Source organism: Archocentrus centrarchus, chromosome 14, assembly GCF_007364275.1.
Source record: "Archocentrus centrarchus isolate MPI-CPG fArcCen1 chromosome 14, fArcCen1, whole genome shotgun sequence".
In the NCBI taxonomy this organism is placed as follows: domain Eukaryota; kingdom Metazoa; phylum Chordata; class Actinopteri; order Cichliformes; family Cichlidae; genus Archocentrus; species Archocentrus centrarchus.
Window position 1 is genome coordinate 24,540,749 of NC_044359.1, and position 144,179 is coordinate 24,684,927.

General features: G+C 40.1%; 3 protein-coding genes across 3 annotated transcripts; all 3 read right to left on the minus strand.

Annotated features, from left to right (window-relative positions):
- Positions 1-3,150: 3,150 nt before the first annotated feature.
- On the minus strand, positions 3,151-10,752 carry trim47 (tripartite motif containing 47). Its single transcript, XM_030746371.1, has 8 exons — positions 10,486-10,752; positions 9,911-10,122; positions 8,088-8,133; positions 7,852-7,947; positions 7,087-7,311; positions 5,714-5,736; positions 5,483-5,604; positions 3,151-5,055 (listed from the first exon to the last, which is right to left on the minus strand). Exons 1-8 carry the CDS (start codon positions 10,666-10,668, stop codon positions 4,526-4,528), a joined length of 1,437 nt encoding a protein of 478 aa, XP_030602231.1. The 5' UTR covers positions 10,669-10,752; the 3' UTR covers positions 3,151-4,525.
- A 617-nt stretch (positions 10,753-11,369) lies between these two features.
- On the minus strand, positions 11,370-85,304 carry frem2a (FRAS1 related extracellular matrix 2a). Its single transcript, XM_030746369.1, has 24 exons — positions 80,330-85,304; positions 77,597-77,686; positions 59,185-59,331; positions 41,010-41,240; positions 35,856-35,981; positions 34,517-34,768; positions 29,505-29,654; positions 29,143-29,352; positions 26,849-27,046; positions 26,355-26,519; positions 24,832-25,014; positions 23,663-23,793; positions 23,047-23,205; positions 21,955-22,258; positions 20,492-20,623; positions 19,791-20,122; positions 17,191-17,383; positions 16,951-17,076; positions 16,713-16,837; positions 16,446-16,580; positions 16,148-16,274; positions 15,623-15,810; positions 15,354-15,500; positions 11,370-14,173 (listed from the first exon to the last, which is right to left on the minus strand). Exons 1-24 carry the CDS (start codon positions 85,302-85,304, stop codon positions 13,625-13,627), a joined length of 9,375 nt encoding a protein of 3,124 aa, XP_030602229.1. The 3' UTR covers positions 11,370-13,624.
- Positions 85,305-97,887: 12,583 nt separating this feature from the next.
- On the minus strand, positions 97,888-111,564 carry ufm1 (ubiquitin-fold modifier 1). The gene is made up of 6 exons (XM_030746338.1): positions 111,464-111,564; positions 111,307-111,363; positions 107,737-107,794; positions 105,585-105,624; positions 101,855-101,887; positions 97,888-98,282 (listed from the first exon to the last, which is right to left on the minus strand). Coding segments are annotated over exons 1-6 (264 nt in total). The 5' UTR covers positions 111,466-111,564; the 3' UTR covers positions 97,888-98,208.
- Positions 111,565-144,179: the final 32,615 nt, after the last annotated feature.

Genomic DNA, 144,179 nt, shown 5'->3' on the forward strand with positions numbered 1-144,179 from the left:
CGTATATTCATACCTACAATCCAATGTAGTTGTGCATATGCATATTTACATGTATGTATATATTTATATATAAGGATTTGGTGTCTATATAGCCTATTCCAGCACTTAAAGAGAAATAAGGTCATGCCAAGTAACATCAGCGGAGCAAACTTGTATATACATATTTGCTGTTACCCCCCCAAAGGAACTTATTTATTTATAATTTGCTTTTCTACATAATTTTGTTTGACAAATTATTTTTGTAGTTGGTAGTCGTTGCCAAACATAGTTATAACATTGTAACTTGTAGCACTGAAAGCTGTTTTCTGTTCCGACTCTCCCCGGCGAGCTCACGTTCGGTTAAACAGTGACGTTTCCTTCTGCCAAAACGTATCCTTATAAGTTGCTGTTTAACGTTGCACAAAATACAAATATTATGAGAGTTATATAGTTTGCGAGAGTAATATATGCCTCTATGTATAGTTCATTTTAACATAATCAAATAGTGTACTGTATATTACAATCATATTCTTGTAGCTGACCAGCACCTTTATCGTGGGTTTTTGCAGGATTTGTATTCATTTGCTCTGCAGCTTAAATGTTTAGAGGTTTTAACTTTGTGTGGCTCCTGCAGGAACACAACACCAGCTAATATGCAGAGACACAAAATCACGTCTCGCCTGTGTTTTTGTATTTATTTACTGGAAAACTGACAGATTAAGCTGACCTTTGCCTCATCAATTAGACGACTGTATTTATTATTTTGTTACTGCTTTCAGCCGTCACTGATGTGTGGGGAAAAAAAAAACTGAAGCACATACTGTATTAATACAACTACATCAAATTTTGTGTGTACAACTGTATACTACAAGAGGCCACACAAGTAATCAGTACATTTATGTATCACAGAAAGGGTATGATTGTAAATTAAAGAATGATGATAAACTGTTGTGCAAATTGCCTGCTTTGTATACCTAAACTTATATAACAAAATTCTCAGTCATTACTAATTTTTACAGTGAATATTTGATTGTATTTTGCTTTGTTCTTGGCAGATTAGAAATCAGTGTCCAGTTCTCTTGCCAAGTTAGGATTGTGCCTACTTTGCTGCCTTCTTTAACAAAGGAAAAAAAAATAACTCCCTACTCAGTCATGCCATGATTTTTTTTCTTCAGTACCCTCTTTTTCCTTTATTTGGTTGTCAAATAAGCTAAAAACACATCATTTGCATTCTTTATAACTTCAAAGTAACACAAGCTTTACTGAATTATCTTGCGGCTTGGCATTTGCATTCATTAATGTTAAAAGAACTCATGGTTGGGACTTACTCCTTACGAATATGATTTTTAGGTCTTAAGGCTTTTTTTGCGTCACTTTTTGGCAGTTGCTTTATAGAAAAAAATGTTCCATAAACCTTTTAAAAACACAGTTGCGACTACACTGATATTTAAAAAAATAAATATTTCTAGAAACCCCTTTCTGTAAATCAAACGAGTCATAATAGCCCAACAAGACAATAAATCTTATCCTGTAACTATTTTAGTTTAGAAACCCTGTTAGAATTTAATCAGCAATGGTTCTCTGTGCAGTAATATTGTAAATATGAATGAATGCAACTGTAACTCATTACGTGGTCATTTATCTGGCCCATCATTAAGCCCACATGTCTTTAATGAGACAGGAACAAGTCACTGAGTCATTACCAAAGAAAGAGGAGGACACGATAAGAACAGTCTTCTCACCTCCTCCAATGTTCTTGCTGCATGCAAACCAAATGAGCAACACCACAGCGATGTTAAAGATTTGGGAACAGCGAGGATGAGAAGCTTGGGAAAACAGGAAGCAACAAACTAAATAAACCTTATAGTAAGAATCTTTGAACTGGAGATCTTTCAGTTTTTCTGACAGCTAAACAGAATAGTTCTCTAAAAGTGGCTCTAAAATATATGCAGGCATGGTAAAAAAAAAAAAAAAAGTACACCCTCTTTAAATTCTATTTACATATCAGGAAATGACAAAACCTTAGGGCTTAGAAATAGGCAAGTACAACCTCAGATGAACTACAATATATGACCTTACACAGTCTCATTTAACAAAAATGAAGCCAAAATGCAAAAGCAGCCTGTGAAAATATAGGTTCACCCTTACTGCTTCAATAGGAATTTAGAGGGTAAGTAGCAGCCAGGTGCTGCTAATCATATGCACTTTAATTGATCAGCATTCAGGTGTGTGTTAACACAGTGCCGAGGAGGAAAGTAATCACAGCAGTGATCTTAGAAGCAGTTGTTGCCTTCCATCAGTCTGGGAAGGACTTTAAGACCATATCCAAACAATTGTCTATAGTGAGAAAGATTCACAAGTGGAAAATATTCTAGACAAATTTAAGCTTTCAAAAAAATTCACCCCAGCTCAGAAACTGCAAAACAAACCAACGAAGAGCTACATCTCAGATTCTACTTTAGCTGGCATATTAAATGTTAAAGGTCATGACAGTACAATTACAAAACAGACTGAATAAATATGGCTTGTCTGGAAGCGTTGCCGGGAGAAAGCCTCTTCTTCTTAAAGAGAACACGGCAGCACAGCTTATGATTGCAAATTTGGATCTGAACAAACCTGAAGACTTCTGGAACAGTGTCCTTTGCACAGATGAGACTGAGATGGTTGGCCATAATGCACAGTACCACATTTGGAGAAAACTAAACCACATATGAACACAACCACTTCATACTAACTCAAGCACGGTGGTGGAAGGGCAGGGTTTGGGGTCGTTTTGTTGTCACAGGACCTGGGCACCTTGCAGTCATTAAATTGATCATGAACTCCTCTGTGTACCAAAGTATTCTGGACTCAAATGTGAGGCCATCTTTTTGACAGCTAAAGCTTGGCCCGAACTGGGTCATGCAAAAGGCCAATCTTCAAATTGAAGTAGAGTGTACTTTTACTATGACTTCATGCTATATCAAAATTAAAGGATTTTATCTTTTTGTACCTTAGTAACCTTACAGCTAAAGTATATACCAAGCTGAAAGAAGTGGTGGGAGAAGGTGCAATACTTGCCAAGTGTCTGCCAAAGGAAAAGGTTCTAAAAAGGCAATACTGAAATTACTTAAACCACAGTTTAAAATAATACTGGCAAATGCCCCTGTAACCAACGAGTAAATGACAAACTTACAAGTCACAAATGTTACCTCTTTTAATCCTATTGTAAGAGAAACACCAAGCACATTAATAGGAAGTGAAATGATCAGAAACCCCCTCAAATAAAATTCAATACATTTAAGCAATAAAATGTATTAAATGAGATACACCATCTGAGACAACATTTACCAGCAAAATACTCAAAGTTAAAGAGAAGAGTTTTAGTCCAACATGTGAGCACAGATCTGTCAGTGATCACACTGTCAGTGATCACACTGTCAGTATGCTCCTCAATGAGACAAGGAGAAGAAAAAAAAAAAAAAAAAAAATACAGGACAGATTTACATTTAAAAAATTAGATGGGACATGACCCCCCCACCAAACAAAAGAAGAAGAAAAAGTCAGGACCAACTAATAACCTAAAGTTAGTTACAAATACACTTGAGGTTATAATTTTGAAAAGAAAAAAACAAAACAAAAAAAAGCTGTTAAAAGCTTAATTTAGCTTTCTTTAAGTAATTTTAGGCCAGTCTTATCCAGTCCAACAGCTTCTCACTTAACACTGAAATCATGGATGGAATGTCTTAAAAATATTTAAGTGTACATAGCAGCTCTAATACCTTGAATATTTGAAAAGCATTTTTGTCTTATAGCCAATTATTTCCTCAAACAGATTGTGATTAGCCTTTTTACAAATAGCAAAATGGTAAAACATCAAAAATAAGCTGCAAAAAGATGCAACTCAGCAATATACACAGGAAAAGTCCAAAAATGTCAAGTATTGAGATAAAACAGGTGTTTAAAAGATTTGTGATAAAAATTTGTACTCATGTTAAATGCCACCTCCAGTCATTCCTAGAAGTCTAATTGAGAGCTGAGATCAGTACAGCCTGACCAAACTGACTGAAGTCTCAAATTGAGGGAATGTTAAATTAACCACCATCACTTTGATAACCGCAAACATTCAGAATATAACCGACAAAGCTTCAGCAGTGACCCTTCTTACAGTGAGCTTTTTGTACAGTAGTATGGCATAGTTGTTGCTAATGGGATAACAGCTGTATATGCTCTGAACAACAAGAGCATCTGAGGCATCTGCAATCCAGCAGACACAGTGATAAACAGCAAAGCACCTCACCAAACCCCCAGCACAGCAGTCAGAGGTATGAGCCTACAGTGTGTGTCTAAGTTGAAAATTACCAAATTTGAGTGTACACCCCAGTACTTTATTCAATGTAAAATATACCTTCTAAAAACCAGTAAGACCAACAAGTAACAACTCAAAAGCATACAGTATATGATTCCAAGGGTCGAGCTAATACTCCAGCCTGGTTGAGAGAGAAAGCCTTGCCAACAGGCAAAAATTAAAACACTCAGAATTTAAATTTAAACCATTCATTTTAACTCAGTAATAGTGGCATATTTGCAGTCTGCTGCCTGGGTCGTTTTTCCCTGGGCTGAAGAATGGGTAGACGGGCTCCTCAAAGCAGGTGTCAAACATGTACAGCCTCTTCATTGTTACAGCATCATAGAAGCTAAGACGGCCGTTGTCATAGTCCAGGTACACACCCACGCGAGGAGAATTCCAGTAGTCAGCAACTGGAATGCGTCCGTCCTCCCCGCTGGCGTACAGCCGGTCCTGCAGACACAGGCTCCAGTATCCTGCGGAGGGAGTGAGGCTGACGAAGCCCTTCCTGTTGCTGCACTCTGTGGTCACCCCCAGGTACCACACACCTTTGTCCCTCACATCCACCTCCCAGTAGTGCTGGCCACTGGCATACTGGGCTGTGGCAAGGACGCCGCAGAACCGATTGAAGCGGGCAGGTAGGTCTGGTTCCTGATTGCGGACGCGGCCCTCCTCCACTTTGGTGTCAAAGTCTGAGATGAGCAAGTTTGGGTGAGCAGTGTCTGGGTCCAAGGTGAGGTTCTGAGGCACTACAGAGACCGTGACAGATTAGTTCACATTAGTCTCAAGTTGAGTTGGTAGAACACTGATAATTTTAAAAACAGATTAACTGCACTTGGCATTCCTTGCAACTGATTAAATTGGCTTTACAGCCTGTTAATCAGTTTGCATTCTTTTGAAAGAAAGATGGCAAGCTGAGTTGAACCATCCAGACTGCTAAGCTCCTACTGATACACAGCAAGCCAAATTCTGTACTATTTTAAAATGATAAAGCATGCAGAAAAGTTAACCTCACATTATTCAGTTTTCTCTTTAGTGACTTGACCTCAGAATATACTGGCCATCCAGCAAGGTTTAAATGCAATTAAAATAATTTAAACAACCTTTATGCTTGGCATCAGTCTTGCAATTCAAACAGCCTGTCAAGCACTTTCAGTGCATACTTCTTAAACTTACTGGTGTGCAGCACATGCATCATCTTTTTCCACATGATGAGCTGAAATGGCCCTGAGAAGTCTGTAAATTCAGTTGGACAATTAACTGGCTCCAAAGAGGTGAAAGGCTTGCAATGTACAACTCTGTAGAAGAAACATTGAATTTTATAAAAAGAAATGTACAGGGATTGTTGTATTAAGTATTTTTTATAATTAAAAAAAAAAGAAAAAAAAAAAAAAAAAAGCTACTTACTCATTAAATGTCTCTGCAAGGCTCTGCAGAATAAAAAAAAAACAAAGACAAAAAAAGACAGATTTTTAAAAGTTGGTGGTTTAACATCTAATAAATCAAACAATTTTCATAACATTTCTGAAGCCCCACCACCACCAAGGCTGCACCTCCCACCCTGTCCCCATATGCCATTTCAGACATGCTTTGATCCTTAATCCTTATTGGACAGTCTGCCATTTACCATCCATTTATATTTTATAAGTAGTGAGACCAGAATGCAGTGTGTACTTTCAACATTTCAACACTTTGGGGGGGGGGAAAGAAAAAAAAAAAAAAAACCCACACACACACAAAAAGATCCAGTAAATATTTTAAACCCCTAAATCACCTCAAAAACTCTGGCCACCCTTCATCTGTTATGAGTACACCCAGATAGGATTGTAACCCTGGACCAGATCCACCCTGGAGTTTCTCCCTGCTGTGTAGGCTGTCGGTCCTCTGATTTACCTCACCTGTAAATGCTGAGTGAGAAGCGTCCACCTTTTTTACAGCTTCTTCCAGACTAAATACTTTGGGAAAGGAGTCAAATATAGGTCGAGGCGTCAGTGAAGCTCACGTCTAACCAACGACAACAATGCTGAGTTGTTGAGGATATCCTGAACTTTTGTTAGCAAGTGCTGCTGTTTGCCAGCCTTAGCAAATAAACTCATGACGTGAGAATGTAATCAAACTGTTCAGAGGGAAAGGGATTTGTTTTTGGACACTCAAGCCTAACATTACCTGACATAATATTCGTTCATAACCAGCTGTTTAGCTGGCTCTCGTCTGGAGACGGGAGAGTTGCACGTGTGATCTTGCTGACTATAAGGGTGACAATATTGGGAATAAATAAGCATGTTTATGGATGTTTGTGTTTTAAATACAGTGTGTGTGTGTGTGTGTGTGCGTGTGTGTGTGTGTGTGTGTGGGGGGGGGGGGGGGGGGGGGGGGGGGGTGCTGGCTTGCAAAACTGGTGTCTGTTCTTATGCATTTTTAGTGAGAATGCATCAATTTGCTGGAAGATGTAATTACACAATAATGCATGCATATGAGTACAATTAGTTTTTCATATTAAATAACCAAATAAATTTTTTACTGACTGTACATCACTGAGGGAGAAAGTTATAAATGCTTTCACCATTGGTACAGTTTAAAGGGCATGTGTTGGTTTTAACAGAAGCCTTAAACTGATAAAACATTAAAGGGCTACCAAAGCTGTATTTAAGACACTCTCAAGTTGAGACTGATTTGACCCTTTTTGAAGCCTGGGGTGGAGGGGTGGACACATGTTAAGCAACTCAAACGGTCATATCATGGCTAGGACTTAAGAGGTAACCACACTAAAGACAACTGACCTCAAAGCTAGTTTTCCCATTGATCTGGCTGTGGATAGCTGCTATAGCTTTGTCAACAGCTGCCGCTTCCGTCTCCACAGTCTTCAAGTTGTCATCTATAACAGCCATGGTGGCCACTTCCTCGGCATCCAGGCTCTCAAGCAGGGAGTCCCTCTCATCCAGCAAGAACTGGACCAAAGCACCAACATCTGCTTCAATCTTTTCCTTGAGTCTCTGCTTTTTCATCTAGAGCAAAGAAAGCGTCGGAGGATTAACGCGTCACCACATTTCTATCAGAGTTCACCACAAACAATGCCACAGTCGTCAGTTCAAACTATAAAATAATCTGTGGTTCGAGTTTGTTGTCTTACATGTGATAATGTAACAAATTATGCAACTTCTGCATTTCAAAATATTGTGGAAAGGATCTCAGTTGTGCAAACAAGCACATCTGCCTGACAAAAGCTGAACTCTGCCCTGAGAGTCTGCTGGAGTCACCATGACAATGCTCTTAAACAGGAAAATGCGCATTTGAAATGTGGCTGTTTTCACACCTTAACAGAAGTCAATGAGAAGCAGACTGAATATTTACTGACCAGAATTATGTGACCACAGCTTTAGGATGAAAGTTCACAACTGTGTCTGAGAAGTGCCTGTTCAGTGTTTCACTGGTCTGTGTAACTGAATGTTTGCATGCAATGTGCCATGTTGACCCCTTGAAGCAAATATGCATAAAGTTGAGGAAAAAAAATAAAAAACAAAAACCCAAGAATGTTCATTCCATACCCTCAATTCACTTTTAGTGAGCTCATCAGCTGTAATGACTTTTACACATTGAGACTTCTGCCAGTTGAGCTCCATTAGCCTCAGTTTCAGCTCCATCTGTAACAAATGTACATCAAGACATTTATCAACTCAGGAAAGCACACTAACAGTGTAAATATTAGAGATGCCAATTATGGCAAGTGTCCAATATGTGCTAGGTAACTAGTTAAAGAAAAAAAGCTAACATTTAACCCTACCTTCATGTCATTTACAACTTCTGGCACTGGTGCCACATCATGGTGTCTGAAACACAATGATCATTTTGTTACACACCAATTACTCAGTTTTTAGATTCACCATTTCTTACCAAACCACAAATTTTCCCAGAACACATTTTGTTAAATTGTGTGCATGTTGCTTTACATAATGCCTGATGATAAAGGTACAAGTAAACACTATTCATGGGACCTGTTCCCAAATATAAATCTTATAAAAATTTCTGTATCGTTTACAACAGGAACTTCTCATGTATTTGATTAAAAACACCCCAGCGGCTGGTTGCAAATTTGAACGTTTTTCTTTGTTATGAGAATGATGTTTAAAAAGGTCACCTGTGAATAATCTTAAGACCGTAAATAACCACAATCCTCAGTTTTAGGTTTCAGCCATCTTTCACTTTAACTATACATCTATATCCACTTCACATCAGGTCATTAACTGATAAAGAGTTGGTACACTACAATAGCTACATCTGTAGCAAGACTTCAGGGTCCCTTATCCATTTTAGCATGACAGATGGATCTGTTCCTTTTAGACTCAGACTTGGCTCCATCTTATCTGGTATGAAAGTAGACTTCACAAGAGTATGTGTGGTAGAATGAGTGCAGAAAGTTGTTGCTGGGGTTTTCCCTTTAAAGTTATGACTACTAAAGTCTGGTAATAAGTGCTCCACAGTGCATTTTAGCTAAAAATAAAAGTTTTGTCAGGGTTATTAAGGAGACACACTAAATGTAGAGCTAAAGGTGTGTCCACATAGGAAGCAATTCACTCATCCTGAGTTGCTTGGTTGCTGACAGTTGGCAGCTAGTAGGCATTCCAGGCTCCAGTTGCATAGGTAATATTCACCGTGCAATTAAGACTTTAGTCCCCTAAAGCCTAAGTGGACATCATTTGTGTGTTCTGAAACCAGATAGGACCACAAAGTGTGGATTTGACTGAAACCACATGCTCATTGACTGAGAACTTGTGTTTGGCAAGTTGTTAGCAAATTAGCTTATTCTGGATAATCAGACTTTGACACTTAGATTGGCCAAAATGTACTATATGAACTTGACGTCTTTTAGAGTAGGACCTGAAATGAGCAACCAAAACCATGAACTGAGCAGAAAAGGATTTAAAGAGGTCGTGCCAGAATTTTCCCTATAGATCTCTAAAAGATGGCAAGGCTTTCGCAACCATAGCCATCAGCCCCCTGGTGGCCTTTAAAAAGAATTTATGCATAACACTTCTGCATTGGGTGACTCTCCAAACCCAGAAGGTACATCCTCTTTTTGCCATCTATGCTTGGGACCCCACCCACTTTATATTGTTAGCAATTACTTCGCCTGTCCTTACTTTAAGTTGCTGAATGTCAGTCGCTTTCTGTGACCTGTGAGCGCCATGCCGCTGTGAATTACTTCCTGCATGCGTCTCACAAACTGACATTAATTCACCAACAGTACAGCACTACACTTTAGGCATACTATTGTGATGTGGTTCCTAATTTCCAATGAGAATGGGTGCATTGAGCTTGTTTTACAGCAGCCTTTCCCATAGTCAAAAGTGCTGCGCCCCACTTAAACAGAAAATCTCATGGGGTCCACTCAATCTTAAATCTCAACTCTAATCAAAATAGAAAAATAATGCCTTGAATTTCACATTTAAAAAAAAAAAAAAAAAAAAAAAAAAAAAAAAGAACACAAGTTGTGGTCTTTAAATTGCTAATTCTACCCAGTCATATGCAAATTGTTAAGACCAGTGTGTGACCTTTTCATGCCCCCCCCCCCAGGCGACATTTCTAAAGCCAATCAACAAAACCAACCTGTGTGATCTAGACTCCCTGCAGACAACACAGATAGGCCTTTTATCAGTCTGGCAGTACAGTTTCATCTCTTCACCATGATGTTCACACTTTTCATCAAATTTCACGGGCTTGGAGGGGGGAGGACAGGCACCCAGGCACTCCAGATCATCCAGCTTGGCCACCAAGTTCTGCACCAGATAGTTTTTAGTGAAGGTCCTCTTGTTGAACACCTGGAGGAAATAAAGAAAGAAACTGAAGAGGACTAATCAAGCGCAGGGTTGCGTGCATTATAGTGTTTCCACGGGAGCTAAAAGGGTTCGCTATTGAACCGGCCAACTCATGTGTTGATAGTTTAAGGTTAGCTACCGTTAGCTAAAAACAGCCAGCTATCATAGCAACCAAAGCCGCAAAAATGCACTGCGTAGGTAAGTGTTATTTATAAAAAAATAGTCGCAAACCACGCTGTGTTATCACCCATAAATAATATTTATAAAAAGACACCTTTAAAGAAATACTATCACAGCTGTGTTGCTGCATTTATTGTGAGAAGAAATACAAAAACAAAAGAACGCGTATATAACGTATTAACTTACCGTTCGGCATTGAGGACACTGATACCCGTAGTCTCCGCCATTTTCATCCCAGTGCATACAGATGCAAAAGCGACAGAAATTATGGCCGCATTTCAGAATGACCGGGTCTTTGAAGAAGTCCAGACAAATTGCACATGTCAGCTCTTTCCTCAGGTCATCTCCAGATGTACCAGCAGTCGCCATGTTTACAATCCAACCAGCAGCGGAGAACTGCCACTGCAGGAAGTGAAGGAAGAGGATGGAGGGGGGAATGGGCACATTTGTGGAGTGTCGCTTTCGCGCTTAACCAATCAGATTTCACTCTCTCTCAGTTCAGTTGCAATTCAATTATATACGCTTTATTGGCACGGCGTTATGAACCATAGTCCTCAATCTAAGAAATCACACATTACACTGATATTCTGCTGCTGCCTAGGGGGGCATTTAAAAGCCCGCCCGGAGACATCATGTAGCCTAACTCATTTAACTGACACGCTTAATTGGTGTCATTCACTTTTCTTTCCTAATCTTTCCTACTTTGCCTCGGAATGTAAATGAACAATGTGTGTGCTTACAGGGGAAACTGAGCTGCTCTAATTTATTACTGAGCCGTCCATATTTACTGAAAATTACTAGTATGTTTTTGTTTCTATGAATGCAAACAGCGACAAAGTCGAGTAAAACATTTAAATATTCGAGGAGCTTTCTTACTGTGATTTATTTTTTTTATTGATCTAAGAACTTATGGAAGTCAAAACGACGTGAAGTTTTGTTTTCTCAGTCTCAAAGCAGTAAAGTCAAACAAAGCATAAAGGCTTCATTTCAGCCCATATCATGCACCCTAAATGTGTAGATTAAAGCAACAAAATAACAAAAGTCACCGGTAAACAGCGTTTATTCTTAAATACATATACATAAAAACCCATTAATAAAAAGACAAAGAAAATATCAAGTTTGATTGTGCTAAATTTGTCATATTATGGGAATAACTGGGTGTGGGATATACATTACATTGCATAGCTTGTAGTGGCATGTGAGGGATGTGATGCAAAAAGTGCATTTAATGCCAGATTTTGGTGTTATTTCCAAATTCATCAGGGTCAAAAAAAAAAAAAGACGAGAAGAGAAAAGAAAAGAAAAAAAAAGAAACACACAGACACACACACACACACACACACACACACACACACACACACACACACACACACACACACAGAGCTGGCTATCAGATGTATGAATCCTGACATTCCTCAAAGACTCACACCTCAGCTGTTTTCCGGCTCATGTCCATCATCTAACCCTGATGAATATCAGAAATAAGCATGATGACTAACAACACCATAATAAGACAACTATTCAGGAACACCTACATCAGCATGTTGTATATTAGCAGAGTAAGACATAGTTTTAACAATACATATAAACAAGAAATTTCACCAGTGACATCGACAGAATTAGGAGATTATCTCAAAAGTCTCAAATGTGATATTTTTTCATAGTGACATACTGATCTGTGAGCAGCTATTTTCTTTGCATCATTTGTCTGGAAAAAAAAAATGAGTCAGAACACTGAAATCCCACACAACACTAGTGACAAATAAAGCTCAGATGAACATAACGTGGGAAGAACAGGGGTCAATTCATTGGATATGAATACAGTATTTGAATTTTCACAGCACCACACTTAGCAGTGTAACACAGAAAGTGGCTCTGGAGAGATTCTCTTCAGTCAGCAGTAGTAAATTGTGTTATAACACACAGTCCATTCTTTGTAAAAGAAATAACTCCTGAGATGAGTGTCTTATTACATACGTACCTTAACCAGTGTCATTAAAAAACAAACGAACAAACAAACAAAAAACTCCAGTATGTCCTTTTTTTGTTTCAAATATGACAATAAGACAGAAAAACATGGAGCAACAACACTGCGAGGATGGACACTGTGCTATGAGAAGCAGCGATGAGCTGTAAACATAAGTATTAAAACTGTCCTGATAATATTAAAAAAATACAAATTAAAAAGCGGCAACAGAGATATCAAATACATGCAACACTCCTCATTGTATGGTAAACATAATAAAGAACAGTAGATAGAATAAAAAAAAATGATTAGCTGGTGATTAAACATAAAAATTAATCAGCAGTGGTTTTCACCTCCTGGAGATTGATAACAGAGTTCTGCAGGTTTATTTCACAGATAAAACACAAGTGCTGCCATCTTGTCTTTATGTCTTGTCTTTATGACTGTCCCAACAAATATTTCACGACTAAACTGTAGGCTTAAAGGCACAGTTCACCCAAGATTTAATATGAATGCACTCACACAGCATGGTTGGAAATATTATGAAGCCAAACACTTGGCTTACGGGTACAATCAATATCAGAAGTCCAGTATTCACCTTTTATTGTCTATTATCTCCTGCCAGTGGATAGAGTTTATAACAACCTAGTGGGCAATAAGTGAGATGACAGAGTGGATGCTGCATTTTAGCATCTATAATTGTTACATTTTTGCTATTTAGAATATACTGCACAGTATGTGTACAGTAACCTGTTTTATCCTCAGCAAGCTGCAGAAATGACGGGCTCGTCATCATTCATACTTTTTGAGAAAAACATATGCAAAGTTCAGCGACAAAGGGGCAGGTCGTTAACATCTGTGTGTTCTCTGTGAGATGAAATATTCTTTCCATTGATGCACATATCGTTAGCTTCTAGTCTCTTTTCCTGGAGGTACGCCTGCAGCACTAAATCTCTTGACTTGTCCTGTGTGATGTTTGCTTTATTATAAATGCTCACTGGGTGACTGGAACTGTCCTGAAGGGATGTAATTGCTTCAGGCACTTTAACACCACAAAGCCAGTAAGAGAGTACAGAAGTATCATGCTACTTGCAGGACAAGTTTGAGTGTTAAATTTGAAAAAAAAGAAGCAAATAGCGATGCCATGTTGCTTTGCTGTTGCAGTGATAAGTATAGATTCGGTATTGTAGAACTCTCCCTCATTTACAGGCACACTTAATAACATATGCTGAATCTTGAGTTTTGGTGTTACGAAAGTAATTCAGTAACATTTTTATTTTAAAAAGAAAATCCCAAAAAACTTATAAAAGCTCCCATATTCTTCCTACATGTCCAATCGTCTGTCCGTGCATTCATTGCTCAGACCTCTGAGCTGTTGTGGCAGTCTTGCATCCTCACCACCAACATGGGCTCTGTACTGACAGACCCTTTCACCACCTCTTGCATGCCCTCCCTCCAACCCTCCATCCCATCCTTCTGTCTGGATCTCAGCACCAGTACGATGGTGATAATAATGAGGACAATCAGCAGGAGGCCGACCAGTGCCCCCACCACAGTTACCAGACCCTCCTTTTGGTCATTTGCATGCAGCTCACTGGGTTCCAGACCATCAGCAAACAGCTCATTTGACCCCACTGACCTACGCTTGGTCCGGTCCAGGGCTATGTGCATAATATTGGTACCACGGTTGTTGTCAGCTCCAATATCTTCAGCAATTTCTTGAACTTTATTGGCAACTGACCTCCTCCGGCGATGTCCTTTTGAAATGGATGGCGTCGAGGCTGGCCCATTGCTTGCGGAAGCCACCAAGTGGTACTCTAGGCTACGTTTTCCAATGCCTCTATTAGCATTCTCCTTGGAGCGAACTGTGTAAATGGTGTGAATGTACCATTCCCGACCTGCAGCAACCTAAGAAGTAGAAAAAAATTCTGCATATTTAGGAATTATATTCAACCAACACAAAAGACACAAAGACTGAAATGTGGTGCATAACAGAAGGGAAACTGTAATACTTAAGTATCCAAAATTAACTGGTGCAATGAAAATTCTAGTATCTATAATCAATTTATAGTTGTTTTTAAAAATAAAATAGGCTCAACTGGGCCCTAATTTAAGCAATTTTCAAGATTAAGCTTTTTTACATCACTCCAAGTCACAACAGCACATGCACATATACAAGGATGTGACTAAGCCTACCCTAATCCTGCAAAGGCCTCACCACTGTTGGGTTTTATTTTTGCTTTATGAACAAAATGATAACGCTTAAGGGTAAACTGCAGGAAATAAGGGAATTAAATAATAAGTAGTAGCTGGAGAAATAATTAAATATTTAAATAAATAGTGAAATTAAATAGAGAAGTAGAGAGCAGACAGACAAAGAGGCCAGTAGTTGTGAGGCTGACCTTCACGGCCTCTGAGAGATATGTTTATCTTATGACCTTCCCGGTCCCGGGAAAATATGTTTATCTTATCCTTGACAGTTTTGACAAAACACATATGTCTATGTCTAAGGAGGGGATGGGTGGATGTCACTGCGCCCTGTTACTAAGTAGAATAAAACTGCCATGTCGTGATTAGGGAAACGTCAGGCTGAGTAGGCAGGTGCTTCCTTTGTCAGGGTGCTCTCATTGCTGACTGGAAGAAGCTGGTGCCATAAGGCTGGGACCGGTCACTGGACCAATAAGGGAAGGCCAGGGCTAAACCACAACTTTTCCCATCTGTTTGAACCGATAGGGCTTGTAGATACAGGTAGGATAAAAGTGTTAAGTTTGGCCTAGAAAATTCGCTCTTCTCGGGGAGGGGTCACAGCTGACTGCTTTTGTGGGCTGTGATTTTCTGAACCGAGGGAGCCCATGCGCATGTAAAAATCTTCTGATTCTTCAATATATTAAATGTTTTAACTGAGAACTAAAGTGATTTAAATCTCCTCCTTCACAAAAAAAGAACACCCTAACACTACCGTGTCCTACAGTCACACATGCAGAGTAAACTATTAAACGTGTAAGGACAAAGGAGCTTATCATTGTAGCTTTTGATTCACAATTAAAAATGAGTCATTGGCTACAGGAAACGTTAGCATATAGGATACCTGGAACATGGCTGCGGAGTGTAGTCTAAAGCCATCAGATCCTGGTTGCCTGATGAGTGACATAGCTGATGGATCATCTGCTGCCAATACAGCATTAAAACTGACATCGCCAAATGCACGTGCCTGAGTCTCTGGCTGAGCCTTGTCCTGGTGGAGTATTTTAGATTGAAAAAAAAAAGGGCAAGGAAAAAAAAAAAGATTGTTAAATGATATCTTGCATCTCTCTGCATACTGAAATCACATCATTAAAAAACACTAAATATACTCACAAGAATCTTGAACCTATACAGCAATGAAGGGGAGTCCGCAAGGCATCCAAATTCAGACTTGGCTGGGTTGTATTTGGGTACGTATCCATCAGCGCCTGTGCAGAGGAACACCTTCTCGATGCTACAGAAGAAAGAATTTCCCAGGTTCTGCACGGGGTCCACCATGACACGGCCGTATATTGTGTCACCTGAGGATAGTGAGAATGTGAAACCTAAATCACATTTGATTTTAAGAACTTTAAATTAAATGCTTTTTTTTCCTTGCTTAATTTTAGATGATTTTTTTAATGGCATGCAACAACTCTATTACAATCTACACAAAAATATTGTAATGCCACAGTATGTTAAAAAAAACCATGTACTGTATGGACAGGAAGGAAGCGTATATCTGCAGGAAAAGTTAAATTTTTCCTTTGCAAAACTGACAGAAGTAATGTAAATTTTACACCACAGACATCTGCTAGTATAGTCCTGTAACTCATCACTGGACAGATGCTAACTTTTTTTGGACTTAATAGAACTTACCCTCAGAAAAGGCTATATCAGTCTCCTGTCCAAAACCCATAGATCCATCAGAAAGCCATAGGCTCTTCTTGGACAGCAAGAACATTTGAGTGTTCAGACTGAATTCCACTGCAACTGGATCACTCACCTAAAAAGGCATGCATATATTTAGAAGGTGATAGCATAATAAAAGAAGACAGAGAGCCAGTGACAGCTGGATACAGAGAATAATAATAATAATAAAAGAAATTGGTAAATCCTTCCTACAATGAAGAAACGTGCCTCTCATGGGTCTTAATCTTAACTCATCCTGACTTACTTGCTGGAATCTGATGTCCAGGTCAAAAGTGACTGGTTCTCTGGGACTGCAGACAGGTGGAACGGTGTATTCTATATTTTGCGCTGTTGTACAGGGGATCAACTTCACTATGTAGGTACCAGAGTAGTCTCTCACCTATATGCAGCAGCAGGGAGAGATACAAAAACATCATTCTGCATCTGCCCTTGTAGCTGCTCTGGAACACATATTTATAGACCGGATATCTCAGATTGCATCAGGGCATATAAAAGTTTCATGCAGTCTTACGGCAAAGTCGGTGGTGAAGGTCCATTGCTGGACTGGTTGGCTATAGGTGGGCTCACTCCTCACCAAGGTGAGGTTAAATGTCAGACCAGGATGGTCAACACTCATCACCATGGATGACATCGAGACTGCAGGGTAATTTTGAGAGCAAAGTTTATATTACATAAAATCAGATGTGGCGACTGTTCAAATAATGGCCCCTGAACACAATCCTGATATGAGGACAATATTTCAGTCTCACCAGATCTTTTTATTGTGCCTGAAGAATGAGACTTCACAAACAGACCCCTAAAGTGAGCCTTGGTGTGAAAGTTTACCACCAAGCGTCCCTGCTCGTTGATGCGCATGCTCGTGGGATACAAAGCACCTGGAAAAAAAACCCCACACACATTTATTCTGAATTCTGCAAAAACTGGTCTTGTTTCCTGTATGCTGTGCAGGAACACAAACTATAATATTCTGTCTGTCTTGGGGGACATACCCTGCAGCTCTGCCTGTGGGGGGCTGCCGATGCCATCCTTCCAGAGGATGGCTGTATCATACACAAACGTGAGGCGCAGCTCCGACTGCAAATCAAAGTGCTGCCAGCCACCTGTACCCGCAGGGGAGTGGAACACGTAGGAAACATAAAGAGGCACACGCAGGGTCACGTAAGACTGGACCAGGTTCAGCACCTGTAAGGAATGAGTGAAGAATTGGCGATTTTATTTATTTATTTTCAATCAAACAAGCTGATGAACTGAATGCAGCCATAACTGGGAATATGTCAGAGAGCAAAATTAAGCATTGATCGTAAAAGAGGGCACACATTTACTTGATATGTTGTTAACACCAGAGAAATCCTCAGCATGTATGAAAAAGGGTATTATCTTTTCAGATTAAAGGGTGATCGTAGGTCGGTAAGCTATTATAAGTGCAGAGAAGATGTAACAGATGAACACAGTGTTCTCCTCCACGAGGTGTTTCATGTTTGAACTCTTTCACTCCTACTCAGTGCTGTCAAAGATGTAGAAAAGTCCAGTGTGGTACACAAAGAAGCCCAGTGGGCAGTGATGTGGGCTTGGATTGTTTGTCAAAAAGTTTTCCAGGCATTTCAGAACTTATAATTCATGTTGATCAAAACTGAAATGAATGTGTGATCTAAGTAAATATACAAACATTTGAAAATAATTTGATTACATTTGCTTTTTTGGCTTCTTTAAGCTATAAAAAATGTCCAGTGTTCCTCTGTAACGTGCCATCGTTGATGTGTTTGTATAAAAAAAAAGAATCACCACTAGGTGTCTCTGTTCACCAATGTTGTTTCAACAATGTCTGACTTCACAGATTTGAACTCCTTTATGTTCCTGCAAAAGACATAAAGTAGTTCAATTTGACAGAAACTGACTGAAATTGCAGTAAATTATCTTTGTTTGACTTGACGTGAAAATTACTCGATTTGCATAGTCAATAACAAAACTGATTCTGGAGGGGAGAGTAAATGGTGAGAGAAACTACGAGAAACGATTTGGCATAAATGAACAACAACAAAAAAATATATGATTTAGCATTGCTTTGTTTCTCTTCTTTCACAGATCAACTTTTCCTCATCACTTGAGGACAGATGCTTTAAAATCCAGTCATAGTTCTAAAACATCATTTACATGCAAAGCACTGAACCAGAACTGAAATAGGAAATCAAATGCTGGCTCACTGAGAAACAAACTCGCTCTGTCCACTGTTTTTCTTCATCCACTTTCTTCATCCACGTAAAATGAACCCCCCCCCCCCCCCACTATCTTGAAATATCACACTCTTTACTCTTTTTGTAAAATACTATTTTACAAATCCACACACCTCACAAAGAAGAAAAAGTTATGGAGAAGAGCAAAGCTGTTATGAAAAAGCAAAACATGGATCAAGATTATTTCACCCAAAATTCTGAGTTTGTCTCCTGACTTATTTAATTTTTTCCATGCTCTTTGATTTGTCTGGCGGAGCAGCAAGGTAGTGACTGTCTTTTTTGTCTTTTAGCAGTCCTTGAGGAATCTAAGTAACAGTGTGATGATATGGACTAGAGAAAACTGGATGACTTGCATCATGTGTAACTAATTTGTGTTTGTCTGTAGGGACAAGTACATTATTTTTTAGTTTCCATCTATAATTCCTTTTCGCTCTCTCTTTCTCTCTCTCTCTCTCTCTCACACACACACACACACACACACACACACACACACACACACACACACACACACACACACACACACACACACAGCAGTCTGATCAACAGCAACAAGCTCACAGATAAAAAGCTGGAGGAACACAAAAGAACAGCAGGACACGAGCAAGGGAGCAAGGGTCTGTCTCCACAATAACAGGAAGCAAGAGACTAGTCCAGCTCTGTAGAGTATAACATCACAACATTTGCAGCATCTGCTGCAATGATGCAACAGTAGAAAACAGCAACTGGAAGTTTGTTAGCACGTAAATGACAGATTGCCACATTGCCAAAATTTTACATAGTTTTTGACTTTGCCAGTGAGCTCAACAGAAAGAAAGTTTTTTTTAAAAAAAAAGGCAAAAAAAAACTAAGATTCTGGTGTGGGTGCCCACGGCTCCAAGTAAAGTGGTCATCCCGTCATAATTTTCAGAGATTTCATGTGGTTGTAAGCTTTACTGCTCTGTATCGAGAAGAGTATTGAGTATTTATGAGGGACTGACTGGTAGGTTGGCAATTCTTTGTTAGAGCGTGTGTGTTTTGTGAGCGTGTGTGTGCTTTCACACAAAAAACTGTCAATCAAATGCTCGTGTACAAAGCAGGCAAACACATGCACACACACACACACACACACACACGCACACACAAACATGCAGCAAATGAGACATAAAATGCAGGCAAACAGCTCTGGTGCCGCTGAGTCTTTGTGTCCTTCTGATTCACAAGGCTGCAAATAAACTGAACATACAGACAAGCACGCATACAGGTGAACACAAACACGCACAAAGGAGAACGGTCGAACAGATGTACACACAAAGCCTAGATTGGAATTTATACGTTGCGGACAAAGGTACACAAACACACACACACATACACACGCTCACCTGTCCATCAGTCCCTATGGTTCCTCCACAGTCAGTAAGCAGTTCAGACATGTGGTAGTAGCTGGTGAACTCCCAGAGACAGGCTTCAAGGTTGAGGTTCCTGTAGAAGCGCAATGTGCTGTTCCCCCGCAGAGAGCTGCTGAACTGATACGGCGCTGAGTCTCCCATGCTCTCAGGGCTGCCCGTCGACTCAGTGATGAAGCCGTGAGCTGTGGTGACCTCACTGAAGTCAAGCAAGTTAGAGCAGCGGTGGTTTCCGACGCGGGATCCATCGGGACTAAGAGTCAGTTCAAAGTTCATCAGATGGCGAGTTGAGATCGCAGGGAGCATACCTGCCACATAAGGACAAATGATTTTGAGTGTGTCCAACTACCTTTGATATGCCAACTGAGAGAAATGATCATTGAAAAAAAAAAAAGCAGAGGAAAGAAAGAGTAGAGAGATAGTTGAAACTGATGGGGGGTGGGCATGAAGAAGGAAGTAGTGAAAATATGAAGTAGAAGGAAACTGATTAAAAATCAAGAAGGGACTGTTAAGTAGCAGGTGTGCTGGAGGGTTTCTACATCAGGGCTCGGTACAACCTGGCGAGATCTATATTCTAGCTGTCACGCTCCCGAGGAGCCCCAGACGTGAATATTACACACACTACATTACACCTCACTTCATCTGTGGTATGAGTCCTGCCTTCAGCTCCTACATACCATCTATGTGAGGCATGGTGACAGTCACTTTGATGAGGTTAGGGTGTTTTGGGTCGTCTGCTCCAGTGTAGCGTAGCTTGGCAGAGAAAGGCTCGGCGCCAACGGTCCCCATCTTGCGCGGCTGACACATACCTTTTTATGACAGAAGAGCAGAGAAGAGATATTCTAAAGACAAGAATAGACACGAGACACACTAAATATTATTGGAGAAAACAAGATATACTGGCTATGGCTTACAGCTGATTACATTCCATAAATCCTGATTTATTTATTTATTTCTTTGCACATATTACTAATACAATATACTGTTAAATCCCTTTTGTTCATAACCTGCCTGAACTACTACTGAGTCATGTAGTGATTTCCATATTTCTAAGAATACCCTGTGACCACCCTGAGAGAGTGAGTCTGAACTTGTTCCATTTGGGATGTGTAGGTGGAATGAGTGCAGCATAAGTGATAGCATAGCAACAGCAAAAAATAGTTTTTTTTTTTTTTTCCCTTTCCCATTTGAGAAACGAGTGAGAGCTCTGACCCATTCTCATTGCACATAGCATGTAGCTGCATTGGATTATGATTCATTGGGGCTATTGTAACCAATGACAATGGTGTCTGTGCCACTTGATTAATCTTATAAAATAGGACAAAGTTACAGATTAAACAGTGCGTAAAATTAGTTTAAATCTTACCAGCTACAATAAAATTCCACTACATCAATTACCCAATAAATTATTCTTTAAAATTATAACATATGTAGCTTCTTAATTAGGCACTTTTTCTTTTCATATTAAGTACATTTTACTAATAAGCCTTACCTAATTTAATCAAGTACCATTCTGATTACAGGCCTTACTATTTTCCATGGTGGCACTAATACTTTTACTTTAAGATCTGAATACTTGTCCAACACTGTTTGTCATTTAAATAATGTCAAAAAAATAAAAATAAAATAACAATTTCATTGTTTTCATGCTGTTTCTGACTTTTAGCATCATCATCTCTGCTGGCAATGATTTTATATTTTCCTACCCAATATGAGCACTCAAATTGCTTTCTTATAACAAGCCTCACTGTCTATGCCTAAGTAATTTTTAACATAATGCTCACACAGTCACAGTCCAATTGATCAACCGAGGAGCCAGGGATTCAATTAATAGATGACCCACTCTACCTCCCGAGCCACATGCCTGCTTTGTTTGGTCTATATACTTGCAGGGAGGTCCCGGAACAGAGCCAAATATAAATTGCAGATTGAATACCAATCCTGCTTTGACAAAAGTTGCCCTGACTGAATGTATAGTAGGTTCTTTTTATTCAAAAGCACAATACCTGACCTCTTGTGATGCATAGAGCAAATTCCTTTTCACTTTCGAATTTATGGCTGAACCCCTGTATAATGCATTCTCCAGTATAAGACCTGGAAACAAGGGACAGATAAGAGTTATTCATTTTTTGGTCCTCACCTTCCTTCTGGCTGATTGTGACAATAGGGCTGCTAAGCTCTAAGCCCTCATCCCCATTAGAATTAACAGCCCTAGCAGCACACTGGACCCTGGAGCCTGCTTGGAAGTAGACTGAATCCAATGTGATCATCTTGGAGGATGTAAAGAATGTGTCAAAGTCCACCTCCCTCATGGGACTGGTGACGCCATCAGGGCCAGCTGGGGCACTGATGAGCCAGCGGTAGCGGGTCAAGGTGTTGTTGATGTGCTCGCTGACACAGATAGCGCCTGTCCTGTCATAATCTGGGTATTTTGTATTGCAAGCCTGAAGGATGGATAAGGAATTTAGCAGGAGTAGGTGGGTAAGCAAGGACAGCAGAGAGATGGGGAAAGATACAGAAGATGCCGGAGGAAAGAGGGAGACAGAGAATACAAACGAGTAAGTGACTGTTGCCAAGGAAATCCAGATGTTTCAGTGTGTGATATTTTCACATTTGTGCTCTTGGAAAGATTTTTTTTTTATAATTGGAAAGCTAGAGATACTGGATGGAGGGGAAAGCTCTGAATAGATTCTGTAGATTTCCTTTGTAAACCTGTTGACACTGAGCTTCCTGCTACAGCACTCAACACTTCAATTTCGACAAGACTTCTTCATTTTGTCTCTCCAGGGAACCTCCTACGCAGCTGACCACATTGCAGGAAAATAAACACACATTCACTCTCTCTCTGTCTCTCCCTCGCTCTCACAACACGCACAGACACAGTTCCAGCCACATTCAGCAGTCACCTGAGGAGCAAATGGCTTAACACATCATGACAATCCACTTAAGTTTCTCACTGTTTTCAAGAGTGGAAGAGATTCTCCTGAGTATGAGAGCATGACGACTGCGGCCTGCAAAACTGTGTAATGTTTGTTTTAAGAACAGAGTAACCAATTCCTGGAGAACAGCTTGTAGCGATGCTACCTTCATTACAGAAACAGGAAACAGTTAATAAATTTAACTGCTTTTCTGGGTGTTGCTAGAAGGTATGCTTTTGTAGAGTGAGCAGTACTATTGCAAAGATATCTCCAGGGCCACTTGTGTCCCTAAATACCATTTCAGTTTGACTCACTGTGACACAGATGACCGGATAGCCGGCTGGTGGGTGGAGGCTGTCTGGTGTCCTGGCGACACCATCGTAATGGAGCAACGACACCACATGAGGAAGGGAGGGAAAGGTGACATCAGCCATGCTGTTGGTCTCCTCGATGTAAACGATCACTTTAGTCACCTGGTCCAGAAAAAGAGCTTTAAGAACTACTGACACAGAGGTGTTTGAGACACAGTGAGTTATTATCAGGAATGCTCGCATCATTATCGCAGTCAGGGCTCATTCCCAGCTTCTGTTTTTTAACTCTGTTTTATTTCTCTCTCTACTCCTTTCTTCTGCTGGCTGTTCTTTTTTTTTTTTTTTAACATAATCTATTATTTATTGTGAAATGTTTTCATTGCCCTTTTGGTCGCAACTACAGTAAAGTGCTGCTGTTGCCTGGGCCAGGACTCACTTGTAAAAAAGATCCCTGATCTCTCTGGGACTGACCTGGATAAATATGGGTCAAATCAGGGGAAAAAAAAAAAAAAAAAGCTTTTAATCTTTTTACTTTTTCATTAAGCTTTAAACTCCTGAGCTGTCACTTTGGATTTTATGTGATCGCTCTGGGACGATTAAGCAGGAAGACAATTCTGACCTGCGTTTCAGCCACCATGTTTTCATCGGGCTTCAGATGGAGAGTAAATGCTTCCCTCATTTCTCGGACTCCATCAAACAGCACCTCCACCTCCACCACGTGCTGTTTATCCCCCTGTTTAAACTCAAGGTCTGGGCCCACACAAATAGGAAAACACACAAACACCAGGGAAGCAGTTTAAAATGTAGCTGATTAGCTGTAGAAAAGGCACATGACATAGCACAAATAGATGATATTAGAAAAATGGACCGTATTGATCAATATGTCTTCTGAAGATAAAAATAATTGACTTCCAGGCCCTGATTTCCACCTCTTTTTGCTGAATTTACATTTTTACAGAAAATAAAAAGGCCTCACAGATTAACCCAATGCACATTTTATTGCTTCAGAAGAATATATCACTTAGCTAAAAAGCATTGCAGGTTTCTATTTGCATAGTGCCAAAGGTGGTCCATCTCCTTGCACGGTAAGTAATAGAGCTTTGCATTAGAAATGTGCTGCGGTGAGAAAATATTGTGCAATATGAGAAATTCACGGCTGTGTGATTCAAAACTGCGGGGAAATTTTAACGGTGGGTAGGCAGGTATAATTTGAATTGACTGAATGTATTATATAAATATTTCAAGCCTTGATTAAGCTTAGAAAAGTTACTTTGGGCTAAAAGCTGAACAGATAGAACAAAAGACCTCATCCTGCTGACATGAAGAACACTGAAATTTTATTAAAAATTACATAAACCCCCACTGGACTATTGCAGAAATCACCGTCCTCCATTTGAGATAAAATTATGAATTAATGACCCTTGGCCAAATAAAACCCTTTGCCCACTTTCATTAGTCTAACATTCCTATAGGGACCCTTGTTTCACACTTGTCAGAACCTCTCTGCCTGCTGCAAATGCATAATAGAAATCAATCAGAAGGATATCTGTATGCCATTAAGTGCAAATTTGGTGTATCTTGTGACTACTAATGGTGCTGTAAAGTATTGTATTTACGAGTGGGTTACTGAACGTTTTGCTGAACATGTTTTAATACCACTAACACGCCATGTCAAGTGAATAAGAAGAAGAGAAAGACGGCGATTGGTCTTTAATGACAGCTTAAAAAGAAAAAGTGTGCACTGCTTTTAATCATATCACACCGTAAGAGGATATGTGTAGGATTTACCTTGAGACACAGGGTAATAGTCTTCGCCTGAGATTGCCGACCCATCTTTAGTGTGAACACGAACCACCGACACTTTTGATGTGTCTCCCACTCGGACCACAGGGATCCTCACCGTGGCTACGGTGCTGGCTTCTTTCGGTTCATTAACACTGAACTTGGTGTCCAAAAAACGGATGATGGGTTCTAAGGTGGACAGAGTTATAATACAGGGCAAACTCACTGAACTGCTGACACAAAAATGTAAATAAAAACAAAATGCAACATTTTTTCAAATGTCATAAATTCATAATAGAACAGACGTGTTACTAGTTCATGAAAACTTCATTTTTTCATTTTGAATATGATGGCAGCAACAAAAAGTCTTGGGGGCAGGGCGGGGGGGGGGGGGGGGGGGGGGGGGGTATCTCATCTTCTACAGTACATAATCTGAGAATCAGGAGAAATGTGTATCCAGTGATCTTCAGGCCCTCTTGGGTAACACTGCAGAGAAAACAGAGATGATTCTGTCTTTGAAATCACTGCATGGGCTCACTTGCAGAAATTGGTATCTGTGAACACAGTTCACTTCATTTTAAGTGGAAAATTAAGTTAAAAAAGACTGAGTGAAGGTGTTCTGTGACCAGATGGATCAAAACTTAAATGCTCTTTTTGGAAAACATGAACGCTGTGTCCTCTGGATTAAAGTGGGACCGTCCGGCTTGTTATCAGCACTCAGTTCAAAAACCTGTATCTCTAATGGTATGGGGGTGTGCACATCTGGAAAGGCAGCATCAATGCTGAAAGCAACATATGCTCCCATCCAAATAATGTCTTGGATATGCAAGAGAAGTATGCTAAACTGCATACTGCAGCTATTACAACAGTACAGTTTTGTAGTAGAAGAGTCCGGGTGCTGAACTGGCCTGCCTCCAGTCCAGACCTTTCATCAGTTGAAAACATTTAGTACATTACGAAGCAAAAAATATGACAAAGACCCAGGACTGTTGAGCAGCTAGAATCTTCTATCAGTCAAGAATGGGACAAAATTTCTGTCACAGAAGTCCAGCAGCTGCTCTCCTCAGTTCCCACATGTTTACAGACTGTTGTTCAAAAAATGAGGGGATGCCACACAGTGGTAAACATAGCCTCGTACCAACTTTCTTGAGACGTGCTGCTGCAATCAAATTCAAAATGAGCTGGTAGTTTTCTTAATTTGGTCCATTTTCTCAGTTTAAACATTTGATATATTCTATTGGGAATAAAATATGGGTTTATGAGATTTGAAAATCATTGCATTTTCTTTTTTAATTTACATTTTACTCAGCGTCCCAACTTTTTTGGAATTGGGCAGCCCCAATTTCAAAAAAGTAGTAATTCCAAAAATGAGTACTTGGTCATCAACATTAATGATAACAATTAGAAATTAAAACATGTGTTCAGGTATACATTGCATTTCCTCTGTGATTTATATATTCATAAATACTATTTATCTGCTTCCAGTTCTAACACAGTTAATTCCTGACCTTTTCCTTTCTTCCACTTACTGTCTGCTGTGTCCTTGATTTTCACAAGTGTCTCATTCAGAGCTCCAACTGATGCACCAAAATGTGAATTGCTCTTTGGGTTCCCTAAAACCAACCGGAGCTCTTCTCCGTCCTCATACAGCGTGTCATCAACCAGTGACAGAATACACGGCTTCTCCACCTCGCCTAGAATGTGCAGCAACATAGTTGACAAGACATAACGTCAAAAAAATCTGAAATGGAAGAAAAAAGTTTTCATCTTTTTTTCTCTGTAGAGCATTTAATATCTTATGTGATGAATCAGTTCCCCAATAGTTTCAGAAAACTGTTTGCATGCTGAGTATTTTGGAAAAAAGAAAGAAAAGAAGGAACTGTTAAAGCAGTAGTTAATGTGTAATTTATTTATTTATGGGAAACTTGTTTATTCAACTGAAAAGTTGTCAGCTTTTACAGGACAAGAAACAAAGAAATGTAGTGAAAGCATGCATGACGTAGCTGTGCAATAACTGAAGTACCTGGTAAGAAACTGATGGTAGAGGCATCTGTGTTTGGTCGCTCATCAAAGTCTGAGGCGACCTGTGCAGAGCCCTGACGGGTGTAACAGCGAACAGAGGATTTATGTCTGATGTCACCACTGCGGTACACTGTTGCTGTGATCTGGCCATCACTCTCCTCTCCACTGTACACCGCCTCACGAAACTGGACCTTTGGCACTGTAGTCAAAATGATAGTTCAGTCATTTCATAAGACAAACGCAGCAATAATTTCTCCCTTGCTGGATAAGCTGAAATTAAAAACCAAATAAAATAACATAGCTGTCACATCAAGCTTTTATTCTGACTGAACGTCGGTAATGAGTGCTGTGGAACTATGAACAGAAACTGTGACAAATTAATTGTAACTCTGCATTTACTAAAGCAGCTAAAATGAAATCTGCAGAACTTTCTAAAGCTTTCATGTAAACACTTGGAACATCTTATATAATATCTTTATTTCTACAACACTTTTCAAAGTGCTTCACAGTTGGAATAAATGCATACAGAGACATCGTCAGCCATACAGTCTAATATCCATTCCAACATACGCATTTCCATACATGCAAACAGAAGTAAACTATGGCCCAAAATGACTGAGGGAAGATTAAGGGAGAGATAACCTGTAAACATGAGTTTTCAGTAGTCGTTTAAAACAAATCACAGATTCAGCCGACCTAATAGGCTGAGGAAGGCTGTTCCAGAGTTTGGGCATTACAACCTTAAAAGCGTGATTGCCTCTGGTTTTAAAGTAAGCGCAATTAAAGTAGTAACTATTACGAGGCCTTGATCAGATGATCCGAGAAGTCGGCTGCAGTGATAAGGTCTCAGTAGCTCTGATATACAAGCAGAGGCCTGTCCACGTACAGATGTGGTCAAAGGTTTACATACAGTCATCATAGATGTGAATGTCATGATTTCTTTGAACTGTTCTTCCATTTCCATTCAATGATTGTACGGCATACATCTTTAATGACTTTAAAAGAACAAAAATTGGGAAAAAAGACCCAAACTGTCACCCTCAGATGAGAGGAGATTGATCATGATGTTCAGGAACAACCCAGGAACCACCAAGACTCAAGCCTGCCATGAACTGGAAACTGCTGGAACACCAGTGTCGCGGTCCACAGTGAAGCCAGTTTTACATCGTCATGGACTAATAGGGTGCCGACCACAAAAGAAACCCCTGCTCCAAAATCAACACCTTCAAGCTTGACTGAAATTTGCAGCTGCCCACATGAACAGGCCAAACGCCTTCTGGAGAAAAGTTTTATGGTCAGATGTGACAAAGATTGAGCTATTTGGCTACAGTTAAAAGAGGTATGTTTGGAGGAGTAAAGGTAAGGCTGTCAAACCTCAGAACATTGTACCAGCTGTCAAACATGGTGGTGGTATCATCATGTTCAGGGGCTGTTTGCTGTCAGTGGTAGTGTGTGTTGCAAAAAGTGGATGGGATAATGAAGAAGGAGAACTACCTCCACATTTTTCAACTTCACCTCCAATCAACAATAGTTGAAACTTGGAGACAATTGGATGTTCCAACAGCACAATGATCCCAAACACACATGAAAACAGTTTTGGAATGGATAAAGCCAGCTAACATTAAGCAGCTGGAATGGTATTCCCAAAGCCCCAACCTCAACCCCAGTGAAAAATTGCAGACTATGCTTAAATGCTGGGCCTGTGCCAGGAAATCAACCAATTTCAATGAACTCTACAGATTCTGCCAAGAAGAGTGGTCAAATATCCAGCCAGAATTATGCCAGAAGCTTGTTAAAGGCTACCACAACAATCTGGTAGAGGTACAAGTTGCTGAGGGACATTTAACCAAATATTAATGGGGGTGTATGTGTATCTTTGAGCCTGTATGTATACTTTTGGCACTATGTGGCAAGAATAAGTGTGAACCAGCTAGTTTTTGTTAGCAGCCTTGCTGCTGCATTCTGCACCAATTAGAGAAGGGCTACGGATGACTGAGAGATGCACATGAAAGGTGAGTTACAATAACCAAGGCAGGAGAAAATTAAAGCGTGTACTAAAAGTTTGAGATGATTGAATGACAGTGAAGGTTTGATTTTGCAATATTTCTTAGATGGAGGAAACAAGACTGGATAAGCTTAGAGAGGTTCAAAATTCAGATATTCTATTCTAATGTACTTCCAGTGGCAATTCTAACACTTTGAGAATGTGAGTTTGAGTTAATCGCATTAATCAGAAAGTAAAAATGTCTTTATGAATGTTTTTATGAAAATTCTAGGCAATATTAAATGACTTACAGTCAGATACTGAGTCATTTATGAAGACTGTAGCCTTTCCAGGTTCTCCCAGGATGCCATTCACTGGCATTTGCAAAATGAGCTCAAAGCTCTCAATCCCCTCCAGCTCTGGCTGTCCCAGGTCATCCAGGATGATTACCCTGAATGTCTGCATGCTGACGCCTGGAGCAAAGTCAAGGTTGTGACTGATGCCCACATAGTCAATACCAGCTGCAAGAAGAAAGGTTAAAAAAAAAAAAAGTATATATATATACATAAGGTGTTGAGCAGACATACAGAATGCAGATAAATGACAAATAAAAATGGTCAATTCAATTATTCTTATCTGCCAGAAGCAATCCTTTAACTGCATGGAAACTTACCTTCTGCAGAGACAGGCTCTGCCTTGCAAGAGCGAACAGTTACAGCTGCAGATTTGGACAAATCAGTTCCCGTCCTCCACACTTTAATCTCCACATACCCATCGGTCTCATCCACACGATACTCTACCTCTCCAAAGTAAAACACTGGAACTGGGGAGCCAAAAAAAAAGTTTTTTGAGTTGTTTTTAATTTCTAGACTCTGAGATAGTCAATATTTGGAGGCTGTTAAGGTCAGCACACACTTTGCTTTTTTTAATACTACTGCTTGTGCCTCTAGTTGCATTAAAACTTGACAGGTGTAGCGTGTACCTCATATGATCTATATTAGCAGCAGGAGTTATTTTAATTTTTGTTTAGTGGTACTGTTATTTATTTTCCCACTTGTGTTACCATAAGTGGATCTATAGCTCTATAGCTCTGTAGATCCATCAGCAGCCACCAACAGTCTGGCATGATTCATTTGTATAGCCAGTAGCTGTACACAGCAGTTAAAAAGTGAGAGCCCATTAGTCTCAAGTTAAACTCCAGGGGAGTGTGACCTTTCAACCTTTATTGTCCCTAAATCCAAAGAAACTGTTAATTTGAATTGTTTCCTCTGACAGAAGATTTAAGTACTTTTTACAGACAGGGATGCTGTTAACACTGAAAACAAAGCTTGTGTGTGCGAGTCTTTTTCCCTGACTGTAAAGCAGTGAGATGGAGAGACAGAGAGAATGCAGCCCCCCCAGACTGCTCAAAGGCTTGTTTGAACTCGGATTGTTTCCTGAGGCAGCAAAGTGGAGGCAGTCCAGTGTGTATTTGACAGCTTCATCTTTCACAAGCCCCCCTCGTCAAGTCATAAAATGTGACAGAATAAAAGTTCGTCTGTCTCCATTTTAAACTGGCTTGTTTTCTTGTATTCGGGTATTCTTGTATTCTGGCATATAATCCAAAAATAGCACGTGTGTTACCGTGTTTTTATGCCATGATCAAACGCTTAACAGTCCTGAGATATTTTTTTTTCTGAACATTACTCTACTGATATATGAACTTTCATATTTTATTTATATACTTTAACTAGGCCACATCACAAAAGCTAAGTGGAGTACTTAACAAAGGGACTGAGAAAAAAAATCTGCGGTTTCATTTTGACTGCCAGCTTCACATAATAAGTGACAGCTCAGGGTAATAATATCCAGTGAGTATCACACATCAAGTGCAGCCTGTGCCCTCTCGCCCCATCTAAAGACTTCTTTCCTCAATGCATCTGTCTTTCTCACTTACCTTTTCGTTACCTAACATGCATCACGGGCTTGTAATGCAAATAGAATTTGTGTATTTGCACAATGGAAGAGCCAAATAAAGAGTAGCTGAATGTGTAGGTAGGAAAAACACATGGATAAAAACATCTGATCATAAACACTGGTAAACAGAGTGGGGGGTGGCGTGTAGCATATCTTTAAACACTAAGTGCAAGCAAATCAGCTCATATTCTTTTTATGGTTCCTCTTATGGACACTTGTGCTAGGATGCTAATAAACATGTCTGTATTCACACCCCCCCCCCCCCCCCCCCCAAGAAAAAAAAAGAAAAACAAGAGCTAGTCGAGTGATGACTGATGAATGAGAACTGCATCCTCGCTCCCCTCTGGGACAACGCCTGCGGTTTAGCACTCTGAAGTGTGTGTCAAGGCTGAGGAAGGTGTAAAGCCAAATTATGATAATTACTAGTGTGGGGGTGTCTGTAGCCATTTGTGTGTCACTGCACCTTTAAATGCAGTTTGTAGCACATTCTCAGCTGTCCTGTAAAGAAGGGGCCTGTTTTTTTGCCCACTTTGATGAAGAATCTGTAATTGGTATGACACTTGGGAAAGGGGCTTTTCATGAGATCAAGGAATGATTAAGAAGGTAGATCATATCTTAATATAACACACAAAACCTCTGTCTTTTTGTGTGGCATTTTGCCTTTATTGATAGGATACGGGAAAGAGTTAACAGGAAAATCTGGGAAAGACACACAGGGAATGGTCTGGCTCAGATTTGAAGCCATGCCCCTGAAGCAGCCCTCAGCATCACCTAAGCCTCCAGGTATGTTATAGTGACACCTCTGTCGGTTTTTGTTGGTTTTTTTGTTTCTTCGTTCACAAACCCCTCCTGGAACATCAGAAGATGAACAACCAAACTTGGCACACAGGTTTTCTTTGGACATTGGCTCATTTTTCACTCATTTTTCTGCTCAGTCCCAGAGGATTGTTGTTTTTTTTTGTTTTGTTTTTTTGTTAACACTGACCTATGAAACATTCAAGCATAAAAAGGCACCTGTTATGCTTACACAAAATACCAATTTTAAATTGTATATTTAGGCACTTTGTTACTAGCAGCCTGTCACAAAAACATATTTGTTTTAACAAAGTGAACTGACTTTGCATATGTTGGCATGGTGTGCATTATGTCCTTAAAAAATGTGAGGAAACCGTACGAGAGGAGTGCAAAAGAAGTGGCAGGACTAAAAAACTTTCTACAGCAGACGAACAGTATCTGAAAATCATGTCCTTAAGAAAAAGGAGGCAATCCAGCAGGACCTGAAAAATGAATCTGGACCTTCAGTTGATCCATCTACTGAAGCCTCAGTAGAAAAGGTCTGTGTGGAAGGGTGGCCTATGCTGATAACAGCTCAAACAAAATCTCTCCCATTCTTCTGAAATGCAAAGTAACCCAACTGTTTTCCTCCAGATGGCGTACAAAATAGACAGAAGTATACTGCTGCTTTGGTGTGACCAACACTCAGGCTGCCCTAATACTGAAATGAAGGACTGGGTTTCCAAGAGATACTCAGAGCTAATCTACAATTCTACAAACTCAGCTGTGGCCATATGCACCCATCCGAAAAGTCTGCGTGTCCTCTTTCTTTGGCAGGGTACAAGGAGATGACAACACTCACTTTGAGTCAAAATGTGCAACCATGCAGAGCGCAACACTCAGGGTGACAGGTACTGTAGAGTTTAATCTGATAAAGCACTAAATCAAGCAGATATCCCTGGGACTTTCGTTTTTTGTGTGTGCGCGCATGTGTGTGTGAAAGATTGGGGGGGGGGGGGGGGGGGGGGGGTTGTATAGTGGAGAAATAGATGGAAGGAGAGCAGCCAGGTGAACTTGACTCTGACCTGAGGGAAGGAAAAATGGGGCTAGAGAGAGCACTAGCAGTCACACTTAAGTGTTTTTTAAGTGCTTTTCTCACCATTTACTTTACCTTACTTTACTTAGACACAAACATGCATGCACATGCAAGGAACCACGTGCACAGGCAAACGCATGCTGCGTAACTCTTGTTTTCACCATTATCCCGGGCAATTTGAGGTTGCACTAAAGAAAATGAGGCAGCAGTGTGACTGCCTGGGTGCAGGTATTAGAGCACTGTCAGACAGCGTATTATCCTCTGGGAGGCTAAAAATGACACATAATCTCTCACTGGAGTTGGGCTCTCACAAACACATTTCCATTCCTTTGAACTCAGCACCAAGTCTGAAGTCTTCTGACAATTTACTAACAATCAGACAGTGTGTCATGCTTCTTGTTAACTAGCCCCCAGATGCCTCCACGCACATATGCACAGTCAATTTGGCACAATTGTTTGTATCCCTAAATGAGTTCTCAGTTGTAAGTCGTCATTGTTTTATTTATCCCAGGCTGCAGTTTGGCAGTAGCATGATGAGGCCTCCCTGACACAAACAGTTCGCGAGAAAATGAAAGAGCCACTAAAAAAAAAGCAAAATAGTAAAACGTCTGTAAAATAAGACTTCATTTTTCTAATCTTAAACTTTTTAATCTTAAACTGAAAATGCATCCTTGCACACAAACTACAGAAAATGGTAAGGATGTATACTCAGCTCGGTTATAATGTAGGTCACTTAGAGAGTCATATAATTTTTTTATTTACCTTCTTCGTTCGTCCTAAAACATTGGCTCTTACTCTGCTGCTTTAAATGTGACAGTCTGTATGTGTCCTGACAAATGCGTGTGTAAACTAAAAGCATGTACACTGAGAACTATGTCGTGTATAAAGGCAGTAAAGACTTCCCTGAGACTATCTTTATGGCCTTGATCATGTAAAGTCAAACGCCTTGTTACATCACTGGCATTCGACCCAAATTCATTACGGCCATTATGGCCTTATCTCGAGAACAGATACAAAAAAATTATGACTTTTACTGACTTTTACTTTTTAATCTATATGGTGGCATTTAGCAAAAAAATCCAGAGCAGAGGCATCAATCTGTCTCTGTGAAGTCTCTAAAGTAAATCACTGCAGAATAGTGAGATGGTGGAGAAGGCATACAGATTGCAATAGGTATTTCCCAGCAGGCATGTCAGTCCCCAGATAAATCATCTACACATTTCTCTTGCTTTCAGAATATTTAATCTGCTTTGGTCCATATGATGCTGTAACTGGATGAAAGCAGACAAGGGACACGTGTGATAATGTAGTCCCACTGGACTCGTGCTTGGTTCTCGACTGTAATTAAAAATTGTCAGAATAACAGTGTGACAGGAGTTTGATTCCATCTGTCTGCTGCGAGTTCATGGTCTCTGTCAAGACTCTAATCCTGCATGCCTCAACACCCGATGAGTCTGCGGAACAAGCTTAATTAAGAGAAATTCTGTGATATAAGAGCTCTGAAGACAATTCAAAACAACACAATTTCTAGCGCTCGCCTGAATGGGTGCACAGAAGCACATGTGGTTTAACATTAATGTCAAGCAGAAATAAATCAAATCTTCTCAATCTCTGGACCGAGACAAGAACCTTTTGCAAAGATCACTGCAGTCGCTGTGATTCAGGTTACGGTACATCACATTTGACAGGGGAATGGTTTAACCACAAATCGATTTTGAAGCTTTCTCTATGAAGCTGTTATAACTTGTAGAAAAGATCACTTGAAATATAAAATGAGAGGCTTTTCAGAGGGCAAAGGCACAACGCTATTATTAGGATCACAGGTATAAAGATACAGACATGTCATTAGCATGCATTACCATCATCCATATCTTCCAAGATGTTAATTCTGGTAGTGGGGTAGTGCATTCCTAGACGTCCTCCCATGGGCAGTGACAGAGTAACATTGAAACTCTCTTCCCCCTCGTACAGGGAGTCGTCTATGATCACCACGCGGCACAGCTTCTCCCTCTCACCCTTGGCGAAGCGAAGGAGGCTGCTGCGCTCCTCTGGACGGGAGATGTAATCAGAGAAAGAGAGGACAGTGGTGGGAGTGGTCCCTGAGGCCGAACCTTTAGAGAGACCAACAATGAGAGAGGTGATTAAAGGGCACGCACACACAAAAGAAGGTTGAAAATACATCATGGGAAGTTACTGTAGTTGTAAATTCCATCAGAAAGCTTGTGTCCTCTGTATACAGAGGATGTGTTATCTTAGGGATACTGAGTTATTTTATAAAATGGCTTGCATTAAGAATAAATGTGCCAATAAATGTCTCAGTAATTACAGAAGTACTCTAAAAACAACACGAAGAGGTTACATCAGTGTTTCATCTGCTACAAATCAGTAAAAAGATGACTTTTTTCCATATAAATTTGATAACATTCAGATTGACAGTAAAGTTAAACTCTGACTTTTATGTAATTACAGGTCCATTTATTCTGTCAGTGTACGGTTTCTGCATGTTGGGAAGCAGCACAGAGGTAAAGTTCCTCCAGGCTTTGTTAAAATTTGTTAGAAATCTGTAACTTTTCACACGCTGTCAGCTTCATTACCCGTGAAAAGCAATTAATAGTATGGCTGAATTATTAAAAAGGGAGTAGGCTGTTGTGAAGCATTTAAGGAATCAAGAATTCTCGCAAAACTTAACAGCTAAGTGTGATCCTGCTGCGCTTAGGCGGCTACATGTGATTTGTGAAAATGCAAATGTCGTGTGAACAGCTCCGTTTCCAGAGAGCTAACTTGACTTTAAACAGATTTAACGGGTCCTGTCAAACGGCATGGGTGGTGACAACAGCTGTACCCGACACTCCACCTACACATGGATATATCGACGTTAAATTACAACAAAGCAAACAGTCTATTTGAAGGCATAGCCTGTTATTCAGATGCAAACATCACAGGACTGAAACATGCTTCACTTTCCAGGTTTTTACAGTTATGTGAGTTATTCGTTTTTGAAGTACGGGAATTGATTATATAGGTGAATATAACATATGTAGTCAAAAATCAGACTAAAAAAAAAAATATATATATATATATCAGCTTTTTATACCATTAACCATGTGATGTGATCACTCTGTCCACAAATACGGCAGGATGGCAGGGTATACTGGGGAGTAAATGGGTTAGATGAGGTGAAAAAAGGCTAGCCTGTACCCTGCTGTGTGTAGCAGACCACCATGAGCTCCTCGCTGATGTCCCCACTGCGGTGCACCGGGATGAAAAGCTCTCCAACATCTTCCTCTACTGAGTGGATCTGTTCAGGGAAGAATACAGTCGACTCTGTTTGCAGGGGGAAAAGAGAAAACGGGAGAGTGAAACAGAGTGAGAGTCAGGGGGGAAAAAAGAAAAGGGTAATGATATGTATAACAATCTGCAAAAATCCACAGAACATTAGGCCATCAAGGACTAATACAGGCTTTTGTTCTAGCTCTGCATTAGTGAGCTGCAGCTGACATTTTCCTTTATTAGCATTATTTTTTTTCTATTGAAGTGGTGGTCCTGCAGTGTGCTTATTCATATTCGAGTATAACTCTCCATCAGTCTTTCGCTTTGGTGTAACCAGATGAGCTCTTCAAAGAGACCACTTTGGAAGTTTTTCTTACTGCCTCACGTGTTGCGGACAGTTATCCATGCAGGACTCTGAATTCATACCAGAGAGTCAATCAGCTGGGAGTTTCAACCAACTACTGCTCCTGACTCGGAGGGGTCAATCATCTCTCTCATTTTTTTCCTTTTCTCTCATCCTCCCCTTCTCTCCATCTCTGACTGGAGTTTCTGATTGAGGGAGAAATTTTGAGCCAGTGAAAGCATCATCTATCAAAGCACAGAACTTACTGGCATTAGAGAAACAATAAATTTTGGAGGCTATTTTCCACAGACGCACTGGGACCAATAAAAATACTAACAGAGTGGACGAAGTTTCATCTTGTCCCAGTTCTTCACGTGACTTCGCTTCCAGCACTCTCTGAAAGAATCGTCGATTGAAGGATGGGAATCGAAAAACACTGCACGATTGCTTCAATTAAAATGGTAAGTACTGGAGCGTGAAACAGATTTATATCTGACTCAATGCCCAGTGTAAAGAGAGATCAGCACCTGAGATGATGTTTGGGATGAAGTCATCAACATAAGACAATCTTATACACAGCGGGGGGTTGGTGTGTGCGTGGGTCGAACATTTCTTTTCTCTTATGATAACTTGCTAAATTGTTCCCTCCATTCTGTCGCTGCCCACAATCTGTCACTCCCCAGGGACTCATACCGGGAGACTGGGGTCCACCGCTTACCTATTCCACACACACAACTAACGCTGCAACCTGATTTTCCACGCATGTGCTGTACACAGTCTCCTCACAGTTCTTTCTCATATAAGCTCACCCTCCGCTTTTTTATTGCCTCTAAATCCACCTAAGGTTTAGAAAAGCAAATTTTCAGCCAAGTGGGTCAAGTTCACCTCCTGGAGGAAAACCAGCAGTCATTTTTAAATCATTCATGGGGATTGGAATATAAACACATGCTTTCACGCAGGGTGTTAAAATAACAAATGCTTGCACCTGGTTTTGTGATTGTCTTATCAAAAATATAAAAACTGCTTTTTGTTTTCTTGTGATGTGGATTTTATTCCTATGCCTAGAACTTCTCCATTATTGATAATTTCATAAATATTCTATGGGTGCTGGGATATTTTCCTTGTTGCTACTGTCTGACTGTGTTGTGATAAATGTGCATTTTCCTCATTACCAGCCTGTAATGCCGGATATGTCCAAAATTAGACTGGATATGTATAACAAATGAGCCTCTAAATACCTAAAGTTACTGGCACGATATAAGCAAAACGCAACCCAGTGTCAGAAGATGCAGCTCCTTGCTTGAAAGCTCTACATTATGAGTAGAGTCAGTTGTCCATGTGATAACGGACAAAAACACAAGAGAGTTCTTGTTTGTTTAGCAGAATGACCCCAGCGCAAATGCCTTAAAAGATATACTGTGTTCTTGCTGAGTAGAACGAAATAAAAGATATCGCCACCTGTAGCAAGATGCTGCTGCTTAGAGCATGCAGTTAAACAGGAGGCTTTCCCCTTCATCTTTAGTTACCATTGTGTATGGATTATATATAAAGAAGAAAGCTATAAGGCTTTGGAGGAGGAAATCTTAGCGACTGCATGGGTAAAGCTCAGGCAAAAAAAATAGAGACACGCTCACATGTCGGCAGTAAGTATGCATTCTTACAACTAAAGCAAACATAAAACACTCGAGAAAAACTCTGAGCATCGTCACAGACAAGTGCAATCTGGTGGAGCAAACTCCACTTGTTTCTCCCTCCTTAATTTTGGAACACTTTCCCTTAAAGTTTAACGATCCTCTCTCCTCCTCTAAAGCTGATATTAGCCAAGATGACATGTTCTCCAGGGATGGACTCTCCAGGATAACCAGAAGACCAGACAAAGCCCGTTTTCATCATTAGAGAAAGAAGCTGGAGTACAGCTAACACCACAGGCATAGCTAAGGTTTCACCGACCCATTAGAGTACAGAATGGCACATCTCTGTCACATTAGACAGTCCCCTGAGAAGACAGAAAACAAACCAGCCCCTGCCCTTCGCACACTTCATAATTAACCCACAGGGGAGGATAGATTGAGGAGGGAAAATGTGGCAGGGGGAGTGATACTGGGAAACAAAGAACGAAAAAGACAAATGAGAGAGGGATGAGAGCAACTGCTGTATGTCACTATAATGGAAGCTTTGGCGTTTCCATCTTTGGTGCTCAGCTGTAATTACTTAAAAGTTGTCCTGAGGAGGGGGGGTAATGCATGCAAAAACTGAAAGTAAAAGCAGCAGAAGAGTAAATCTCGTCTTGATGGAGCAGAGCAGTCAGTTTGTCGCACCACTCAATATTCCATTAACATTTCAATTTGCAGGAAAAGACACAAAGAACTACGAGAGCGAAAATGGCAGATTATAACCTATTTAAGAAAGAAAATGAAAGACATTTATGTGTGTGTGCGTGTGTGTCAGGGTGTGATTATTCTTCTTTTTTTTGCCTTATTGGATTTTAAGAAGTACAGATTGTGCTCAGTATTTCCACTGGGTATAAAAAACACTACACCATTAAGAGACGAGTATTATCCCTATAGTAATTTTTCACTAGCTATCATGTCAAAATTGTATTTCTACTCCTTTCCTGGGGGCACATCTGACAAGGCCTTATATTAGAAAATACTTATATTGACAGTTCTCGATTCTGCGTGTCAGGCATATGTATTTTTCAGTGTTTTGTAATGAAATGCTTGAGTGGCAGCCGAGAACTTGTGCGGCAGGCTTTATGCATCACAAAAGCTTCAGTGACTCTTTAGCTGTGTTTTTCAGTCCAGGTTAACAAAGAAATTAGTTCCACTTTTGATTGATTTCATCAGCTTGTATTTTTAATGCGCCGCACCATGCACAGTGGTAATTGGATTTTAATTTGAAATACTGGTTATGTTCTTCAGAATAAAATAACATTTTGGTTAACTAATAATATTATAATGTTGTCTCAGTTCTTTGTTCCATGACAGAAACTGACAATTTTCCAGCTTAATGTACAGTCAAGTAAATAAATCAGTTCCAGCTTTTATGGTCTGTTGAGCCAACAAAGGACACAAATCATATTCTGCCACTAGCAGGAGAGCAAATTAGATTATTTAAACTAGAATTAAATGATTGTAGCTGTATACTTCTGTGAAACATACATCCTCGTCTGTCCTGTATAATAAAGATGGGTGACAGCTTCTAGAGAACACTTGAGCGGCTTGACCCTTGCAGTGAGGGTGGATGGTGGCTTCATTATGCTGCTGTGGCCATTTTGCCTGTGGTTTGAGAGCTAATTCATACAGTTTTTTTTTTTTTTTTTTTTGTCTTTACAGTGCTTTGCACATGTCTTGCACCACCCCTCATTTCTGAAGAATGCCTTCTTGACAGCCCTCCTTTTGTTGAGACCATTTCTGATGAGGCTTCAGCGAACAGTAGATGGATCAACATAAGGTCCAGATGCATCTTTCGGGTCCTGCTGGATTGTCTCCTTAAGGACTTTCAGACACTGTTCGGCTGTTGCAAGTAGTTTTTTTTAGGCCTGACACGTCTTCTTTTGCCCTCCAGTTTCTTCAGATTTTTTTAAGGACACATTGCACACCCTGCAGAGATACGCCAAGCTTTCAGCTAACAGCTCTTTAGGAATCACCTTGTTGGTGCAAAAATAAAATTTTTAGGCTGCTAATAATTAAAGTGCCTTGGTTCTTTGCTAAACTGTCAGTTATGTATTGGCACAACAGTGGTTCATCCTTTGAGTTAGGTGCCTTTTGTGATTCATAGGCCAATATTAAGTGTCTTAACAAACAAATCTGAATCATAAAAGGCACCTAACTTTGACCTTTGAGATGTAAATCACTTAAGTTTGTTATATTACAGTATCGATTTTTCAGATCTGGTCAAAAATACATTCATACTCCAACGGTTGTATTAGAGAGCAACTTGGGGTTCAGTATCTTGCCCAAGGATACTTTGGCATGTAGACTGGAGCAGCCGGAGATCGGGCTGTCAACCTTCTGATTAGTAGGTGACCTCCTCTACCTCCTAAACACCCCATGGATCCGCTGGATTGACAAACCAAAAGATCTAATGCCTTTAGATATAGTAATTGGAAGAATAATAGAAGCAGCAAAAATTTACTCAATAAAAACATATCCTGTCACTCATTCATAATTTGTTCTGTTTGATTTCACTGTCATGAGGTCGCTAACATAGAGTAACTCTGGCCATCGTGATGATTTTGTCTTTGGTAAAGTCATTCAGGTTCACCTGCCTACTTCTCTCACATCGAACACACTGTATCTAGTATAGTCAAGGTATAATCCATGTGCTCTTCCTATGACATACAGTCATTTTCCACCTGTATCATCACTGAGTGGTTAATGTTTTGACTCATCTGTACACGGCACACTGCGTACTAGTTCATTAGAATTCACAAGAATTGAATTAAGAATTAAGGTTGCAAGTATTAAAGGGGGGGGGTTGTTGTAACATCCTGGAACACTAGCAAGGATAATATATGTATAATATTACATCATAATTCATTAGGTGATTCTATAATGTATCTGCAAATTATCAAGTCGCTAAAGCGCTCAGAAAAATGGAGTGATGAGAGCTTTAACTGCCTCACTTACGTAAATGTATTTAACCACTCACCACTGCTGATAATTGCCACATAAAGTAACCGTGTGTGTGTGTGTGTGTTGAATACAGGATAAAAGGTGCACATGAGAAGGACTGACCATCACTGGGATCCAAGATCTCAACTGTTGCTGTGACAGGGAACTCCATCACTCCCATCACCGGCTCTGATAATAAAATTTGAAAGGTCTCTGCCTGCTCGTACTTCCCATCAGTCAGAATCCGAACACGCCACGTGGCTCTGGTCTGTCCTGGGTTGAACTGAATTTGCCGTTGGGACCTACTCTTGAAATCCTCGTCCTTCTTTGCAGTGCCATCCTGGGTGCCAATCCCTGAGAGGTACATGCATGGGCATGAAAAAGAAGGAAAAGACAAGAACAGCAAACCAGACGAGTTAAAAAAAAAAATAACAAAGGAGTGGAGACAAAGAAAATGACAATGAAAGGGTGACAGGCAGGAGAGAGAAACAGATGACAAACAGATTAGATATTCACACCCTTTAATGTTGTTCGGAGAGGTGAGAAGAAGAGTGCTTTGCTTCTATTTTTTTTCCACTGATTACTACAGTGCCTCAAAGTGTGAAATGAATTTGTGACTGAAAGATTTAAATAAGCATATTTTAGCTTACTGAGATGGATTAGCTACCATAGTTGTTAGGAAAGCATACATGATGGAGCGCATGTTTGCGTGTGTGTGTGTGTCACATTCCTTTCTCCGCAAATGTCGCTCACTTCGTCTATAACATGTCTTTCCCGTGAATCCACTTTACAGCAATACATCAAGCATTCATGCTCGCTGATACACTTTATCAGATGAGGAAAGCTTAGTGGTACCAGTGAGGCTTCACATTAAACAAAAAGGAATCCAGGTGGCAAAAGCCATAAAAATGTATTACATTTGGAAATGCTGTTTAGATTTCTTCCTCTATATTCATAGTACCTCATGAGAACAAGGTGTGCAGAGCCAGGCTGATGCATGTGTCTGTACATAAAAGGATTTGTTTTCGTTTTCAGACCCCCACCCCCCAAAAAAAAGGAGACAAATGTATGCAGAGGCAAGTATTGTATGCAAAATCTAAGCTGAAAATAAACACACATGCCGGAATGAAGTTACACACTCACAGTCACTACTGTGCCTGTTAGGACCGTCGATGATTATAGTTATTTGCCAAAGCTCTAATATTGTTATACATGATAATTTTGTATGTTTCTATTTTTTTTTTTTTGTGAGTCCAGCAAATGTTCTTTTTGGCCAAAGTGTTTTGCTTTGGAGAATTTTCAACAATAACTAAATCAAGTGAAGCACACTGATGGTTAACCTCGCCGGCCGTAGTCGGTACAACATCCTGCATTTCACTGCATTTTTGTCAACAACCCAACAAGTATCACTCGATCTATACATTTCCCCTTCTTTTTGGGGGTTTTTTTTTGTTTGTTTTTCTCAACAGGAAAAGCCAAAGATGCTTCTATTGCTCAGTGCAGCTAAACTATCACAACATAGGAAATCAATTTGCTCTGGGGGTGTTGAAAGCCTTTCTGTAAAATCTAAGACATGCCTAACGGAAGTGCAGTCAGGAGGCGTTTTGGATCCCCTTTTCTTACTTGCAGTCCCATCATCTTAAGCCAGGTATGTGTCTTGCGAGAGCTGGCTGATACAAGCTGGAACTGAAATGCATATCTATCGCTAATTAACAGCATTGTTAAACAGGCTGTCAAAACTGGTTCCATTTGTCATCAGGCAACATCAAGCTTAAAATCAAGCCCTGTTTGAATTTCATCATTTTAATAGGTTATGCCACAAATCCCAGGGAATTTATCCATTAGGCTTTAAATGATCTCCTATCAAGTACATATCCTCCACTTCTTTAAAGCTCAGTGGAAATCCCGTCACCTTTTAGAGTCTTAAACTAGACTTGAAATGCATGATGCCAGGCATGATAGTTCTTATAATGAGTACTCATAGTCATTGTTATATTATTTCATAATTACTAGCTGCGATAGATTGCTTGGCAAGTCTTTTCACCTTGTGAGTCTTGTCTAGCTATCTGTGTGTGTGTGTGTGTGTGTGTGTGTGTGTGTGTGTGTGTGTGTGTGTGTGTGTGTGTGTGTGTGTGTGTGTGTGTGTGTGTGTGTGTCTGTGCGTGTGTGCGCGCGTGTGTTATTGTGGCAAAATGTGGTCCTCGAGACATCAACTGTAGCAGGAACGACTACAAAGACAGTCTGAGTACTGTGACAAGTGCTTTTGTCTGGCAGTCACAAGGTGGGCAGCGTTACTCAAAACAACAGCATCAAAACGTAACGTTCGACATTCAGTCACAAAACTCTGCAGGTGCCTGGAGGTTTGGATCGAAATAAAGGCCGAGTTTATGGATGAGTGTGTTCTGAGGACTCGCTGAACACTCGCAGGGTTAGAACATCAACATGTTGATGGCCGTCCCTCCTGGTGTTCTGCCATCGCAAGATGGTCACTATTATTCATCATTATGCAGAACTTATGGGTCAGACCATATTTTGACATGATGACACACACACACACACACACACACACAAGTGTGTTTTGCTATCTTTGTGGGGAATTTCCATTGACTTCCATTCATTTCTACAGCCTAAACCTTACCTTTACCCTTTTCCTAACCCTAACCATCACATACCTAACCCTAACCCTAACCTAAACTCAATTCATACCTTAGCCCTAACTCTGACCCCTGACCCAAAAACAGGGTTTCCCCTTGTGGGGACAAGGTTCCAGTCCCCACAAGGAGCAATTGGTCCCCACAACGTAGTATATGTCAGGAAAATTGTCCCCACAAGGTATTATAAACATACGCACACACACACACACACACACACACACACACACACACACACACACACACACACACACACACACACACACACACACACACACAGAAACACAAAGTGGAAACAATACCGTCGCAGTTGGTAATAAATGCAGTCACGACAGTCTTTGCATTATTAAAAGGAAGAGCAGGACTGCATTCAGTTTTGCAGGTACTTTTATGTGCTGTTTAATATTCTGCAGCCAAGCAGCTAATTAGCTATCAAACTTTCAAAATGAAGCTAGTTAATGTTTATTTGCTTGTTGTTCAGAATCTGTGGGTCTTGTGTTATGTAGCAGGCTGCTTATTTTCTCACTTTGACTGTTTGTGTTGCATATAGCAGAAAGCTGATAAAGGTATTCTGTCAAGAGAAATTGAAAAATATTGGAAGAGTCATTAAACCAAAAAGTACAAGTTTCTCCCTCCTGATTTCTGCTTGTTTTTTCAAATGGGATTACAGTTAATACAATGGAAATATACAAAGGATAAAACAATGAATTGAACCAACCCTTAATGTGTAGAATTATTTTCCAGTAGTTTGTAGTTGAGTTATATTTATATTTGGCAGAATGGCTCTGTTCTGACTTCCTCACATTTCCATGTACATACATGGGAAGCCTGAGGCAGATCAGGGGAAGTCTGAAACAGCACAAAAACAAGTGGAGGTGGGTTGTAAAGTGGCTTGTTGGGGAAGCAGCAGGTGCAGGCCAGCTGAAGCAACATAAATAGTGTGAGATTTGTAAACTAGGCACATGGAAGGATATCAGCTGATGTTTGTCAAGACTTAGGTGACACTGTCAAAAGCCTTTACTCCGTATTAGTCAATCAAACTGGGGATTAGTTTCAAGATGAGGAAATCTTGATTGATCCATGCAGAGAAAGGCATTCTGAAAACTAAACTGCTTGGACACAATTCTTTCATTCATACTCTGCAATATTCATCCTGCAAAAAGCTGTACAATATATCAGTAGTATATTTTTCAAACACCAACATAGTTTCTAAAATGGTTAAAAAACACATTCAAAACAACAACCTCCCTGCAGTAACCATATTGAAATACACATAAAATCTTAGCGGACTATTTATGATAAAATGAAACCGTATTCATTTCAAACACAGCTGCCAGCAATTTCAGCAGAAAGTCAAACTAGGGGTCTTGAGTTTTAGTCTAAGTACGTCAGAAATATGAGGTCACTCTGGAATGATTAAAAAAAACCACATGTATCAAGGAAGGCATGGAAGGTGGGAAAAGAAAAGTGGCAGGGTGAGAGAGGTGCTGATGAGAATTTGTTACCAAACGCTGAGGGAGAACTAGAGCCCTCAAGCCCTCACACTCCTGTGCAGTATGAGTGATTAGACCGTACACTGTGTTGACATTTCTTGTAATGTTGTTGCACATGTTGAATTTCAGGAATTTGTTATAGATAGATAGATAGATAGATAGATAGATAGATAGATAGATAGATAGATAGATAGATAGATAGATAGATAGATAGATAGATAGATAGATAGATAGATGGTTGTTTGTTTTGCTCTGTGTGTTATGAGTATGTATTCTTTCTGAGAGTGTTGTTGAGTATTACATTCTAAGGAGCTAATTTTTTTGGAGGCCAAGACACATGCCAGCTATATAGACTACATCACATCACTGAATCAGCATTGATTCATGTGTGTTAGAAACTTAAAAATAAATCTGTAAAGCTCTTAAAGGTCTGTAGATGATTCAGAATGGCAAACTCACCCTGGGCAGCTTCTCTGTCAAGAATGAAGCACGTGTATCTGTTCAGAGCACAGAACAAATGATGATGAAGGGAAGATGGTCAGTGCTGCTGTCTGATATGGAAATACTGTATCAGGACTTGTTGTCATTTGCATTAAGAGAACTTGAAACTATGCATCTGAATAGGCATCATTTAATGTAACAAATGACTGTAACTTTAAAGAAGTGAAGTAAAGTTTCCTCATAGCTGAATACTTCTATCTTATTCTTCTATCCGGATGGTCTCTTGATCCACATCGCATAAAACATGCATGCACCACGGTGTGCCTATTGGAGAGAGGAAGTGCTGTCCTTAAAAGGGAGGAGTCTCATTGCACACCCTCGATGGACTCCATGGAGGGAAGAGACACACAATTCCTGAGGTTGCACTGGGGTTTCTTCTCAGCAGGAGGATATATACCCTCTCGAGTGTTTTTGATCTCCATCGCACTGTTGCTTAGAGCTGCAGCTCCCTGTGTTTGTATCTCCACAACAAATACAAACTCACAGATACAAAGAGAGGTTCACAAACACAAACAAATATTCTTTTTCTAGCTGCAAACTTTCCTTGCACTTACTCCGTGTTGTAGTTTCTTTCGTTTCTGAGTAACCTCAGTGTGGCTCATTGTAAAATATACAATTCAGCCAAAAAAAAAAAGAAAAAGAAGAAGCATGATTGCACGTTCATTACACGGTAAGGCTCATTTCACACTGAGGAAGCAGAGGTGGAGATTTGTAGAAAAAAAGATGAAGGGGTCCAACAGATTCTTTTCTCTCCTGCTGAAATGCAATTATCTCTTCATCCCTTCTGCTTGGCAACAAAAATGAGGTTGGAATACATCCCACAGGAGATAATATATCTTAACCTGGCAAAAGTACACCTCGTTAACAATGCATCTCTCAGGGCAAGGACAGACCAGAAAAGGACAGTGCAGAAATTAAAAAAAAGGGTCTTCAAAGAGTGAGCGTTGACTTATGCAATAAGTAAAAAAAAAAGAAGAATGAGAATTCAATTCCATCTTGTGTCCCTATGGGGTTCCTCATATTACTCATACAGCAAAGAAGACAGGAAGAGAGAAGGAAATGGAAAAAGGAAAGGAAAGGAGAGGCAAAGAAAAGAAATGAAAAGGGAAGGGAAGGAAAGGAAAGATGTACAGGAAATGAGTAAGGTTACATGAAGGGAACTGTGCAAGAAGGTGCAAAAACAAAGAAAAAAGACAGAGCTGAACCAGCAGATATGCACGACAATGGGTAACAGTCAAATAAAGAATACAAAAGAAGAGAAAGGCAGAGGAAGAATAAACAGCCAATGAGCACACCATTGAAGTGAGATGGAGGAAAAAGACAGATGTAAGACATATAGGAATTTCCACCCAATAAGCTGTCCAAACTTTGGAGCGAGACAAAGGGGAAAGGCCGATACAAGATGCATAAGGGAACTTATAGAAAAGAAACAGCTGACGTCAAACACCCAAGGCTAGACTATTAGTCAGTAAGGAAGCAGGAAAAGGAGAGATTGTGCCTTTGATGAGTAAAAGGAGGTTGGGAGCAAAAGGACCTCTCCACCCTAAGATGAGGTGAGGAGAGATTAGGGATAAAAGGGAAAGAAGGTGAGACGAGCTAAGTGGGCTGACAAATCATCGGGACGGGTTCTTTGGCAGAAGGAAAACAGTGACAGAGCTTAATTAGCAGGACTTAGGCTGAATGTTTATATGTTGGTTGAGACTGGAATTTTATTGCTTTTGCAAGAGATGAGAAAGCAAGGTGTAAGCTTGAAAAGTAAAAGGAGAGGATAGGAGGCTAGAAATCAGTCTAATCCGCACGGTCTTGTCCAGTCCTGTTCTGCCTGAGCTGTGCTTTGCGGGAGCATCTTTGAACCCTGATCTTATCTCTGTGTTCCTCCTTCACTGATCCTCTCTACCTGAATGTCCTGTTGTGATGGACCATGTGTAACAACTCTCCTCTACTGTTGCCTGGCACCACACCAGCTTTCATCAGCTAACCCCTGCAACAGCAGCATCAAGCTTCTGGCAACATCATCAGGCAGCTTTCTCTCTGCCTTTCAGTCCTTGACACACTCCCTGCCAAACATAATGCAATCTATCCATCTATGGGCACATACACTATTTACTTTTAATGCTCACTCAAAAGACCCTTATGAGTGAAAAAACAAGGGAACAGTTTACCCTGCCCGGGATAGGGTTACCGGGGCCCCACCCTGGAGCCAGGCCTGGGGAGGGAGCTCGAGGGAGAGCGTCTGGTGGCCAGGCATTAGCCCGTGGTGCTTGGCCGGGCGCAGCCCGAAGAGGTTACATGGGCCCGCCCTCCTGCAGGCCCACCACCCGCAGGAGGTGTCGTAGGGGTCGGGTGCAATGTGTGTCGGGCGGTGGCCGAGGGCGGAGGCCCTGGCGGACCGATCCCCGGCTATCGAAACTGGCTGTTGGGACATGGAATGTCACCTCTCTGGTGGGGAAGGAGCCTGAGCTAGTGCGTGAGGTTGAGAGATACCAGCTAGACATAGTTGGGCTCACCTCAACGCATGGCCTGGGCTCTGGAACCAGTCTCCTGGAGAAGGGCTGGACTCTGTTCCAGTCTGGAGTTGCCCTCGGTGAGAGGCGGCGAGCTGGGGTGGGTATTCTTGTATCCCCCCGGCTTGCTGCCTGTACGTCGGAGTTTTCACCGGTGGACGAGAGGGTAGTTTCCCTGCGCCTTCGGGCTGGGGAACGGGTCCTGACTGTTGTTTGCGCTTATGCGCCGAATGACAGTTCAGGGTACCCACCCTTTTTGGAGTTGCTGGGTGGGGTGCTGGAGAGTGCTCCATCTGGTGACTCCATAGTCTTGCTGGGAGACTTCAACGCTCACGTGGGCAATGACAGTGAGACCTGGAGGGGCGTGATTGGGAGGAACGGCCTGCCCGATCTGAACCCGAATGGTGTTTTGTTATTGGACTTCTGTGCAAACCACAGTTTGTCCATAACAAACACCGTGTTCGAACACAAGGATGTCCATAAGTGCACATGGCACCAGGACACCCTAGGTCGCAGGTCGATGATCGATTTTGTAATCGTATCATCAGATCTGCGGCCGTATGTTCTGGACACTCGGGTGAAGAGAGGAGCTGAGCTGTCAACTGATCACCACCTGGTGGTGAGTTGGATCAGGTGGCGGGGGAAGATGCTGGACAGACCTGGCACACCTAAACGTATTGTGAGGGTGCGCTGGGAACGCCTGGCAGAAGCCCCAGTCCGGGAGATCTTCAACTCCCACCTCCGGCAGAACTTCGACAGCATTCCGAGGGAGGCTGAGGACATTGAGTCCGAATGGACCATGTTCCGCACCTCCATTGTTGAGGCTGCTGCTCAGAGCTGTGGCTGCAAGGTGGTTGGTGCCTGTCGTGGTGGTAATCCCCGAACCAGATGGTGGTCACCGGAGGTGAAGGGAGCCATCAAGCTGAAGAAAGAGTCCTATCGGGCTTGGTTAGCCTGTGGGACTCCGGAGGCAGCTGACAGGTATCGACAGGCCAAGCGGAATGCAGCTCGGGTAGTGGCCAAAGCAAAAACTCGGGTGTGGGAGGAGTTTGGTGAGGCTATGGAAAAAGACTTTCGGACGGCATCGAAGCGATTCTGGCAAACCGTCAGGCGACTCAGGAGGGGAAAGCAGTGCTTCACTCACACTGTTTATAGTGCGGGGGGGGTGCTGCTGACTTCAACTGAGGCTATAGTCGGACGGTGGAAGGAATACTTCGAGGACCTTCTGAATCCCACTGACACGCCTTCTGTAGTGGAAGCAGAGTCTGGGGATGAGGGGGATGACTTGACCATCACTGGGGGTGAGGTCACTGAGGTAGTTAAACAACTCCTTGGTGGCAGAGCCCCTGGGGTGGACGAGATTCGCCCTGAGTTCCTGAAGGCTCTGGATGTTGTAGGGCTGTCTTGGTTGACACGCATCTGCAACATCGCGTGGAGATCTGGGGCAGTGCCATTGGATTGGCAGACCGGGGTGGTGGTCCCCATCTTTAAGAAGGGAGACCGGAGGGTGTGCTCCAACTTTCGGGGGATCACACTCCTCAGCCTCCCCGGTAAGGTCTATGCCAGGGTGCTGGAAAGGAGGGTGCGTCCGTTAGTCGAACCTCGGATTCAGGAGGAACAATGCGGTTTTCGTCCTGGTCGTGGAACGCTGGACCAGCTCTTTATCCTCTCAAGGATATTCGAGTGTGCGTGGGAGTTTGCCCAACCAGTCTACATGTGCTTTGTGGACTTGGAGAAGGCATTCGACCGTGTTCCTCAGGGTGTCCTTTGGGAGGTTCTGCGGGAGTATGGGGTGTCTGGCCCATTGTTGCGGGCCATTCAGTCCTTGTACAACCACAGTGAGAGCTTGGTCCGTATAGCCGGTAATAAGTCGGATTCGTTTCCTGTGGGTGTTGGACTCCGTCAGGGCTGCCCTTTGTCACCGATTCTGTTCATAATTTTTATGGACAGAATTTCTAGGCGTAGCCAGGTGGCGGAAGGCTTCTTCCTTGGTGGCCTCAGAGTCTCATCTCTGCTTTTTGCAGATGATGCGGTTCTGTTGGCTTCATCAGGGGGGGGCCTCCAGCTCGCAGTGGAACGGTTCGCAGCCGAGTGTGAAGCGGCTGGCATGAGAATCAGCACCTCTAAGTCTGAGGCCATGGTCCTCAGCCGGAAAAGGGTGGAGTGCCATCTCCGGCTCAGGAACGAGTTCTTGCCTCAAGTGGAGGAGTTTAAGTATCTCGGGGTCTTGTTCACGAGTGATGGGCGAAGGGAACGGGAGATCGACAGGCGGATCGGGGCTGCTTCTGCAGTGATGCGGACGCTGCACCGGTCCGTCGTGGTGAAGAGGGAGCTTAGCGTAAAAGCGAAGCTCTCGATTTACCTGTCGATCTACGTTCCTACCCTCACCTATGGTCACGAGCTTTGGGTAGTGACCGAAAGAATAAGATCGCGAATACAAGCGGCAGAAATGAGTTTCCTTCGAAGGGTGGCTGGCCTCTCCCTTAGAGATAAGGTGAGGAGTGCGGCCATCCGGGAGGGGCTCAGAGTAGAGCCGCTGCTCCTCCACATCGAAAGGAGCCAGTTGAGGTGGCTCGGGCATCTGATTAGGATGCCTCCTGGCCGCCTCCTGGGTGAGGTGTTCCGGGCATGTCCCACCGGGAAGAGGCCCCGTGGTAGACCCAGGACACGCTGGAGAGATTATGTATCTCGGCTGGCCTGGGAACGCCTTGGGGTCCCTCCGGATGAGCTGGAGGAGGTGGCTGGGGAGAGGGAAGCTTGGGCTTCTCTGCTTAGGCTTCTGCCCCCGCGACCCGGCCCCGGATAAGCGGAAGAAAATGGATGGATGGATGGATGGCTCATTTTTAAACAGTTCCATAATGGGATCAGTCAGTCTATCAGCAGAATCAGTAGAAGTGTTCAGAACTGATTAACTCTTAGTCAATAAGCTAAAATTTCCTATTAGGGTCTTTTCAGATGCAAGGATTCGCTGTTTTTTTCTATTTTGTAGTAATTTTAAGTCCTGCACTTCACCTCAGTCCAGTTTGTGTTTTACAAGGCCATACGAAAACTGCAAAACAAGCAAGAAATGAAAAAGAGCGGTTCTGCTTATATTTGTGTAAAAGCTTTCACACATTGGCTACCACATATTACTGAGTCTGCTGAAAGGTAGCAAAACTTTAATGCTACCTGCCATACATGTCATTCATTTCATCACTGTTCAAGGTTTTTCTCTTCTGATGGATCTGAGCTTCATCCATCTCAGAATGGGTCTCTGATGTGCAGCATAACGAGCCCACCTCAATTTCCACACAAAATGCTGCCATTTTTTTTTTTTACTGAAAAGGGAAAAAGGTGCAGAGATTTATTGAAACATGTGCAGCCATACATGGAAATACAGAATATAAAGAAAGAGTTTGTACCATTCTAATAAGATTGAAGCTCAATATTTGGTTAGGACCACCTTCATTCTTCAACACAGCCATGAACTCTCTGAGGCAGCTTTCATATAATTTATTTAAGTAGTCTTCAAGAACAGTTCTCCAGGCTTCTTAAAGGACATTCAAAGCTCTTCTTTGGATGTTGGCTGCATTTTGCTCTGTTCCATAATGTTGAGGTCTGGGAAGGTTAATCCATCACTGATATTGTTCCATGGTGTGTTTTTCTATCTAGGTATACTTTTACTGCATTGGGAGTGTGTTTGGGATCATTGTCATGCTGATAAATGAAGACGATGCGAATCAGATGCAGTACTTCTCTGTTCATAATTCCATCAGTTCAATCAGATCTCCAGTAGCACTGGCTGAAATGGAGCACCAAACCATGGTAGAGCCTCCACCATGGTCTTTGCTGGATTTTCTCCAATTTCTTAAGGACACAACTTTCAGACTTTATTGTTCATCTACTGTAGGTAGTTTTTAGGCCCGCCACTTTTCGTTTGTCCTCCACTTTCTCAGTTTCTTCCCATTTTTTAAGGACACATTGCACACAGTGCCAAGATATGCCAAATTTTTGGCCAATAGTTCTCTGGAATCACCTTGCTTGTGCAAAAATACTATTTTATACGTATCAGGATGTGTTAACTTTGGTCATTTTGGTTGATTAAGTCAAAGAAAAGGGATCAAATTTATATGTTTTTGTGACAGGCTGCTAAGTTGTCTGTGTAGACACAACACAACTTTATCCTTTGAGTTAGGTGCCTTTTTTATACTGGAATGTTTCATAAGTCAGTGTTGAAAACAAACAAAAAAGAACATACAATTCCACCATAAATAGCCAGCTACAAGGACTGAACTGAAAATGAATAAAAACACAGCCAATGTCCAAAGAAAAACTTTGAAAGAACTTCAGAAAGCCTGGAAAACTATTGCTCAGGACCACTTTTAAAAAAAATTACAAGAAAGTTTGGCTCCTTGGAAACAAAACACAAAGAAATGTGGGGTGACTCAAGACTTTTGCACAGCGCTGTATTCTCCAGCAAACAACAACAACAAAAAAACACTGCAAAATAAAAAGCACAGAGTAATGTTTTCACAGGAGCTTCGTGTTTGGAAAAATCTGTTTTATTATGCTTCACAAATTAAACACATGTCAGATTGGCACGTGATAATGAGCACAAACCACCTCAAATTACCAGTGGTTCCCTGGTAATGCGAGTCCTGTCTAATTGCAGCAATTGTTTATTTATTTATTTTGGTTTGTGTCTTTTAGAATAGCGTTCATATTTGTAAAATGAAGATGAAATTGTTTTAAATATTAGAGACAGCTAAAATTAAACAAGCAAGTTTTTATCTGTAAAACGCATGCCTGAGTTTCTTATTAAGTTTCTTATTAAATTAAGAAACTTATGAATAGACAACAAGAAAACAAGCTGGATTTTTTTTTTAATTTAAGCTGTGAAAGTTCTTAATGATCATTGTTGCTCTGGACACAATATTTCATTATTAGTTCCTGAACAGTCTCACAAAGGGCATATAGACAAACACATACATAAAGAAACAAATACATAGAAACATGAACGCTCCAGAGAATCTTCAGCTCTTAGAGTGATTTAGGATGGTGCTGTGGAGGAACGACGCACTTTGATTCTCTTAAGACTAAAGACACCTTCAGCTGCTCCCTTATTTCCCAAGAGTTCACCACAGCAGATGGATCTGCATCTTTTGATTTCCCTCAGCTTTTACACCAGATGCCCTTTCTGACGCAAGCTTCCCATTTATCCAAGCTTGGGAACAGCACTCAAAGTTCTGCTGGGTGGAGCCCCCCTGAGGCTGGGCTTGTGTCAGTCTCAAACCAGGGCTCTCTCGCACATAAGGTGAACATGTTAACCACTACACCACGGAGCCACTCGACACCATGGAACCGCTCTTATTCTCTTAAGACTACAATAAAAAATGTATTTTTCTTGATTTTTCCCTCCAAACCGTGTACTTGTGCATAAAATACCTAACCTAAACCTGTACTAACCATGTAAGTCCACACAGATAACACACTGTATAGCAGCACGTCAACATGCCATGTTAGATGTTCCTTTTAAAATGCTGGCTTGAAAGTGTGTGTGTGTGTGTGTGTGTGTGTGTGTGTGTGTGTGTGTGTGTGTGTGTGTGTGTGTGTGTGTGTGTGTGTGTGTGTATACTATATGAATGTGGTCAGAGATAACCAGGTGCTCACAGACCAACTGTGCAAAGAGATGAGAGTCTGAACGCAAGCTTTCATATGGGCCCAAGAAATACACTTAAAACCTTCCCAAGAGGAATCAAATATACACACCTGCACACACACCTGCACACACACACACACACAGATATGAGTCTTAAGGCTTACATTAACCGCTACACTGTGATGCTAACACCTGACCCCACGATTAACAGGATCAGAATAATGATGAGAGGTGAGAGAGAGTAAAAGCTGCTTACAGCTGCTGCTTCTCACAGGGCAAACGAGCTGAAGCATAACAAAGTGCTAAAAGGGCCGTTCAGGGACAACATCATCACCATCCTTTTAAACTTTAAACCTCCACAAACACTCAGACATAAGCATAAAAACCTGCTGGGCTGTTCTTTCCAACACAAAATCACCTCCGTCTGCTGGTCATAAAGCTTATTAGGAACTGTGGCAGTGATGTTTGTGTAGCTGACTGGATTTAAGATTTGACTGACACACAGCAGCATGTTCTCTGCCCACACTGTGTTATGTACATGGATGAGTGTCACAGGCAGCATGACGCCTCCTTTTTTTTTTTTTTAATCTGGTGATTCACGTATTGTCAACATTCAAAGAGGGAACAAAATATGCTTTTGTCACTGCTGTCACTGTTTTCAGTTCCATCTGTTTGTTTATCTGTTAGCAGGATTACAGAAATACTACAAGGCTGATTTTGCTGAAAGTTGGGGGCGAGTCGGAGCACAGGTTAATGAAGATTACATTGGATTTTGGTGTCTGTGGCCCACACACCGTAGCACCACCAATGTGTGGAACTTAGGGGTACGTGTAGTGTTTGAACCAGGAGCCCAATTTTTGCAAATGTTGGATTCCTTGGATCAAACCTGAATCAGAAGACATTAACTACCATATTGGATTTCAGCTGTATTGGAATTTATGAAAAAGAAATCAATAAATATCTCACAGATTCTCACAATTTTTTGCAATTCTCAACAGAATTTGCATAAAATGCCCAAGGCTTGCAACATTACCTTACAGATGTTAGGTTTTCAAAAGTATTTGTCTCTTACAGTGATATACAGTAGACTGCAGAGCTGTCAAGGAGGAAGTGAGGTCACATCTGAGACATAATATGAACTATTAAAGCCATATATTATATAAATAAGATATGGACTCTGGGTCAGAAAAGTGATGCCAGTGAGGTGCCTTGAACCTGATTTTTTTTTCTTTTGGAGAGTAGTCGGTGACTTTGGTTGCAAAAAGAAGTCCAATCTATGGGAAACCAACCAACGTATCCTAGCCTGGATAAATGAGGAGGGGTGTGTGGCGTAAAACTTTTGCCAAATCAAACATAGGGATCATCAACTATTATGCAGATTCTGACTGAACGAGGAAGTCATGAGTGGCAGAGAAGTACGTAAGGGTGGTGCGGGACAGGTATGAGGACACTGAGACAGTGCTGACGTGTGTGTGGTAGGAGTGAAGTGACAGATGAGGTCAGGCAGGGGTCTCAGTGGACTGTGATGTTTGCAGATGACATTGTGATCTGTAGGTCAAAGAGAGCCTGGAGAGGTGGAGGTATGCACTGGAGAGAAGAGCAATGAAAGTCAGTAGAAGCAAGACAGAATGCATGTGCGAATGAGAGGGACACAGGTGGAAAATGGTATCTGCAAGGAGCAGAGGTAGTGAAGGTACATGAATTTAAATACCTGGGGTCAACCATCTAAAGCAATGGACAGTGCAGAGAAAGGTGAAAAAGAGGGTGCAGGCAAGAGTGATTTGTGACAGAAGGAGAGCTGCAAGAGTAAAAATGGAGTCTTACAAGGTGGTAGTGAGACCTGATCTGATGTATGGTTTGGAGACGGTGGCACTGACAAAAAGACAGGAGGCTAAGCTGGATGTGGCACAGCTAAAGATGTTCAGATTTTCACGGGGAGTAAGGAAGGAGGAACAAGATTAGAACTGAGTACATCAGACAGACAGCTCAGGTTGAGCGTTTTGGAGACAAAGAAAGACAAAGAGAGATAGTGGATATATTGGACAAAAGATGCTGAATATGGAGCTGTCAGGCAGAAGGAAAAGAGAAAGACTGTAAGAGGAGGTTCATGGATGTAGTGAAGGGATACAGCGGGTTGGTGTGATAAAGGAGGATACTAGGGACAGGGTGAGATGGAGGCAGATGATCTGCTGTGGCAGTCCCTAAAGGGAGCAGTTGAAAGAAGAAGAAAAAGAAGAAGTAGAAAAAAAAGAAGAAGAGGGAAATCAACCGGAAGGCTTGTTTGATTTATGACCTCAGTAAAGACTTTCTCTGTGACTTTATGATGTTAATTGCTAGACTCAAGTCAAAACATGGTCTTCTTTTTATAAATTACTGCCCCATTAAGAATAAAGGCCTCAAACCAGGATTTCACACAGCAGTAACCCAGGTCACAGTGCCTATGCTTCATACTCATCAGTACACGGACTGAGGATTCAATTCTACAGATGCACAAATAATTCTAGTACATATGACAAGCAAAAATACACTTTTTCAAATAACTGTTAATGTTTTTAACTTCCTGGGCAGTTTTTTTTTTTTTTTTTGGTATCATCTTAATGTCATTTGAATCATTTCCCTGTTCTTTCATTTATTTTGCAATTCAAGGTGCTAACTCATTAAATCTGCCAACAGCTTGACAGAGATGGACTGAAGCATATAGGCCTGGTTTGCACCTCCTCTAGTGTGTTACATTGCACTACGTAAACCAAAAACCAGATGACCTGTGTGAGAGTAAAATGACATAAGTGTTCTCCAGTAGATTGCGACTAATATGCCATTAGCAATACTAATCTTTGCTTCTGGAGGACTGCGGGAGATGGGAGCCGTGGAGTACAGGGTATTACAGCGGTTTTGTGGTTAGTAGGGCAGAAAACCTGCTCAGGCAATGGGAGACAGGCCCCAGCCAACTAGAAGGTTCAAAACCAGAATGCTGTTATGTGAGGCAATGCTAACCACTGTGTCACTGTCTACTTAAAACAGAAGTGTTAAAATAAAATAATATTTCATTAATGTGAATAAATAAAATAAAAATTTATAAAATAATTGCAATTAAATTAATAATACAAGCAATGTGTATTTCTGTTGTATAAATATGATAATAAAATTGGTTTTTCTTATTTCCACTTAAAATTGTCGGCTGATCCTTAGCCAAAATTATTATTGATTACTGCTGGGTCCCGTCAGTGAAGAGTCCATTTTAGATGTGATACAAGAGGACAAGTCTGACAGATAGTACTGGGATTGCGTGTATTGTGCTCTACAGAAATGTGCCAGAAATATGAGGGGCTCTGTTCCAAACATTTAGGCTGAGGAAAAGCTACTGTACGAGAGGGACCCAGAGATTTAGGCCCATGCTTACAACTACAGGGAATAATTCTGAGCCAATGACACACTGGCTTCCATCCATCCATTCTCTTCCACTTATCCTGTTCAGGGTTGTGGGGGGCTGGAGCCTATTCCAGCTGTCGTAGGGCAAGAGGCAGGGTACACCCTGTACAGGCCACCAGCCTGTCGCAGGGCCAACACAATTTAGAATCACCAATTAACCTAACCCCATTAATTGCATGTCTTTGGACTGTGGGAGGAAACTGGAGCACCCAGACAAATATGAGGAAAACATGCAAACTCCACACAGAAAGGCCCGGGCCAAGATGAATTCAAACCCAGACCTTCTAGCTGTGAGGCAACAGTGCTAACCACCACGCCACCGTGCTGCTGACACACTGGCTTTCCAGATACATTTCAGCAACAGCCACAGCACCAATGCTCACTGTCATGCATGTTCAGCATTACTTGGTGCACTAAGATGTTTGTTGCTAATCTTAGTACAGTGTGTATCTCCTTTGTTGTCTCCATTTTAATACTCTACTCCAAAAACGATGTGCTATGAAAGGGATACTCCAAATACGGTACATGTCCCGCTAAACAGTGTCCAACCTAATACTGCAGTATTTATTCATGTATTTATTTATAGGTGCAAAAGGCTGTATATGCTGACAGGTACTGTACTGTAGGAGAGAATCAGCAAGTCATTAGCATTCAACCCGGTCTTCCATGCAAACAACTCTCCCAGAACCCACAGACCCCGATTTTCAACCCTTCTCACAAACATGTCCGTGTCCAGGGTGTGAACTTAGTCTATTGTCCTCTTTGAGAGGACAGTGGACTAATTGACAGAAGATATTGTGCGACTGCTAGCATTAAAATGCTCTTTTGAAATAACTTGTTTGTATTTTCCTTAGCTGTAGGAGGATATTAGCGATTGCTACTTTTTCTGCTCGCTGACCCACATCATTTGCATTACACTGACACTGTTGCCTTTTACTGTCCGATAGACTGCACTTTTCCCCTGCAAATTCTAAATAGATAGATAACTCAACCGTTTTCATGTTTTGTCCTTGGTAATTAAATCCACTTCTTTCGTCTTTGCAAAGGCTCTAAAGACCTTTAATAAGAGTATTTTTAACCACAGTACATTCACTGGATTTACTTAATTCAATTAGTGTTGATACTAAGACCTCGAGAGAGTGAAAACATTTTTTGAAATATGCAGTCGTAAGACTGATATCAACTTTATGCATCTGCTGCATCCTTTCTTTGTGATTGTGTCATCATAATGTACAGTATGTTACACAAATTATTTGTGCCACTCCAAAAAAACAGTTTCACAGTAAGGCTATGTACAACAGTAGCCTTTATACTCTCAGTGTTGTCTTTTTGACATGCACATGTTTTAATATTTATTTAATGTCCTTTCTTAACCCTCTGGGACAAATGAAGCATGCATATGTGCTACTGTATACAGTGCTATAGACGGCACAGCACTGATCTGCAGCCATCTCAGCTTCCTTAAACTAGTAAAACAATTTCTTTTTGCAAACTTAATTGGCTCGAGGCCGGACCAATTCTGCAATGGGTTTTTATTTTTTTCTGTGTGCTTTTGTTTAATTTTTTGTTACATTTTTTGTTACAGATAGAAGAGTGTGCAGCTAAGAAAAGCCTGGCATTTCAAAGGTAATGTAATGAAATTTTAATTGAATTCTACAGAAAAGACGAAGGTAAGAAAATCTCGATTTGACATCGAGACTACGAGGCTGCAGACATGCTAGAAGCTCTGTAAAGTTGTACTCTTTGCTTTGAACTAAAGTGGTTGTCAGCATGCAAGTGCGTGCTGCAGAATTTAAATTCAGAGCACCGCCGCATTTATTACAGTTCATCTTGACGGGGGAGGGAAGAACATGTGGCAAATTTCATATCAATGTCTTCTTCCAACAGTTGTTTACAATTTACTCAGAACCTAAAGTTTCAACCTCTGCACCTGATGAGATGAGGGTATTGAGGATATGAGGGCCGTGAATGTTTTTACAAAAGGTTGTGGCAATCCACTGAGCATTGTGGCCCATTGCCATCCCCGGAGGACATACTTCTCTGATCAGAAAGGAAGAACGACAAAAAGACAAACAGACTCACCAATGAAAGACGTCTCTCCCAGGTACCCTCTTCGTCTAAGCACCACATCCAGAAATTTGTCCTCCTCATCCACCACATAGTACTCCTTCTCCAAAGAAATCCAAGCCCAGTCAAGACGAAACTGCTGGCCTTTTAACTTGTTCCCACCTGGAAAAAAGCCCCCCCCCAAAAAACATAAAAACACTCATAATTGTAAATGTATTTGACAATAAGCATTTTAATATTTCATTTATAGTCACTCGTGAGGAGTTCGGAAATTATCTACATGAACAGACTGAATTTTGTTCTTTCTAAAAAGTCATACAGTTTATCCATGTATGGAAGTGCTACGTTTTTCTGTATGTGCTGAGGTGGATTTGGACCAATTTATTTCTGTGATATAAAGACTACATGCTGCATTCATTATTCTGTAAAAACTAGAAAGGAAACTATGGGAGGAAATTGTGTGACCCATGGGGGAAGTCACTGTAAAACTGAATGAAGAAAAAGTGTTTTAATTATTTTCAGCGTGTAGTCCAAGTGTTAACAACACACCTGCTGCAAAGGATTCATAAAAAAGAATCTGCATGATTTCCTAGGCAATCTTTTTTTTATGTGCTCTGTAATTATATTTCAACTTTCCTTTGCTGAACTGTATTTTTTCTTGTCTATCATCATGATGATTTGAGCACACAGCTAACCAGTGTTATGAAAGAAGAGTTTGTTGAGTGAATGGATGTATTAGTGCTAGGGTAATACAGTACTCATTAGCTGCCACTTCAACAAGTGGGCAAGAAGGATGGTGCTTTGTGTAGCTTGTAAAAATGTATTGGAAAAGGTAGAGGAGGGAACATTTTCTTTATTTCATTTTTGCTTTTGTGTAGCAGTGAACAATGCCTAATTTTGCATGCCATTCCTGAAAATAATGCCTCAGTGTGTTTTAGTGGTAAAGGGAAAAGGTAGAGGAGAAAAACTAGTTGTGGAAACATTATTTGTAGAGCGTCAGAAAGTCTCATTTAGCTCCTCTGAGAACAGTTTCCCCAGCTGTTTGTTCTTCCAAGTCATTTATGCATCTTACGAGCTGAAGCAGAATCGATGTTGAAAATGCACAAATCATAGCAATTTACCCCCATCATCACAGAGACACAAAGCAATGCGACTCTTTAAAACTGTAAACAGATGGAAAGTATGTATCTTCCATTTTTACATCCAATATGCATTCAGGCCCTGCTCATGATGTGTTAGCGTAGTAGCAGCAGCGTTACGCACTTTCCAGCATAGCTCACATATGTAGGTACAACATGCTGAGGTGAGGAGACTGCTGATCAGAGTTCATGCATCCTCAAAAAAGCCTGTAGGCCAGGTTCAAGCTTCTCTTAGCAGGTGCAAATCCAAAATTGCACACATGCACATCTCTTCGATTCTAACTTCACTGCAGCCTGCAACCTTCACTTTCATCCCAGCTCTCTAATAGTAAACGCAACATAAGCTGTCTGAAGTCTTAGTTTGTGTGTGTGTGTGTGTGTGTGTGTGTGTGTGTGTGTGTGTGTGTGTGTGTGTGTGTGTGTGTGTGTGTGTGTGTGTGTGTGTGTGTGTGTGTTTGTGCATGTGTGACCTCTCACGCTGGGTGAGTATCTGTGGACAGACAATAGGGATCTGAGTCAGTGGGCTTCAGACTGTCTCATTCCTCCAGCCTTTTGGAAGGATAAAAGACCTCTCACATATGCTGACCATACAAAAAGAAAGCAGCTTTGAAATCATCCTCAGTAGAGCTAAATTCACTCTGCACCTCTTTCAAAGGCTTTCCAAACAAAAACTAACCTAACTCTTTTTTTTTTTTTTCACCAATTAGGGTTCCTAGTTTCAGTGCAACAAATTCTGAGGATCAGGGGGCTCTGAGAAACCTGAAGATAAAACTTTGATACAGTTCTGATGCTGCTTTGTGATGCAGGATCTATTTTATGGAACAAACACTGACTGCTGTCATGTCTCACTGCTGCCTTTTTCCTACCTTCCACTCTGTTTTCTAATATTTGTTAGTGTACCAGCAGCCTGCTGCACATGATGTAAAATACTGTATCTCATTTGGGTCCATGTGGCTTGACTCAACTTGAATAATAGTTCAACTACTACAAAAAACAAACCTGGCAGATCCCCAGTCTTACATAATTAAAGTACCGCCAATACTTCTATGTAATATTACTGAATCAAGTTACTACTCATAATCTGGAAGTGTTGGTTGAAGCGATGAGCTGTAGAACTTACTGCCAACCCTGCCTCTACAGGGCCTGAAAAAGGCTACTCAAACTACACTGTTTTGGTTTTATGGCCTGAAAATGACTGTTAGGTTCAGTCCCAATGCTTTCAGCCTCACTGTCAGCTGGAACAAACAGCTCTTTCTAGAAAGAAAAAAAAAAAAAAAAGGCTCCACTATACCCATTGTATGTTACCCAAAACAGAATTACCTAATTAAATTACAAAAGTAAATTTAATTTTAAGTCATTATTGTTACTAAGAAAAAAAAAGTATAAATACATTCCAGTTATTGCAAAGGGATAATAGCTGAATATGTTGTTTTTGTTAAAAGGCTTCTTGGAAAATCCAACATTCAGTCTGTTGCTTTGCATCTCTTTGCCATGCAGAAATGTCTTGAGGCATATCGACCATTAGGACTGAGATGGCTTCCAAGAAGCTGCCTCCAAATCTAGGCAGCCTCCATTCCTTTAACAGAATATGCTCAAATTTGGAGTATTGTTTTTTTCTCTTGTTTGAATTCAAACCCCCTCTCTTCTGTCAGTCTTGTTTAGACTTTAGTTCTGAAATTAGATTTGGGTCCAAGTGACTTGTACTCTGAACTTGAAGAGTTTTAAATTTATACGGATGTCAATTGAGATTAATATTGTCACTGATGCTCCTGATAATGCTACTGGGTGACTACTGGCACATATAGAGTTGGTGAAATAATTATTTGATCTCCTGCCTATTTTGTAAGTTTGCTCATTTACACAGAAAAGAATCGTTTCTCATTTTTATGGTAGTTTTATTTTAATGGAGAATATGGAGAGAATATCAACCAAAAGTCCAGAAAAAAACAGAGTGAAATAAGAATTTGATCACCAAGCAAAATATAGCTTGGTACTTGGAGGAGAAATCCTTGTTGGCAAGCTGTTTCTTGTAGTTATTCACCAAGTTTGTACACATCTCAGGAGGGACCTTAGCCCACTCCTCTTTACAGAAACTCTCTAAATCCTTTAGGTTTCTTGGTTGCCTCTTGACAATTCAAGGAGCCTATCCCAGCAAGGGCAAGAGGCAGGGTACACCGTGTACAGGTTTCCAGCCTGTCGCAGGGCTAACACAGAGAGACAGACAACCATTCACACTCACATTTACACCTATGGACAATTTAAAATCACCAATTAACCTAACCCCAGTAACTGCATGTCTTTGGACTGTGGGAGGAAACCGGAGTACCCGGAGGAAACCCACGCAAACATGGGGAAAACATACAAACTCCACACAGAAAGATCCCAGCCAAGGTGGAATCTAACCTAGGACCTTCTTGGTGTGAGGCAGCAGTGCTAACCACCACGCCACCGCGCTACACCGCGCTATATCTTTTTCCATTTCTGAATAATCACACCAACAGTTGTAACCATATCACCAAGCTTCTTGCTGATGGTCTTGTAGCCCATTCCAGCTTTGTGCAGATCTACAATCTCGTCTCTAACTGTTTATTTCTTTGTAAGTGAGCATACTTATAAATTCAGCTAGGGATCAAATAATTATTCCCCCTCTGTATGTGAAAGATGTTCCTTAGTCAGATTAATCTCATTAGCCTTCTGAGTGGATGCTGGGATGACTGCGGCATTTCCTATGTGTGTTCCTATGTGGGAATGTGGAGATGTTGCCAATATACCTGATGACAGTCAGATGGGCCAAAATCTGCTAAATAGGAAGAGAAATGTGCAGGATTTCTATTTAATTGTTTTATGAAGTTCTGAAATCAGAAAAACTTTAAAATTAATGTTTTCAGCAACAACAACAACAACAAAAAAATTCAAAATACGTAATGTGAAACAAGCATGCAGAGGATTTTTATATTTTAATGCCCAATTTAAAACATTAAAGGCAGTAAATGACTTTGACTTTGCTGAATAGATGCATGCAAATATATTTTTAACAGGATAACTAGTGTTCTGTAATGTATTACAAATCTAAAATAATCTTCCCAGCACTGACTGGAGGCAGATAAAAAAAATAAACTGTTGGACAGATTTGAGAAATTAAACAATTAAAAATTTGAATATTTTTGGCAAGTGCAGGCCGCTTCAAAGCCAAAACAGTGCAAGTGTCACATGCATTTCCTAAAAAGAAGTCTTTTCGAAAAAGCAAGCGCTCATCTCACAGTAACCAGAATCAGTCATTTTTTCTTTCATCGTTCTCCTTTTAATGATATTTAGATCTTCAGCCACCAGAGGAATCCCTGTTTGAAGCTATAATTCCAAAAGGCATCAAAACAAGTGTACCTTCGCACAGGCCTGAATATCTGCTTTGTTCTTTAACATGCTGCAGGAATCCAGCCTAAATTCTCACACTTTGGGCTTAGGGAGGTTTTCAAGTCATAAAACTTGAGGCCATGCAAAGTCAAGAGACATTAGCGTTAAAGTCAAAGTGGAGTTGAAAGCAATTTTTGATTTTGTGGAGCAGCATCTCATTAAGTTCTGAATCCGACTGAGTTAAAGCTCTCTGATTCAGCTAGTGAGCTATCTGAAGTGAGAGTTTATAGCAAAGAATGTTGTACACTGCAACAAATGTAGATTTACATTTTATAAACTATGACACTATGACAAACTTTCCTTTTTCCAGCCATAATAATCATTAATACAGCAACCAACCAAATCACCATTACAACCACTTGACTGGTTTTTGCACCTCTGCTGTGATTGCAGTCTTCTTGATATTTTACAGTGTGTTACTATGTTGGGTGGTATGATAAAAAAGAAATGAAATCAAAGAAAGCATTCACCTTGTTAAAAAAATGACCCAAGTCATTTTTTTAACAAATGTTTTATTTTTGCCTAAATCATCTAGTTTTTGATGTTTCAATCAGTTTTTTGTCTTTCCTGAAAAACCTGACAAAAATAATGTCATTCAGTGGTGTAACTGTGTAAATTGTTTAATTACTATTCTTACAAATTTTTAATGTTTCAAAATCTGTAGTGGATTGTGGTAATTGCTGTATTGGAGAGATTTAAAATTCATCCTATCGACTGGGGTGGTGCAGAAGTAGATTTTTGTCATAGCTCATAGGTGATTTTTTTTTTTTTAGTATTTAAATTTTTTATGACTTTGTCAAACAGTGTGTTCCTTATCATTCTTTTTTTTTTTTTTTAATTTCTGCTTTGATTATTATTACTCTCCTACCGATGTGACTGCCAATGCTCAGCTGGAAAACCTTTTGTTCCTGAATCACAGACAGGAAGGCAGCAACTGTTTGCTCCTCCTGTCATATGCCAGCATTCCCTGAACAGACTATGAGGCAAATTGTTGTTATATGTCTGTAATGTGTGTTTAGCTTTAGTTGTTTCTGGTGCTCTTAAAACTGTAGTGACAGTCTGGTCCACACTGCCAGCAAAAAGTCAGACTTGTTCCAGTGGGTGTTGCTGTTTCTCACTGATTCTGTTTTTGTCTATTTTTCACAGATGATGTGGTTCTGTTCATTTCATCAAACCATGATCTCCGCCTTGCACTGAAGTGGCTGGGATCAACGTTTCCAAGTCTGAGGCCATGGCTCTCAGCTGGAAAATGGCGACGTGCATACTCTGGATACCTCAGATGGAGAAGTTTAAGTATTTAGGTGTTTGTTCATGAGTGAGGAGAGAGTGGAGCTGCAGATTGAAAGAGCGTGGATGCTGCATGGGTCTGTCGCAGTGAAGAGAGAATTGAGCGTGAAAGTGAATCTGTTGATTTACCAGCTTATCTGCATTTTTACCCTCCCCTGTGGTCAGGAGCTCTGTGTAGTGACTGAGAGAATAAGATCGTGGATGCAAGGGGCAGAAATGAGATTCCTCTAAAAGGTGTCTGTGCTCAGCCTCAGAGATAGGGTGGGGAGCTCAGTCATTTGGGAGGGGCTCAGAGTAGGACTCCTACTCTACCACATGAAAAGGAGCCAGTTGAGGTGATTTGGGCATCTGGCTATGATGCCTCCCAGGCACCTCTTAGGTGAGGTGTTTTGGAGATGTACTAGAGGCCCCGGGGCAGACCCAGGACACGCTGAAGAGATTACATCTCTGGACTGGCTGGTTGTGTGTTTATTTCCATTATTTTATATCGGTGTCAAAATGACCCCAACTGTTTTCATCATATAAATACAACACAAATAATGTTTACTTGAAATTAATGCAAAGAATTTATGCAAATTAACTTTGGATGACATGAATTATCTGATTAATAATGCGTTGAGTAGGAATAAGGTTTGTTATTATTATTATTTTGCTATGTGCTTCTTGCACTAAATAACTCATGGGGTCTGCAGAGATCCCAGTAGGTAATCCATGTAATCTTTTATGTTGGTAGGGTTATTAATTAATGTGTAGTTATTTTATACTACTTAGTGATACTAAAAACATATGCAGAATAAAAACAGCTTTGCTATTTTATAAACCATCTTATGCTCTATGAGGTCAACATGACCACCAATTCAAATGACAATGTCAGTTGTTTGTTCAAAAACGTGTCATGTCAGTCATTTTAGTTGTTGGTTCAATCCCTGGCTGTAGGTCAAAGTATCATTGCATAAAATACTGAAGTGCTTGTGTAAATGAAGCATGTTATATAAAGTTCTCTGAGTGCTCAAGTACAGTAGAAAAGCGCTTTATAAGAACCAGTCTACTTATTTAATGTTTAAGCTTTTGCTGCGGCATCTAATGCCATTTAGTCCCCTCAGACTTTTCAGAAAGCCGAGAAAATCTAAATTTACAGTGTTTCTTCCGGTTTTGCCGTAGAAAACCGAGCAGGTTATTCACACGCCTTTTTGTGTATGAGGTCACTTAATTTTATTTTGAACTGTATGATGTATTGGTTTTAAAACCTATGAGGTTGCTTTTTTTTTTTTTTTTAAAAGACAGACTCTATGAGGTTTACTGTCTTACTCTAATACTTAAGATCTCTGTCTGTTTGCCCGCAAGCTCCTCCTACACGATCACCAACTGAGGAACCAAAACTGTCACACAGGTACAACCCGTGAAGATTCTCATCTATGTCATATATTATTACCATGTTGCCTAGCACCCACATACCAACAGAATAAAGTCACAGATCAAATAATAGCACGGGTACGCACTAGTACATTTAATAACACATGGCTGTATAGAGGATGCATGTCCCTTCACATGGTTTAGGGTGTGTGTGTGTGTGTGTGTGTGTGTGTGTTTGATTATTTGTGCTTTTAATAAAGTTGGCTACTGTAACAACCAGATAAACAGTTGCCTATTTTTTTGTTTTGTTTTAAGAATTCAGCGCCAATGTTTATTGTTTTTAAGCATCTTTCATAAAAATCAGAGCTTCCTTGAGTTGTGTGTACATGCGCGTGTGTGTATGTGCGTGCGCATGTGTGTGTGTGTGTGTTTGAGGCTTCACACTCAAAATCAAAGGAAATTTTTCACAGTAAGACGGTGCTGTATGCGACACATTACATCTCTTCTGCTGCTGGCAGTGTGGCCTTTCCCTCACTGATATGTCTCCATCTGCCTGCTGTACTCCTTTGTATTTGAATCCCCAACTCCCTGTGCAACTGGCAAACAGAGCTATATGCAACAAACCCAATGATCTCTCACCATGGAAAACTTTTGAGAAACAGTGGCCTACGAAGTAAAAACTAAATCTAGAAATCTATTCGTTCAGTTGGCATAATGTTCCTTTTTTTACAAACCGCATTGCATGTTTAAGCGCTGGGACAAAAATAGACTACCACTAACATTTCAGTAGTAACAGAAGCCCACACACCATCCCCCTGAAAGGAGTGCCACACTACAAAAAGTTTGATGTTTGACAAAATAGAGATATTGCAGCCCCCCCAGGACTTTTCAGTAGCTTTTAGTTTATCCTGACAGATGTGTGGCAGTCACTCTACTGAGAGGCTTAGCATGTGCGCAACTAGTGGCAAGGATCACAAAGACTGTGATAGATTTTGCACTCAGTTGTTTCTTTGTTGCATGCGTATGTATGTGCACGTGTGTGGGGCTAGGCTTAAAGCAGACTGAAAGCGAGTTATTTTGCAGGTCTTTTAGCAGCACCGTAATGCAGTGTGTCTGCATGAATCGCACATGTGTATTCCACTGCATTTACACTTCACCCAAGGCAGTCAGCATGATAGCGGATATCTCCACAGGTGTAGGGAGTTATCAGTAATCTGACCAGGAATTCATAGCCCTGGGCAACTCCAAGCACTTAAATTGCTGCTCAACTCAAAGGTAAATAGAAGCCAACAAGTGTGAAGTATCTTTGTTGTTAATTTGCAAGGATTAAGTACATTTTGACTAGCTTTATATGTTCCTAGGTAATTAATTCTCCTATTCACTGTGTTTGATCACAGGAGTTGAAACTAAACCAAATGTAAAGCTGAATCTTATGCTGCTGTTTGTGCATCACAGAGCCCTGTATGTGCCTGTGGGCTACAAAGGAAACGAAGTGCACATACATTACTCCCCACCTACCCACTCACAAGAGATAAAAGTTGAGTGTGACAGAATAATGCATTGTTTCCTGCCTACTTTCAATAGCCATTAGGCACGACTGCACCACAGAAACACCTTAAGCGACCTTGCACATGAAACCATTTGAAATTGACATTTGGGGCAGAGACTCCTCAAACCTTTGAAGTTATTGCAATGCAGTTAATAAATGTGAGGTTTTTCACTGATGTCTACAAAGACAGCCTTTTACAACCTGGGGCGTAGCTTCAAGGGTGAAGGCTTGGGGACAAAGACTAGGTGGAGTGTAATATTTAATTAGGCTAACTTAAGCAACCTGGAATTTGCTCCTTCTCAGCCATTAGGAGGCTCTTTCCTTATAAACACTTGGAGAAGACAAGAATGGAGGAGAGACACGGAGCTTAGAGAGAGGAAATGTTCTATGCAGAAGTCTTTTATCAAGTGGCGTACATAAAAATGTCTCATCAGCATGTGTCATAAGTTACTGGCATAACTCACAACTGACACTACAGAAATCAAGGATTTCCCATTTTAAAGCTTCATCTTCTAGCATTTATTCCCCCTCCTCCTGGTAGGAGTTTAGACCACATTAATGTTAATGATCTTGATATTGTGCTGTATTGGTAGTGCATAGGTGCCACAGAGAGATCTTTGGACCTCTGTCTAAATATTGGAGAAAAATCAAATCACTGCAGCCACTTTTTCTGTTTCTGTTTTTAAGTTTGTGCTTTAGTCTGGACAAGCGAAACTACAATAAAAGACACCTGTGTAATCAGTCCTAGAAAAGTACACCCTTAATTTTTCCATAGAAATTAAGAGGGTAGTACCAACCAGGTGCTGCTAATCAAAGCAGAAGCTTTGGCAGTTTTCTGGTCTGGTTCAGCTGTGTGCAAACAAATTGACACCAGCAATAAACACAGAGGAGCAACTGTTGCTGCCCATCAATCTGGGAAAGGTTACAAGGCCAATTCCAAACAATGTGGAGTCCATTTTTCTACAGTGAGAAAGATTTTTCACAGGTGGGAAACATTCAGGACAGTTCCCAGTCTTCTCAGGAGCAGACATCCCAGCAAATTAATCCCAAGGTCAGGCCATGTAATGCTCAGAGAAACTGCAAAAATCCCAAGAGCTGCATCTCAGGTGCTACATGCCTCAGTTAGCATGTTAAATGTTAAAGTTTGTGACAGTACGATTAGAAAAAGACTGCCAGACCTCTAAAAAGAATACGCCAGCATGGCTTAGGTTTGCAAAGCTGCCTTTGGACAGACAAGACCAAAATGGTGATGTTTGGCCATAATGCACAGCACCATATCTCGTGAAAACACAGCATATCAACACAGTCACCTCATAATTACTGTCAATAACAGTGGAGGGGTGATAATCTGGGCTTCTGTTTTTTTGCAGCCACAGGACCTGGGCACCTTACAGTCATTGAGTCGACCACGAACTCCTCTGTGTACCAAATTATTCTAGAGTCAAATGTGCAGCCATCTGTTTGACAGTTAAAGGTTGCCAAAAATTGTGTCATGCAACAGGACAATGATCCAAAGCACAGCAGCAAATCTCCAACAGAATGGCTGAAAAAGAAAAGAATCAACGTGTTTCAATGTCCCAGTCAAAGTCCAGACCTCAAAGTGACTGAAATGCTGTAGCAGGACCTTAAGAGAGCTGTGCGTAAGTGAATGCCTGCAAACTTCAATGAGAAGAGTGGACCAAAAATTCTACCGCAATGACGTGGGGGACGGATAAAGTCATCAAATCACTGCTTCGAGTTACTGCTGCTAAAGGGGGTTCTAAAAGTTATTGAATCTGCTTCTGCATTTTGGCTCAGTTTTTGTTAAATAAATAACGACACGGTGTAATACGTGTTGTTGGTTTTTATTCTGTCCTGACACACAGAACTTTGAAAGATTTGAAAGAGGGTGTGCTTTCTTTTTCACGTGATTGCATGTGTAAGTGACTGCGTGCACGCACACACGCATTCTGTTTTGTTTTGTTTGATGAATGATGACATTTAAAAGCATTTCTTCTCCTGCAGGATCTTGTAGTGCTCATCACAGTACGCGTATCAATCCAGCTTCAGCATACATCTGCCCATTCCTCCAATATAATATTTAACAGGGGGATGAGTTTAATGTATCTCAGGACAGTTACCGGCACTCCTGAGAGCAAACTGTGCTTCAGCACAGAGATGATAAACTAGCTACTGAAAGCTCTGGCTTCTTCTCTTTTTTATCCCCCTCTGCTCTCATTTCCTTCCATCATCTCCTCAGCCTCCTTAAAACTAAATTTTATTTTGCCAGTAAATCCTCATTTTTACTTCAGTCATTTCAGTGATTAATAATAATAATAACAGTCTTTACTTTTAGACTTAAGTAAGTAAGTAAAATTTAATTTGTATAGCACCTTTAAAGATAAACATCAAAAAGTGCTTAACAACAAAAAGCTGGATGTTTGTTTTAATCTGAGGATTTTAAAATAAAAATAATTAATTAGAGACCAGAAAAGCTCCTACTGCCTGTGTATTATTATAAACAGAAAAAATGCCTACATTTTACATGAAGATGAAATGCGTATTAATTTTAACTACAAATTAAAGGTTCCTTAAGATCCATTAAAAATAACCAGAAAGCAGTTAGGTGAGCTGGAGTTGTATTATTCATCCAGTTTTATTTTGCATAGTGTAAATCATATGCTTCTATGACAGAGGACGGACAGGGTGAAAATTAAATGGAAAAACTGCAAAAAAAGAAGAGAAAGAAAGTGAAATGTGCTTTAAAAAAGGCAACTAATTCACTAAAGATGAGTAAAAATCCAGTGCTGATAACCAGAAGCAAAATATTGTATTCATACAAATGTAAATGACAGCATTTATATGGCAAAAAAAAAAAAAAGTAAGAGGGTGTTTATATTCGCTCCAGAGATTTGAGGATGTTTGGTCATGTTTCAGTGTTTGAATTACACGTCAAGCATCAGCTGTCTGCACGGAGAAACACAGAAAAACCCCTACACATCTCTCAGTGCCTAATGCTCTCATCTCAAGGTTCTAATGAGATGCAGATCGTCACAAGCAACACTGCACAACGCGCTGTAATCCTACAACAGAAAGAGCCATCAGCACATTGACATCCACGCGGGGAGGATGTCAATCTTTAAAGGTGCTATACAAGCGAGGGTTAGACAGTAAAACCAAATCCTAATGCCTGATACAGCCTCGACACTCATCACAATAAACCGCAGCGCGTTTTCAAATTTAACTCGACGAGACTGGAAGGCAAGACTTTACCTCAGGAGGAAAAGAGGACAATGATGGTGAGACAGGCAAAAATAACACTAAAGAAGAAAATGTGTATTGAACACAGATGCCGAGCTGTGTTAAAGAATTGAAAATGAATGGAACACGTTGAGCACAGATCTAATACTGACAGTGTGAGAAGAGGAGATGTAGAGGGTGAGGATGGGGGAGCCGGGCCCTGGGAGAAGAGTGACAGTAAATTCTTGAATGCAGACAGATAAAGAGAATCCTCTACTAAAGCCAGGGGATGCTTTAGTGTGTATGTGTGTGTGTGTGTGCGCGCACATATGTCTGTGGAGCATGATGATGTATTACCTTGCCATTCTGCTTTGATAAGTACACATTGCTTTAACAACAACAACCAAAAAGGTTAACAACAGAGAAAAGGTCAAAGGATTAACCTGGCTCATTTGTGACCATGGCGACAGACAGTTTAACCCTCTAATTGTTTGTTTTTCAGGTGCTTTCACGTCCATCTGAACTTCCAAATCTAAAAGAAGACTGAGGAAATACAGTAGAATAAATACCGCGCGGTAGAAACTCGGATTTCTAAACTTTCGTTTACATTCTCTGAGTTCATACATAACATCAGATTTCTGAGCCATGCTATAAGCATGAAAGTATAAGCATAAAAGTTATTAAAGAAGTTATTTAAAAATGGACTCTGTTCTTTTTCAGTAACAATTTCTTTCATCCATTTGAAAGAAAATCTGTATGTACATAAATAATTTGCTACGCTTATCATTTACTAGAGAAGAGGACAACCCAAGGAGGTCATTTCATCTCAAAAGTTGGCACTGCTTTTATGAAAAAAGGCCTTTTGAAGAGATTAGAAAAAAAACAAAACAACAACTCAAAGTGGGTCCACAGAGCCACAACCAATCATACATCACGCACAAACACAAAGTGACGATAAAGAAATGGTGACCTTGCAGTATATGTGGTGATAATTAGTCTTCTAACACTAGGAAAGGAAAAGTTGCACACAAAGTATTTAGCTGTGAATAAGATGGATGCGGGGAGGACCTAGGACTGCATTTAATGTGCATTGTGCGCAATGAAAGGTGACTAAAATTGGGCTATCGAAGCAGCAGGGAGTGCTTTAAGTGTAGTAGATTTAGATGAAGCAGTGGTGTACCCGGGCTCCTCATGAGCACAAGGGGGGGTAGAGGGGTGAAAGGGGCCTATTGTAATAATCAATCTCATTTGCAGTGGGAGGAGAAAGTAGAGAAAAGCCAGGATCAGGGGTATTCTTCTTCTCTATTACCCTCAGGTTTATCTGGTCATACATCTTTTTATTTATGTATTTTTTTAAAACTGAGATTTGAAGATATCCACCGGTGCTGCTGCCGCCCACCCACTGCAGGTGAATCAAATTGAGTTTGTAGCATTAAGCGATTTAAAAATGTAACAGTACCATCGTTGGTGGTGCAATGTTTCTGCTAGTCTGAACACTCCAAAGACCTCAAATAACAAATATATCAGTTCAAGGTTAGAAATGTAATTAAAACCATCCACTACAAAGCACTATTGGTGAGATATCTTAGAGAATTTTAATTACACATACCATTAGAGTGTAAAAAAGTAATCCTTTTAGTTCAAATAAATTTTAAAAACTGAAACAAATAGTAAATAAAATGATTGGGCACTCCACATCAGCAGCTGCTATGATCATCATAGTTTTTTTTCCATTCAAAAATCCCTCAAAATGTTTGAGCTCCAGTTTCTGTGATGTCTATTTTCATCTTCTGCTTTTGAAAAATGTATTTGTTTAAATCTCTATGATGAATTGAGAATTGATCATTAAAACCACTGTTATCTTCTGTATTGCATTTTGTTTGCATAAACTTCAAATTTGCATCATTTGTAATTTGCTCTGTTTTCTGCTGCTTTTTTTTTTTTCCTCACATTGCTGCAAAGAGAAGCCTGGGAAAGCCTGGGAGTTGTGCTCCAGCCCACTGTGGTTAACCATAATGATCCTAGCTTGTCTTAATCTGTGACAGAAGGTTCTTCCTGCCACTCTTCCCCTCTAGATGAGCCTGTAATGGGGCCGCACAATTACCAGTGCTTGCCTCGGAGCTCTGCCCAGCTCAGACGCCCAGGGCTCTCATTACCCACAGCGTTGCCTGGGCTCTTAAATATCAAACACCTCTTTGTGCTGGAGGCTTGGACGCCCCTTTGCCTACAGCTACCCCTCTGTTCTCTACTGCGTATGCATGGGCGTGATTGCCTGCATGAGTGCGTACATGTACCAGCGCACACATGGAAGAGTGTTTTAACACATCTTTATAAACTAAGGAGATACTTGCTTGCATTTACATTAATACATCGTAAGAGCATAACACATCTTGGACAATGGAGTCTTGGAAGACTATTTGGGAGAGATCTGGGATAGGAAGTTTTGGAGAAGGATGCTACAGTACCCACTGCTGTGATTCACTGAAGCATCACCTTTACAGTATTAGCGTTAGGCTTTTAAACATTTTTGTCCTTGCATCTCAAATTCTATAACAGGAATAGGATCCACAAACTTATGGACTGATGATACACAGTCATGTACTTCAAGCAGTGTCTCCTTTAAAAGCCTAAGGCCTTTTTAGTTAAACAAGAATGTTGCCAAGAGCAGAGAAAAAGAAAAAAAAATCTAAGAACTTTACAGAAGCATGGGCAATCAATTAGTCAATGTTTTTGCTTTCATGTTCATAAAGGAACTGTTATTCTTTGACGCATTAGCACTTTCTTTTAAGTGCACAAGAACCAGAGGATGAAAAAGACCGAAAAAAATTGGTCTGAATGTAATTCATAAAACCACTAGTTCAGGTTTTTAGTCCAAAAATGTACAATGCACAATTTCTTTCTTGAGTTACTTTGCAATTCGTATCAAAAGGACTGTGATAATCTATTGGCCACTTGGGGGGTAACCCATGATGTTAACATTATGCAGTACTGTGCAAAAAAAAAAAAAAAACATATCTTGGCATGTCTCAGCATGATGTGCAGTGTGTCCGTGAAAAACTGAGGAAACTGAACAAGTGTAGGACAAAAAGAAGTGACAGGACAAAAAAAAAAAAAAAATCAAAAATCATCCACAGCAGGTGAACAGTATCTGAAAATTGTGTCCTTAAGAAACAGGGGGAAAAAAAAAAATCAAGGATCTGAGAGGTGCATCTGGCCCTTCAGTTCAGCTGTTTGCTGAAGCCTCATCAGTGGCTTCAGCAAACAGCCACTGGTCTTCAGTGGAAGAGTGGCTGTCAAGAAGCCATTCTTAAGGAAGGAAAACAGGCAGAAAGGGCTGAATTATGTGAATTGTCATCAATATGTGTGGAAGAGGACAGGAGAGATGTACAACAGTGAGTGGTGACATTCCATCTGGGGAGGCTCTGTCGTGGTTTGGGGATCTTGTCAAATTGATGCAATTATGAATGTAGGAGAATGCTGTCAGATTTTTGTCCATCATATTCCATCTGGAAAGCCTTTGATTGGCAGCGGATTCATTTTTCCACATGATTCCAAACACACTGCCAAAGCAGTAAAAACACTGGCAGTGTGTGTTGTGGATTGGACTCCCAAGAATCTGAACCTCAACATTACTGAAGCAGAGTGGGATCATCCTGACAGACAAAGGAACAAAATGCAGCCAACATCCAAAGAAGAGCTTCAAATGTCCTTCAAGAAGCCTGGAGAACTATTCCTGAAGACTACTTAAAAAAAAAAAGAAAAGAAATGGGTAGCTCAAGACTTTTGCACAGTACTGTATTAACTCAGCTCTAAATGATACAAAGTCTTGTATGATTCACAGGGAAGCTGTGTTGGTAATCTTTAAATACTCCACATCAATTGTTCTGAGTGCATAGTCTTTATTGTGTTGTATTATCATGACTGATCATAGAGGAGGAAAATGAACAGATGGACTGAACTGGGTGTGAGCTGCACCTTGTTTCAAATGTGCTAATATAAAACAGGTGGATCACCTGTTTTTTTGTTTGTTTTTTTCTACTGTACATTTAAAAGCAGCTTTTTGTGTTGATTTATTCTGGATGAATAAGTTCTGCTCCAGGAAAAAAATTTTAATCCCAGTTTTGTTTGCTAAGCTCGGGAGGGACGGCAGAAGAGCTCGTTTGAAACCAAAGTGTAAAAAACCCTGTAAATGTGTAATGGAGTGAAACGAAATGACCACTGCAACTGAACTGTAGATGTCCGGACATCAGATGTGGACTCAGTTAACCTCTATGGTATGTCTCAGTACAAGAAGACAGAAGATGATCACCAGTGTGTTAGTCAAAGAAGACAGAAGTAGAGAACAACAGCCAATAATAACTACATTTCTAATCCCATTATCTATTTTGGAACAAAAATGAGGATTTGTGGTGTTGCAGGCAGCACATTTAAACTTAGTGTGAACATATTATGAAGACGTTTATTGTAGAAATTTATATTTTATGTAAGCCAACATCATCCCCTGTGCTTCTTTGCTCATTATCTTACACTGCAACAAACCTCTTTTACATAATAAATATAACAATTGTTTATAACTAATATAAATAAATATAAGTATGACAATAATTATTTTGGTTGTAGAGATACCTAACTTCTGAACTTCTGTTCCCTTTAAGGGTCACTACAGCAGATCATCTGCCTCCATCACCCTATCCCTATCATCGTCCTCTGTCACACCAACGCTCTGCATGTCCTCCTTCACGACATCCATGAACCTCCTCTGTAGTCTTCCTCTTTTCCTCCTGCCTGACAGCTCCATATTCAACACCCTTTGTCAAATATATCCAGCTTACGCCCCCCCCCACCGCACATGTCCAAACCATCTCAGCCTCGCCTCTCCAAACCGCTCAACCTGAGCTGTCCCTCTGATGTGCTCATTTTTAATCCTGTCTGGACATTCCCAATGAAAATCTTAACATCTTCAACTCTGACACCTCCAGCTCTGCTGCCTGTCTTTTTGTCAGTGCCACCGTCTCCAAACCACACATCACAGCAGGTCTCAGTACCCTCTTGTAAACCTTCCCTTTCACTCTTGCTGCGATCCTTCTGTCACAAATCACCCCTGACGCTTGTCTCCACTCCACCCTGCCTTGGATGGTTGATCCAAGATATTTAAACTCGTCTACCTGCACTACCTGCACTCCTTGCAGCTTCACTGTTACACCTGTCTCCCTTTCATTCACACACATGTAATCTGTCTTGTATTGATAGCTTTTAACAAATAAAAAAAAATATGAAATTTTGCATATATTTTGGTATTTTCAATATATCCCACTTAGAGGGAGTGGTTGGAAAGCTTAGGCTTCTACTCTTGCACATTTTTGCTGCATTTTTTCATGCAGAGCACATTTCCAAATATTTTTTCCAGCTCAAATATTGATTCAGTAATGAGCATTTCTGTTTAGTATTACTAGCATTACTTCAGTATGAAATTCCCATACTTAGTTTTAAGCAAATTCAACCACCTCTTGAGCGCGTCATCACTCACTGAGGTTTGCTGATTACTTAATTAGCAGCTGCCTCCATGAAAGGATGCTAAATTAATGCACAAATGCATGCAGTATAAGATATGGTGACTTCTAAGTGTTAATTTTATGTGCAAATTGGGCCACGATTGGCAGTTATTACACATGTAATGTTAGTTTAAACCAAAATAGAAAGGAGGTAATATTTTGATACTGTCTTTACACATAAAATGAAAGCATGCGGTTATTTTTCCAAACAAAAATGTTCATCACTCTGCTTATGAAAACTGTTTATGAGACAAAAAAGGGAATAAAAAAAACCTCGTGTCAGTGATTATTTTAAATACATATTGTTAATCTTGCGCTCTGACAAAAAAATAACCCCTGAGAAATTATCTTGTATTCAAGATGAAATATGCACTAATACTGCTTGACATATCCTGCAGTCATATTTACAAATTGCACAGTCAGTCTCATTAACTCGATGAACTGTAAAAATGATGTGCGGTGATCTTCACACCACAAAGAGTCTCCTGTCTTCGGTGACCCTGGACATCTAATCATTTTCCTAATAAGTTAATACAATGCAGCAGTACACAGTTACAGGCAGAACACCTCTGCTGGCCTATGCAGATTTGTCACAATTGATATTCTACAAGGCTTCTCTGAATGGCAGATCATTTTATGGGCAAATCCTGAATCAAATGCAATCACAGCAAAAATGAACCTCACTGATCTGTTTATAAAATCTGCTGGGAACAATTTACAAAATTACACAACTGATCTCAGTCTGAGCTAGAATAAAAATGCTTGACAGCTGACTTGTAGGTCCGTCACGAGCTCTGAATTACTGAATGGTTAAGAAGCAATTTTTTTGAAGCCGGACAGCTACTGCAGAGCAAAGAGGAGTGGTACTGACAGATGATTAAATGCAAATCTAAAAAAATAAAAAGGTGAACCCTTACCGTGATCCTCAACAGAGAAATGGAAGACATCAGACGTAGCATTTTCTCCACTCCGCAGCACATAGCAGACGCTCAGGTCATCAACGTCGGCTGCAACAAAAAAGGAACTTTTGTTGTTTTTGTTTTTTTAATCTTTCTTAAATAAAACTTTGTTAAATCAGGTGTAAAAATCAGATCTGAAAATAAAACAAAGTGAAGCGAAAATTTGTGCAGACATAATAAAACTCTATCACCTGAAATCCAACAAAGGGCCAAAAGCAAAATCAAAATGACAAGCAAACAGAAAAAAGACATAATTATTTATAGAATGCAAATGAGGGCCACTGTAGCCTGCTCGGCATTTTAAAGTCATGGCTTACACGGTGAAGTGAATGTGAGATGATGCGTGATAAAATAAATATATATCCGTTTGCTCCAATTTAAAGCAAGGTGATGGCTAAAATACCAATCGCATCTCTGAGACATTTGTCCTTGTCAAGATTAAAAAAGAAAAAATAAACATATTTAGTAAATAAAATTTGCATTTTAAGAGTGCAAAAAACCTTCATGTTGTCTTTCATGCTGACTACAGAAATAGCCTCAAACACACTTTGAAGTTGCATTATGGCTCGTTCAAACACTCTCTCTGTCAAATAATTGCTCAAAGATGGAAGCTGTCCCGCTTCAGTACCGTATCAGCTACAGTAACAGCAGGTCTCTAGTATCACACTGATTCAATTCCTTATCAGTACTCAGCATGAACAATTTTCCACCAGAGAAAGCATTCTGAAAGTCATGCATCCGTAATCCAGGACGATAAGGGCGCAACCTCAAATCCAAGAGAGCTCAAGCTAAACCAGCAGAATGCATTTAAATCCAGAAACAGCCAACTCACTGTTTCATCAGCGCTCAAAACCAGGTGACAATGGATCTTTTTAATGACAGACAAGGTAAGAATGTTAAAAACAGGAGTTGGAGCCACTCTTCCACAGCTGTTTTCAAACTTTGCTGAATTACAGGGCCCTGCCTGCATTTTTCCCCCCCCACCAGCCTCCACAAACACCCATTACAGTGCAGAAAAATCATCAAGGCTGTGAAAGGGCTTTGCCCCTTCAAACCACCTCCTTTAATAATAGATGTCAGAGGAAGCAGGTTCATAAAAGTATAAACTCCTGACTCCTGGCGGGACGAATCTTAAGTCTGCTACTCTTGTGCTGAACATGAATGGTGACAAAAAATATACCTTTTATGTGATGCAATGACTTCAGTAAGTGCATCGTTTACTTTCATACTGCTGTTCATCTTTTCAGATTATTGAGTCAAATCTAATCGAACAGGAGATGGCGCCTGAGAAGGATCTTCTCTGTGGCATATACTTGAACCTGAGGGCCTTACAAATACAAAGTAAACACTGTGAACTAGGGGCACATTGTTCATTAAATATTTAAAAAGAAAGCCTCACGGGATGTGCCCTGGAAATAGGATGAGTAAATAAAGAGCGAGGGATTGTCTCTTTCACCTGACTGATTCTTCTGACGAGCCTGTTTGCTCTCTCTCTCACTCAATCTCTCACGCCTCTTCCCTCATTCTTTATTTCTCTCATGTCACCTACACCTCCCCCACCCCTCCTTTTCTCTTGCCTCTTTTGCACTGTCTTCCACTTTACTTGCTCTCTCTTGCCCCTCTTCTGCCCTTTGTTTCTCATTCCTGCAGCACTCTTGTCTCATCTATGCCCTTTTTTTTTTTTTCGAAGACCGCAGCCACAGAAGTGTCAGAAGTGTCCATCTCCTGCAGACTCAAGAGCTCTTTTTTTGACACTGTTTTCTCAGCCCGTGTATAAGCTTAAGCCAAGCTGTGTCACAAGCAGGTGAAATTTCTTACTTGTTGGTCTAATTGCCTCAGCATGATCTGAAATACAGCATTGATTGCATCGCTTTAAGCCTCAATCAGCGGCATTGTTGCTTTGATTCCGCCTCTAATATCAGTCACCAAATATGCACAAATGCAAAAAATGTGTTCAAATTGTGGCACGGTGTGCTCCGTGTGTTGGCGGAGGTATAAAAATGCATTTCAACAAATTCTTTCAAATTGACTTGACCCCGGTCAAACTATCCGAATGTGCTCCAACTCAAATGCCATCCTGTCACTCGAAGCTCTGCGCTGACCTTTTCACACGATCCCCCCACTTCTGTCCTGCTTCATTTAACAGACCACTGTGGAGAACATCAGATGTGAACATTTCCCCAGAGATGCAGAAATAATAAATTATTCATCCCTAACTGTCTACAAGACATTTGTGCGAAACACCAGCCTCTAACTTTGGTCTGCTAATTATGATTTGATGAGCAAAGCACATCTAAATCAGGCGCGCAAATTAACTATTGAAATTCCCAGGCCTGCACTTGTCACACGTTTGAATAATTATTACTCCATAAATTAAAATCGTTGGTAGGCTGGAAAAATTAATCAAAACTTACAGATTTGTGAGGAACTGAAATGTCTAGCACTGTTTCTCTGAGCGACCTTGTATTTGAACACATAAAGCAATAATCCTTTTAAAATTTTTAGGGATCGGCATGCTTCCTTATAAAGTAATAATAATTGATAGATGATTCTTATAGAGTGAAATGAGCATTTTGTTTACTAGATATGACAGATTACTGAACAAAATCAGTGCGGTTTGATTATTTCCTCCACATTCAATATTCATGCCGACCCATTAAAGAGCTGGTAGGTGTTGTGCTCATAGCTTACCTTGACTGAAAGTATTGATGGAGTTGTTGCCGTGCCCCAGATTAATGATGTAACCATGTTTTGGCTGGGTGGTGATGTGGAACAGCAGCAAGGCTGGACTGCCATCTCTGTCCTCTGCTTTCAGCACCTTGGAGCTGATGGGGAATCCCAGGTGACCCGTGGCCAAAGTCTTTAAAGTGGGTGCACCTTTATTCACCACAATTTGGGGGACACCATTGTCGACTGCCGCGATGGTGATCTTCAAGGTTTGAGGGCGCCTGGTCTCAAAAACGGTGTCAGGGAAAACGTAGAAGTCGGCGTGTGTGCCATCGGTGACGGTAAAGGAGAAAGAGTCCTCTGAGGAGTCAGTTCCGTAGTGCTTGTAGCTGATTAGATTTTCATTGAGGTCTTGTTTTGAGAAGCTGGTGATAGGTGTGGACTGGTTATAGAGCAATTTGCCATGAACAGGTGGCTGGATGACGGTAAATGTTATCAGCTTCTCGGCTGTGTCCTGGTCTTCAGCAGTGAGCTCAAAAGGTGTTATCAGCTTAACCTGCCCTTCCGTGACAGCTAGGCTGTTTACAGTCACAACGGGTTTTTTATTATCGACATCCACAATCGAGATTCTGAATGTTCTGAAAACAGGATTGTAGCCATCAGTAACTTCAAACTCAAAACTGTCCATTTTCACCTCATCGTCTGACGTATGGATGTAATAAATCTTACTGCCAGCCAGTTGGAGTTGGGTAAAAGACACGATGGGAATCCCAGGAGTGTCCGTACACTCTAGGTGGCCTCTAACAGGGACCCTTGTGACAGTGAAGACCAAGTTCTCATCAGGGCTGTTGAGATCAGTGGTACTTAGAAGATCTGTAGTCAAAGTCACCCTGCCGCCTTCTCTCAGAGACACACCTTTACTGACCACATCAGGGAAGACCATATCAATGCTGTCCACAGTGATGTAGAAATAACGATCAATCAGTGGGTTTAACCCGTCAGTGACATCAAATTTGATCAAGTCTCGAATGCCCTCCTGTCCGTTGTGTGTGTAAACTATAAGTCCTGCATCTATTTCATCTTGTGTGAAATTCATGCTGAGCGTGATGTTTTCCAGAAACCCGGATGGGGTTTTCCTCCGCAGCAGACCCTGACCAGGCCCAAACCGGATAACGTATGTAAGTGTACTGTCATCTGAATCTAAATCTGTCGCTTTGAGCATTTTATTGTTGATTTCTTTCGTCTCCCCAATTTCCACCTCCAGACCATCATTGATGAGCATTCTGGGGGTCTCATCATCAACAGGAATGATCATAACCGTGGCTGTTTTTTGAACCAAGTAGTTTCCATCAGTCAGAATGACATCAAAGCTGTCCTCTGTTGTCTCTGAGTCATCGTGCTCATAAATAATACTTGACGCCTCTCTAATCTGCTCTAAAGTGAAATTAGTCACCAAAATGGAGCCTGTGGCTAGCTGGTTTAAAATGGCACCATGTTTGGGAGGTTTGGAAATCATAAACATCAGCTCTTCAGATGGAATATCGGCATCAGCTCCGTTCAGAATTTGTGAGTCGATGGCAATGTTCATCCCTTCCATCACAACTATCTCCCTCAAGTAAATCTCAGGCTTTTCATCATTCGCTGGGATTATAACAACTGGGAAAAAATGATTTTCTGAGAAATTTATACCATCAGAACACCTAAATATGAATCTGTCCTCCACTGGCTCAACGCCTTTGTGAATGTTCTGCACATAGTAGATATTTCTCTCCCTGATGTCTCTGATGGTAAAAGCACTGATAGCTGTTCCTGACCTGGACTTTTCTGAGCCTGGAGCAGGAGATATATTCTCCACATAGCCGGCAGTGGGCTGCACAATAATAGTGCAAAGGATATCATCAGTTGGAGTGTCTGTATCATCAGCGCTCAAGTGCTGAAGGCCAATGGCATATTTTTCTCCTTCAATGACACTGAACTGAATACCAACTCCAACCTCAGGGGCCTGACTGTCAACAGGAAGGATGGTGACCTGAACATGGACTCCGGTGACCTTATTGCCACCTACTCTCCAATCATCAGACATGTCAGTAAGAGTCAGATTGAAGCCATCTTGTTGAGAGGTGAGACCTATCTCACCACCAGTGTGTGCATAGACAACTACGCCGTTAATTATATCAGCCTGAGTAAACCTAGAGTTAGGGACTCCTTTAACCAATATTTCACCCATAACTGGAGGATCTTCCACAATAAAGGTCAGCTGGAGGTCATCTGTGTCATCGTCATGCCCTTGAATCACATTAGTTGTAAATTCTGTGGCTCCATTTTCCAGCACCTCCATATGAGACCCGATTGTTCCCGCAGGCAAGCTGATGGTTGGAGATTCATCATCGACAGGCTTTACATTTACTTTGACCGTCACGGTTACAATGTGAATCCCATCACTGACATCCAGCTGAAACTCATCGCTTACCGTCTCTTCTCCACCATGAATATATGATAACTTTCCCTCTGAGATATCCTCAAGTCTGAAAACTCCTTTTTTCTCCAGGTCAGTGAATGCAACCTGGATCTGACCATGCTTAGGAGGCTGGCTCAGGCTAAAGGTTATTCGTTCACTCTCAGTGTCAGGGTCTGTAGCATCTAGCTCAGCAATTGTGATGATATGTATGCCCCCTTCAAACACAGTAAAGCCGGTGTTTGTGATTTGAGGGGGTTTGTTGTTAACAGGCTGGAGATAGATGGTGAAAGCCCCTTCTACACTGTTTCCAGCTGTGTCTTCAGCAGTATAACGAAATTGCACAACGTGGGCTGTGATTCCAAGCTCAACATCTGGGGGATTGTAGGAGACCTTGTGGTGGTTAATTTGAGCTTGTGTGAACTCTGTTACATCAGTGTCGGGGCTCTCTGTCAGAACCAAAGAACCAAACACAACGGGGTTATTTTCATCTGTATCTGTGGGGGGATGGATAACTGTATATTTGAGGTCACGATCCTCAGAGTCTAAATCAGTATAGCGCAGAATTTCTTTGCTAAAGGGAGTGAGTTTATACTCCTGAACAATCATCTGCAGGGCGGTGCCAGGGAACAGCTCGGGGGGTACGTCATCGACAGGTAAAACACGGATTATAAATACGCTCTCTCCTGACACATTAGGGGGATCATTGTCATCCTGAACTGTGAATACAAACTGATCAGTGACTGTATCTGTGTTGTGAGGGCCTGTGTGCTTGTAAAACAACTTCCCATCAGTGATATCTTTCTGAAGCCATTCTGTCACCTCTTTCTCGTATACTTCTTCCTCAGCATTGAATTTCCAAGAGGAGGGGTCCTCTGGGGCATCTGACTGCCTTAGGAGTACTGTGCCAATAGAAGAAAAAGGTGGGACAATAATGAATTTAATAGCTGAGTCCTCAGAATCAATATCGGCCGCACTGAGCATGAGAGGAGATATAGGCATCATTTGATTTTTGAACAGCACCAGACCGGTGTTGGCATTTATGATCGGCGGCTCATCATCAGTGGGAACAATTGTAATGGGAAAGAGAAATTCAACCTCATTTTGGCCATCTGTCATTTTGAAGACAATGTTGTCGCTGTATGTGTCAGTCCCATCGTGCTGGTACACAACAACTCCTATTGCGAGGTCTGCGGGTGTGAAGAATTTCCTGTGAGAGCCCAGAACCGTGAGGTCCCCGTGGCGCAACCCATCTACCACTGTGATTCTGACGGAGTCAAGGTTGTCCTCATCGCTGATCTCCAAGTTGTGAGCGCTGAAGAGGGGCCGAGACTGGCCCTCATACAGCAGCTGGCCCGTGTTGCGTGTCACAACGGGGGCCAGAGTGTTCATGGGCTTCACAACGATCATAAAAGCAAATGGGTCTGAGATGGCCCCGTCGGTGTCCACCACCTCAAATTCAAGCTGGAAAATCCTCTCAGTGTCTGAATCCAGGGAGGGCGGCTTATAAGCTATTTTCAGATCAGACAAGTCTCTCTGGTAGAAGGATGTGATGGGGAGGTTTCTGTCATCAGTGCTCACTATATAGCCCTCCTCATAAGATAAGGGGGAGGTAATGTTGAAAATAAGCTCATCTGGGTCTGACTCGGCATCTTCAGCAGCAAGCATATCAGGGGTAAGGGCAGTCATGACAAACTGGCTGACCTCCATCATCATCATAGACACAAAGCTGGGTTTGGGGGCAGTATTTTCGTCTCCCTGCTTGATTCGAACCACAAGGTGAAAATACTCCTGTTTCACTAGGTTGCCTTCCTTATCATGCAGCTCCACAACCATGGGAACATAATCCCTGTTTGGAGACTTACGGTCAAAAGTGTGCTCATAGCGGATGTCAGCTTGTGTGAATTCATCACAGTCCATCATTTTAGAAAGTTTACCCCCATCAATGAGTTTTCCGTATCTGGGCAGCGCGCCGCTGCTAGACTGGGATGTCACCTCGCATTTGTGAGAGTCTCCGTCATAAGTGAACTCTAAAATCTTCTTATCAATAGGGTTACTGATCCCCTTGAGGTTATTAACAGTCAGAGGCATGTTTTTGGTGAGTAACTCTAGCTGCGTAAACATTACTTCAACCTCCATCATAAACGGGATAATAACCGTTTCGGTTTGCGCGTCGTACCTGAGCTGCAGCCTCACTCTGTCTTTAGCTGGACTTCTTGATCCGTAGTGGGAGTACATCACATCATTGGGGCCAAAATCACAGAGAAACTTTTTGGGAGAGAGGTGCCCCGGTCTCTGTGAGAGCGGATCATTATCGAGGACGGTGATGCTGCACCGGTCCCCGGGCTGCGTCTGAATGACCAAATCATTGATGGGATCGATAAAGACTGACCTCCCGAAAGGCACGCGTATTCCGTTGTTGGCCACCAAGATAGCATCTTCAGACAGTTCTGATCTCATTGCGTAAAATAATCCAGAGCTGTCAGGCTGCGCGAAAACAGTACCTGTTATGGAAAAACACAGGAGAAGTCCACAGAACAACATCTTCACCATTTATGCGAGCTCTGCCGAGGTGCTGCTGTAAAATGCCCCGGTCTGTTTCACTGGACTAAATAAAAACCCCCAAAGTGTTGGGAGTCAGCGGGGTGCCTACACGCAGTGACTCCCGTGCATCTAACCGTGCGGACCCTCGACATACTCCGCGAGAATAGCGCGCAGGAGTTTTAACTTCAGCCGCTTGAGAGCCCTGCGTAAAGCGCTACCGCCCATCTCCGCACATATTGGAGGATTTTGAAGGCTCGTTACCCCAGCCTCATCACCAATGGGCAGCACAGCTGACAGTCATGGGGAGGTGGAGACTAGAGGATAAGCTGAAGTAGACAGATTCATTATAGCTTAATTACCGAGCGTGTCCTCCTTCGTAGAACTACTTTTTTGCATGATAATAACAGGAAAAAGAGTTCAAATAAAACACTCCTTGAAATCCTCCTTTTGAAATACCCTACGTAGCACAGATAACATTGTCATGTAATCCTTGGACATGACACTGATGAAATTAAGAGAAACAGGAAATTTATAATAATTCATTTCCCGCGTGGTGTCAGAAAGGAAAAGCTTAACTCCACTAACTCTGTTATTCTTCTGGGATTTAGCTTAAAAAGCTGAAAAAGTACACGTCATACAAAAATGCCAAAAAAAAAAAAAAATTATTCCTTAAAATAGTTATCTCACTAAGTGAATATTTGGTTGGACATAATGCAGACTATGTGTTCCCAGTGTTCAATAAGGCTACCCATTTTTCGTTTATAATAAATTACACACAGTCTTTTAATTCCATTTATCACTGTTGTGTGCCATCTGCCCCCCTAGTATTAATAATACATTTTAAGATTTGAGCTGTATTCCCTAATTAAAGGGACATTTTCATTAGTCAGTTAGTAGCCGGCTTATTAATCCTCTGTAATATTCTTCCTTATTGATGTTGTAAGTTCACAATTTCTTCACAAATTGTGAAAAAGGTGAGGAAGAATAAAAAGACTGGGTTGCCTGTTTGTTATTCATGTATGCATTCATCCATTTATTTATTTAGCTTTATATTTTGAAGCGAATAAGTAGCTCGATGTGGACCTCGGAAAGAGGATGACCTTCCCTTAAGCAAGAAAAAAAATAAATAAAAAACACCCATTGCCCATTAGAAGGAATGACCCTGCCCTTGTCAGTCTAGACCAGCTTACAATACAATGCAATAAACAAAATTCCAACAATATTGCCATAAGCAGCAGTGTGAGGATGTGAAACACACATTCAGCTGCCTTGGCGTGGCCCAAGAAGCATTGCAATTGGTGCTTAGGAGTGCAGGAAATCTATTGCCAGACCTTGGTGATCCTGGTGTGTGTGTGTGTGTGTGTGTGTGTGTGTGTGTGTGTGTGTGTGTGTGTGTGTGTGTGTGTGTGTGTGTGTGTGTGTGTGTGTGTGTGTGTGTTGGGGGTGGCTCCTGACATTTTGACATTTTATATATGTATTTATTTTATTGATATTCGGCTTTTTATTTTTTATATATCTTTTAGAAAGAACTTTGCAGCGGCCAAATAAAATGTATGTTTGCTATCAGTAATAAAGGCTGAGCCTGCCAGAAGTTATGCATTTTCCAAAATTTGTGAATTTAACAAGAAACGTGGCCCTCTAACAAGGGGCAAAGCATTAGCCTGATCATCATTAATTTATCTAATGCCACTGTGAGGCAAGATCTCATAGCCGCTGTAACCCAGTTGAAGGGTTTTTGATTGTTTTGTTACTGGTTATAAGTTGTAAACATGAATATTTAAAAGGTTCCATGCTTTTGGAAAAAAAAATCTATATACCTAAAGCTGATCCTCAGAAGTACTGCATGTGACATCTTTTTCTCAACTCTACCCAGGTTTAAGATGCCAGGTGATTAGAGGGTTTCTTCTGCTTTGTTTTTTCAAAGTGCAAGACACCTCCAGCTTTTCCAGCTGTCACACTCTCTGCATGCTCAAAAAACATTCATCTTGTGACTTTACACAGAGAAAAAAAAACATGCATGTTAGATTTGCCACTGTGGAAACTGAAATTATACTGAATATTAAAATCTGATGAGAGAGAGAAGCCGTGATAAGGAGTGAATAGAATATAAAGGTCTTAATTAGGAAGACAAAATAATAAGCCTTAGAAAATAACTTTCACCTGGAAATTTACAGTTGAAAAAACATTGTTATAGAAAAACATGAAAAAAATAGTCCATCCATGATGAGACCCACTTTATATAACTCTCTGATTCTGTGTTCCCATCTGACTAATTAGTACTGAGAGTCTGGCTCATCCCTGCAGCCCGTCTCTATCACCTGCCAAGCAAAACAGATATTTTGGAAAGTTGAGGCTAATATTTATGACATTTTCACACTGTACAGGTTGTGGGGTTCCTTGTGCACAGCAGCTTCTCTGCTATTATAAGGCCACATGTGGAGATTTTTGTTAACCAGTACCTATAGGTGAAAATGAAAGATTCAAGACTGTCAGGTAAATGGAGATTCGTGTTGTTCTTTAACCAGATCCTGTAATACTCGGTCTGGTTTTTGTCTGGTGACCAGGTAGCAATATAAATGTAAAAAAAAAACAAAAAAAAACATCTAAATGATAAATTCTCACTGCAAGGTGGAGTTCTTGAATTCTTACTGCACAGAACAGAAAGATTTTGGTTTGTTTACAGACACACACCACCCACATGCCACTGTCCCAACAGAATCAAGAGGTAGGAGTTTTAATCTGTGATGCTGTGACAAAGCATGTGACAGTGAAAGTAAACACTGTGCTTTTTAAATAGAGATATTTTCCACAACTGATTTGTCTTTTATTTCACAACATGCATTTGCTGAGGCCCGAAAGGGTTTGAGGCAAAGCACAAAATGGGCTCATTGTCTATGAAGGAACTCCATACAGTATTTTGCATCTTATTTGGGCTGTGCTGGTTTTTAGTGCTTTAGGAGAAACATGTCCTGATCTGAATGATCTGACCCCATTGTATCTAAAGACCATGTATTATCCTAGTAGAGCCCTTCACTCCCAGAGTTCAGTGATACTTGTAGTTCATAGAGTTTCCAGAAATAAAATAGGAAGAGAGCAGTTGGCTATCAGGCTTCTCTCCCGTGGCATCAGTTCACAGTTTGGGTGCAGGAGACACTCACCCTCCCTGAACCATCTCTTAGTTATGCTGCTATAGGCTCATGCTGCTGGGCGACCTCCCATGATCCACCTCTCCGCCACTCTTTTCACTTCGTGTGTCTTTATATACCACGATTGTATGCCATTAATTTTTGTCTATTCATTTGTGTTGTGTCCTGCTTGTCTCTTCTATCTATGCTCCTCATCTCTGTTTTCTTGTTCCCCTGACCAACACAATCAGCTGTATCTCATGGCTGTCCCCTTCCTTGAGCCTGATTCTGCTGGAGGTTGTTTCCTGTTGAAAGGAAGTTCTTCCTCTGCACTGCTGCCAAGTGCTCGCTCTTCAGAGATCATTAGGGATTTTTTTCTAATACTGTAGGATCTTTACTATATAAAGCTCCATGAGATGTTGTTGTGCTAAATATAAATAAGAATTTAATCCTTTATGGTCAAATGTATGAAATAAATAACTCATAATAAAGCTAATGTAAAATCCACACGCAAGTTCAGCTATGTTATTTGATGCTGCTTTCTATACTGCTCAAAATAAATAGATAAATAAATGAACACTTTTTAATAATAGTATAGCATCAAGTCATTGAAACTTCTGGGATATTGATCTGGTCAGTTACGTAGCAGAGGGGGTTGTTAATCAATTTCAGCTGCACTACAGGTGCAACAGTGAGACAACCCCCAGAACAGGAATGGTTTTACAGGTGGGGGCCACTGACATTTTTTTCCTCCTCATCTTTTCTGACTGTTTTTACACTAGTTTTGCATTTGTCTAGAGTCAGTGTCACTACTGGTAGCATGAGGCAGTACCTGGACCCTACAGAGGTTGCACAGATAGTCCAACCCCCCCCCAGGATGGCACATCTGTGTCATTGACAGAAGGTTTGCTGAGTCTCCCAGCACAGTCTCAAGAGCATCAAGGAGATTCCAGGAGACAGGCAGTTATTCTAAGGGAGCTGGACAGGGCTGTAGATGGTCCTTAACCAATCAGCAGGACCACTATCTGCTCCTTTGTGTAAAGAGGAACAGGGTAAGCACTGCCAGAGCCCTACAAAATAAGATAATCCTTTATTTATTCCACATTGTGGGAATAAAATGACCCCCTGCAAGCCACTGGTGTAAATGTCTCTGCCCAAACAACTGGAAACAGACTTCATGAGGGTGGCCTGAGGGTCCTATATTCTCTAGTGGGCCCTTCGTTCACTGCCTGGCACCATGGAGCCAAACTGGCATTTGCCATAGAATCCCAGAATTGGCAGAAGTGGAGCCCTGTGCTTTTCACAGATGAGAGCAGGTTCACCCTGAGCACATGTGACAGACGTGAGAGATGGAGCCATGGAACACATTATGCTGCCTGTAACATCGTTTAGAATGACCGGATTGGTGGTGGGTTAGTGATGGTCTGGAGAGGGATATCCATGGAGGGATGCACAGACCTCTACAGGGTAGGCAGCAGCACCCTCACTGCCATCATGTATCAGGATGAAATCCTTGGACCCACTGTCAGACCCTATGCTGGGGCAGTGGGTTCCTGGGTTCCTCCTGGTGCACAACAATGTCTGGCCTCATGTGGTGAGAGTATGCAGGCAGTTCCTGGAGGATCAGGGAATTGATACCATTGTCTGTCCCCACACTCGCCTGACGTAGATCCAACAGAACACCTCTGGGACATTATGTCTATGTCCAGCCGACATCACCAGGTTGCACCTCAGACTGCCCAAGAGCTGAATTCAGCCCTCTGTAGGTTGATAATTTTCATTTCCATTAAACAATATGGAATCCTTTCATTCCTAACACGTTACCCAGTCCACATCAGTATAGATATCCAGCAGGAGTTTTTTCCCATTGAGATTTGTTGTGTTTCGAAGTGTTCCTTAAATTTGTAGCTTTTTAAAATATCAATAATATAAATATAAACATTTCTGGTTTATTAATTGTGTCTACTCGTTCAGCTACACCATCAAACAGCTGTTACCCTTGTGCTTTCAAAGCTCGGCATCTATGAAAGGCATCAGGCCTCCTATCACTCTCTGTTCTGTCATCACTATCTCCATAACCACAGAGAACATGTTTCTTCTTGAGGAAGCACACACACGAGAGCAACAGCTCAACATGCAAACCACTGGTTATATGTTACTGCAGAAGATGAAACAGCTTTTTGTCTGGGTCAGCTGAATGTGTAATAGAACCCCCTGCTTTGCCTCCAATTTGCACACACGCATTCGCACAGAGACATACAGCTGCATACAGACTCACATCTGGGCTTTCTTTGTTCATACGTTACAGTTGTGAAAATGTAGGCTTTTAGAAGACACACCAGGAACTCTTCTCCAAGCACACTTGTTAGCTCTGCTGCTGCTCTGTAATCATCAACACAATGACTGTGTGAGTTTACATTTACACAAAGTGCCATTCTAGTTCACATTTGCTGTCTCGGGAAACTGCTGGTTTGTTTCCACATCGCACACACTCATTTCCATTAGAGATGACAGTGCTTTTGCCTTTCAGTTAGAGGAAGAGTTAGAATTAGAGGAGAACTGGGTAAATATCTGTTGGGTCTGTGAATTTGTTTCTAGCTTGATTGCCATGAAAATTATATGAAATAGGAGGCTTTAAATTAAACTTGATTCTATAAATTTTCGGGCTAGGTATTGTACTTTTAACAAAACAAACTGTTTGCTACGTCGGCATTCACTGGTGAGACTTTGATCTCAAATACAGAACAGAGAATACAAAACTGGCACTAATGACTTGTTTACACCTTGAGCTTGAGAATTTTTACAGTTGGTTGGCTTTGTGACATGCCCTCTGTAGAGCATATTGTCTCTATTTCATGTGATTTCGAGTGATTTTACAGAGGTGATGAGCCTAATAAGGGACAAGCCGGCCACACTCCATCACACATCAGGCAGCTCTCAACCCTCCAGGCAGCGTCAATTTCTGCTGGTTGTTGTCAGCTCTCATGGCCTGTCAGAGGTGAACATTTGTTACAGTATTTCTGCAGCATTTTTCTGGTTTTTTTTGTTTTGTTTTTTTTTTTTCTGTGAATTACTTTGCTGGAATAGAAGAGATTCATTCCTTTTACCATGCTTTCAAGGCTTCCTCTTTAATTGTTTTCTATTTTAATGGAATTCTTTTGGAGCAAAAGTATAGATAAAAAATATAATAAGTGTCACAGAAAAAAAATTAAGCTGTGTGTATTCCAGATATTCCTGTGGTAAAAGCAAAAAATGTATTCACTACACAATTAGTCATTCTATACAACCGATGCTGCATGAATATTGTTTTGCATGTTTTTGGCCACCTGACAGTATAACCAAGTTTAACTAGGATAAAAAAAAACACGCACGCATGCATGCACGCACACATGCACGCACACACAAAGCCACTTTTCTAAATCAGTATGTTACTTAGTGCAGTCATGACTTTCAGCTAGACAAAGAAATTTCTTTTTTTTTTTAACAGGCTACTGCTCTCTGGTGGTAAAACGTGGTAGAGCATCCCAACAATCAGCTCCTAATCCAGTGTCATCAAGTTGTGACATTTATCAGGCTGCACTCACATAAAAATCAAAATCATTTCCGGAGGGGTTCCAACTCAAAATTGATGTGCTCATTTGAAAAAAAAAAAAAAAGCATGTTTGTGTTAAATTAAAGCTTTTTGCTTGCTCAAGCCTGAAAGGGGTAAAAAAAATCAGGGGGAATCTCCTTATACCTCACATGACACACAAAACACCCATGTTCCATCTGCAATCTAATATCAGTCACGATTTTCCCGCTGACATTTGCCACTGCAGACATCTATCTGATCACTGCGTTTTATCTGCAATGAAGTGATACATGCTTTATGGGAACTGTGCAAAAGGATTATGTTAAGTGCAGGCACATAAGAAGAGAGAGCTCGAGAGAGGGTCTGAGTGCCTAATTATAAGGTTTGAACCCTTCTAAGTGGGCTAAAAGTCAGAAGAGAAGGTGAAGTGGGTTTGAAGGTTAACAGTCCTCTGTAAGACACCCCCACCCTTTACTCCTGATCTTTTCTTCCCTCCATTCAAGTGAGCTTTTCTCTGTCCACCAGCATTTGCTGTGGACAGAAATACACACTCTGCAAAGACTCTCTGGCATTTAACATGATTGCACCAGTGAGATCTCTGTAACTGAGGGAAGACTGCTCACTGCAGTGACATTAGGGAAGATGTACAACCCTGTTTCCAGAAAAGTTGGGATGTTGCATTAAATGTAAATGGCATGGAGCATTGGGGAGCATATTTAAAACACAATAACAGACAATATTTACAATTTAAATAAAAAAATGTGTGATAATTTTTAATTTGATGCCTGCAGCATGTTTCAAAAAATACTGGGTCAATGAAAGAGTCATCAAATATTCAAAACAAACAAAAAGAATCACCTGGGGGAACATCTTACTACCAGTCCTTGTATTTAGCAGCATGACTGGAGGTAAAAAGGGCACCCCGATGTTACAGAAAGCTGAAATAAATGGATATTCACACAAACAAGTTGTTTTTGTGTGTTTTTATTTAAAGGGGCCAAAAAACAATCAGGACATGTCAGCAGCCTGCATGGTATTTGACCAAGAAGAATTACAAGCATGGAGCTCAGAAACACCTTTGAAAACAATGTCTTTAAGCACATTTCTTCATATCTGAGTGTTTTCATGTTTGTATTTGAACCCCGTGTCGATCTATGCACCTATCAATCATTATTATTACTAGCAGTATTACACCATATTCAGTTTTGTCCATAGCTAATGATCACTCAGAGTAAGTTTCTGGTATACACCAGCAGTGCTTTGGACCAAATGCTAACCTGCTTCAATACTCACAAGAAAAATCTGAAATACTGATTTTTATTGTAGTATTTATGTTCACTGTCTTACTTCAAGTATTCTGGTGCTAAAGTGAATTATAGCATTAGTTTATTTTGTGTAATAAACAGCAAATTTTGACTGATGGTGGTATTGGAAATTAAAAAATCACCTGTAATACTGCAACTCACCCTGAGGGAAAAATAAATGAACATCAAATTTCATGGCAATCCATTTAATTTTACTAAAAGCAGCCAAGGCTGTGCTAAAGATAAAGTCAGGGGATGATGTGAGGATTCGTTGTCCTGGCAGCATGGGTGTGCAATCTACTCCAGTGTATTTGTGGAGCTCTAAATGACAGTATATCTCTGCAGTCTGGCTGCACGCTCTCACAGCATGCTATCACCGAGCCTATACTGTATGAACTGCTGTTGGAAAACTACACTGGCTGAGCCTGCTTTTTCTGTTATGTCCAAGCTGATAGAGTGCACACAGCCTGTGGCTGTTGTGTCCTTAAAATATACTCTCTAAGCAATTTATTAATACTCACACAGCCCTTTGGAGACATTGGTGCAGAAAGTGGTTGCACAGAGAGAAGCGATACAAAGAAAGAGGGGAATATAAAAGATTAACTGTAAGACTGCCTTGCAGGTTTAAGAGTGGACTTAAAGGAGAAAAACAGCTCAGTTAGATTTATTTTTCATCAGTTGTATGCAATATATCTCGAAGAGCAATAGGCTGATGTTAGCAGGGTACTGTGAAATTACAGCACATTCTTGTCAATGCATGGAACCAACAGCACATGTAAAAAAAAGGATTTCAGTTAGTTGTTGCAATACATCGTCATTGGCTAATATTCGCAGCAGTGACCCACACAGTTCTGATTAATGCATTTTTCAGTTTAATAGTGTAGGCCTGTAGTAGCCATGTAAAAGAGTAGACCAGGTATGTTTGCAGCATGACATGCAGTGGCTGCAATAAAAGGTAAAGTAGAAAAGCTTTTACTTTCAAATCCAGTCATAACGCGCAGAGGACGACATCCATGCAGCCCGACTGCAGTAAGAAAACAGCTGATTCGTTTCACGCCAAAGCCTTTAAAGTGCGTTAAAATAGGAGCGTTCACTTTATGTTTCATAATAGACATAACAGCCTAACAGACACACACTGATGGCCACAAAGAGAAATGTTGTTAAGACCTGAACTCAACTGAGCTCATCAGATATCTGTTTCATATAGCAGGTCATCTGTTTTTTTTTTTTTTTAAAGATGATGTGTATTACATGTAGACAGGACTACTACTCTTTAAAAACGCTTGATTTTAAAATTTAATATGAACATATTGATTGAATTTATTCATGTTTGAGAAGAGAAACAAAGTTAAAAAATCACAGTAAAACCATGAGAGGAGAAACAGACAGATTAAACCTGGACCTGGGTGTTTTTGAAACAGATCAGCCCACAAACAGCTGCCATACTAAATTTATGACAGAAGGGGGCAGAATTAGGTCATTCATATAATTAAATAATCTTCATGTGACGCCTCAGCTGGTTTTCCTAATGTTCCCTAGTGTGCGCTACTCCACTTCCTGGTTGTGTGCATGCGGTGATTGAGGTTCTAGCTCAGTTGGGAAACTATTTGCACACTCAGCTGTATATCCACGTTTGAGTGAGCAATGGGTGAGAATGGGGTGAAAATGAGTTGGCCAGGATGTCAGAGAAACTCTTTCCGGTCCGTGGCTCCCTATTTCTTTATCTGGCTCACTGACCTGTGGCCACAGTGATGATCTTGTCTACGCGGAGAATTGAAAGATCACCAGATCTCATTTTAGATAGGCCGCCTTTAATGGGTGGCTGCACACTCAACATGTCATTTATAAAGCAGGTTGAGTGCAAACGATTGGGGGAAAGAGGACAGCAGAGGAGTCTGTGAGAAAACCCATTTTGCAGCAAATGGACTTTCTTCTTCACACGCACACAGACACAGCTTCACGCACAGCCACTGTGATCAGTCAGCACTACTCTGTCGGCCCACGTCAGCACCCTGTTCCCTGTTTGTCTCTTTACATCTGTCATCTTTAAATCAAGAGACTAAAAATACAGCAGGAGACTTCAAACTGTTCTCTGTCTCAGTTCAAGACAAATCAGTTGTGACATGGTTCCTCTCTGCGAATGTTAATAATTGTAACATCAGTATCAGCGGTTTACAAGTGAACTGTTAACTCCTCGTGTGTCAATCAGAAACAAATTTCTCTTTTTTAAACACAGTTGTGCACCACAAATACTGAGGTGTCAAAGACTGAACATTAACATTTTGTAAGTCAAAAAGCTGAGTGCAACAACAAGGGGCCTACCTGATTACACTGAGCTGAATCAGAGGCTTTATCAAAGAGACACATGGCACAGCAAAGAGGTGAACTCTGAGAACTGTGCAGCAGCAAAGATGGTGGTCGATGGATGGTAGCTTATTTTGAGGGAAAGCATTTATCAGATCTGACTGGCGATCTCGTACCTAGAGTTTTTATGTCTTGGTCTTGAAATTAAAATGAATTTAGAAAACTCTTCAAAATAACATGTTGGCTGCCAAATGGTGAGTCTCGCTTCTAAGACTTTGGTTAAATGGATCCCAGTTCGACACCCACTGAAACATCTCCCCCGAGTCCTTATGTTCCACAGCAGACACAAAAGACCACATTGTACGAACTGTCCTGTCTTCTTTAAAAGATTTTTTTTTTCCTCAGGGTTCTACAATGGACCTGCTGCAGCCAAGAGTGTTGCTACAGCTGATAAAGTGGCCGTAGAAGCTATTTATTCATTTGTTGTTTAAATAGAAGAATTCATCAGAGAATTCAATTACTGCAGAGGTTTGTATATTTTGATTAGGGTATATTTATTTGCGATTTCTCTCTCTGTTTTGATTAGTTTGCTAACTTTATTATGTAAGAGCAGACTAATGCCCGGAGGAGCTCATATTTTATGTAGGCAGTTAAAGGACCAGCATGCACCAGGGGAAGGCCTATTTTTTTTCCAGAGCAATAGAAACCACAGGACAAATTATTCCTTCTTCTATTGTTCGCTTGCTTGCATTTGATAAATAACCCAGAAAACTCACAGAATTTGTTTGTAATGGACTTCTTTTGCCTGAGTACAATACCCACAGTGCATCGGTGCTTCTTAAGTTACTTTGGGGCACAGTAGAGTCTGCAGTTGGCTCAGGACATGGAGCTCAATTAATGTGATTATGAGACTTTTTTTTTTTTTAACCTTGCCTCTCATAAATATTAAACAAGAGCATCCATTCTATTTAACTGTGAAATTTTAATTTCATGCTTTAAAGAGCACAAATTCAGGTGTGAAATGAGCCGATCTCCTACTTTTTTTTTTTTCACATTTAATCTTTTTGGTTTAGTCAGCATGCAAAATGTCATGTATTGATCTTGGCCTGAGGCCTCATTTAAAAATGACAAAAGTTTTGTCTTTCCCCCCCTTCAGGCACATGTGACACATATCAAAACTATCTGCAGCAATTAAGCAATTTTAGACCACCAACACTGCAACACTGGGAGATAGCATCTGTGGCATTCAGGGCACTCTGCCGTCATCTGCAATTTAAGGAATGTGCCCAGCAGTGATTTTGATTAAAACAGAAGGAAAAAAAAGATCCATTTGAGATGGCCCTCGTGCCGCCTCCCCCATCCGAGCCTGCATCCTAACAAATGGCGAGACACAAGTGCAAGCTTTCTCTTGTGAATTACAGCCTGCACACTCCATTATTCACTCCAGCCTATTTTTCTTTACCAAGTGTAAATTTTTATTTTTCTGGGGTTAAGAAACTGAACCAATTCAGAAACAAATGACACAGACCTTCTGAAATGAAAATGATTAATATGGAGAGAATAATCAGCTGCTTCTTTGCATTAATCAGTAATAAAGCACATTTCATAAGGATGGGGGGGGGGGGGGACTACTGGTCTATTAGTCATGTTATTTTGGGTGAAAATAATCAAGGAGACTGATACGAAGACGTAAGTTCTGTTTAGTCGTTTTTCAAACTGCTATGCTGCCAAAAGAGAAGACACATGACGAATGACTGCAAACACGTGATATTTATTTCCAAGATGAAAATCTGTTACTGGTGCTTGATGAACCTCATTGATAGCTACTCCAACACATTCTGAGGCCATTTTAATCTAAGCTTTTTGGATGCTTGCCACGTTTTATCAACACCTGCTTTCTCAGATCATAATCAGGCAGCAACACATGACAACGATCAGATTATTCAGTGGGGATTTTCTATATTTATTGTGTGTAGGTGCACAATGTGTGACTTCAAGAGAGAAGAGTGCATTTTGATGCTCAAATGTAACCTGAGAGAGGGCAGCAAAGAGCCATATGCTTGCACGAATTGAATTTGCAGTTTTATGTTTTTATCTGAAGACGAATCTGGTCCACAGCCCAAGTTCAGCATCTGTTTGAAGAACACTGCTCTGACAGAAGGTGCCTGATTTGAACTGATAAAATCACCAGCCACTTAATAACGCGAAAAAGGATCCTTAAAAGCATGCTTTGAAGATATTATCAATGCCAGTACAGTAAGAACAAAAGTAACACTGCATTGAGCATGTGCTGTTCATAACACGTTTATTGTCATTTACAAAGATACAAAAGTCAGTTGACTCAGTTGTTTGCTAATCTTTCCTGGGATGTAGATGCTGTGTTGTGTGACTCTCTTACTCTCTCTTGATGTTACTCCAAACATTCGAACTTGACACAGGGAACATGCGCACGTCATCAATATGTTTAAATATACTCTCATGTGAGTCACTGTCAGTGGTGGGCCAGAAAATAAAAATGACACACGCTGAGGTGTTTCCTGGGTCTCAAGTGTTACATGAATCTGCTGCGTGAGTCATTATGTCGATGGGAAAAGGCAGCATCAGTCTCCTTGTCCTCCCACTCTGTCTCTTGGAATGAGGCGAAGCTCTGAGCCGTGCTTTAGAAACACATTCCCTGCAACACAAGGCAGAGCACTATATAAAGATCACAGTTTATAATCAGCTTGCTTTAATAAGGGGTTTTATTGTCACCAGAGCTGCCAACAGCATGTCAGCTCACCAGCTGGGAAAGAACTTGACACACAAAAAAAAAAGAAAAAAAAAAAGAAACACGCAATCTCTAACTCAAAGTCTTGGATTTGATTACAACTTGTACACAAGTTCAGTTTCCACACAGACATTTGGATTTGGAATGAAAACTGACGGATGACCAAAAAAAAAAAAAAAAAAATCCTAATGGCTAATTTTCAGCTTATTAGTCAGGTACATAAATCAGTTATTCAGAAAAGGTGGATGTTAACAGCATGCATTTCAAGCAACTTCGTTAATCAATTTGCTCATTTAACTGGCAATCATGCTCAAATCCTATATTCATAACTCAATCACATTACAATTAGCATATGTGCACCTTTGCTATACTCCAAAACACTGTGATTTTAACCATATTGAAAAAAGAATTTTACAAATTGATTTCTACCATCTACTCTGTGAACAGGAGGTGGAGTGGCTGCAGTGGGTGAAAAAAAAAGCCAATCTGACAGAGGTGTCTGAACTGCTGCTATTCTTGGCAGCACAGACCATGAGTGTAACTCTGATGAAAAGTGGCTGTGAATGCCCAACAATGTGCCCTTTATTAGCAGAAGAGACAAAATTTTGTCTTTGGTCAAAGAAGGCATTATGGTATCCTTTTCAATGCAAAAAAAAAAACAAACAAAACAGCCATCCGTAACGAGTTTGTGATATTGGTGTTGACTTAAATGAGGAGAGGTGGGCTACACATTAAGTATGAACCTCCAAGGAGGCCAAGAGAGGAAAAAGCAATTCGCCAGGGCTCGGTAATAATATGGGAATCTGAATTCAAATGCATTATAACGAAGCAAAGTGGTGCTTCACCTTGAGTCAGATGTAACTTTTTAATTTTACTTAACATTAAATAGTGTTTCTTGGAGCAATGTATTTGTATTCATGAATCAGTAAACACTATTTCCTGACAAACAACTCTGAGGCTTGTTCAAACATAAAGATGCTGTCTGTTAAGTTAGGATCACTTCAGCAAATAACTGAATTTTTTTAATAGGATTTCACTCTACAGTACTTTGGCTTTAGAAATATTAAACCTCAGTGGGTTGAAATATTTGAAGTTCTGACCACATTCAACATTTGATATAAATTTGATATAAATGTGGTAAAATCTCTTTATAAACACCATTTTGCAGTCAATAGTGATATTTGATTATTGAGGGAACATTAAGGCATCTCTGCTCTTCTAAATTAACATCTAACTTGTAAGGGTCCAAAGTTTGCTGTAGTAAATAAACCAAGCAACACTGTTTTCCCCCCATTTGTAAAGGTAAATAACACTGGCCAGTGACAATCCAATCATGAAGTCCAAACTAAAGAACGACAGTTAAGACGGCTACACTTTGCTACAGGTCTAGAACGGTGCAGTAGATTTTCAAGATGGACAACAACATAGGCTCCTCTGTGACCCAGATGGGTTAGGTACACCTTGCTAGTATCGGGTTGGACCCAATTTTACCTTCAGAACTGTTAATTTTTCATGGCACAGATTAAACAAGGTGCTGGAAACATTCCTCAGAGCTTTTGCTCAATATTGACAAGACAATATCACACAGTTGCTGCAGATTTGTCTGCTCAACATCCATGATGTGAATCTCCAGTTCCTCCATATCCCAAAAGTGCTCTATTGGATTGAGATCTGGTGATTGTGGAGGCCATCTGAGTACAGTGAACTCACTTTCATGTTCAGGAAACAAGTTTGAGATGATCTGAACTTCATGACATGGTGTGTTATCCTGCTGGAAGCAGCCATTCAAAGATGGGTACACTGTGGTCATACAGGGATGGACGTAGTCAGCAACAATATTCAGGTAGACTGTGGCATGCAAATGATGCTCAGGTGGTATGAAAGGGCCCAAAGTGTGTCAAGAAAATATCCCCCACACCATTACACCACTACCACCGTCCTGAACCACTGATACAACTCAGGATGGATCCATGCGTTCATGTTCATGCCCAATTATGACACTACCATCCAAGCGTGGCTGAGACTCAGAACATGCAACATTTTTCCAGTCTTTTACTGTCCACATTTCAGACATGCTCTTCTGCATACCTTGGTTTTACTGAGTGGTCATTTGAGTTACTGTTGCCTTCTTATCTGCTCTCCTCTGACCTCTGGCATTAACAGAGCATTTTCACCCAGAGGTGAAACATCCAGTGCTACTCAAAGGATATTTTCTCTTTTTCAGACCATTCTATGTATGCCCTAGATTGTGTGATGGGTGTGTGGGAAAATCCCAGTAGACCAGCTGTTTCTGAAATACTCAGACCAGGCTGTCTGACACCAATGACCATGCTACATTCAAAGTCACTTAAACTCCCTTTCTTTCCCATTCTGATATCCACTTTGAACATCAGCAGGTTGTCTTGATCTATGAGACACCAGATACCTACATGTCTAAATGCACTGAGCTGCTGCTGTGTGATTGGCTGATTAGATATAAACATGAACAGGTTTATCTACCAAAGCGTCTGGAAGTGGATGAATATTTGATCATACTGTACTTAATAAAGTTGGTGGTGTGCTGTATATGCTGTTTAAGTACTGTGCAGCTGCTGTGGTGGCATTCTAAGGTAAAGGAGATTTGAGATAGGACTGTTATTAATATATCAGATTCAGGTGTAAAGACAGGGGAAAATTCATACGTGTACCTGCCAGACAAAGTGTGAGACTCTGTCTGACAGGCTTTGTCTGCTTTTTATCTTTACAGAGAAATTATTGTTTTCACAGCATCTTTGTGTAACCTTACAATGAAACTGTTCAGGGATAAAAAAAATAAAAAAAAAGGTGAGACATAAGTCTCCCCTTATTTGACAAATATATATTATTTTATTCTTTCTATGCACAGATTTAAATTTCTGATGCAGATTTATTTTAAAGCTTAATTTACAAAATTTGGAACCGTTTATGAATATCACCTTACAACAGTGACGCGAAGATCATAGACCTATATCTGAAACTATATTTATCTTCATGAGGAAAATTTAACCTGACTATAAAATGATCCAGATTTAATTAGATGGAAATGCCTGATCGCTGATCAATTTGTAATGTTAATTCAAGTTAGTTTCTCAGCCCCATACTTCCCTTCTTTGTGGAATCACCTGCAGTGACACTGCCACTAGAGCTTTTTCAGATTAAACTATTAAACCCATGCCTCATGTATTAGCAAAGTGCATTGTGAACTATATTTTAAGATCTATATTAATGCCTCAGATAATTAATGATTTGATGAAAGCATACTGACAAGTGTCAACAGCTTAAAAAAAAAAAAAGCCCAGAAGTTATTTGCATGTTAATACAACATAAAGAGAGAAAAAAAATGCCTAAAGGTTTCACTGGTGGCATAAGAAAAATATTTCTGTGCAAAAAAAAAAAAAGAAGAAAAAAAGCTTTTCAAAGATGATCCGAGGCTTGAGCTATAAAACATCATAAGAACTCACCTGCGGTCTGAGCGGGGTTGATTCCTATTCCATCTGCAAGGCAAACGTTCAAAAGAAAATGTAAAAATGCACAATGTACACAAAGGAAGCTGTCATGTAAAAGACAAGCAAAGTAATGAGATATAATTTATTCTATAACTATCCATCCATCCATCCATCCATTTTCTTCCGCTTATCCGGGGCCGGGTCGCGGGGGCAGAAGCCTAAGCAGAGAAGCCCAGGCTTCCCTCTCCCCAGCCACCTCCTCCAGCTCATCCGGAGGGACCCCAAGGCGTTCCCAGGCCAGCCGAGATACATAATCTCTCCAGCGTGTCCTGGGTCTACCACGGGGCCTCTTCCCGGTGGGACATGCCCGGAACACCTCACCCAGGAGGCGGCCAGGAGGCATCCTAATCAGATGCCCGAGCCACCTCAACTGGCTCCTTTCGATGTGGAGGAGCAGCGGCTCTACTCTGAGCCCCTCCTGGATGGCCGCACTCCTCACCTTATCTCTAAGGGAGAGGCCAGCCACCCTTCGAAGGAAACTCATTTCTGCCGCTTGTATTCGCGATCTTATTCTTTCGGTCACTACCCAAAGCTCGTGACCATAGGTGAGGGTAGGAACGTAGATCGACCAGTAAATCGAGAGCCTCGCTTTTACGCTAAGCTCCCTCTTCACCACGACGGACCGGTGCAGCGTCCGCATCACTGCAGAAGCAGCCCCGATCCGCCTGTCGATCTCCCGTTCCCTTCTCCCATCACTTGTGAACAAGACCCCGAGATACTTAAACTCCTCCACTTGAGGCAAGAACTCGTTCCTGAGCCGGAGATGGCACTCCACCCTTTTCCGGCTGAGGACCATGGCCTCAGACTTAGAGGTGCTGATTCTCATGCCAGCCGCTTCACACTCGGCTGCGAACCGTTCCACTGCGAGCTGGAGGCCCCCCCCTGATGAAGCCAACAGAACCGCATCATCTGCAAAAAGCAGAGATGAGACTCTGAGGCCACCAAGGAAGAAGCCTTCCGCCACCTGGCTACGCCTAGAAATTCTGTCCATAAAAATTATGAACAGAATCGGTGACAAAGGGCAGCCCTGACGGAGTCCAACACCCACAGGAAACAAATCCGACTTATTACCGGCTATACGGACCAAGCTCTCACTGTGGTTGTACAAGGACTGAATGGCCCGCAACAATGGGCCAGACACCCCATACTCCCGCAGAACCTCCCAAAGAACACCCCGAGGAACACGGTCGAATGCCTTCTCCAAGTCCACAAAGCACATGTAGACTGGTTGGGCAAACTCCCACGCACACTCGAATATCCTTGAGAGGATAAAGAGCTGGTCCAGCGTTCCACGACCAGGACGAAAACCGCATTGTTCCTCCTGAATCCGAGGTTCGACTAACGGACGCACCCTCCTTTCCAGCACCCTGGCATAGACCTTACCGGGGAGGCTGAGTAGTGTGATACCCCGAAAGTTGGAGCACACCCTCCGGTCTCCCTTCTTAAAGATGGGGACCACCACCCCGGTCTGCCAATCCAATGGCACTGCCCCAGATCTCCACGCGATGTTGCAGAGGCGTGTCAACCAAGACAGTCCTACAACATCCAGAGCCTTCAGGAACTCAGGGTGAATCTCGTCCACCCCAGGGGCTCTGCCACCAAGGAGTTGTTTAACTACCTCAGTGACCTCACCCCCAGTGATGGTCAAGTCATCCCCCTCATCCCCAGACTCTGCTTCCACTACAGAAGGCGTGTCAGTGGGATTCAGAAGGTCCTCGAAGTATTCCTTCCACCGTCCGACTATAGCCTCAGTTGAAGTCAGCAGCACCCCCCCCGCACTATAAACAGTGTGAGTGAAGCACTGCTTTCCCCTCCTGAGTCGCCTGACGGTTTGCCAGAATCGCTTCGATGCCGTCCGAAATATAACTAGTATATATAACTAGTTTATTCATAATAAGACTGCACTCTGCAACAAAACTGACAGTTTGCCTCAATTGCAGAGAAATGTGTCTGGAATAATAACAGACCAGCCATTTCTTTTGATAAAACTAAAACTTATACTTTTGAGAACATCAATTCAGCCATTTTAACACAAACCTTATCTTTGTTATTTGTCAACACAATATGTCCAATATTTTCTCAGCGCCACAAGAAAGTAATATGTTTGTGATTTAAAGCAGAACTCGCTTGTCTAACACTGTCAGAACAGAACAGAGGAAAACAAGTTCATCAGCAATCTGCTGATCGATTGCTGGAGGACGATGAACAGGCCAACAATTTTCCTTCAAATGCCCATCAAGGTGATTTACTATAATTTACTTTGATGATTTCTAACACTGTGGATATAAGATCCATAAAGTGTTGGGTAGGTTTTGCAAATTCAAGTGTTGCAAGTGAAATAGAAAAGATAGAAATATTTCTCAAAGATTTTAGGTCCATATTGACATGACAGCATCACACAGCTGCTGCAGATTTGTCAGCTGCACGTTCCATGTGACTCTATTGTTCAATCGCATCCGAAAGGTGCTCTGATGGATTGAGATCTGGTGACTGTGGAGGCCACTTGAGTACAGTGAACATATGTCATGTTCAAGAAACCAGTTTAAGATGATTTGACCTTTGCAACTTGGAACTGTACCCTGTTGGAAGCAGCCATCAGAAGATGGATATACTGTGGTCATAAAAGAAAAGACATAATCAGCAACAATACTCAGGTAGGCTGTGGCATGCTCAGCCTCACACCACCACCACCACCACCAGCTTGAACCGCTGATATAATGGGGGAGGGGATCTATGTTCTCATGACGGTTATCTGAATTTCACAACAGAAATCGAGACTCATCAGACCCATCATCATTTCGCCAATCGTCTCTTGTTTGATTTTGGTGAGCCCGTGTGAATTAGAGCTCATGGGAGTGACACCTATTGTGACCTTCTGCTGCTGTAGCCCATCTGATTCAAGGTTCAACACGCTTTCAGAGATGCTCTTCTGCATACGTGGTTGTAACAAGAGGTGATTTGAGTTACTGTTGCCTTCCTATCAGCTAGAAGCAATCTGTCCATTATTCTCTGACCTTTGACATGGCATTTTCACCCAGAGAACTGCCGCTCACTGGATATTTTCCTCTTTTTCGTTCTCAGTAAACCCTACAGGTGGTTGTGTGGGAAAATCCCAGTCAATCAGCAGTTTCTGAAACACTGCAACCATGCCATGCTCAAAGTCACTCAAACCACCTTTTTTTCCTCATCGTGATGATCAATTTGAACTTCAGCAGTTGGTCTTGACATGCCCACATACGACTGCCATACGATTGGCTGATGATAGTTTTTTAACCAGCAGGTGAATAGGTGTACCTAATAAAGTGGCTGATCAGTATATGTCTGACATGTAAAAGCCATGTAACAATGAGCAAAAATTTTAAAGGGACACTCTGTTTGCTTGCTTTCGCTGATCAATATATCATTATACATGACTTGACAGCACTTCAAGCACCAGCTTATTTCCAGACTCACTCTGTAGTTCAAAGACTACAGCAAGCACGCCTTCACTTTGATGAAGCATCCACACATCCTTCCAGCGTGTTCTTGATTTCAAACCTGCCTGTCAAAATACCTGGCTTGTAAAAGAATGAGACTCTCTATAAAGAACCATAAAAAAGTTCTTAATAACTATCAAGCTTGTAATCATGTCTACTTCACTTGGAACATTTAAAAAAAAAAAAAAAAAAAAAATCCCCATACTCACCATTTGTTATTATTGCACTGGTTGCTGACGGCACTTTAAACTGAAAGAGAAATTGAAGCAGATACAAATGTTAACATTCGAAGTGAATTTCTCAACAGAAGCTAATGTTTGACATTTCAGCAGCACTAATATATTTTTGTTAAATAATCAGGGACATGTTGCTCCCATATTTCATTTGGCCTGAAGACGCAGTGTGAAAATAAAAATGAAATCACGAAAGACGGCTTTATCTACTGAGTCAGCGCGCTGCCATTCTCTGACTTTGTTGGGTAACAATTTCAAAATAGAAGCTGGAGTGACTACATGATGTCTTCACAGCCAAACTGAGTAAAACAAGCAAAAAAGAAAATGCTGTGTTTAGTTTCAGTCCTTTGTCTCCCAACTTTCATGCTTGTCAGACACACAAGTGTTTGGTGTTTTCACACAAAAACGCGCACACGCACACATTCAAATAAACACTTTAGAGAGGGCCTGCGGGAAAGATAGCCACGCTTGAATTTCTGGAAGAAAATCACTCAGCACGGTCACAATACATGTCCTACTTCAGCGTTCAGCAGAAGAGGATGTGGGCTGGTGGGGATTTGCTGCAAAAGGGTGGAGGAAGCAGTCTGTCACCAGGGAGATAAGGTTACCAAAGGGCTGTGCATCAAACTACTGGCAGGTAGCACAAGCAGCACACATGAAACACAGTTTGATCAGAAATGAATGGGAGATGATGAGCTTTGTTTTTGTGGCAGTAAAGTCTCTGGATTAAACATAGCTTATAAATGCGCTTTAACCACCTCTGTGATCGGTCAGTTTGCGACTAAGTAAAAGAAGGGCTTTTAAATTCTGTCCATTAAACCAGTCAACATTAATAACCACACACAAACAAAGATATAAAATATAAACCTATTAATTAAAGGTAAAAACTCAATTTATCTGAACATACTACAAAATACCAGTATTCTCATATTGATTCTTTCTTAACAATTTTCCTGTTAGGAACTATCTAACTCTCAAGGTAAGCCTGTTGTATGCAGATTTGGACATTCCAGTGTGATTCATTAGTTTCCAGGTGGCAGCACGGTGGCACAGTGTTTAGTACTGTTGCCTCACAGCAAGAAGGTTCAAATTCATCAGGGGATCTGGCCAGGGGGCGTGCATGTTCTCCTCGTACGCTGGTTTTCTCCAGCTACTCCGGTTCCCTCCCACAGTCCAACGACATGCAGTTAGTGAGGGTAGGTTAACTGATTCTAAATTGCCCACAGATGTGAGTGTGAATGGTTGTCTGTCTTTGTGTGGTAGCCCTGCAACAGGCTGATGACCTGTCCAGGGTGTAGCCCGCTTCTTGCCCTATGGCAGCTGGGATACGCTCCAGCCTCCTTCCCCCGGTTTCCCGGTATATAACAGAATAAGATTAATACCCTGTCAACAGACTGAAAAGGAGCACAGCTGCAGCTTTACGCCTTCATTAGGATGATTTAAGCCACAGCACCGCTGTGTGTTTATGCACAGAAAATGGGAGAAAATATACTTCAAAGGCTAAAAAGAGGCTTTCTGTGACAGCAGACAGCTCTATTGATTAACATATAAGTGAACCCGTTGTGTTAGACTGAAAAATGTGGCTGAAAACACATCCAGTGCCTGAAACACTTACAGCAACAAAGTATACAAAGTATAACTGTTGATACTAGGTTTTTGTAGCTATTATACTTGAAAACACATGCCTATTTAGAGCAAACAAATACAAAAAAATGTGAAAAATTTTTTTCTTCTTCTACATATAATATATAATAGGTATGACTAATATATATATATATATATATATATATATATATATATATATATATATATACACACACACACACACACACACACACACACAGTATATCTATCTATCTATGTGCATGTGTGTATGTGTACAATATGTTCACCTATCGGTATATATTTAATGCTCCTGCAACATTATCTACAATTTTAATTTTCCTGCCTCTTCCCTCTAAAATTTCACCTTTTACAGTAGGTGATAAACATTGAATCTCATTCTGAAGCTATGTAAAAGTCATATTTTCACATGTACCATGCATCAGTATTTATCTGAAAAGCATTGCTGCTAAGTGCAATTATTCCACTGTAGTCTCACACGAAGAACAAGAAGAAACATACTTACCTCCTCAGCTGCAAACTTCAAAACCGCTGTGAATGGTGTGCTCTCTGGGACACTTAGTCTGTAACAGAGATATTAAATGGGACTTTAAAAGATTCCCTAAAATAAAATCTTTATTTTCTAAAATTCTTTCCATTTACAGCCTTGTGAAAAAGAAAGTTTACACACAAGTCCGATGAAGAACTAATTACACTCTTACTGCTTCCATAGGAATTAAGAGGGTATTAAGAGGGTAAGTAGACGCCAGGTGCTGCTAATTAAAAGCACTTGATTAACTGATCATCAGCAAGTGTGAGCACCTCTATAAAAGCAAAAGTTGATTAAATTTGTTGGTCTGGCACATTCAGGCATGTTAACCCAATGCCACAGTCTTCCCAGGGGTGGATGTCCCTACAAGGTCAGACTGTGCAATGCTCAGAAAAATTACCAAGAATTGAAAAACTACATCTCAGACTCTACAAGCCTTAGTTGGCATGCTAAATGTTAAAATTCATGACAGTACAATTAGAAAAAATGTGGCTTGTAGCTATCCTCAATACCTGCAATGTTTCCTTCTGGTAGAGCAATGCTCTTAGTCCTGACTACCTCTCCGTCTCTTTGTTACTATCCGGCTACACTTCTCCAGTCTGAATGAATTCCGATGTCATTGCTGTAGATCCTAGTGGTGTGGATCAGTGAATCAATGTCTCTCGATGTTCACTCCTGACATACAGCTTGATGTCATCATGTAGAGGAGGTCGCTGATGTTTGCTCATTCCATAGCCAGTATCCAGAGCCAGTCTTGTTAATGATCTGGCTGTGGGGGTTCAGGCCTATGCAGAACAGCAGTGGGGACCCCGCACTTGATGGTAACTTGTGCAACTGTCTTTGAGTTGGCCTCTAGTGTTGTTTTCCACATCCCAATTGAGTTCTTGATGAAGGGTCTTAGGGTTCTATTGATCTTGTACAGTTCTAGGAATTCCAGGATCTATGTGTGAGGTATTGAGTCAGAGGTTCTCTTGTAATCAATCCAGGTGGTGCTCAGGTTGGTCAATCTGGTCTTACAGTCTTGAGTGACTGCTCTATCTACCAGTAGCTGGTGTTTTGCACCTCTGCTATTTCTACCAATTCCTTTCTGGGCCCCGATCATGTATTGAGCCATATGCCTGTTCATCTTAGCCGCTATGATGCCTGACAGGAGCTTCCATTTTATACTGAGGCAGGTTGCTGGCCAGTAGTTGGATGGGACCAGTCCCTTTTGGGGATCCTTGGGGATCAGGACTGTGCGGCCTTCGGTCAGCCATTCTGAGTGTGTCTTATCTGGTTCATTTGTGCTGCCAGGCGATCATGGAGTGCAGTTAGCTTCTTTAGCAAGTAGGTATGAATCATGTTAGGGCCTGGTCGTGACCAACTCTTCATATTTGAAGATTTAGCTAATTGAATGAAAAATGTATATCTTATCTATCTATCTATCTATCTATCTATCTATCTATCTATCTATCTATATCAGATGTTAACAGTCTATATGGCTGATTTCCAACTCTTAGACATAAAGACAGTATAAAAGGTAGAATTCAGTGAGTGAATCTAATCAGTACTATCACCTTAAATCCTGTATAAATTGATGTCTGATACCCTTGATGTAACCTAGTAACAGTAACCTAGATGTAACCAGCCCAACAAAGTGCATTACTATAAACTTTACCACAATATTGCAAAATAACCAGTTTCGCTTGCACTAAACTGCCTGGCTGTTTTATGCAACCTTTGAACACAACAAAATTAGTATACTTTGTTTTGTTTTTCAAGACATTTCACAAAGAACACAGTTCAGCAAAACATCACGTATAGATCCATTATCTGATTTAAAAACTTTAAAATAAATGAGGACTTTCCATGTAAGATTTAAACATCCAGTCTATAAAATTTGTTGAACAGTGCTTACCTTTGTAAATAATCTCTCGTCCCTTCTCAAATCTTTCTCGATCTATCAGTGTCACACATTAATTTTTTTTTTCTCTCCCTGGGAGATGCAGCAGCTCAGAGACACATTTTATGACAAACTGCATGGAAACAATTTGTGTGTTTGCTAATATTTTTTGAGCTGTTAGAAATATTACATTTACAATTACCTGGCACTTAAAAAATATTACTCTGTTTATGTTTGCTTCCCTGTAGCTAGATGCTTAAGTTCCACAACTGCAACATTTTTTCTGCAGCATGAACACATCACTGGGATGTCATTATTTTCTTATTACCAAGCAAGTATCTGCGTGCCTTAATCTGCCCATCAGATCTAATTTCTTATTACCCAAAGGTGCTGGAACGCCATTCTGGCCCACCTTAAATCCCTGATTTTACTCATGTGAATACAGGTAATCATTCATCAACAACTATTTACTTTCAAATTATTCTCAGGTCTTTTAAATGTTCATCATTCTAGCACTTTATCTAACATGAAAATGAAAAGAAAAAACAAGTTGTAGAAATTGCAAACATGGACTCAACTATGAATTCTGCATGAAATCCATGAAGGATTTCAGGTAATTTGTCAAAAACTTGGAAGTAGAACCAGAAACAGAGAGAATGACATTCCTAAATACATCTGCAAATCCACTGAGGTGTTGCTCAAACAGAAGAGCCGGTGGGTATTAGACAGGGTACTACTGAAAACCCAGATTTGAATATTGCGTTCAAATATGCCACTTATGTTTTTAAGCCCTCTATATGTATCAAAAGCTATGAAAGGTTTGTTTGTTCAAATGTGTCAAAAACGCCAACAATTTACAGGGGATGTGGTTACTTTTTCAGCCTGTAGCTTGGAAGTCAGTCACTGTCCAGTAGGCAGTGTGTTAACATCAATCACTAAGAGTGGGCTTTTTTACAAATATTTGCATAATCAGAAATCCTGAAACTTTAATAATATTGAATTTTGTTTATTATTTTTTAAGAAAAAACTATACCACACTATCATAATAAGCAGTATTAGCAGAGTATTATCTTAAAACATGCCTGTGCTTGACTGTGACAAAACACAGCAAACATGGATTATAAAATGCACACTGTGGCTTTGAGCAACAGTCAAGCATCACAGTCATAACAGTCTGTCAAGATCTTAATGTGAAAAAGTCCGTCTTACATTTAGCTTCTGTCTGTTATGATTTTCGTTGCTGCTCGTCCTGTCCGTGTTCTGATCTGATTTTCACCTATAGTTATGTTGGTTTGTATTGTTTTTATGACTCTGGCTTTATCACAGGATTCAAGTTGTCACATTAAGTTGGACAAATTAGTTTAATGAGAGCCATTATTTCCATTGATGAATGCTGCCAGGTCCAATTCATTTATAACGGCCCTTAGAAAGTGCTGTAAAGCCATAACTGTATATAAATCGGAAGCTGACTGATTACTCTCAGCTGGCAGTGTCAGCATCAGCACTAGCATATGTTCGCTCACTGAACACGTTTGTACGTTCAGTAAGGTTTTCACAACAACTTCCGCAATAGCCGTGAAGTGTTAAACAAACGTTAAATGAAGTCGAAAATGTAGCTGGATGAGAAATTAAAGCGGTGACTGCTGAGCTGTCAGTGTACTCACACTTTGTATGGCAGCCGAGGATCCGACGTCAGGGTGATTTTAAACGTTACTTTAGACCTAAGGAAGAGGATAAAATGACAGTTGTTAGTAGACTGATGCAGACTAATGAATATAAAACATGTTAATGCAAAAACTACACAAAAGGCCGAAAACTCACATCTTTATGGGCGAGGCGACTCCGTTTGAAATCTGTTTATACACACCCGGAAGTCAGAAGGACCCTAACATACACGTCATCCGTCCGGTGCCAAGTTTGAGACACAAATCTATTCATTTTAATTTTTTAATTGGTTGTTCAATTTTTTTTTCTAAACGCGGATATTTTTTCCAGATAAAATTATGCAATATGATAAAAACGTAATGGATTTTATGTCCTGTTAACGGACAGGCATTCATATCAAATGGCTAACGTTTACCGTAAAAGACATAAGCAAGACGCACTTACATCTGTGAGGCGCACTGACGTTAGTAAAAAATAACCCTTTATAAAATGTATTCTAACAAAGGTAGCTTTTATTATTTACACAGCGTGTATCCCTATAAACAGCATACATTTACATCAATAGACTTAAGTGTAAAAATATGGAAAAAAGAAAAAGAAATACTCATTCAGGAAATCTGCTGTTTACCTCAGTGTTGACAGGAAGAATTTAAGAGATGAAAATCAAATCCAGATAGTTTATTTTTATATTGTTTGCCTTTCCCGTTTGGGTTTATGGCAGCCAGAAGTCAATTCTGGATGCCATATACAGCACAAAAAGAAACCACACCTTTGCCAAAGTTTTAAAGGTATGTCCATGTCATTAATTTGGTAAGCTGTCCCTCTGTATAAATTGCAGAAAGTAAATCTGCAGAAAGTAAATCTGCAATTTATACAGAATTTTAGTTGTACACTAAAGGCAGTGAGTGTGGCTTGATCGTTTAACAACAGTAGAAGCACTTTAACTGGAGTCATTTCTGGTGCTTCTCTTTCATGAAAGTATGAAAATGTTTAATGTCAAGGTCAGCCAAGTCAGACTGTTCACCATTTTCATGAATCCATACAGAAAGCATGAACCAACCCATAAGACTGCTCTATCTGGGTTTCAAATAATAACACATATTTAGTGATGGATGTGGGCACTTGCACTTTCTGGAAGTTTACAAGATGATGTATTTCAGATCTTGGGGCAGACTAGCCTACATCTCTTAATTCTGACTGTGCTGGTCTAATCAGAATTTAAGCCTCCTTACATAATTATGTCATTATGCAGTAGTAGCTTATAGCATGCCTATAGCTGATAGGACTCTTTATTATCAGCTATAGGCAAGAGTGAGCCTAAGAGTCTTTTTGATGGAAATGTCCCGACAGCAGTGATAAAATCGCAGTATATGTTTAGTGTTAAAACCACCAACACGGTGTACGGTAAATACGGCTAACTGCCACAGTCCCTATGACTTGGATCCAGGGTTTTGAGTTTTGTTGGTTTGTGATTTTGAGCTGGAGAAGTGATTGATGTTCAAGCACTATCTTATTTAGTCCTTTCCCATTCTGCATTATTTCCTAGTGCTTCTGAGTTTTGTTATCTGTGCTCCTAGTTTTTAGTTCTTCTTTAGATGGTGTTTGGTTAGTGAGTTCCCTTTCAGGTCTATTCTGTTCTAGTCTCATCTCCGTGTTTTGTCCTTTCATTCTTAATATTCTCTTGTTTCATGTGTTTTGTTTTGAGTTTTTCTTCCTCTGTCTCATTATTCCTGATTTGTTTCTGTTGTGTTTCCCACCTGTGCTTTCCCTTGTCTTTTGTGGTGTCCTCCCTCATAGCTGTGTGTTCAATATTTCCCCCTTGATTCTTATAGATTTTAATTCCATTTTGTATTTTTTCTCTATGAGGTCCAACAATCCTGTCAGCCACATCCCTTTCATGACACTGACAACTATCTGCTTGTCTCCTACTTTCTGTGCTCCAACATGCTCTATACTTAGGAATTTTGCTATATATAGCCTAATAATACGATGTAATTTTAGCCCTTTATTACCAATAATAAAGCAGTTTCTCTTGTCAAATAACATAAACATAAGACAGTAGCACATAGCACTTTAAAATGAATGCAAACCAACCTTCACTCGCAAGCCACTCTTCAACCTGCTGCTCTGAATTGGTAAAATCATAATGCATCTGACAAAAATCCACATTCACACCAAACTGACAACTATGGATATAATTTCAACTATATTTAAATTCAAAATACACAAGAAGAAAGTCAGAAGCGACCTAATGTCTCTCTCATGTGGCTAAAGCCAAAGGTTGTTCTTAGCAGTCAGCAGCTTTTTTGTTTGTTTGTTTGTTTTCTTTTCTTTTAGTTCCTGTCCTGGCAGTGATGGTAGTAGTAAGAAAGAGTAGGTGACGCAGTGTAGGCAGTAGAATGACAACCAGCAAAAAAGATGGTAGCAGATTTGATGACTCAGAGTTCCAGTGCAGACGGTCAGGAAAATACCTCAGGGATTTCTTGTAACTAAGGATTTTGCAGATCTCAAAAGAAATAATTTTGATAAATTATTACTTAAAATTGAACAAGATTTGGCTAAATGGTCTCCCCTCCCGCTGTCTATGCTTGGGAGAGTGAATGTGATTAAAATGTCTGTGCTACCTAGGTATCTATACTTGTTCCAGTGTCTCCCTGTGTTTCTTCCCAATGCCTATTTTAAAAAGCTTGACGCTATTATATCAACATACATTTGGAATGGGAAAAGGCCATGCTTGCGAAAAGATCATCTACAGAAATCAAAACAAGTTGGTGGAATGGCCCTTCCAAATCATAGATATTATTATTGGGCAACTAATTTGTGGTGTCTGTCATTTTGGGCATATTACTGCTTTGATAAAAGAGGCCCCATATGGGTTGAGATGGAGAAACAGTCCTGTGACCCTCAATTTTTATCATTAGTACTCGGAGCATCTCTACCTTTTACCATAAATCGGACAATCACTAACCCAGTAGTTAATAACTCTATTAGAATTTATTCACAATTTAGGAAATACTTTGGCCTTCGAAACATGAACCTTTCTAATTCAATAGCATCAAATGTTTTCTTTCCTCCGTCAATGCAAGATGCCACTTTTAATACTTGGTTCAAAAAAGGCCTGAAGTATTTTAAAGACCTTTACATTGAAGACAAGTTTGCCTCTTTCGCACAGCTGTCTTCTAAATTTAATCTCCCCACCTCGCACTTTTTTAGGTACCTACAAGTTAGGCATTATGTTTCACGCTCCATTTCAGGGTTCCCAGATAAACCAGACAATAATATAATTGATGAACTGATATCATTTAACCCAACCAAGAAAAGAGCAATTTCTGCCATCTTGAGATTGATTTCCCATTTGCATTTCCCTCCCATCCCTGCAGTAAAACTAGCTTGGGAGCAAGACTTGCAAATCACAATCAGTGAGACAACTTGGGTTAAAGTATTAAAGAGAATTCACACCTCTTCCATGTGTGCAAGACACTCCCTTATTCAATTTAAAGTTGTTCACCGGATGCACCTTCATAAATCAAAATTGGCTAAGATTTATCCAGAAGTGGATCCAATCTGTGATAGATGTAAATCTGAGGAAGCCACTCTGATTCACATGTTCTGGGCCTGTCCTAAAATACAAGAATTCTGGGGAGGTGTTTGTGAAGCCCTTTCTGATGTTCTTGCAGTTAAATTGAATCTAAATCCAACTATATTGCTTTTTGGGGTTGTTCCCGAGGGGATGATATTACCTGTTGGGGGACACAGGGTGATTGCCTTTTCAACTTTGTTGGCACGCCGTCTGATCCTTTTGGGGTGGAGGGACGCTGCCCCACCCACAGTAACATATTGGATTAGGGATGTGTTAGCTACTTTAAAACTGGAGAAAATGAGATGTATAATGAGAGGCTCAGAAAAGAAATTTTATCAGACTTGGAAATCTTTCTTTCTTTTCTTTAATCAACCCTCAACACAGGTTCAGGAATAAGGTTCTTTCTTTAGTTATACAGATCGATCGGGTATTATTCATCAGTATATACTGTTTTACACCCTTTGAATAGTATTTCATGACAGTGTGGACTGGGTTTGTTCATTATTGGGGGTGGGGGGGGGGTCCTTTTTTTTTTTTTTTTTTTTTTTTTTGTTTTTTGTTACTATTATTACTAATCTTTTTCTTTTTTTTCTCTCATGGATATTTCTTGTACATTTATATCTTTGTAAAGTGATTTTGTAATGTAAAATTTTCAATAAATATATCAAACACCAAATACCTCAGGGATTTCAGTGCTGAGACTTTCACAGAAAATTAAATAAAAAAAAAAAAAGAGAGAGAGAGAGAGAGAGCGAGAGAGAGGCTAAAAAAACAAAAGGACTAGAACTTTTATAGTAACTTATCATCAGAGGTGGGATGTAAAGAAGTACAAATACTTCATTACTGTACTTAAGCAGATTTTTGAGGTATCTGTACTTCACTTGAGTATGTATTTTTCTGACTACTTTTAACTTTTACTCCCTACATTTTTACACACATATCTGTACTTTCTACTCCTGACATTTTCAAAAGAGAATCGTTACTTTAGGTTTAACATCGGAGGGAAGATTCAAACAATCTGAGCCTAAATGAAGGAACCATAAAACACAAAAGCCAATCCTACTGGAGTAGTCTGTATGAGAAGGGGATTAACGCATACATGAAATACATTTCACTGTGCATTGTACTGTGTATAACTGTGCATGTGACAAATAAACACTATCTTAATCTTAATCTTAATCTTAAATGATGACAGCGGCAAAACCATTTAATTTATAGCACTGTATTCAGGGTGGGCTGGACCGAGTGCAGATGTCCGTAAGTTGTGGTCGAGGTACTTCTAGCTAGCGCAACAGAAGAGGAGTGAAAATAAAGGGAGTAACATTTGTCGCAGATAATTTCAAATGCAACGTTTCTATCAGCTCAACAAATATCAGCAAACACACAAACTGTTTGTGTGCAGTTTGTCACACAATGAGTCTGATAGCTAAAAGTCCAGCTGCTGTTTCCCAGAATGAGAGAAAAGTTCACTCAGAGATGGAGAAAGAGGAAGCAGAGAGGTTAGATTTAAAGGTAAGGACTGCTCAGATAAACTATAAATTTAAAGCCTACATGTAATGTCCACATTTAAAAAAAAAAAAAAAAAATCAGATATTGATCTGTATATGATGTGAAGTTATGTTTTTTTTTTCATATTGTGAAATGCTGAGCCACTACAACTAATCTCAGAGTTCCCCCACCTGCCGAATCCCACTTGAACCCATGACTGTAGTATTTGTGTTTATGTGTGGAGGCAGAGTCACCCTCTACAATGTAGGTAACAGATTCAAACTGAGTACATTCATCAGAATTTAGGTTGGAACAATTTTTGTATTCTCAGTTTATACCAATTTATTATATTAATATAACAGATTTGGTTAGCTTTACACAAAACTAGCTGGTAGAAACGTCCTCCAAAGAGCTACTTTTATGTTCTTACTTTGAGTACATTTCAGAGCCTGTACTTTTTTACTTTTACTTGAGTAAAGAAGTTGAATCAGTACTTCAACTTTTACCAGAGTATTTTCAAACACAATTATCTGTACTTCTACTTAAGTACAGAATGTCTGTACTTTTGCCACCTCGGCTTATCATGGAATGTATTGGACTGTGGCATGTGAGGAAATGAGAAACTATAGATGGGTGCCAAAAAAAAGGAAAACCCCACAGAAGGCACGAGTTATTAAAATAGATTTAGAGCTCCTTTGCATTGATTGTGCAAGCCTGTAGTGGAGGGGAAAAAAACACAATTCTTCCAAAATATAATCCCTAATTTGGTGTTTCAATAATGGTGGTGCAGAGCTGTGCCTAATATGTTAATCTGCCCTCTCCCATAGGCATTCAAGCTGGTTGAGATCCAGTGACTGTGAAGAGCACAGAACATAATTCAGTGTTTTTCAAACCATTCAGTGACCTCTTGTGAGCAGTGGGGGCATTGTCATCATGGAAGAAGCCACTGCTATCAGCACTGAAGCGTTTCACCACAGAATAGAAATGGACACTCAGGACAACGTTATATTGATTTGCAGTGACCCTTTGCTCACTGAGTCCAAAGATGATGACATCATGACAACAGAGCATACCAGGCACGTAATTCACCCCATTGTAGGGGTCAAAGGTTCAGGGTTTTTGCTTTGCAGAACCTTTTTTGCAGGACATTTATACTGATAATATATAATGAATATACACTGAACATAGTGGAAGCAGTTCCCGAACATATTTTTAATTTACATTTTACAATTGATTGCAAAAGAAAGGACTTAATTCTACATATTCAGGGCTGTTTTAATGAAGCAGTCAGATTGAAGTTCCTGTCTTGAACATATTCTCCTTGATCATAAAGAGAAATGTATAATTAATGAGTTCCATACAGAAACAGATGCTTCACGGTGTGTCTCTGTCACTGTGGTAAAGAGGAAATATTTGCTTTGAAGAATATGACAGTTGCCCATCATCTTCTTCTTGCAGAAAGTCTGAGGGTGCATTCAAAATGCAAAACCCAGGGACAGGATTCAGCGCATTGTGTAGTTTCCACTGAAAAAGCTTTGTGACATAACAAAGGCAAACTCCACAGACAGAAGGAGAAAATGCCAGAGCCAGTTACCAGCAGAAATAGAACAGTTACCCATGCTAATACTCCCTCTTATGAATGCAAATGCACATAAAGGACAGTGTACAGTACATATGTGCCTAATACACGTGCGTGTGTGCATGCAACAGATATTAGTTTAGCTCCAAAAGGTCACTGATGTTTGTATAAATTTCCATTGGATCAGCAGAAATATTGACACAATTGCATCTTACCCTCAGGAAAAGGGCATAGACATCACAGTGATTCCATATGAAACAAAGCAACATGAGTAATGGCAGTGGAGTGTGTAAATGAAATAGCTGCTGCTGAAGAACTCTGGCTCACATGGTTTTCTATTTATATGTAGGAAATTCTGCTGCACACAGTACTCTGCAACACCCACTAAGTCATGCTTTTGAGCTCCAAAGTGTTTGATTGTTGCGTGCCGTGCTTGTTTCAGGGGTGTTATGCTTTTCTGTGCTGCATTTCTACTTGCTACATAATGCCAGCTAACGTGGAGACGGTGCAGATGCTAAATTTAAAAGCCGTGTAGCTGACCTGAGCAATATATCAGTGCAACATCAGTGCTCAAGAAGATAATTAGATCTGATCTGGAAACCTCAAATTTTATTTTCATTATTCTTTTTGCCTCATGCCTCTCTGCACTCTGCTGTTTTTTTGCCAGAAAAGCCGAAGTTCAGATTGTAGAGCTAAGCTCAGCTTATCAAACAGAATTTGTAACACAGAAACAGAGAGTCATCAGTTCAGGAGTGGAACCCATATACATTAGGGGTTGTGGTGCACTTCATAAATCTCTAAAACAAATAGAATAAGACAAAAATGCACTGCAGATGGGATAAAAATGAGTAATACACTTCATGTTCATCACTGACAGGCTCAGTGGGTCTTGGCAAAGAAATTGCACATACACTAAAGTCATTCTGGGTTATTGGACGAAATACAAGAGTACCTCCACTACAAAATATAGAGAACCTTTACTGTGACAATACACTCCACCCTGTGCAGCAGTTTGTCTCTGCAGGCATTGGAGAGGAGGTGCAGTTTGTTTCCAATCAGCAACACTGGCAACACCTGAGCCCAGTGTGCCAGCACTCTACATAAGCCCTTAGAGCTTAGTCGCTTCCTGCACTGAACAACATTGTAGACACCATTTCTTCACCCATGCACTCACTTACACCAGTGATCACACTGAGTGCAAACACTGTGGTCAGTTTAAGTTCTTTGTTTCTTTAAAATAAACTAAACTGGCATGTGTGTGTATCTTTTTGTCGTGGCTGTGCGGCCCATTTGTTTCATTGTTCATTTAATTTTTGCTTTGTGTTTGGCAACCTGTAGCTGCTCACTGTGTGCCATTTGCAGCAGGATCTTAGTGGTCAGTGGGATACTAGAGATGCACAGAAATGTTTGTACTTGTTTTGATCAGTACCAGAAATGCATATAGATATATTATAAAATATGAGAAGTTTGAGTTTGTTCTCTGGTAAGTGACTTTTTGAGGAGTGCTTCCACAGTTTAAAAAAAAAGAAAAAGGTTACTGTTGCTGAAGACATGGCTCCAGTCCCTACAGTTTTGTCACAATGGATCTAAACTTTAAGGACAGCTGACACTGAAAGCCTCCTCTCTGGTCCTAATGCTGCCCTCAGCTGACAGTTTCTTTGAAATGTTTCCATAAATAATTTTTCACAGTGACAAAAAAAAAACAAAACAAAATTTTTGCACAGATGTTAATTAAAAGAATTTAGCCCATATCATTATTCTGTTATTCTGAAAGACAACAAGTGTGATATTGAAAATAGTTCACCTCCTCACAGTTGCCATGATGCCAGTGCTCTTTTACTCCCCCCATTCTTCATGCATTTGTATTAGGTGCAGGCCATTGCACTAAAGGCTTATTGTCTAGCATCTTTTCTAAACAACACCTTTTTAGCCAGCATGTAAAATTCTCAGCCATTTTTCAGTGTGGTTGCATGTTCGATAAGATTGCCCCTCATGTGAAAAGCAATAATGAATAATTATATGTGACAGTTACGGCAAATACACCTCAGGGGACAACCCCAATGTCATTCTTTTAATGTTTACTTACTTTGCATAATCCCAAGCATACTGAGTTGTAATTAAATTTGAGCTGGGGAATAACTTGCCTGCGCTGTGTTAACATGGAGAGGGTACGATAAGCAAAGCACCAAAGCAGCTTTCCCAAAATATATCCGGATGTTTCTCAAGGGAACACTGTAAAATGACATAATGACATGCTGTTTGTATAGCGGGCATAACTCTGATATGCCACCCTGCCCGAGTCTCTAACCACTATTAATGTTATTGATAGATCTATTTAACCTTTCTGTTGTAAATGCATTCCCCAGATCCTTTTCAGGAGACAAGACATTATCCTGGTGGTATACAGAACGCAAACACAAATGAATCACTGTTGCAAGTAAGTGACCAAATGTATATCATAAAATCACTCCCGCTCTCTCTCTTGCACTCACACACACGCACATATATGCAGGAAAGCATATATGGAAAGCAGCGGAGAAAAAAAAAACATGTTTTTTCAGATAATTTTTGTTAAAAAATCATTTTGTAATGCATTCCCCGCAGTGGATGGCATTCCAATCTGTAAAAAAAATCAAACTTCCATGCTTGACCCGTGCTTCTCTTGCATAGTGCATGCAGTTAGCAGCATCTCATTACCACTGGCAGACCAGTGTTAAGGTAGCAGGCGAGTAAATGTGTGTCAAAGTGATGTCGAGATGGAAGCTCAGTAAAGAGCGTCAGCCAGGAGCAGACAAGCTTCCGTTTTAATTACACGCTCCATTCACAATGAATCACATGTTGCTAGGCGGAGATCCAGTGTGGAAGGGATGTGTGAATACTTGAAAATCAGGTGAAGATTGATGGTGTATAGTTTGAAGCTTTTACAGCAAGAACTGAAATCAAGTTTTAGGATTTAAGACCGGAAAGGCAGAAACAGAAGGCAAAAAAACAAAAAAAAAAAAACAAAAAAAAAAAGTTGTTTGATGCGTGGGTGTTCGGTCCATGTGACAAATCAACACATCCCTGTAACAAACCGACACATCAGAGATAATTAGCAGCATACTCTATTTCTGCTTCATCAAAGTATGTGTTTCCACAGTGCATTTGTCTGCGTGTCTGTGGTATGAACAGATTCTTTTTTTCACATTTGAGAACATAAGCTTTCCACCAATTATGTACTGTCACTTTTTTTTTTTTTTTTTTTTTAACTTAATAACAGCAAATGTGGTAGCATGGTGGCATGTGCAAAACTCATTAAGAAATAGCCGTTATGTTGTACTGTGAAAAAACAGTTTTAAGATAAAACTGCATGCCTATAGGAAATTACTGTGATATCTGTTGCTAAAGACTGGCTAAGTGCATTGCCAACAAACATGTACAGTCCATGCCACAGTCACTGTTTAAATAATGAGTCATATTTAACATTTACAACTGGTTTTATTTATGTCTTCTCCCTTTATGAATATGATTTATTTATCTGCTGCCCCAAAATTTGCATTTGCTGACTAGCAGAAAAACATGTTAAATCACAAACAATGTAAAAATAAATTTTTCTCAGGCTACCTAGTTTCTTTGTTTTGCATTTATTGTTTATTTTTTATAGGATAATTTAATACTGCAGTGCATATACTATTCTTTCCATGTGACAAACCATATGAAAATCGTGCAGGAATGTCCTTAATCACAAGTTTCCCACACAGTGTGTTTCTGCATACAAAGTTAAACAGTTTGAAGGTTTAAAAAAAAAAAGTACTTATGTTAGTTTTTCATCTTTTGCACTTGCTTTATCTTCTCTTCTCAGCTCCTTTTCACCTTCTCTCTCTTTTGTCACGTAACTCCTTAAAAATGTCCCTACTGATGTGTTGCTATGGCTGTCCAGATTAGGGCCTCTCTCCTCCTCTGTCTCCCTCTCCCTCTTCATCTTCACAATTCTGAATTCAATTTGTTGTTTCTGTCTTTCTGGCGCTCCTGTCCTTCCTCAAAGATGGTAACTGAATAAGCCACTGACAGTTAAAGCATCCTCTCATCACAATGAAGCAGCGGTAAAGTGGTTTTATTGGTGGCTTGGCCCTCCTCACAGTCTCTCCTTTATATCAAAAGCAAAACAATCCCAGAGTCATTGCAAATAAGACTTATACAGTTATACAGTAGATATCACAGAGGGTTTGAGAAATAATAGCAACTTATAAACTCATCAATGTCTTTACCAACCCTTTAATCTTTCCAAAAGTAAATGTCTATGGAGCTTCCAATTGCTAGTGTTTATTCGCCAAAAGCATGTGGATAATATAAATATGCACTCACTGGCCATTTTGTTAGGTACACCTGTTCAGCTGCTTATTCACAACTGTGTCTAATCAGTCAATCATTTGGCAACAACTCAATGCATTTAGGAATGTAGACATGATCAAGAAACCTGCTGAAGTTCAAATCAAGCATCAGAATGGGGAAGAAAAGTGATTTCAAGTTCTTTTGAATGCGGCATGGTTGTTGGTGCCAGATGGGCTGATCTGAGCATTTCAGAAACTGCTGTTCTCCTGGGATTTTGCCACATAACCGTCTCTGGTGTTTACAGAGAAAAGTCACAAAAGCGAGCAGCAGTCAGTCTGGGTGCAGAGGTCAGAGAAGAATGGCTAGACTCCTTTGGGTTTACAAGGAGGCAAAAGTATCTCAAATAACCACTCGTTACAACCGAGGGTTGTAGAAGAGTATCTCTGAATCTGAATCCATCCTGCTTCATATACAATGATTCAGGCTAGTGGAATAAAGGTGTTGGGGATGTTTTCTTGGCACACTTTGGGCTCCTTAGTACTAAATGAGCATCATTTAAATGCCACCGTCTAAACTGGTTTCTTGAACATGACAATGAGTTCACTCCACTCAAATGGCCTTCACAGTCACCAGATCTCAACCCAATAGACCACCTTTGAGATGTGGTAGAATGGGAGACACATCCTGGATGCACATCTGACAATCGTGCAGCAACTGTGTGATGCAATCACGGCAATATGGGCAAAAATCTCTGAAGAATGTTTACAGCACCTTGTTGAATTTTGTGAGTATTTATATTCCTATGAATAATGTTGATTTATTTATGTTTGCATGTGTATATGTACATGCTGTATCTGCCTACAGAAGATGAGGCCTAAAGCTCTAATTAGTATAAATACAGCTTGTTCCCCTTCTGCTGTTATTACAAACACATATTTCCAGACACAGCCAAAACCTCTATATTTATAAGAAGAAAATCAGAGATTCTGCCAGAAAACATTATACTCTAATTTGTCTGGGATGTACATGAAAGGCATCTCTAAAATGGTTTGTAAGTACACTGAAGCAAATGCTATAAAATTTTCTGTACTGTATACTGCATTTTGGAAGCCGCCCAAAAGCCCCAGGAGTGCAGCAGCTCAATCGCCTACACAGACCCATTTACTCATTCAGTTTATGTTAAAGAAAAGACATATTGTAATTCCAAAGTTTGTGTCATAAACCACACTGAAAAGAGGATTCACCTGCTGGACACAGAAAAAAGGTCAACACTGGTTTACTACAGGAATGAGAGGGAGAATACAGTCAGGGACATTAATGAGCTTCATTAACTTGGGTGAGGACTTAAGCTTCTCTGTGGGGGGGGCAAACTGTCACCAGTTCATAGAAAGAATCAGGGGCAGACGGGACCTGCACAGAAAAGGGCATTAAAATCCAAATAGACAGGCTGACAGATGAGTGGACTAGATTGAGAGCCTGAACATGTACCCGGAGCAGGCATAACAATCTGACAGCAACAGAAGGCTCCTTGATGAGCTCACACGAGCACCAGGTGAGCAGATCAGCTGACTCGGCACAGGTGAGGAAACACTGGAGAACGCACCCTCACCCCAGAATAAAGAAATCACACCCACAACCAAGCACACACACACACACACACACAGAGAAAAAAAGAAAAGCAGCAGGCAGCCAAGGGGACTCAGGGACCATGACAGTTTGAACTTTTTCTCTTTTTTCTCTTCCCTCTGCAATGGGTCCGATTTATCTATGCGGGGACAGCCCCAGTGCAATCAATACTAACCTGCTTAGTGGGCATCATTTGTCTTGCTGCTGGGATTTTTTTCAACTTGGTGGTTAAGACAGCATTGTCTAATCACGGGAAACTAACTGGCTTACTGGTCACACTAATCAATATAACTTAAGCTATCAAATATGCTCAGTTAATCCATTTTTAATCACACAAGTAGCTTTAGAAGTAAAAGAAAAAGGCAATCTCCTCTGCAGGATGCCAGTGGCATTTAAAAGTAAAACTACCCCTGACCTTCCTTTATACAGTAAATCTCGCTCTTTGAAATTGAACTCAACTGAATTCAACACCGAAAAAAGGGGGAAAATGTTTTTCAGATACTGTTTTATTTTGGATTATTTTGCTCAGGTAATAATGGAAGAGGATTTACATGCCCAGTGCATTGTGGTCAATTAATCTCTTCAGTGTTGAGATATATTTAATTAGTATTCTCCAACAGACTGTTTTGATGCATTTGCAGCTTATGTATGTTTACTGTATAATTAAACTCAATCAGCTTTAACCTGTAAATTAGTAGGAAAAACATAGCTCATCTGGAGCAGCAAAAAACAATAAATAAAACTGCAGAACCAATGAAAATAATACAAGAAAATAACATTTAAGTATAACATGCCATCTAATAAGAACATTCAAATGTAATTTTATAGTAATGTCTGCAAGTCTTTAATACCCCTCTACTGCAAACCTGTGGACCTGTGGTATTAAAGCCATGTGCACAGACTGATCTCAGTTCAGTTTGGTGATGATGGATTGGGCACTCCATCTTATGGCTTAGTATCTGTGTTTAGCCTGTCTGGCACCAACATCTTTGCATCTCCTGCCATGTAAACACCAGTCAGTCATTGCAGATGGCTCATGTCCTCTTTCACACTCCAGATCTCTCACACACGGCCATATAGGCTCATGCTTCCCTACCACTCATTAGCCCAGGGAATTATTTTCATGGTGCTGTCATGCTCATAATTAATTTCATGGATGTCATCCTGTTCAGCTGACTGCCCATTGCACTTGGCTGTAGAATTGCTGCAGTGTTAGTGCACGGTCATGCTGCTGGAATAGACACACATATTGAATAATAATAAAAAAAAATTATATATATATATATATATATATATATATATATATATATATATATATATATATATATATATGCATGCAAAGTGTCCAGTACATTATCTGTTTTTATTGCTGTATTTCCTGTCGTTCCATTCCATATGTGCTGTGATGCCATGCTGTTCACTAATATGTTCAGAAACCAATAGAACCAGAACAATTTGATGCACATTTGAATTACAATACTGCATGATTCGTGTTGGCTCTTTGCGCCACACAGATAGATGGAGAAAGGGACTTGTCAGGGCTTGTCACCAAATGTAACATTTGACAGTGCTTAAAATCTGGCGCAGCTACAGATTTTCAATTGAGAAAGAGCTTAAATTGAAACCCTGTCAGAGAGGGTGCGATGTTATCCATTATGGCTTGTCTTCCAGCAGGTTATTTGCTGTATTGTGAAGGGAGCATTGTGGGTGACAGTCAGAGTGTTGCTACAATGAATTTTAATTCAACAGATAAAATTAGAAACATATGAAAGCAACTTCCGCACTCTTCCAGCTAATACTGAGGATGAAACAGAGATGAAAGGCGGGGTTGAGCATCATCAAACACTGTGGTGTAAAGTGTTACTAAAATTACACAACGCATATAAAGTGCATCTAATTATAAACTGTTCCACACCTGTTCCAAGCTCATAAAAGCTGCATGACCTATGTTTTATTTATTTTTATCTATCTTTATCCATATTCATCTATATATATATATTTTCAAATCCACATTTCATTTTCAGAGTAGAGCTTTAGACGAAGGGGATTCATAGACATAGGTTTTTTTGGTGTACAATCATAAGACCAGCCTGATGGTGGTACTGTAAAACAGCTGGAGTAAACCAGTTTAGATCACTGCATTTGTTATTCCAGTATAGTTCCATCCATCCATCCATCCATCCATCTACTCCTGCTTTGTTTTTATTTTATTTAACAAATGCATAAAAAAACTGGAGAAAAGTAGCTCAAATGTGCCTGATCTACATGGTTTCTTCTTAATTAAAGCTTCATGCTTGTGGTTAAACTCATGTGTGATTAAGCTTCAATTTCTGAAACACTTTTAACACAAATCAGGTTTCATGCTTTGCTCTTGTTTTTTGTTAATACATGCCAAAACACAGTTTAATGAAGGAAAAAAATGAGATATTTATGCTAAAACGTAACATTTTTAAAAAGGAAAGAGATTGTGCAAGCATATATATATATATATATATATATATATATATATATATATATATATATATATATATATATATATATATATATATATAATTATATATATATATATATATATATATATATATATATATATATATATATATATATATATATATATATATATATATATATATATATATATATATATATATGTACAAAGCTGTGAAGCTGGTGAAGATCAGCCTGCTGTTTTTGGCACCAGGGTGTCAGTACAGAGTGTACCCTGGGCCTCCTTCAGCAATCACAGTCTTAATGGATGACTGGCCTGAGAAACTGCAGGCGCTATGCTGAAGTGTAAAGGACTAACTCGGGATATGTCGCTCCCTCTCTCACACGCACACACTCATTTGCACACTTATGAACACTAAGAGGAACAGCAGCATTTCAGCAGCTTTTAAAGGAAAATGTGCGCCTTCAGAGACAATTAGCTGTAGGTTTTCTACAGCAACTGATGAGTGTCTGCAATTTAGCTGGAAGCACTCACAGTGTTGACAGTCCAGCAGCCTGTGATTTGTGCTTGATGAGCCCACCTGCTCATCAAGACTTGTGCCACAAACTGCAGGTCCATTTTTGTGGCTGTAGCATGTCTAAGCATTCTCTTCAAAAGCTGATCAGTGCTGGTTGCTGACACAGTTTTTCTGCAAATTTAAATTGGAAATCAACATATTTTCATTAAAGAAAATCATCATATTAATTCTAATTAGTTGGAGCTGTATGAATATATGTTTAGCAAATGTTACACACCATGTTTTAGATATAATACAGTTATTACATAAAGCATTAATAACAAGGCTTTCCAGCAGCCTGTAGTTGTTACTGCAGAGGTGTTGTTACTGTAGCAAAGCTGTGACTGTGGTCCACCAATGCATCTGTTTGACTGTGATATAAATGAAGCATTTGTTATCCTGAGTATCTGTTCTCTCAGAGAACAAAGGAAACACATGCATTATCTCCCCTAAAGTAATTTAACATATGTTAGTATTTGGTATTTTTGCTCGTTCAGCACAGAGTTATCAGTTTCCTACTGGACAGGATTTGGTTTCTGCATTTTCCCTTTTAAATACACTCTAGTACATTTAAATACACCTCTGACTCATGAAAATGCATTTGTCCTAAACCCAGCTCAGACAAGTCAGGCACTGCGTCCCGCCAGGGTATAAATTACAAATGAGCTAAATTTTTATGACTGTTACCACATTTTAGTTAGGTCAAATGGCTTAATTCTGTAAAAGAAATACTTTTTTTTCCCATAAAGTTGCTCCATGTGGTTTTTTTTGTTTTTTTTTAAATTTTCTACACAATCTTCTAAACCTTTGTCCACTGGTTCAACGAGCTTTCTTAACTAAATTACTGAGAGCTGTTGTGAATTATTACAGTCTTTAATGATGACAGATTTCTTTGTGTTATGCTTTGGTAGTGACACACAGATACACTCTGCTAAATTTCAGATATTGATTAACTTTAATACACTGTAAAGACAAGAATGTTTTTTTCATACTTACGGGGAAGTTATAATGATCAAATTGTATATGTCAGGTCTAGAACAATGAGTTACAAAAATATGCTTGTGATAAAAGAGCCATCTGTGTGCTTCTGTAACACCTGTTAGTTCACATTATTAGCAAGTTTCCAGCTGTTAGGATAAAATGGTAATCAAGCACCTGACTGTGTATTTGTTAATGATGAATCTGGCATCACTGTGACTGTCTAAAGGCTGGTGATGCTTTCTTTTTGTTATGTGTATTATTGATACAGTGGAAATAAATGTTTTTATTTAAACATGCATCAGTTAATGAAATCTAATTTGTCTTCTTGCATTGTTTTTTTTTTAGGTTTAAACTTAGCCAGGTGGTTGAACACATATTTATCTGTCCTTCTTTTCCCAATTTTTTAAATAAATTAGATTACCCATTAGCAGCAAAGCAGTTTTAAACAAGCAACTCAGCCAAGTCTAAAACTGATCCAGTTACCTGCTGTGCAGCATTTTTGAATGCCAAGGCTTCATAAATTGCTTGAAAGTGAAACAACAAATCACAGCAGAATAGCATCCCCACAGCAGATCCAATTTACCACCAAAAATAAGTAAACCTGAATGCTATTGAAAATACATACACACATTAGCACAACGGAGGAATGCACAGTTCCTGTTTCCTGTCTTCTTTTTATAATAAGATTATTATTATTATATGGCGTTATGCATTATCAAGTGTTGCAGCCAGAAACTCTGGACTGTGATACTATTGTTATCACAAACAGTACATCTACTACTGTGTTTTCTATCACCTCCTTCTTCATGAATATTTAATGATGCTTTTTTTTTTTTAATATTGTTGCCAACTTTTCTTTGTCTTCAACTCTTCTGATGTATTAAAATTAATAACAGCTTATTTTAATCCATCATTCTGCATGGTTATACAATGCCACTCTTTTTGCCTTATTTCCAAACATGCTGTGATTTGAAGAACCAGTGCTGTAGGTTGCAGTTTCTGCTACAACCTATAGCACATTAATCCCTTTGCCTCAGGGCTTCCGTGCCTTTTTCAACCCTGTTTTGTTTACATTGTTAACGGTGGCTAAGTTCACTGTTTGTGCCTTTTCCAATGCACACAAAAATCTGATGGTGTAAAAATAATGAACACCCTGATATAAAGTGATCCTATATGTAATTTGACCTCTAGGAACACTAATAATCACTTAAGAGAAACCAGAGTTTAGGGAATGTGTTTATTTGCTTCCCTGTGTGCACATGTGTGTCTGTGTGAGCAAAAGGGTTGGAGTTGGGCTTAGTATATACAGTATTAGTAAAGGTATAAGAGCAGGGGGGAGTATAGATTTTGAACAAAGCTCATTTACTATTTTTGGTCCTTTTAATGGACTTAATCTCTTAATGAGACTCTTAACAAGTCAGCATATATGGCTTCTTTTATAGAGAGGTCAGATTGTGTCAGTAACCACAGCATCTGCTGTGATCCATCTCGCTATGAAGCAATAGCTGAATGCTGTTTAGGTCGTTGGAGGCAGAGAGAGATAGACAGAGGGAGAGAGATCACACAATTAAGACAGCTTAGAGATTAAACACAAGACAGCTATTGGCATTATCCGCTTCACACCTGGTAACCATGGAGACAAGTTTTGGCTCATTGTTTGAGGATGAATAATGTTCCCTTATGTTCAGCGGCCACCCCAGGAGATAAAGGAGAATGGGATAGGAATGGAGAGAATTGAAGGATAGTTTTGCAGACTCATGACAATACCTCAGAAAAAAGACAGGTACCATTAGACAGGTACCATTAGACAGGTACCATTAGATAGGTACCATTCGCAATTTTTAGTGTTTAAGCACAAATCTGTGCTCAGTATATACAGAGATGTGAAAAAGAACGTTTTGAAAGGACTCTATGCAGTCCTAGCCTAACCCTGTGAAAGTACACCTTTACTACTTACATAGGAATTAGGAGGAAAAATAGCAGCCAAGTGCTGCTAATCAAACACACTTGATTGATTATTGGCAAGTGTGTACACCTCTATAAAAGCAGACATTTTGGCAGTTGGCTGATCTGGAGCATTCAGGAGTGCATTAACACAAGGACAAGGAGGAAAGATAGAAGAAATCATCTTAGAGAAGCAATTGTTGCTGCCCATCAATCTGGGAAGTCGATCGTTCTGCAGTGAGAAATATTGTTCACAAGTAGAAAACATGACAGATTGCAGTGTTCCCCAAAGTGGATGTCTCAGCAGATTCACGCCAAGATCAGACTGTGCAATGCTCAGAGAAAAAAAAACAACCGACCGACTGACCAACCAACCGACCGAACAAACAAACAAACAAGAGCTATCAGACTCTAAAGGCCTCTGTAAGTTCATACAAATTTCATGACAGCACAATTACAAAAAGACTGAATTTTTTTTTTTTCTATTTAGAAAGGTTGCCAGAAGAAAGTCTTTTCTTTCTAAAAAAGAACATGGCAGCATGGCTTAGATTTGCTAAATTGCATTTGAACAAACCACAAGACTTCTGGAACAAAGTCCTTTGGACCATTGACACCAAAGTGGGGATCTTGGCCATAATGCCACATTTTGCCAAACACAGCACTGCAGTTTAAGAAATCTGAACTATTCAAATGTCATTTTTAATAGTACATTTGAAAACAAAACCAAAATTAAAAAGAAACATGCAAAAGAAACGTGTCCACACATGTTCTGAAGCTGCTTCAACATAAAAGAGAGTGTAGGTTGAAGGCAGCGCAGAGGTCATGTGCTGTAAAACCATATCAGACCACATCTACTCACCCACTGAAACTGTTACATATCCTGTGAGTCAGCAGTTTGTCAGGGTGATTAAGTAATGTGTTTTGACTATCTAAAGGTGATGATGATACATGGATTGGGCAGTCTCTAAAGCTCCCCGGTTCCTGTTCTTGTCCCCTCATCTGTAAAAATAGGGCACTTCAGAGTGCAGAGCTTTACCAGCACATGGATCCAACACATGACTGAAGCACGCCCACCTGTTTTTTTTTTTTATATTATATATATTGAAAGCTATAAATAGTGCATGAAAAATGAAACATATTCGCAGCCAGCCCCTTGGCCTCTCCAGTCTCTCAACAAAATTTATAAAATTTGCTTTTGACCTTTTCCAACTTTAAGTCCAACAGATAAAAAATAAGAGCAATATGCACCGATTACTGCAGTGATGTTCACGGTCCGTTCCACCAGGCATCATTTTATCCATCATCAGTCCTCATGACACACAAAATGTCTGAACTGAAAAGACTTCATGGCTTAATGATGTTGACATTTACATTTGCTCAGATTGTTCATTTAGTTTTTTATGGGTGTGTTTGAATGTCTCATCCCATTTGTCTTTGACTCTCAACACACTCGCACTGTCTGTGAGAGGTGAGTTTAAATGATGTGTGTTTTTGGTTATGATCAGAGACCTATTCAGTTTGCTGAATATTGCCCATTAATTGTGCTAATAAGGGTGTCAGAACCTTTCCGCCTCGGGCAGTAATGCAGTCTGAAATTGAGGCACGAAAAAGTCCATGAAGACCAAAGCTGTTTCTGTGCGAAGCGTATTCTTAATGAGGTCAAGTAGTCACACAGAGCAGTAGGGAATGAGATTTATTTGTCACCTCTGTGGCTTCCAAATAAATGTGACGCAGGTCAAATCAACTCACTTCAGTATTATACTCCTCCACCTCAGTTTTAGAGAATGTTATGATAAAAACTGTTTGTAAAGCATATATCAACCTTTCCTCTTCTTCTGCCGCTGATGTTTTCACTTGCAAAAGTGCAAAAGTTGCTGTTGTTTTATTCAGAACTCTCTATATTGGATCATCTACAGCTCTGGCTGAGCAATAATTTGTTTCGCCACATTGTTTTGGAGTCAGCCATATAATATGATAGAATTTTTGGTGCCTGGCATCTGCTGTGAAATGTCACTGGCTGAAAACGTATTAGCGCAAGACATTTTCAAAACTGTTGCCCCCCGACTGAAACATCAAACAAAATCAGTCTTTCACTGAGCTGAGTCGATGTTTAATAATAATAAAAAAGAAGAAGCAAAAACCAAAACTTTATTAAATGTCACCAGTGTGATGCCTTTGTGACACTTGGTTGTTCTCCATGGTGTATCAGCTCATTCAAATATGTAACGTTAACTCTTGCAGCTGGAAGATTCGATTTAATTACCGGGACTTCTGAAATGCCGTACAGTACTTCCATTATTCAGTAGTTGTTTTCAGATAGCTTGGATCAGGTTACTCATCTGCATAAATGTCTGGTAGAAAACCTCTTTGATGTCTATTCATCAGCATAACACAAAGCACATTCACAACCTCTAGCCAATTCTCTTAACCTTTAATGTATTTCCATCAGTTCGAACAGCTTCCGCCTTCATATATCATACACTTAAAGAGCCATTTGCACATTTTGTGATCTTCTCTAGGCATTAAGTGATTTTGAACTGAACTCCAGCACTTTGCATTTTTAGCAGCACTAGAATATGTAATTTTGAGAGTCATGTGTAAATTCAGTACTTCCCTCCAGATTGAAATCTAATTTATTTGTGTTTTAAAGTTTGTGTGACGTTAAATGATCCCTGAAGGATGAATTATCTTTTGTCTAGTGTTGAAATTTTCCTTTGAGAACACTTCAGCTTCCAGGCTGCTTTCACCATCAGCTGTGTTGTGAATTAGCATGCAAATGAAGAATTAGCATGCTAAACTACAATAGTGAACATGCTAATTATATACCTACAATCAGTAAGTGCTTGTGTGCCAGTGTGTTCAGTCTTACGGAGCACATTATTAAATGTGGCTGTAGATGCTCACTCTTGCGTGATGTGGGGTAAGATATTGCATTCATACAAAGAAATATTCGATCCATTGATTCCAAGCTCTATACTGATATAAGATTTCAAAGTGGAATCAAAACAGCTTTATTCTGTGTGTCATTTATTTAAAAAAAGAGACAAAAACCTCCAGAATTTTGCTTACATAATTTTGCTTTTATTCATAGAACATATTCCTTAAAAAAAAAAAAACTCGTTCTTACAGAAAGCAGCAGTCGATTGTCATATCTACAGAGGACAAACCAATTAAATCCACAAGCTTTGTGACACTTGACATCGTACTGCCTGTGCTGTTAGGTTATCTTAGCTGTGTTTGTTCCCTTGAAGGTGTAGTCCTAAATTTATAGAAGGCAATTATAGCTGTACCGAGCGTTGTAGTGCAGAGGAGTATCATAATTGGACTGCGTATATCTGATAAATATAAAACATTTGATTAGACAGTCCTTTTAGTGTCAAAGGTTCCAAAAGGCAATATCTATTCATGAAAAATAGCACAGAGCAGCAAAATGTGATTAGACCAAGTGGAGAGTTATTTTCATGGGTATCCCTACACTAATGTACAAGCAAACAAAGACACACAAGAATCTAATGAGGCCTTGTACACATTTAATGGTAATATTGATATCCTGCTGTTTCAAACTACGGGCCTTGGTGGTGTTGAGTTAAAGGATGGTGCACTCGAATGGAGAGCAAATCTAATTCAAAGCATTACTTCCTCCAAAGGGGTTTATTCTTCAGAACAAGGGATATGTTTTCCAAATGCTTTGGCTCAAGTTAGTCTCAGCAAGTCATCTATAATGCCATAATGACATTAGAAAACACAGGAGGAGATTTCAGCTGTGTCCAGCAAGTAGCTTAGCGTATACTCTAATTAGCAATTTCAAAAAACAGATTCTCTTAAAAGTCTTGCAGCACTGCGGTTTAATCTCTTCCTCTCCTTCTATTTTCCCCAACACTTTTCTTTTTAATTTGGCCATATGCTAAAACACCAGCTTGTCTTTGGTGCATGAAAAGACGGACCTTTAATTTGACTTAATGAAATCCTCTTTTTACTTCACAGCCACATATCTTTGACTCCACATTCACTTTATTCCCACATATCTTCAAAGGACCACTGAAACTTGGTACTGCGAAGTCTTCAATAGAGGACTGAACAACACCATTTTTGCTTCATTTGAGGTTCTTATAATAGAAAAGAAAGCATCCTAGGCTACTGGGTAGAAACTATTATAGCTTCATCAGAAACCTCTGTAAAGTTGCACCACGAGGACAATAAATGGACAGAGTTTCAGAAATATTAGCAGAAATAAGAAAAGAAGGGCAGTTACTAATGAACTCTTGGTCAAAATGTCAATGGTCAAAATGACTCTATGAACTGATAGCAGGTTCCCCTGTTTAAAAGGAGTTAGATCATTCAGAATGCAAGGCCAACCTATTAAATCTCTAATATGAGCCTGAAAACTGAGGTGAACCTTGTATGGTACCAATAGCTCCTCTGTAGAGTCGCCATCACGTGTGTCATCAGCTGAACTACTGACTATCTAATCTCAGAGAAGAGTGTAGCCATTCTGATCCTAGTAAATTGCTGCTAATTTAATTTTTCCATTAAAATATATTTGTATTTTGCCGAGACAGATACAAATGTATGTTCTTACTCATGTAGTCTTCAGTCAAGCGTTGATCCTGAGCGCAACCCAAAACAACTGTGATTCACTGTCATTATGATGCAGCAGATTGCTGCATGAACATGACCCCAGCAATTAGATGCAAGTATTGTTCTGAGCCAGCTAATGATGGTGTATCATTACATGATGCAAGACTTAGAGGCTAGTGCCTGACAAAAATGAGAAACACAATGCACTGATGCCACAGTCACACTAGGAAAAACACTGGTTGAGACTGCTGCGCAACCAAAATTATTGCAATTGTCTGCAATGAACTTGTGATAATCAGATGCCATCTTCAAAGTGACTTTGATGAGTTAAGATGGTGATAAAATGGCAGTAAGACAAAGTCAGTCTATGACTTTGTGATTAGCTGTGACAAATCAGTGAAAATTACAAATCTCTTGCCATCTGTTGCAAATCTGTTGCCATCTACAGTCACAGAAGTTAACATTAAAGAGAAAATTCACATTAACTCCTTACATTCAGAGTCCAGCCAGAAACTTACAAATTTGAAACAGAAATTCAGAAATTTCTCCACAAATAGTGACGTAGCTGCTGCAGGATGGCAATTTGTCTGCAAAATGACACAGGTGCTCGACAACACTGATTTCATATAGGAATATAATCAGAATGCAAGCAACTGGCAACAAGTTCAGTGGAGTCCTCTACTGCAAAAAGCTGCAGACTGCTGCAGACTGACTCAGATTGATTGCAACATGTTTGCAATGTTATAAATTCGTCAGCAGTTGTTTGCAAAGCTTTTCCGTCTGTCTGAGAGTGTTTGCAGGAAGTCTGTCTCAAATCAGGATTGTTTGGAGACAGGTTGCCTACTACCAGGCGACCTGTGCAATCATTATGCAATTGAAAATGGTCACCACAACTACTTACAATCAGTTGCTGAATGTGAAAAAAAAAAAATCTATGCAATCACTGATTTGTCCAAGTCGCAAGGAGGTTGTCATCCTATTTTTACTCTAGTGTGACTGAGCCATGAGGTATTATGAACCCCACCCACTGCCAACGCCAAAGAAGTGGGCTGATGACATTTAGGAACCAAAATGCTCAAATAATTCATGATTATGGCAACACATTTGTAATATAATATAATGACAGAACTACGACGGAGTATTAGGGCCACATTTAGAAAAAAAAATAAATCGTGCATTTTGAGAATAAAGTCAAAATTTCGAGAAAAAAGTCGAAATAGTATTTTGAGAATAAAGTTGAAATACTATTTCGAGAAAAAAGTCGAAGTCGTCATTTCAAGTCAAATAACGGCCGCGGCTGCTATACCCTCTACAAAATGCCTTGGGTAGATGAAACAACTTGATCAGCTGTCTTAGGGGCTCTACACACGGGGAGCGACGTCGCTCCCTCTCCATTCGTGGAACTTCTGCGAAGCGATTGTGGCATCCTTGCACAAGTTCCATAGGAAATGAATGGAGAGCGAGCGACGTCGCTCCCCGTGAGGCGAGCCCCTTATTGTGACTTGTGATTCTGAAAATCCCCTCTGTACTGCACGAAGGTGCATTCATCGAAATCCTTGCATCTAACCATTGCCGGTTTGTGTGGTTTTTCTTCTGAGCCGATGCAGCTTTCTGCACATCTCATTACCATCCTCATAGTTATCACTCCATTGTGTTTGTGTACTAAAAGAGAAATAAGTTCTGATTCTTAAGTATAGTTTCGCTAACTCATAATACAAGCCATTCTGGAGGTTATAGTAGACGTGGCATGGCAGGTGTTTGACCTGAAATGACTTAAATCTGCACATTTCGACTTTTTTCTCAAAATACTATTTTGACTTTTTTCTCAAAATTTCAACTTTTTTCTCGAAATTTTGACTTTATTCTCGAAATTTTGACTTTATTCTCAAAATGCACAATTAATTTTTTTTTTCTCAATGTGGCCCTAATACTCCTTCGTAGAGAACAATAGCCAACACAGCACTATTTATTTATTTATGGACCCTGAGTCAGAATTGCTTTTTTTTTTTCAACATTTAACATTTCAAGCTCAGCACAAACTTCACCTGTATGGCAGTAATCTGAATTGTTGACGAGTAAAACAGAAGACTTGAGAGAGACTCAACAGCGACTGACAGTACAAGATTTTTCCATTTTCTTAGTATAGTTCTTGAATATGACAAGTCAAACAAGCAGAGCATAAAGAGACCCTGCACAGTGTCTACAATTATTCAATTAGAAGGACATAAGAAATATCACTATGTGCTCCAGAGGCTCTGAAATAATGGATTCTCACAACTAACAGAAAACGGGCATGTGCATACAATGCAAATGTTAATTTTGTGTAACACCATATGTTGCATAATACCCACTGATAACATTTTGAAATGCACTTATGTGTGCTGTCAAACTCCAGTGTGATTAAAAAATGGTTACTTAATGACTGGAAGCATAAACATGCAATTCTGATTCCAAGAGAAAAATCAAAGAGCAGAATCCATTAACATATATTTAGAACAAGAAATTACAATTAAAGAGCCCCGCACTATTTAATTTTTTATATTGATGTACATGTGCTTGTCTCATGGAAAATGCCTAAATGTTGCTTTTTCTGTGATGTGTGTTTTGGGTGTTTGTTGTCTTTGATACATACTTTCGTCCCCTTGATTTAAATGCTTTCAGACTACAGGGATGCAACAAGGCTTTGTATCTACTGTATGTACAAAATAAGCTTTGCATTAAACCACTTGCATGGTATTCTAATTGCCTGTGATGAGATACATTGTGTTTTACACATAAGCAATCTTGTTCATGTATATGGTCGTTTTAATCAAACCAGATGATAAACACCTAATACTCTCTTTGTCTCTCAATCTATTGTTTCTTCCTTTATCTCTATATTACAGCTGGTGCAATAAGAATATTATTAGCACAGAACTATTACCCAGATGAATATTATATCCACTAAAGCCCCCCCTTTTAAATGTTGTTATTAAACAGCTTAATCTCTTGTTGTTTAATAATACAGGCCACAGAATTCTGGGGATATCAAAGCAAAATATTTGTCATTTTAAAGCAATTACGGCACAGTTACAGCATTACTGTGGTGTCTTCTTTTACATTTAGTCTGCCAAGAGCAGTGCACAGTGGAGGAGTTTGTTACCTCACTTTGAAGTCTGAAGTCTGCATACTGTCACCTGCAGCTCCTCATCTAACAGCTTAGTTCAATGTGAATGATCCTCCCTTTTCCCTTACTTCCTGAAATGTTTCAAATTGATCTGCTGTGAAAAAATACAGAAAATGACCCTTTTTGATGAGCAATAGTGGTGCCTTCTAAGCCCACCACAGACTGTATAAAAATAGATATAACATTTAGGTCTGGCAAGTGAAGCAAATGTGAAAGCACCTTAAACCCGCTCGCTTTCTCACCAGCAGTGGCTGACTAGTACTGTAGTTATAAAAATCCAGTTTTATAGAAGTCTATTAGAAAATTCTCCCACTCCTCAGTAAACATTTATGACCACATACTCCATTCTCCATTTTTTTTAATGCAATAAAATTATAATTTTGTTAATTGTGGTTCCCTTTAAAGTCAAACATGATTTTAAAAAAAAGTGGGTATGCCTGGCAAGTAGCTACTATATGAACTTGGGTTTGTCAGCCAGACCCTTCCCTCGCATTCTAAGATCAAGTGACATAATGCTTTGGGTGGCTAAGGAGCACCATAAGGAAAGAATGCACCATTGTGCATTTCATTTCAACCACAGAATCTTTATGATTGCAAGACTCTCTTTTTTTTGACATCATAGGAAACTAAATGCCTCCAACTTTGACAAACACAACCAGTGCTGAGAAGCAGTCAGTTCATGTTAAAAAATAAGGGAATTAGTGAGATAAACCACAATCCTCTGCTCCCTGACTCAAAGTGTTCACAATAAAGGTCAACTTGTGTTTTCCCAGGTAAACGTCTTAATATGAAGCTGCAGCAGCAGGAAACATTTAATTTCCATTAGCAGTAATTTAATAGACTATGCTCCTCCACCCCACCCCCACCCCCAAACACCACCACCAGCAGCACCACAGACACCCAATTCACAATACTGCAAGTATGTACCTATTGCAATCCTTTGAATACTGATCCAGTGCAGTCAACAGTGTGTTACCTCATTCAGCAATATTGATTCAACACACATTAATTTAAAGGAAATTTTTCAAAATTGTCACTTCTAGTACATCAGGCCCCATTTGGTTGAATAAGCACTTGCAAGCACTGTAACACGTTCAGTCCCCTGAGGAAGCAGGAGCAGCATTATATTGCTAATGTGCCAGATGATGTGAAAGGATGCATATAAAAGAAAATGGAAATAGAAATGTGTTTACAGTGCACAATGAACAGAAGATTTATCTATTGCATTGTGTCATTCTCATACTCACTGCACTCTCGCTGTCTTTACTGTTTGTGTGTAAAATGAATACTGTACCACACACTTTGCCCTTCAGAGACTCGGAGCTTTGCAGACTGTATAAGAAAAGATGTGTATTAAAAAAACTGTGTATGTGTGGATAGGAAGCTAAACGCAGTGGAATTCACTGACCAAGCCCCAGAGACTAAACATTGCTTTCCCTGTGGAGGCTGAAGAAATAAGACCCCTGTAGACATTTAGTCTGACCTCGCTCCGCTGCTGTCTTTTCACTGCTATTTTCTTTTGTCCCCTCTTCAGCCATTCCCCTCATTTCCAGCGGGCATGTCCATTAACCCAGAGTTAATAGTAGTGTCAGAGTGACACTACTGCAAGTTCCAGTTCGTTTCAGCTTCTGAGAACAATAATAAGATCTTAATTGCTCATTTTTTTACATCACCATAATTTCTATTGCCATTAGTGGCCATCACAATAAACTCCCAATTTCAGGACAGGTGAAAGATTATAATCCAGGTCATATATTACCACAAACAGAAAAAATAAAATACATCACAATTGTCATTATTATAATATTTTGTATTTTACTTGGTCTATTCCATTTAAACTGGTGAATAATATCAAGATGCTTTCCCTGTAAATACCTGATTGCAGGGACAATGTCAGCTTGCATCTGCAGCTATAAAAGGATAACCAGTATTAGGTTGACCTTTTCACATTGCCTGAGGTGCAGAGGATCCATTTGGCTGGTAATGAGAGTTTACTCTCAATATCGCCTTCCCCAGCTTGGTTTGGGCAGCAACAGCAAATCCTTTTAGGTTTGTGAGACATTTTAGTTTCTTTTTATTGCCCGTAGCAATAGGTAAATCTACTTCTATAATCTGTGAGCAAAGACCTCTACAGGGAATCCTGCAAAAAAAGATAATTATTGGAATAACCACAAGAAATAAGTAGAATATGAAATGACTACAGAATTTTTTTTTTAACAAAGCAGAAAGAAATAAAGAAATGAACACTGACTGTTAAAATGATGACCACCAGAACATGTAAGAAGTCTTTAATTTTAATTTTCTTTATTGAAAGAGTAGGGTCATTGTGTTGCCTTGCCTATTATCATTCACTAACTGGCATAGGCTCATTGTGTGCATGCTTGGCACCTTCCTGGTCTGCTCCTGACATCATCTAAACCGTGTCAATTAAGCATTCATATGCACACAGTTACATCATTTGTATGCAGATGACATCTTTATATTTCATATGTCCATCAGACCAGATGATTTTTAGACTGATTCCTGCTCAAATGTGTATATTTATGATGCAAAAGTCAAGTAAGATGCAGTGAGAACAAGCACTTCTTTCAGCAATGAAAGAAGAAAATCACTAACTGCTAACTAGTTAGATGTGGACGGTGCTTTGTCCATAATGAGGGCACACATGTACAATTAACCTATAATTAACAAGAATCAAATAATTGGTCATTTCATCCTTTCATCTTGTTTTTGTTGTAGGTACATTTTAACAACATGTATGCTGCCATACATTCACAAAAGAAAAAAAATATCTAGTGACAAATAAATTTTGTAGCACATGTTTCCACATCCATAATTATTGTGCACTGATAATTTTTGTTATTTTCAGAGACTGGTCATTTCCATGGTGATGGTGTCCTTTGGGAGGCTTTAGAAAGCTCTCTCCTCCCAAGGTGCTAGATTACATATTTTGAACGTTTTCCTGCCATTTGTACCCATCCCGAGTAATTACACGGCAACAGAAACTACCCACAAGGCGAGATGAAATGTGAGGAAGACTGTTATGTGGGTATTTTGTTGTACCTAAAGTCTCATTAAATCAGCGGAGAAACACAGTTTGTTTTAATGGAGGAGGGGTTACGGAAAGGAGTAATATTCTTACGTGGAAATGTCTACTTCTCAACCTTGACTTCATAAGCATGATTAGCAACACAATGCAATTCAATTCAGTTACATTTATATAGCACCAAATCACAACATCAGTCATCTCAAGGTGCTGTATATTGTAAGGTAAAAACCCTGCAACAATCACCATCACCACTTAGTGCTGGTGCTGTCAAGCAGAGCACTTAACCTCCAACTTGGTCTCATAAACATGTGTGAAATGTAGACTCTGTGCTGTCTACATGAAGGATTTAAAGGTTACATTACACCACCAAAAGGGTTAATGGTGCTGTATTTTCACTTGTTCTTAATTAAAAATAAATAAGTCACAAATTACTCCGGTGTTTCATGTCAACTCAATTTTCTTTTTGCATTTAGTGTCATTTTATTGTACTGTTGCATTTCCAGCAAAGTCTCCACCAATTATAAAAGGAAGAGTTAGGTACTGCTGAGCTGTTTGCAGAATACCGCTGTGACTAGGAGAAGTTTATATCTATAAGTAGAGCTGCGAATCTGTACTGCACATTAAATACATTATTACAATGATGGGCAAATGACAATGAAATGACAGGCGTATTCATTTACAGGCAAAGAATGATTGACTTTTAAACAAAAGGCTGTTAATAGTCAGCCTCAGCCTGTTGTCTTTGGTGCATAATTCATACTGCTAAAAGGGAACCCTATAGCTATAAATGTTAAACCAACTATAACTCTGTCAGCACCATATTTCCAGTGTTAACCCCAATAATCTAATGGTACTATATAGCACCTAATGGGGAAATTCATCATTTGAATTGGCCTTATCAGAAATAGAAGTGGGCAGTTCATCCTCGACCACCTTAAGCCATTTCAGGGCATGACTGTGCGTTTATTCCTTAGCAAGGATTTCTTTTAGTGTGGGAGGAAGTAGCATGTGGAGGACAAAAATATAAAATCAACACACAAAAGAGAGCAGAGCTGAGATTTGAATCCTGAACCAGAATTCACAGAATTTACATTTTTACCTCCCCTGAGTCCTTTCTATCCTCTACTCTTCTCATCTAGCTCCACCTCTACTCACACAGATGCGCACGTCTATAACGTGCAGTCATGATGGAATTGATTGAAATCCACCACACAGGTGCATCTGATTACTGTCATTTTTTTTTCTTTGTGGGCAGCCAATACAGGGTTGCTCTGCTTGTTTGCATGTTGTCTTTGTTGTTACAAAACCTCATTAAAAGACATTAATGTTTCACGCATATCATGTGCGGCACACAGAAGGTGTTAGATGCATTGTGGATAAAGGGTATGCGATTTATCACTTGCTGAAAAAGAATTAAAACGCAAGTTCAGTGAAGCATTAGAGTAAATACTGGAGCAAATGCCTGTTTGATTAAATGACAAAGCCCTTGCTATTATAATGTGGTGTTAAACAGTTCCTACAGGCCTCAGCTGAAGTAGATGCTGTCGTCCTTTTCCCAGTGGCTTTTTTTAACATTCTGCTAGGGGAGGATACAATCAATGCCAATTGTGCTAATAATTGGATGTCTGGGTTTTTTTCCCCCTCCACCTAAGCCACAAAGAGGAAGGAATAAAACATGAGACATGACTTGCATCAGCCTGCTCAACTTACCTTGTTTTGCATTGTGATTGGATCCCTAGTCTGATAACTCATGACTCTGATACATCTGGAAAGGTCGATAAGGGTAATTACTAAGAGCCATCCAAGGCATCAATACAAGCATGTCTGCTGATGCTTTGTGTGATGGATACACTGCAATCTACAATGTAAGTAGTCTAAAAAAAAACACAAATGTAGGGTTATAAATAAATAAATAGATAAGTATAAATTCAGTTTATATAACATTATATTGTAGGGGTGCAGTCAAGCAAAGAAAAATGTCGTCTTTACTTTTCAGCCAATTGATTTCTGGTTGGGTGGTGGGTGTCTGCACATATCTCAAACAAATGTATGGCATTATTAAATTGTAGACTGACTGACATTTCACTTGATCAGTAACAATTTTTAAATGGTTTAAAACAACTGGTATTTAGGGTGTAACGATTCTCCAGAACCACAGTTGATGCTTCAGTTGTTGGGCCATGATTGTTGATACATCAGGTTTTCTTTAGAGGGGATGACTAACAGAAAATGAGTACCATGCTTTACCTACTCATTAACAGCTCCACATGGGTGTCATCAAGGGTTAAAGTGGGATTTGGCAGGTGAGGAACCCTAAGATCAGGTGTAGTGGTGCAGCATAGGGAAAAGGATTGCTTAGAAATAAGTCAGAATAATATGTTTTGTGAGCTCTGGTTGATTTTTTGTGTAGAGGCTGTGATCATCTGACCTATGCTATGACTCTGATCTTCACTGCTCTTTGTGGCTTTAGCTACAATGAGCAGTGAATTTTAAACCCCTATACACTATAAAGGTAGAATAAAAGCAGAATTCAGTAAGTGAATCTAATCAGCATCATAACTATAAATTGATGTCTGCTACTCTTGATGTAACGTAGTGACAGTACCTGAGATGTAACCAGTCTAGCACCTCTTTTTACTCTGTTTATACTCCACTCTGCATTCAATCATTTGTTATTATTAATCTCTGGCTCTCTTCCACAGCATGTCTTTTGTCCTGTCTCTCCCCTCAGCACCAACTGGTTGCGGCAGATGACTGCCCCTCCCTGAGCCTGGTTCTGCCGGAGGTTTCTTCCTGTTTCCTTCCCACTGTCGCCAAATGCTTTCTCATAGGGGGTCGTTTTGATTGTTGGGTTTTCTATGTAATTATTGTAGGGTCTTTACCTTTCAATATAAAGTGCCTTGAGGCGACTGTTGTGATTTGGCGCTGTATAAATAAAACTGGATTGAATTGAACTGAATATTTTGCTATGTGGCAGGATTCCTGAGACAAAAATGACAGCTGAAGAAAGCAGCTGTAATGCTGAAGGCTTGCCGAAAACAGAAATAATATAATACAATAATACAAAATAGGAACCAGGGATTTACACAGCAGAAATGGTAAAAATACAGAATGCACAGCGTGAGAGAGGAAAACTGAGAGCTTAAATATACACAAAGTAATAAGGGAGAGGCGACACAGCTGGGGAAAACAAGACACAGGTGAACAGAATCTAACCAAGGTGACAAGGGGGAGCAAAAATGAACACAACGCTCACAAGATCGCAAAATAAAACAGGAAGTAAGTAAAGAGGAACGCAGACTTGACACATAACACAGGAGGGCAGGAAAACAAACTCGAGGACTTAACAATAAGCATGGTGCACCACATTAAACTTTAAATATTGCATATTAATCACTTCACCCTGTACTACACTGCCTGGTACTTCCATGCACCATTTGAATAACACAAAATTAGTATATTTCACTTTGTTTTGTAAGACATTTCACAAAAACATCATTCAGCATAATATCATGTATAGCTCCAATATCTGATTTTAAAACTGAAATGCATTAGGGCATTACAT

Excerpts from the sequence above, each read along its gene's own strand:
- trim47 (XM_030746371.1), bottom strand. The coding sequence starts at position 10,668 with ATGGCGACTGCTGGTACATCTGGAGATGACCTGAGGAAAGAGCTGACA. Across the intron at positions 7,312-7,851 it reads TCACTAAAAGTGAATTGAGG|ATGAAAAAGCAGAGACTCAA; the intron begins GTATGGAATGAA and ends TCTTTGCTCTAG. Across the intron at positions 5,605-5,713 it reads CTTGCAGAGACATTTAATGA|AGTTGTACATTGCAAGCCTT; the intron begins GTAAGTAGCTTT and ends TTTCTTCTACAG.
- frem2a (XM_030746369.1), bottom strand. The coding sequence starts at position 85,304 with ATGTTGTTCTGTGGACTTCTCCTGTGTTTTTCCATAACAGGTACTGTT. Across the intron at positions 77,687-80,329 it reads CATCAATACTTTCAGTCAAG|CCGACGTTGATGACCTGAGC; the intron begins GTAAGCTATGAG and ends TTTTTGTTGCAG. Across the intron at positions 17,077-17,190 it reads CCCACAGGCAGAGCTGCAGG|GTGCTTTGTATCCCACGAGC; the intron begins GTATGTCCCCCA and ends TTTTTTTTCCAG.
- ufm1 (XM_030746338.1), bottom strand. Across the intron at positions 107,795-111,306 it reads CCTCGGCTGCCATACAAAGT|ACTAAGTGTCCCAGAGAGCA; the intron begins GTGAGTACACTG and ends TCTCTGTTACAG. Across the intron at positions 101,888-105,584 it reads CAGTGCAATAATAACAAATG|ATGGAATAGGAATCAACCCC; the intron begins GTGAGTATGGGG and ends TTTGCCTTGCAG.